Below are 124,834 nucleotides of genomic sequence, written 5' to 3'. Positions count from 1 at the left end.
TAGAGCAGGGTTCACCAACTGGCGGCCCGTGGGCCGAATTTGGCCCCTCAAGTTTTCTGAGCAAAAAATAAATACAAATATATATATATATTTCTCAATGCTGGACATAATAGACTGTAAAAACACCAGGAAATAAGCTCCAAGTGATTTTAATTTAAGAAATCTGTTCCCAAGTATTCCCATGCATAATAGAGGTCAATTTGCAGTCTCACCTTCCGGCCCCCAGACCATCCGCTCAAAGAAAAATCGTCCCGCGGCTGAATCTTGTTAATGATCGGTGTTATAGAGGGTGGCAGAGCAAGCTCCAAACAGGAAGCTGAGAAGCACACGGTATGATCAGTCACATAGCTATTTATTTTATGTTAAGGTTATAAAACTTTCATAATGCATTGTGCCAAATTGTGGAGTAAATGTGCATACTATGTACTGGTGCATCAAAACAAGTTGCCAATATTATGTTTGAACTTTGTAATTTAGTCATTTTTGTTGTTGTCCCACTTTACCAGCCCTAGCTAGCTAAAGTAGGACAGCATGTAGAAGCTAAAGTGGGACAGTCTAGGCTTTTCCAATGGAGGAAAGAGATCCAGTTTACATTAGGGACCCCCTGTACTTAGATTAGGCAGGGCTCTCGTTCTTGTAGTACTATATCATGTAAAAAAAAGTGTAGTACTGTTATTAGTGAAAGAAATACAGAAATATTTACACAAGTCAAAAAGAAAACAAAGATGATGTACTTTCCAGAAGAGAGAGAGAGGTGTGTGTGTGTTAGTAGTGAAATTTAGAGAATTCCGAAATTTTGTGAATGGCAGAGCTCCTCTGTTCAGTGTCTGTGTTATTTTTCCCATCTTAATCTTTTCTTCTTATTGGCCAGTCTGAGATGTGGCTTTTTCTTTGCAACTATGCCTTGAACGCTAGCATCCTGGAGTCGCCTTCTTCAATGTTGACATTAAGACAGATGTTTGCGGGTAAGATTTAATGAAGCTGCTAGTTGAGGACTTGTGAGGCGTCTGTTTCTCAAATTAGACACACTAATGTACTTGTCCTCTTGCTCAGTTGTGCACCGGGGCCTCCCGCTCCTCTTTCTATTCTGGTTAGAGCCAGTTTGCGCTGTTCTGTGAAGAGATTAGTACACAGCATTCTACGAGTTCTTCAGTTTCTTGGCAATTTCTCGCATAGAATATCCATCATTTCTCAGAACAAGAATAGACTAATAAGTTTCTGAACAAAGGTCTTTGTTTCTGGCCATTTTGAGCCTGTAATCGAACCCACAAATGCTGATGCTCCAGATACTCAACTAGCCTAAAGGATGCCAGTTTTATTGCTTCTTTAATCAGAACAACAGTTTTCACCTGTGCTAACATAATTGCAAGGGTTTTCTAATAATCAATTAACCTTTTAAAATTATAAACTTGGATTAGCTAACACAACGTGCCATTGGAACACAGGAGTGATCGTTGCTGATAATAGGCCTCTGTACGCCGATGTAGATATTCCATAAAAAATCAGCCTTTTCAGCTACAATAGTCATTTACAACATTAACAATGTCTACACTGTATTTCTGATCAATTTGATGTTATTTTAATGAACAAAAAATGTGTTTTTCTTTAAAAAACAAGGACATTTCTAAGTGACCCCAAACTTTTTAATGGTACTGTATATTGGCCTATATATTTTCTATAACACTAATTTATTTATGATATTTATGCCATTTGAAGTTGCATTGAACTAAAAAATAAATGTATTGTTAATTAAATGATATACAGTGCATTCAGAAAGTATTCAGACCACTTGGCCTTTTCCACATTTTGATACGTTACAGCCTTATTCTGAAATGGATTTAATAAAACATTTTCCTCATCAATCTACACACAATACCCCATAATGACAAAACAAAAAACAAGTTTTTATTACAAATAAAAACAGAAATACCTTATTTACATAAGTATTCAGACCCTTTGCTATGAGACTTGAAATTGAGCTCAGGTGCATCCCGTTTCCATTGATCATCCTTGAGATGTTCCTACAACTTGACTGGAGTCCACCTGTAGTAAATTCAATTGATTGGACATGATTTGGAAAGGCACACACATGTCTATCTAAGGTCCCACAGTTGACAGTGCATGTCAGCGCAAAAACCAAGCCATGAGGTCGAAGGAAGCTCCGAGACAGGATTGTGTCAGGGCACAGATCTGGGGAAGGGCACCAAAACATTTCTGCAGTATTGAAGGTCGCCAAGAACACAGTGGCCTCCATCATTCTTAAATGGAAGAAGTTTGGAACCATCAAGACTCTTCCTAGAGCTGGCCACCCGGCCAAACTGAGCAATCGAGGGAAAAGGGCCCCGGTCAGGGAGGTGACCAAGAACCCAATGGTCACTCTAGCAAAACTAGTTCTAGAACTAGAGTTTCTCTAGGAGATGGGAGAACCTTCCTGAAAGACAAACATCTCAGCAGCACTCCACCAATCACGGCTTTATGGTAGTGTGGCCAGACGGAAGCCACTCCTCAGTAAAAGGCACATCACAACCCTTTGTAGTTTGTCACCTAAAGGACTCTCAGACCATGATAAACAAGATTCTCTGGTCCGATGAAACCAATATTGAACTCTTTGGCCTGAATGCCAAGCGTCACGTATGGAGGAAACCTAGCACCATCCCTATTGTGAAGCATGGTGGTGGAAGCATCATGCTGTGGGGAGGTTTTTTAGCGGCTAGTCAGGATCGAGGGAAAGATGAACTGAGCAAAGTACAGAGAGATGAAAACCTGCTCCAGAGCGCTCAGGACCTCAGACTGGTGCGAAGGTTCACCTTCCAACAGGATAATGACCCTAAGCACACAGCCAAGACAATGCAGGAGTGGCTTTGGGACAAGTCTCTGAATGTCCTTGTGGGGCCCTGCCAGAGCCCGAATAAGGCTGTTAAGTAACAAAATGTGGAAAAAGTTAAGAGGTCTGAATACTTTCCGAATGCACTGTACAAGCAAGAAAATGTTCATCCTCCAGATGAGTATGAGGGGGGAGTTGAAGTACAAATCTTTCAAGCTTGTTTGACTGGTCTGTAGCTCGTTCTTTAGATGTTTGAGGCTGTTGGTGAACCATGATGTGCAGGCATAATCAACGTGACACTAGAGTAGCACACTTGCCAGAGTCTTTAGGGTGTCTATAGCTCAGTTTTCATCCAATTGGTGACAGATTTTCATGTGAATATGATCAAATCTATATAAAAACAATTTGCACATTTCAGAGTTTCCTTTCGGAAAATGTGGTGCCACACAACGTGACCATGAAGATTTTAATTTACCAGACATTTGAGAAATGTATGTCTTTAAGATCAATAAAGGAAGGATATTGGCCAAATGAGACACATTTACTTGTCCTTAAAGACTGCCTATAACAAATTACAAAAACATTATTCCTTGGGTTTAAATGTGTAGCATATGCAAAACCTTTTAGCCATTTTTGTATACAGTTTTTAGACAACTTTTCTTAAACAATAATTGTCCACCTCAATATCTGAGCACTAAATGCATCAGGGCATTGCATGCATAGGCCTATAGGCTTAGGTGTCCACAGTATGATAACATTTTTAGAAATGGATATAGCCTATATAAACAAAGACAAGCTTAGGCCTATCCCCAGAGAGATAGACACTTTTGAATGAAACATTCAAATCACAGGGCTTTTGCACCATTATTCAAATGACATTTTCACTGCAGCACTTGCTTGAAAACAACAATAAATGATTCATTGCATTGTGATGTTGTAGACTAGTCTAGGTAGGATAATGTTATTGTTCCTAAACTAGATCAATAGGGGAGCTTTTTGAGCTGTGCTTCATGTCTTCACTGTTCTTTCATGTGCAATGATGAACGTGGCATCTCCATTGCCTATCAGCTATTCCTATTTGTTCTTGTCGATTCATACTGAAAATTGATGCAGCTTTGAATGATTTTATGTGTGGTATGATTGCTAGTTAGCCTATTGCAAATATGGACAAAAGATCCACCTAGCACTATTGTCAATATGAATGGTGGATAAAAGGCAAGATGGACTGGTAGATTATACCGACCTGTGGTATAGTAAAGCAATAAGGCCCGAGGGGGTGTGGTACAGTATATGGCCAATATACCACGGCTAAGGTCTGTTCTTAGGCACAACAAAACACTGATTGCCTGGATACAGCCCTTAGCTGTTGTCACACCCTGACCATAGTTTGCTTTGTATGTTTGTATGTTTTGGTTGGTCAGGGTGTGATCTGAGTGGGCATTCTATGTTGGATGTTTTGTTGGTCTATTTCTATGTCTGGCCTGATATGGTTCTCAATCAGAGGCAGGTGTTAGTCATTGTCTCTGATTGGGAACCATATTTAGGTAGCCTGGGTTGCACTGTGTGTTTGTGGGTGATTGTTCCTGTATCTGTGTTTTGCACCAGATAGGGCTGTTTTTGGTTTTCCACGGTTATTGTTTTTGTAATGTTCGTGTTTATCTTTTATTATTAAACATGAATCAAAGAAACCACGCTGCATTTTGGTCCGCTTCTCCTTCACCTAAAGAAAACCGTTACAGCTGTGATATATTTGCAATATACCACAAACCCCAGAGGTGCCTTATTGCTATTATAAACTGGTTACCAACATAATTAGAGCAGAATAAATAAATGTTTTGTCATACCCGTGGTATACGGTCTCATATACCACACCTTTCAGCCATTCAGCATTCAGGGATCGAACCACCCAGTTTATAATAAATGTTAGCAAATGGATAAGCATAGTGCATAAGAGAAGTACCAAAACACCTTGATATAGGGGAGGCGCATGTGAGCAGATGAGGAAAATTGGCTAGGATGGAAGAAATTACATAGTAATACATGCAACTAGCAGATGTAAACCAGGGGGAAAATGCACTGCCCTCCCCTGTGCCCAACAAAAAAACACACAACCCTCCCCTATATTGGACCACCCCTCCCCCCTATAAATTGCAATCTGTCCCTAACTTCCTGCATTTCAAAACATTTTGCCACGGGGCAGAGAGAAAAATGTGCAGTTTTATAATGCTATTCTACACATTTTGTCACAAGGCTGTGAGCTATTCTACACATTTGGCCATGGGACAGAGAGAGAAATGTGCAGTTTTATAGCACATTTTCTGCTATTCTACACATTTGGCCATGGGACAGAGAGAAAATTGTGCAGTTTTATAGCACATTTTCTGCTATTCTACACATTTTGCCATGAGGCTGAGAGAAAATTGTGCATACCATGAGAGCCTAGGGCACTTGCCCTGTCCATTTGTAATCCTGCCCTGATCATTCCACTGATAATAGGCATTGGCCTACATACTATGTGGCTTTCTTGCTCTCTGCTGGTTGATATTGAAATGACAGTACCTGGGTGGACCTGTTACATAATATATTGTAAGAAATGTATGTTGTTGTTTTGTATCGTTTTGTATCGTGGTAGAATTTGTCCACACTGTATCCGATTGTATCCAATCAAATAAATGGTATGGTCTGGCATTTTCTGACCAGACACGATTCTATTGCTTTGCCAAACTGTTGATCGACCTGTTCCGGTTCAAAAAGGGTACTTGGTAATGTTGTTGATCCTGAACATAACACCTTTCAGTAGTTAGAGGAAACGTTGGAATATGCAAGCTCAAAATGGGTGGGGGGGGGGGGGGGGGGGGGGGGGGGGGTGGTTATGAAGAATTGTCAACAGGAATAGGACGACGTTCGCACTCGAAGACAGTTTAATTATAGATAATTTCTCAGCAAAATGTTTTTGTATTTGTTTAAAATGTGTTAAACGTGTATAAAATAATGATCTTGAGTGTTAGGCCATTGTATCCAACATTGAATTTTGCATCTTGCAGGACATATAAATAATTCAAGATGATCGGTAATGCGCCTTGAATACTGTATGATTGCACTACGCCATTAGCCCAGATCATACAGTCTGTGCCATTCGCGCTCTCTCGCTCTGATTTCCACTACTGTAATGAAGCAGCATCCTTAGTACGTGCACAACCACACTCGCCTCATGGCAACACTGTACACAAGCGAGCAGAGTTCAACCACTTTCAGTAGTACGGGTAGAGCGCTTTTTCTCAAAACGGGTTAAATGCACGCCCCTTGATTCCGACGACCAATGTTGCATTACAGTTTGCCCGATTTAGACGGGGAGAATCTTGTCGTAACCGCCTTTCTGATTAATATTGCCGATGGAAGGAAATTGATGACGCGAAAATGGTTTATTCCTAATAAAGCCTGAGACGTGCAGAAACGAACGCGCCGCACCCCAACCATAACTCAAGGAAATCCACTAAACCCATTGGTGGTGTTAAGTACACCAATTGGACGCTGTAATTCGATGGTTGTGTTTATTGGGCGGGCTTGTACAGTAGGAATAGTGTCCACAGGCTTTACAAGACGCCAATATCTGTATGCTTTGCATATGCAGGTCAGGTTGCAGAGATGCATTGGAATGGGTAGTTTTGGGGTAGCGCAAGTGAACTGAACTGAACTTCTGGGTTAGTGTGGCCTAAACTGCTATTCTTTAAATGCACCTAACTTTAATGAAATATTTGACATATTTTTTGAGAAAACAGTTGTATGAACGTGTGGCACTCTTCAGAGCTATTGGGAGTTATTTTCTCTTACACATTACCTATTCAAAAGGAAAATGTGGGAGATTGGTGAGTAGACTTCTGTATCTTTATCTTGTGAAATGTTGTAATAATTTCCTGAGAATATTTTCCAAATGTTTTTGAAGTAGCTCGATGCAACGTTGAATTTGATGATGTGTTAGGCCTATGTTGTAGAATTACTTCCCTTGTTGTTGATCATTGTAATTTGACTGATATGATAAATGAGAACCATGCTAAATATTTTACAACCGAAATGTATCGAAAATTTAGATGAATATGTCAAGGAGGAGCCTGCCAAACCAACTGAGATTGCACATAGTTTCGAATCCAAAAGTTATTTTCAGTATTTGGATGCACACTATTTACGCAACTTGCGCTGTAAAACAATTCCTATAGCCACGATTAATTGTATCCTATATTTGCATGCCATGTTGATATCAAATAAGATGATGATGATTATTATTGTTGTTATGCTATTATTGTGTTGTTACTGTATAATACATACCATATTTTTTCCCCCTCAGTTATCATTTGGTAGGATTTATTTTATGAATCTGAAATCAGGTTAGCCACTGACTAACGTACATTGCGCCTATCCCAATACCACTGTGCGTGTGACAGCGGCTAACCTGATTTTGGGGAGACTTCTCTACTGCCGCCGCGGGAAAGGCCCTGTCCAGACACACTTTACAAATGCAACATCTCGTGCTATTTGACACCTGTTATGTGGGAATAATTATTTGCTTCAGCATTACTGCCCTCCCCGTGGCCTTTCTGAGTACTACTGTATGTAGTACACTATCTCCAGGCTATACAGTCAGAGGCCTTTACATTAGACCTACTTTGGAGCTGCCGTCCTATAGACCTGGCATGCCATCTACTGGGACTCTAGGCTGCTGGTGGTGAGTGTTTCTCTGGCATTTCCTTAGTTTACTTCTGTGTGTATTTCGTTAATTAGCACAAATATAGTCCATAACTTGTATCAATGTATATATACTCTGTTCCAAACCAATGACAATGTGACTTGACAATGTTACCCTAAGAAAAAAGTAAACTTTCTATTGAAATCATGTGGCATCAAGTATATTTATTTCCATTGTGTGGTTTCAGTGTTTAGTTTATTGCCTCATGGATTACTCTGAGTGACACCCAGTAGATAGATAAGTAAGTGGTGTATCTAACTGAACGTGCAGATACTTACGGCACCATCCTATGAACAGGCAGGCAGGCAGGGAGACAGGGCTATATCCATAGCATTCAGGCTCCGGCCATAAACAGCCTCTGGCCCCCCTCCTTTTAGACCCAGGCACATGTGTTCTGTACATCTGAAATTATTGGGTAGGTGTAAGCATATGGCAAAGTGGAGCTACCAGCATATTGCTTATCCAATTATTCCTGATCTACACAAATGGTTAGGGGCTAGGGTTGTTTTTGGACAGGGGTCCCTCACTTTTTAGTGATAAGAACAGGGTGCTATTCAATGCCATGACTTCCACCCACGTCCTGCGTAGATACATATGATATACATATTGTTCTGTCTGGTTAGGGTCAGTTTCCATATCCAAAAGGCAAAAGTTTGCCTTACCTCTTGCTGAACCAGTCTCAACAGATTCAGTGAGAGAGGATCCATGTTGAGTGGTATAGTATCTGCGAGCAAACATAATGCCCTCATCAGGTAGACACCCTGCAAACCCATCATAATCTGTTAATGTTCTCCTGTTTGTGAGATAGCTGTCCTTAAGGTTAGCTTTTGAGTGGGTGAGATTGTGTGTGTGCGTGAAAGAGAGGTAGTGCCTGTGTGACTGTTCTGTATGTGAGTGGCTACAGGCCACAAATGGGACATTTCAAAAGATTAGATCACTAACTGGATGTGATTGAACTGCTCCTGAACTAGAAGGCCTTCCAGTGTGATAATCCCTGATAGGAAATGGACGTTTCCATGAGACTGATGACACGACATCTGCATTTAGTATTCCACTTCTGCTGCATGCTCATATCAGTGTGACCCTGCAACAGCTCAGTGTGTGTGAGAGAGAGCTTCCCATGTCATACCAGGTCAGAGAACTGTCCCCCCCTCTCTGCTTTCTTTCCCTCACTTCTCTCTCCCCTCCCTCTCTCTGTCTCCCGGTCTCTCCAGACTATGGGAACTGCAGGGATTCTGGGGCTTATCTATCTCCAGCCAAGCCAGACGTGTCCTGATCTTGTCACCATAATCCAATTCCACATAATTCATCTTAATATCAGAACTGTCTAGTCTTTTCAAGTAGCTCTGACAAACATATGTACCTCAGCTACTCCCTCAACCCATAGAGGTGAGAGTTAAAACAGGAATGTAGAGAAATGCAGACTTAGGCAAAGTCATTAGACAACTATTGAAGGGTGGAAAAAGTTGATAAATATAGAGGTGCAGATACAGTATGTAAAGGGAAGAGGAATCTCTTTATGTTGCAGCAAGGACAAATATTTACAGGGCTGTGGAGCAGCTAAGCAGAGTTTGTTTCAGCATTGTGGTGGTTCATGGGACTCACTCCGTCAGACAGCCATCATGTTTATTCTCACAGATATACACTACACAGAGAGAGGGAGAAGGGTGGGACTGGGTCATATGACGTGGGTTCAGAGAGGAGGACTGTGTAACGTGAATAGAGTCCAGAGTCGGGGTCAGCTCGCTGTTTATGATATCACTTACTGTAGTAGTGATATCACTAACAAGCTTCATTACAGAAAGGCATACTGAATAGACATTTGACTTTTCATCACTATCTACTTAGCTAAATACACTATCAGGGCGGTCGGTAGCCTAACGGTTAAGAGTGTTGGGCCAGTACCCGAAAGGTCGCTGGTTTGAATCTCCAAGCCGACTAGGTGAAAAATCTGTGGATGTGTCCTTGAGCAAGGCACATAACCATAGTTGCTCCTGTTAAGTCGCTCTGGATAAGAGTGTCTGCTAATTGAATTTAAAAAAGGATTGTACGGTCCTAGTCCTGCACTCTGTCATGTTTGCATTTTATTTTCCATGTTCAAATACCACGGCAAGTCACTGTGGTTTGAGGTAAGAGCAGGGGCCTGGACTAGAGTATGGGAAGTGTTGAGTATATGGCATGAAGAAGCACTTGAGTAGAGAATTAGTGTGCATTAAATGTGCATGTTCAGCTATCGTGTGAGTGGACACGTCAGCATAGCATAGTAGACTTCATAGCAGCTGGTGCTAGGTCACATGTACTGTATGTGTTCCCTACCTCTCTCCCCACCAAGGGAGACATTTTGGTAACAGATTGTATGAGCAACATTATGTGTATAATGTATTGAATGTGCTTTCTGTCACTCACAGTGTATTGGAAGTGTTGCCATAACCATTAAAAACAGCTCTATATAGCAGCCGTTATAAAATGTATGAATATCTATCATAAATGTGAAATTCATTAAACTAGCAATGGTCATCGAAATTGTTAAAAGGTTTTAAAAACAATTCTAATAAATGCAAGTTAGACAATGGATGAAGATACTCCAACCTTTTGGAATTTTTATAATTTATCAGATATTGAGTGATTTATAGCACATAACATTTTCCTACTGTATTGATTGTATGTTTGTTTATTCCACTCTGTGTTGTTGTATGTGTCGAACTGCTTTGCTTTATCTTGGCCAGGTCGCAGTTGCAAATGAGAACTTGTTCTCAACTAGCCTACCTGGTTAAATAAAGGTGTTCTCAACTAGCCTACCTGGTTAAATAAAGGTGTTCTCAACTAGCCTACCTGGTTAAATAAAGGTGTTCTCAACTAGCCTACCTGGTTAAATAAAGGTGTTCTCAACTAGCCTACCTGGTTAAATAAAGGTGTTCTCAACTAGCCTACCTGGTTAAATAAAGGTGTTCTCAACTAGCCTACCTGGTTAAATAAAGGTGAAATAAAAAAATAAAAAAAACTGGCACGGACAAATAATGAATGGAGTTCTTGGATTTTGGTGGGAATACAGGTATTCAATTCAATGCCATATATCAATTTTTTATGTACTCATCTACACCCAATGGCCAGTTTATTAGGTACACCCATCTATACTGAACAAAAATATAAATGAAACCATTTCTAATATTTTACTGAGTTACAGTTCATGAGGAAATCAGTCAATTGAAATAAATAAATTAGGTGCTAATCCATGGATTTCATATGATTGGGAAAACAGATATATATCTGCTGGTCACTGACACCTTAAAAAAGAATTGGCCACACAATGGATCTCAGGATTTCGTCAAGGTATTTCTGTTCATTCAAATTGCCATCGATAAAATGCAATTGTGTTTGTTGTCCGTATCATATGCCTACCCATACCATAACCCCACCACCACGGGGCACTCTGTTCACAGCATTGACATCAGCAAACAACTCGCCCACATGACGCCATACACGTGGTCTGCAGTTGTGAGGCTGGTTGGAAGTACTGTCAAATTCTCTAAAACCACGTTTCAGGCGGCTTATGGTAGAGAAATGAACATTAAATCCTCTGCCAATTGCACGCTCCCTCAAAACTTGAGACATCTGTGGCATTATTTTGTGTGACAAAACTGCACATTTTAAAGTGGCTTATTATTGTCCCCAGGACAAGGGGCACATATGTAATGATCATGCTGTTTAATCAGCTTCTTGATATGCCACACCTGTCAGGTGGATGGATTATCTTGGAAATGGAGAAATGCTCACTAACAGGGATATAAACAAATTTGTGCAAAAAAATAGAGAGAAATGCATTTATATTTTTGTTCAGTGTAGTACTGGGTCGGACCCCCCTTTTCCTCCAAAACAGCCCAAATAATTTTTGGACTTCTATAAGGTGTCGGAAACTTTCCACAGGGATGTTGGTCTATGCTGACACGATGGCATCACACAGTTGCTGCAGATCGGACAGCGGTACATTCATGCTGAGAACAGCCTATTTCATCTCAGCCCAAAGATGCTCTATTCAGTTGAGGTCTGCAGGCCACTCAAGTAAACTGAACTCACTGTCATGTTCCAGGCAATGTTTTTCCGCTCCTCAATTGTCCAGTGTTGGTGATTGGATTGATGAGTTGTGCAGTTCAAGATGCCGTTCTGCACACCACTTTTGTACAGCGCTGTTATTTGTCAGTTTGTGACCCACCTGTTAGCTTGCACGATTCTTGCCCTTCTCCTTCGACCTCTCATCAACAAGCTGTTTTTGTTGTCCACAGGGCTGCTGTAGACTAGATGTTTTTTTGTTTGTCGCACCATTCTCGGTTAACCCTAGATACTGTGGGGTGTGAAAAGCCCAGGAGGCCGGCCATTTCTGAGATACCAGACCTGTCACGCCTGGCAACGGCTATCATTCCAAGCTCAAAGTCGCTTAGGTAACTCATTTCGCCCATTCTAACGTTCAATCGAACAGTAACTGAATTCCTCAATGACTGTCTGCCTGCCAAGTGACTTACTGCCTGTAGGAGCAATCCATATTCGGGAACGGGGTGGTGTACATAATAAACTGGCTGGCGAGTTTATACATTTTCATATTGCATCAGCTATTTGTTTTTATTTTGTGTTAAAATATGCCTAATTGGCATAAATACACGTTGTATTTGCATATACGAATATTAACATAACAGGGTGGAACAGGGCTGCAACCACCAAACACCTGCTCCATCTATCCTACCAGCACTCACCTGCTCCATCTAACCTACCAGCACTCACCTGCTCCGTCTAACCTACCAGCACTCACCTGCTCCGTCTAACCTACCAGCACTCACCTGCTCCATCTAACCTACCAACACTCACCTGCTCCATCTAACCTACCAGCACTCACCTGCTCCATCTAACCTACCAGCACTCACCTGCTCCATCTAACCTACCAGCACTCACCTGCTCCATCTAACCTACCAACACTCACCTGCTCCATCTAACCTACCAACACTCACCTGCTCCATCTAACCTACCAACACTCACCTGCTCCGTCTAACCTACCAACACTCACCTGCTCCGTCTAACCTACCAGAACTCACCTGCTCCGTCTAACCTACCAACACTCACCTGCTCCATCTAACCTACCAACACTCACCTGCTCCATCCAACCTACCAACACTCACCTGCTCCATCTAACCTACCAGCACTCACCTGCTCCGTCTAACCTACCAGTACTCACCTGCTCCGTCTAACCTACCAGCACTCACCTGCTCCGTCTAACCTACCAGCACTCACCTGCTCCGTCTAACCTACCAACACTCACCTGCTCCATCTAACCTACCAACACTCACCTGCTCCATCTAAACTACCAACACTCACCTGCTCCGTCTAACCTACCAGCACTCACCTGCTCCATCTAACCTACCAACACTCACCTGCTCCATCTAACCTACCAACACTCACCTGCTCCATCTAACCTACCAGCACTCACCTGCTCCATCTAACCTACCAACACTCACCTGCTCCATCTAACCTACCAGCACTCACCTGCTCCATCTATCCTACCAGCACTCACCTGCTCCGTCTAACCTACCAGCACTCACCTGCTCCATCTAACCTACCAACACTCACCTGCTCCATCTAACCTACCAACACTCACCTGCGCTGTCTAACCTACCAGCACTCACCTGCTCAGTCTAACCTACCAGCACTCACCTGCACCATCTAACCTACCAACACTCACCTGCGCTGTCTAAACTTCCTCATTAATTACTGTTGTTGTCATGTTCTCTTTTTTTATTCAACAAGTGTGTCTGTTAGAGACAATTTCGACATATTTGTATACAGAACATACAGAGCTCCATGTACGTGTGTAAATATATTAAATATGAATGTATATGATGAAATATTAGGTATTAACCTTTATGATTTATATATTTACCTGATTGAGATTTATTCCTTTGTTATTAGCGAAATGTTGTTTGTCTCCCCCTCTTGTCCACTCATTGTACTGTGGTAAATGTGTTAGTGATAAAATAAAGGCAGGAAGTTGGGACTTTGGTGGGGAGTGTCCTAGCTAGACGCGGGAGCAGTATAGTCGTTTGGCCATACATGCATATGCATGCATACAAACAGGCCATATTATTTATTTTTTCATGTCAAGTAATCTAGACTTTAAATTGATAGGATAATCATTTTTTGATGTTAGATTTAAGAAGAATAAACCTTTTTGTTGCACCATAACCCTGGACCTCATTGAATGTTTTTGCTGTTTGGGAACTTCGAATGTGGACTGACTGTATGCTTCCGAAACAACCCCACTTCAGGCCAGGGCAGTGTCTATGTTCAATTGGTAAGGAAGCCACTAGTGTCAATAGCAGGATACCCTCGGATTAAAAATCAACATGCTTGGTTCTAGATTGCATATCTAAACATACAGTACTTTACATTGTTTGCGAGATCAAACATAATGTCACTATAATCCGAGTATTCATTTTCGGAAGTTGTTTTCATTTTTTTCATATTTTTTGTGGAATTAAAAACCCATCAAAATACATTTTCCTTCCTTCTCTTTCTTGTGATGTAAGTGTCGAGAGGGTTCATTAAATCCCCAACGAAGCATTAGAGTTCTTATAGATTCAACGGAAATACAATATATTCCATTGAGCCCATTTCAGCCATTAATGTGTTTGACAGGTCATTACAAACATTTCCGCGCTTGTAACGTTACCGGGGGAAAACGAGAGGCACAAGCAAAAGTATGAAAGAGCCGCAGGAGTCAAATGAAAGTAATCAATCCAGCGAGAATTAAGTGACAAGTAGATTTTGCACCCCTCAATCACAGGAAATCGATGGCTGAAAGAGATCCTCAAGTGGGCGGGGCATGCGCGTTCTACATCATTAAACAGTGCCTCATAGAAAGGGTGACTGGAGTTTTGAGTCAGCGTTATGCACTGGCATGTGAAATATTCAGAGTTGGACATTCCCAACAGTGGCCCATCCTTGCCATATCTTATTGCATCACTTAACCAGGCCTGTAGATGCAGGTATATATTATGCAACGATGATGTGGTCTTGGGGAGGATTTAACGGTTTCATTCAATCAAAACAACAGGAAGTTTATCTAACACACAGTGCACAATATTTTATTATATTTAAATACACAAACAAAGTAATAATTCTCCAGGTAAAGGTTTTCCTAAATCATTTTACATTTCATACATAGGTACTTTGCAGTGTACAGTAGTAAAATGCTATAAATATATTTATGTGCTAGTATATACACAGTATGTATATAGTATATGTGGTAATCTGGATGATAATAATAATAACAGACAGTAGGTATAAAGACAGACAGGGGTTAAATAGAATATGTGTTGGTGACATTAAGTAAACAGTGAACAACTCCTTGGCCCTGCCGTTCCTTGTTTTATCTCCATGACGACTCTCTGGATGTCACGACTGCAAGACACACAAAAATAAGTTGGGATGATGTCTCCTTTCATTTGGTTTCGAAAACACTTTTCTTGAAAACAATTTTCTTGTTAAGGTGGAGGGAGAGCTTGGTAGATAGAGATTGTAAATCATTCCCTGGGAGTGGGCAGAAGTTAGCCCTAACCACTGATTCAGGGTCAGTTCTTATTTAACCACCTAATGGATTGGATTAGGGGCATCTGATCAAGGATCTGTGGTGAGGCAACTTCTACCTCAAGGATGCTACCTCTATTTCCCCACTAAAGCCAGAGAAACCACCAAAATACCCCAGCAACCAGGAGGGAGCACACACACACACACACACACTAGGCCATGGCCATGTTTCAATACTTCTGAAATGCATTGTTCCATTCTCTGTCCTTAGAAGAAATTACTAATATGAAATATCAGAACTAATGTGAAGGATGCATGTTTTAAGTATTCAAACAGGGCCCATGACCTCACACAGAAGAGAGAAGGGACTGTGCAATACATCTTACAGCACTAAGGTCAGGCTCTCTCTTTCTCTTTGGAAGTCAAAGGTCACCAACATACAAGGCAATATGGAAGTAATCCCCCAAACAGAGACAGAAGGCTCTCTGGTACAACCAAACACAATTGTATTTTACACTACAGTCAGAATGGTCAGTCATTGAGCCACATTTATCACTTGTAAGCAGCACAAATTTGAATTTTTTCCAATAAAACATCTGCATTTAAATGAGGCCCACTCTTTTATAAGGAAATAGAGTGGTTACAGTGTAATAGTGTGTTTCTGTTGTGTGTGGAGAACAGGCCTGTTGTTCTGCGGGTGGACAGACACCCTGCGTCACTGGACTGACTGGGGGGGAGAGAGGGGATGGGGAACATACGGGGGGGGGGGGGGGGGGGGGGGATCAGAAATAACTCACAGCTGCACCACCCGCCTGAGTGTTACAGTCCAGCTGGAATAGAGGGAGCAGTAGGAGGCAGAGCTACTGTTAGTCCACAACACAGAGGAACAGAGAGAGAGACTGACAGAAAGAGAAAGAGTGGGGTCGAGAGAGAGAATCAGAAAGTAAGGGGAGCGGGTGGAAAGAAACAGAGAGAGAAGAGAGAGGGGAGATGTGCATAGGAGAGTTGAAAAGAGTTGAAAATAGAGTTGAAAATAATGATTGTAGATGGACCAATACAACAGATAACCAGAATGACCAGATAACCAAATAGCATTAGAGGCGTAAGGGGCAGTCAGAGGACAGCAAAAGGTTAAGGGAAACCTGGGGGTGGCTGGGAGGGGGATCAATGCTTGGACCTCCACCCTTAGTACCAGAACAGAGGAGTGTGGTCGCCAGGCATGGCCCAAAAAGTCAAGCTAAGGCATGGGAAGGCCGGAGTGGGACAGGGCGGGGTAGCGGCAGATAGTGTCACACATACACACCCTCTGGGTGGAGGCTGGACACCAGCGGGTTCTGCAGGTTGCGGGGGTGTCCTAGGAACTGCTTGGCTGTGGGCCGGGGTGGCGACTCTGAGGGGAGCAGGCCCAGGCCTGGTGGAGAGAGACAGAGGTTAAGGAGGAGCAATCTTCTGTGCGAGATTGCGAGAGAGAGAGAGAGTGTGTGTCTGTACCTCCGTTTCTGTATCTTTCCTGTAGCATATGAGCCAGTTCTAGCTGGTCCAGCTGGTCGCTGAGGTCTGTGCGTGAATGTGTGTGTGTCGGCAGGACTCCCGCCTGCTGGATGAACTGCTGCAAGTTACACTGCCTCAACTCCTTGTTCAGCTCCTCCAACTCCTCCTGCTTCTCCTGGGGAGGAACACAGAGAGGGAGGGGGGGGGACAGTCACACCCAATCCCAGATAGACTCCTAGCCCCTACACCGACGCCGTTGATGATTCTATAGGCATAGGTGTTGGATAGGTCTAAAGTTAGGTTTGGGATTCAATTAACAGATCTCTTCTCATTCTCTTAGTTTATCTCATTCTATTAATATTATACACCATTAGATATGTGTTTGACACTGAAATGTACATCGGACAGGTTCAATAATATTTGGATTTAGATGCATATAATTAAAGAAATGGTGAGATGTTTCTATTGCATGAATCACCTCCTTTGTTTTCTAGGACTACCTCCCAAATATGCAAGCTGGAATATAAAACAACCACAGATATACAGCCAACTGGAAGACATGAAATGTAATTTGCAAGGTTACTTAGGTTTTATAATCCTTAGAACAAACACAGACTGGCTGATGTTGGGCTTTCAAAGGCTGTAATTCATATTCCCACCACAAGAGTACAGCAACATCCACAGCATACATCTCAGAGGTCAGACGCTCATCATCATTAATGAACAGCCAGCCAGCCACCTGCTGTATACATCTAGAAAGCCACTGCTAGCTGCAAAAGTCTAACAATCCTGACCATACAATTCATAAGCTTGTAACGATCAGTAAAGTATGTTTTGACTATAGACACCCATCAGTTTGAATTTCTGACTTAGAATATGTGGACAACTACAAATACCTAGGTGTCTGGTTAGACTGTAAACTCTCCATCCAGACTCGCATTAAACATCTCCAATCCAAAATTAAATCTAGAATCAGCTTCCTATTTCGCAACAAAGCCTCCTTCACTCATGCTGCCAAACATACCCTTGTAAAACTGACTATCCTCGACTTTGGCGATGTCATTTACAAAATACCCTCAACACTCTACTCAGCAAATTGGATGCAGTCCATCACAGTGCCATCCGTTTTGTCACCAAAGCCACATATACTACTCACCACTGCAACCTGTATGCTCTCGTTGGCTGGCCCTCGCTTCGTATTCGTCGCCAAACCCACTGGCTCCAGGTCATCTATAAGTCTTTGCTAGGTAAAGCCCCTGCCTTATCTCAGCTCACTGGTCACCATAGCAGCACCCACCTGTAGCACGTGCTCCAGCAGGTATATTTCACTGGTCACCCCCAAAGCCAATTCCTCCTTTGACCTCCTTTCCTTCCAGTTCTCTGCTGGCAATGACTGGAGCGAACTGCAAAAATCACTGAAGCTGGAGGCCGATATCTCCCTCACTAACTTCAAGCACCAGCTGTCAGAGCAGCTCACAGATCACTGCACATAGCCCATCTGTAAACAGCCCATCCAACTACCTCATCCCCATGCTGTTACAGTGGTGCAAAAAAGTATTTAGTCAGCCACCAATTGTGCAAGTTCTCCCACTTAAAAAGATGCGAGAGGCCTGTAATTTCCATCATAGGTACACTTCAACTATGACAGAGAAAATGAGAAAATAAAATCCAGAAAATCACATTGTAGGATTTTTAATGAATTTATTTGCAAATTATAGTGGAAAATAAGTATTTGGTCACCTACAAACAAGCTAGATTTCTGGCTCTCACAGACCTGTAACTTCTTCTTTAAGAGGCTCCTCTGTCCTCCACGTGTTACCTGTATTAATGGCACCTGTTTGAACTTGTTATCAGTATAAAAGACACCTGTACACAACCTCAAACAGTCACACTCCAAACTCCACTATGGCCAAGACCAAAGAGCTGTCAAAGGACACCAGAAACAAAATTGTAGACCTGCACCAGGCCAGGCTGGGAAGACTGAATCTGCAATAGGTAAGCAGCTTGGTTTGAAGAAATCAACTGTGGGAGCAATTATTAGGAAATGGAAGACATACAAGACCACTGATAATCTCCCTCGATCTGGGGCTCCACGCAAGATCTCACCCCGTGGGGTCAAAATGATCACAAGAACGGTGAGCAAAAATCCCAGAACCACACGGGGGGGACCTAGTGAATGACCTGCAGAGAGCTGGGACCAAAGTAACAAAGCCTACCATCAGTAACACACTACGCCGCCAGGGACTCACATCCTGCAGTGCCAGACGTGTCCCCCTGCTTAAGCCAGTACATGTCCAGAACCGTCTGAAGTTTGCTAGAGAGCATTTGGATGATCCAGAAGAAGATTGGGAGAATGTCATATGGTCTGATGAAACCAAAATATAACTTTTTGGTAAAAACTCAACTCGTCGTGTTTGGAGGACAAAGAATGCTGAGTTGCATCCAAAGAACACCATACCTACTGTGAAGCATGGGGGTGGAAACATCATGCTTTGGGGCTGTTTTTCTGCAAAGGGACCAGGACGACTGATCCATGTAAAGGAAAGAATGAATGAGGCCATGTATCGTGAGATTTTGAGTGCCTTTCCATCAGCAAGGGCATTGAAGATGAAACGTGGCTGGGTCTTTCAGCATGACACACCGCCCGGGCAACGAAGGAGTGGCTTCGTAAGAAGCATTTCAAGGTCCTGGAGTGGCCTAGCCAGTCTCCAGATCTCAACTCCATAGAAAGTCTTTGGAGGGAGTTGAAAGTCCGTGTTGCCCAGCAACAGCCCCAAAACATCACTGCTTTAGAGGAGATCTGCATGGAGGAATGGGCCAAAATACCAGCAACAGTGTATGAAAACCTTGTGAAGACTTACAGAAAACGTTTGACCTCTGTCATTGCCAACAAAGGGTATATAACAAAGTATTGAGATAAACTTTTGTTATTGACCAAATACTTATTTTCCACCATATTTTGCAAATAAATTCATTAAAAATCCTACAATGTGATTTTCTGGATTTTTTTTCTCATTCTGTCTGTCATAGTTGAAGTGTACCTATGATGAAAATTACACGCCTCTCTCATCTTTTTAAGTGGGAGAACTTGCACAATTGGTGGCTGACTAAATACTTTTTTGCCCCACTGTATTTATTTTGCTCCTTTGCACCCCAGTATCTCTACTTGCACAATCATCTTCTGCACATCTATCACTCCAGTGTTTAATTGCTATAGTGTAATTATTTTGCCACGATGGCCTATTTATTGCCTTACCTCCCTTATCTTACGTCATTTGCACACACTGTATATAGACTTGTTCTATTGTATTATTGACTGTATGTTTGTTTATTACATGTGTAACTCTGTTGTTGTTTGTGTTGCACTGCTTTGCTTTATCTTGGCCAGGTCGCAGTTCTAAATGAGAACTTGTTCTCAACTAGCCTGCCTGGTTAAATAAAGGTGAAATAAAATTGAACTAAGTGGAAGAGAAGACGACACTGGTCTTTCCAACGTCAACCTTTCCTCCATCAATTAAACATTGACACACAAAAGCAAACTAATCAATTAACCCAATCGACTTTCCACTTGTGCCTAGTCAACAATGTCAGAACAGTCGAGAGAGAGAGACAGACAAAGAGGGGGGGGGGGGTCCTCTGGAAGCAACGTCAGCACACGAACTGATTGTCAGAAGCTTCATGAAATGAGTTTCCATGGCCGAGCAGCCGCACACATGCCTAAGATCACTATGCACAATGTCAAGCTGGAGTGGTGTAAAGCTCACCACCATTGGGCCCTGCATAAGTGTAAACTTGTTCTCTAGAATGAGAAATCCCGCTTCACCATCTGTCAGTTTGACGGACAAATCTGGGTTTGGTGGGTGCCAGGAGAAAGCTACTTGCCTGAATACATAGTGCCAACTGTAAAGTTAGGTGGAGGAGGAATAATGGTCTGGGGCTGTATTCCAGTGAAGGGAAATCTCAACGCTACAGCACACAAATGACATTCTAGAGACGATTCTGTGCTTCCAACTTTGTGGCAACCGTTTCAGGAAGGCCCTTTCCTGTTTCATCATGACAATGCTCCCGTGCACAAAGCGAGGTCCATACAAAAATGGTTTGAGATCGATGCGGAAGAACTTGACTAGCCTGCACAGAGATCTGACCTCAATCCCATCAAACACAATGGGGATGAATCAGAATGCCAACTGCGAGCCAGGCCTAACCGCCCAACATCAGAGCGCAACCTCACTAATGCCCTTTTGACTGAATGGAAGCATGTCCCAGTAGCAATGTTCCAACATCTAGTGGAAAGCCTTCCAAGAAGAGTGGAGGCTGTTATAGCAGCAAAGGGTGGACCAACTCTATATTAATGCCCATGATTTTGGCAAGAGATGTTTGACGAGCAGGTGTCCACATACAGGACCATACAGTACATGACCAGAAGTACCAGAGATGAACCAGCAACAGTCCTGATATAGTCCTGTACCAGAGGTGGACCAGCAAGCTATGCTGAGAGATTAGTTCTTTTTGAGGTCGGTTTGGTTTCTGTTCAATAATCTTTTAAGACATTAAATGCACTGTGGGTTGAATGCTGCTACACAGAACAAAACAAGTCCCATGATGGTAGTGACTGCCCATGACTTCTTATCACTTATCAACCATCATTTATTCATATATATTTAAAATATTTCAGTTGCTGTGTATATTTCACAGTTTATTACCACAATTTCTGCTCTAAACTATGTAGAATATTGGCCTGTTGGAAACTATAACTCCCTACTACATCGCACAGTTCAGGCTGATATGATTTATCTCTAGAGAAATTGTGCACTACCTCACAGAAAGAAAAAAAAACTAAATGGATTTCAAATAACATGATCAAAGGTCAATCAATTAGTAAAACAAATAAAGAATAACTGAAATGTAGGTTTATCGCTTTTTAAATGTAGGTTTAGCACTGCCAGCAAGCTATGGTTCTAAACCAGAGGAGGACCAGCAAGCTATGGTCCTGAACCAGATGAGGACTAGCAAGCTATGGTCCTGTACCAGAGGAGGACTAGCAAGCTATGGTCCTGTACCAGAGGAGGACCAGCAAGCTATGGTCCTGTACCAGAGGAGGACCAGCAAGCTATGGTCCTGTACCAGGCAGTAAGCTATAGTTCTTCCTCCTTGAAGGAACATTTATATATTTATTACATTTTTATTTAACCTTTATTTAACTAGGCTAGTGAGTTAAAACCTCTTGGGGCTAGGGGGCAGAATTTTCACTTTTGGATAAATAGCATGCCCAATTTCAATTTCCTGCTACTCATGGCAAGAATATAAGATATGCATATTATTCATAGATTAGGATAGAAAACACTCTGAAGTTTCTAAAACTGTTTGAATCATGTCTGTGAGTATAACAGAACTTATGTAGCAGGCAAAACCCCAAGGACTAACTGTTCAGAATGTTTGTTTTTTGCCTCTCTCTGTTCCCTGACATGTTATTGCCAAGGGATATTTCTTAGGAACCTGTTTTCAGTTCCTACCGCTTCCACTGGATGTCACCAGTCTTTGGAATTTGGTTGAGGTTATTCCTTTGTGCAATGAAGAAGTAGGCCAACTAGGAACTGGGTACACTTTTGTGAGTTGCGCAAGACGTGAAAAGTGGCGCTGGTTTGTTTTCATTCCTGTATTGAACACAGATTGCCCAGTCTACAATTTGATTGATTATTAACATTTTAAAATACCTAAAGTTGTATTATAAAAGTAGTTTGAAAAATTTTGGCAAAGTTTATAGGCAACTTTTGAAATATTTTGTAGTGACGTTGCGTTATTTGTAAGCAGTTTTTTTCTGGATCAAAAGCGCTTTATAAATGGACATTTTGGATATATATGGACGGAATTAATCGAACAAAAAGGACCAATTGTGATGTTTATGGGACATATTGGAGTGCCAACAAAAGAAGCTCGTCAAAGGTAATGCGTGTTTTATATTTTATTTCAGCGTTTTTTGTAGCGCCTGCAGGGTTGAAATATGCTAAACCCTTTGTTTACTGCTGGTGCAGATGGTGCAGGCTATCAGATAATAGCTTCTTATGCTTTCGCCGAAAAGCATTTAAAAAATCTGACATGTTGGCTGGATTCACAACGAGTGTATCTTTAATTGAGTATCTTACACGTGTGATTTAATGAAAGTTTGAATTTTGTAGTATTTTATTTGAATCTGGCACTCTGCATTTTCCCTGGCAATTGGCCAGTTGAGACATTTGCGTCCCGCCTATCCGTATTAAGAACAAATTATTTTTTACAATGATGGCCTACGAAAAGGCCTCCTGCGGAGACGGGGGCTGGGATTAAAATATATATATATATATATATAAAATATATATATATGACAAAACACACATCACGACAAGAGAGACACCACCACATAAAGAAAGACAATAAGATAGCATGGCAGCAACATGTGACAACAAAGCATGGTAGCAACACAACACGGCAGAAACCCAACATGGTAGCAGCACAAAACATGGTACAAACATTATTGGGCACAGACAACAGCACATAATGCAAGGTGGAGACAACAACACATCACGTGAAGCAGCCACAACTCATCACGTGAAGCAGCCAAAACTCAAGTGTCCATGAGTGAGTCTTTGAATGGAGATGGAGATAAAACTGTCCAGTTTGAGTGTTTGCAGCTCGTTCCAGTCGCTAGCTGCAGCGAACTGAAAAGAGGAGTGACTCAGGGATGTGTGCGCTTTGGGGACATTTAACATTCTCCGTGTTGGAGAATGGAGTGGATGGATAGGGCTGCCGTGCTTCAAGCTCTTAGAAAACTTTGCAGTATTTTTTTTATTTTTTTATGTGTTAGGAGATAGTGGTTGTACCCCCTGTGACTATTAACGTCTTGCTTCCGGACAAGCTAAACACCTTCTTCGCCTGCTTTGAGCATAACACAGTGCTACAGACTCCGTCCACTACCAAGGACTGTGGGTTCTCCTTCTCCGTGGCCAACGTGAGTAAGACATTTAAGCATGTTAACCCTCGCAAGGCTGCCGGCCCAGACGGCATCCCTAGCCGCGTCCCCAGAGAATGCGCAGACCAGCTGGCTGGAGTGTTTACAGACATATTCAATCTCTCCCTAACATGCTTCAAGATGTCCACCATTGTTCCTGTACCCAAGATAGCAAAGGTAACTGAACTAAATGACTATCACCCCGCAGCACTCACTTCTGTCATCATGAAGTGCTTTGGGAGACTTGTCAAGAATCATATAACCTCTACCTTACCTGACACCCTGCCCCAATAGATCCACAGACATTGCAATCGCCATTGCACTGTACACTGCCCTATCCCATCTGGACAAGAGGAATACCTATGTAAGAATGCTGTTCATTGACTATAGCTCAGCATTCAACACCATAGTATCCTCCAAGCTCATCATTAAGCTCGAGGCCCTGGGTCTGAACCCCGCCCTGTGCAACTGGCTCCTGGAATTCCTGACGGGCTGCCCCCAGGTGGTGAAGATAGGAAACAACACCTCTACTTCACTGATCCTCAACACTGGGGCCCCACAAGGATGCATGCTCAGCCCACTCCTGTACTCCCTGTTCACCCATGAGTGTGTAGCCACGAATGCAACCAACTCAATCATCAAGTTTGCCTGATTAACAACAACGACGAGTAAGCCTACAGGGAGAAGGTGAGGGCCCTGGGGGTGTGGTGCCAGGAAAGTAACCGGTCACCCAACGTCAACAAAACAAAAGGAGCCGATCGTAGACTTCAGGAAACAGCAGAGGGAGCACCCCCCCCTATCCACATCGACGGAAAAGCATTGGAGAAGGTGGAAAGCTTTAAGTTCCTCTGCGTACACATCACTGACAAACTGAAATGGTACACCCACACACAGTGTGGTGAAGAAGGCGCAACAGCGCCTCTTCAACCTCAGGAGGCTGAAGAAATTTGGTTTGGCACCTAAAGCCCTCACAAACTTTTATAGATGCACAATTGAGATCATCCTGTCAGGCTGTATCACCGCGTGGTACAACTGCACCGCCCGCAACCGCAGGGCTCTCCAGAGGGTGGTGCGGTCTGCCCAACGCATCACCTGGGGAAAACTACCTGCCCTCCAGGACACCTACAGCACCCAATGTCACAGGAAGGTAAAAAATATCTTCAACAACAACAACAACCACCCAAGCCACTGCCTGTTCACCCCGCTATCATCCAGAAGGCGAGGTCAGTACAGGTGCAAAGCGGAGACTGAAAAACAGCTTCTATCTCAAGGCCATCAGACTGTTAAATAGCCATCACTAGCACATTAGAGGCTGCTGCCCTATATACATAGACTTGAAATCACTGGCCACTTGAAATAATGGAACACTAGTCACTTTAATAATGTTTACATATTTTGCATTACTCATCTCATATTTATATACTGTATTCTATCCTATTCTACTGTATTTTAGTCTATGACGCTCTGACATTGCTCATCCAATATTTATATATTCTTAATTCCATTCCTCTACTTTAGATTGTGTGTATTGTTAGATATTACTTGTTAGATATTACTGCACTTTTGGAGACAGAAACACAAGCATTTTGCTAAACCTGCAAAAACATCAGCTAAACACGTACATGAAAAATAACATTTGATTTTGACAGAATGTGACTGGCAGAATGGGTGTTGTATGTGGAGGATGAGGGCTGCAGTAGGTATCTCAGATAGGGGGGAGCGAGGCCTAACAGGGTTTAATAAATAAGGTCAACTTGTGACTGATGAAATAAGGGTCAGTCATGACTATATAGACCACAGACTTAATCACAAAGTCCCACTCCTACTCAGCTGACAAACTGATACCAAATGAGATTTTCATGGTCTTATAATCCGTTTTCATAGCATGCCAATAGCACAGTCATTACTTATGGATCACAATGAGATGGGTTGCAATGGTCTAAGAGTGCCAATGGCCCCGTCTTAATGTGGGATGTAGCAAATGCACTCAACCCATATGAAATACATTAGAATATCATTAGCTACATACAACAACATCATCACTGTCTCCAACTAGCAGCAAACACTGACAGACCTGTTTGTGGCAAAGTCAAGCCAAGAAAATGCACTTGTGCAATGGATTAATGACCTTTATTCAGTTTATTATTTATTTTTCTCCATTTCAGATACAAGAATATAAGGAAGTACAAGTACTGTCAATGTGATACAAATGAGAGTACAGATATGGGGGAGTGTATCTAATCAGTCCAGATGAGTACTAAGCTGTCACAGCCATTCATACCAGTCAAGCCAGTTCAGCCAGACACCCCAAAGGGGTCCCATTACAATTCATAGCAAACATTCATACATTTAGGTACACGTTTGATTTAAGTACAAAACATTGTGTAAATGGTAATCATTTTTCTCCCCAATAAATATAGGTTTTCCCATCACCATTGGAGACCGAGACCATATTTATTTGTTTGTTGAGTGTCCTTGCACTAATGAATGTATGTGTGTGCGTTTGCTGCAGTGTGCTGACAAGAGGGGGTGAGAGATGGTAGCTACACCAGTGGTTCGCAAAATGTTTTGCTAAAGTGTTTCAAATGTTCCTATGATAACACGATTTGCCTTGATCAAGGATCCTTGGCTCACTTGGTTTCCCAGGTCTCAATCAGTTTGTCCCACAGCACTGACCCATCATTTGGGAACCACTGAACTACAACCTTCTCGTGGATACTGAATAGGAGTGTGGGTGAAGGAGACTGCGAGCTAAACCCCTCTCTCCAGGGCCCTACCCTCTCTCCTTACCTGCAGCAGTGACTCAGCCTTCCCCAGAGCCCTGTCCGTCTCCGATAACTCCCCCTCCAGCTCCTCGCTGTGCCTCCCCTGGCTCTGTAGCTCCGCCCTCATCGCCCCTAGCGACTCCTCACCCCCCGCCTGATTGGCCCTCCCAGCATGGGCACCACCCCCAAGGTTCTCCCGTTTGATGGCCTGCTCCAGCTGGGCGGAGCGAGATGAGAAGTCGTGGAGTCGCCGGCCGCAGTCGTCCATCTTGGCATGGAGCTCCCCCAGCCTCCTCCTCATCCCCCTCTCCCTTTCCACCTCTGCCTGCAGCTCTTCCTCCCAGAATGTCTCGTGGGCCAGCTCGGCCTGGTTCCTCCTGGCTGCCTGCTCCAGAGCCTCCATCTCCTCCTGGAGGCGAGCCTCTGGGACAGGGGAAGGAGAGGAGGCCGGGGAGGCCCTGTTCCTGGACCGAGAGTCTCTCTCCATGGCCTCCAGCTGGGCCTCAAAGGCCCTCAGCTTCTCCTGCTGCTGAAGAATCTGCCGGAAAACCTCCTCTTTGGACGGGCCCACGAGAGGAGAGGGAGAGTGGGGGGAAGGAGAGGAGGAGGTAGCATGGTGGGGAGGAATGGGGCTGGGTGAGGACCTCTCTTTGGGGGAGTCGCAGGCAGACTTCCTAATGAGCTGCTTGGCTTTGGTTCTGGGGGAGGTGGAGGGCCCCAGGTTAAATGTGAGGGACTTCTTGGGCTGGGTGCTTTTGAGGGGCTCTGGTTCGGGGTGTTTGGGCATGGAAAGAGGGGCGACCCGGTCCTGGGTGGAGCCAGAGCCAGACCCTGGTCCATCGCTGCTGCTGGGGCCGGTGCGGCGCAGGAAGAACTGGACGTCGTTGCCGTGCTGGCCCAACTTGGCCAGGGACTCCAGGGGCCTTTCGTTGGCTAACAGCTGCCTCTCTGAATCTCTCAGTCTCTGGATCAGCACGTAGCGACCCGTCTGACCTGTGGCAGGAAGAGAGAGTCAGAAAACAGAAACAACATAAAATTAGCACAAATCATTAACAGCTCGTTGCACTCTCTCTGGCAATGGGCATATGGCTAATGTCTATACAAGACTCTAAACTCTAGTTCTTCAGTCCTTAACTCAACTCTCTCTTCTCTCAGCAATGACAAATATAAGTCTTATACAATGTATAAACATGTTCAAACAAACTGAAATGAGGACAAGCTCTCCCTAATGACCTGGCAGTGGGGTTTAGTTTTTGGCACTGCAGTATGTGGCTTCAATACAGCCGGAGGGTGTGGTGACAGAAGCTTGCTCCATACCAAGTCGACCCCTAGCACCATTCCCCCTTAGCACTTTATTGAGGTCAGAAAGGAAGGATAGGTGGAAGAAATAAATAACACAGTGGTCCCACCTTACCCTATCAGTGGGAATTTCACCATATTGCTTATGCCCATCCTATTATTTTAAATCTAAAGTGCCTATGGTGTAGTAGGGGCTAGTCAGGGTTGGTTTGAAAAGAGCCGTAGGGTGACTGAGAAAGGAAGAGTGACTGAGATACTGACCAATGGCCTGAGCCAGTGCGATGACCACATCCTGGCAGGAAGTCTCCTCTGATAGGCCACAGACCACACGCACCACACCGTCCACCCACACCTTCAGTTCCATCTGAGACGCGATGCTAAGAAATGCAATGAGGAATTCAGTTCAGATCCGCTTGGCTTGGTTCGGCTCAGTTCAGCACTGCAGGGTACTACTGACTCCTCTCTGCAGGGTACTACTGACTCCTCTCTGCAGGGAAGAGAAACATGGATAATAAAACATTTAAAACTCAAAACCAACCAATTAGTCACAGTACAGAAATTCATGTTACACAGAACTTGTCAAACGTCCAATGTTCTCTAGCCAAAGGGGGTGAAAAAAGTAATCCCTCGAAACTAGCAGAATAATATTGTTGCTCAGTTTAACACACCCGACCCGCAGCTGTGTCACACACAAATGGCCCTTTTCTCTCTCTACCCTCTGTTGAGTATTGAAGCTATGGGTTTATACATCTCTCCTACAGAGCCTTATTGACGTCAGGCCCTGCGTATGTGTGACTGAGGTTTAGATTTTCATTACACTGCCCCTGGGGAGCTGAGCGGAGCCGAGCGTTGCATTCATGAAGTTTCCTGTTGGTTAGTTGGAGCTCTGGTGGCACCTCACGGATCGGAGAGCATCAACTCAGATCTGTAACCCAATTAAATGCTCCGCTGCCCTCCTTCAAAGACATTATGACAGCTTAGTGCTGAGAAGAGCACAAGCAGAATGCACCATAGCCACTCGGTGTGTAGGTGAGTGTGTGTGTGTGTGATCTACTTAGATGCTTCCCACCAGTAGCTGACCTGGCAGACCTGGAACTTCAGAGACTGTCACTGGGAAGAGCAGCAGGTATCCTAACACAGGAGGAGATTTAGGCCTAAGTGGATTTCACAATGAGGAACAGGAACAGCACTAACCACTCCCCTGCTGTGTGCCGTTTTATGACTTTACTTCATCTGTATTCCACAAATAACAAGGCAATAACACACACTGCCTGACTCAAAGTCTATAGCCTTGGGTGGTAAAGTACACACACAGCCCTACAACTTTTATTAACGATAGTAGTAGTAGTAGTAGTAGTAGTAGTAGTAGTAGGCTATACAGTTTCTCATTTGGCATATGTAAGGCCATACACACTGATCTGGCAGTGTGACTCTTACATAAGTTATGTCAACATGAGTAATAGGTCAAATGACCCACTTGCTCTGTAACTGGCCCACAGCACAGCTAGTGTTCGAGCTCAAACCCCTAGCCTAGCTCCTCCTCTCTCTGAGGTGTTTTTACTAAAATCCTCCATTATCTCCTCCTCAATGACTGTTGGCTGTGGTTGTCTATAGGGGAGCTGCCCAGCAGGAATGCAGGACTTCATCTGATGATCACAAGAATTCCATATTTCTTAAAAAAACCGTTATTATAACGGTTTATATACCGTCGCTAGCTCCCCTACCTGCGACCCAGCTACCTCCAACATTACTCATGTGTTATAAACAGGCCAAACGCTGGGCAAGCTGGGAAGCAACAGAGCTTATCACAACACCACATACAGAGAAGGAGTCACAGCTAGGGCTGTTACGGTGAGCGTATTACCGCCACACCGGCAGTCAAATGCCAAGTGACCGTTTAGTCACTGTAATTAGGCTTCTCCAAACTCTGATGCTGCTGGTGGTCACTAATAGCCTACCAAACTTACTAACTGCCTGGTACTCAACATGAGCTCACGTTGCACAACATATCTATAGGCCATGCAAATACGTGATAAAACAGAGTGATGGCCTCTATTAAAAAGAAGAGGATCCCATCAGCTTTCTATAGGCTAGGCCTACTATATTTATTCACTTTTGATAATGGTGTTTTCCCGCTAATGGAACATTCCTGCATATAGCCTACTGCCGTGTGCGCATTGCTGCGCTTATAATGTGAATAAATAGCCTAATAGTTTATAAACATTTTAAGCTAAACGTTCTGATCTGTTGCATCCCACAACTCCCAGACTATGTTTAGAATATTTATTTCTCGCACAGAATAGGTCAACTTTTGTACTATGGGGGATAGTTGATTGGGTGAACAACGGTGGGTGGACCGGCCGCCATCTTTGTGATAGTAATTAGAAGCTAACATTTTAATTGAAATGTCTGTGGTGTACCAGCTAAATTGCAGTGGTCTGAAGGGATAGGTCCATTCTATGAATTCTATTTATGATTGAAATGACACCCACCCTGTATTCAAGAGCATGTTGTGTCTCTACCGATGGCGAGCACAACACAAAAACCTCAGATGATGTAAGGTAGGTCTAAGCTACAACATATGTGAATTTAAAAAATCCAAAACCATACATTTACATTTAGATAATTGACATTAAATAGTTCAAAAATGTCATCGTTTTTATAAAAAACTTTTTTTTAAAGAAATTAAAATAATTTGACAACCCTATTGTACGCTTTAAAATGATATCAAACTCAACCGTTTATATTTTCCAGTGACGAAGACATGGGTGTCTTATTGTATGGTGAGGTATGTAAAATGGGTACATTTTGAACACCTTTATCTCCTGAATGTTTTGGCATTCAGGTAACAAAAAGTCCCTATCTGACCACCTCTTCCATGGTCAAACGTATATGAAAAGTTTTGTTTAAATTAAAAGCGAAGATGTCAAAAAGTGATTGGATTCAAATGGCTTTACCCAATTATGACTCATAATAATGACTCACATATATCTCACAACGGCTGAAGATATAACATGTTTCTAAAACACCACGCGGAGAGAGCGGTCGCTAAGTGCATTGTTGGAGCATGTGTCAATACTGATATTATCAACATAAAGGGAGCGCCTGCTCTTGGATCAGCATTCAAATCTTTACTTAACATTATTTCACAATACTGATGACGGAGGAGCTCCTAGAGAGATATTACCACCTACAGCTGCAAATATTGAGGCAGCTTATTCTAATGCTTACCCTCCCAATAACAATTCACTAAATCACCGATTTGGCACATCATTGAGCACGTTAGGTTACACATCATGAGACAAATGACAGTACATGTAGCAAAACAGAACTCAATTGATTTAACATGAAATGTATTTCACTATGATTGAAATGGGCCTATAACCTACTATTTATAATTTAATGCAGTCATCTCTGTTTTTATTTAAACCATCTTTTTATACGTTGATTGTTTATAACAATTGCAAAGACATGGGCAACTTTATATTTGTACTCAACTTTGTTCTGAAGTTATTGGTGGTCACAGAGAGACGGATAAACCATGTGATTCTATGCTTAGCAGAGATCTGTGTATAAAGTCATGCGGGAGAGCAAAAAAAGCATCTAACTACGCACTTAGCTGCTCTACAAGTGGTCTGAGGCAGACGTTAGATTACAAGCGTTCTCAAGTGCAAGGTTAATAATGATGATTTTGGGAAACCGCTCATAGATTTCATTATGCTCCTACGAACATTCTAACGATGAAATTAGCCTTAAGATGCTTTTTCAAACTCTCCTTTGTCTGTGAGAGGACTAAGACTATGACACATATACAGTAACCCAGTAAGTGTAACATGGTATCCAACACCATCTCCCCCTGTCAGAGCCAGGCTCTGTGCCCTTTGAGATACACTGCTCATCACACTCAGGTAGGAAACCGTAACAAATACAGCATCTGAATTCTCCAAAATGGCTTCATTTCCGCACCACTGGCAATGATCCTGCAGAACTGGACGATAGATGAAAGCAAGTGTAAAAGTATATATAGGTCTCCAAAGATTAAATTGATCTAATGTTTTCAGATGGTTGTAAAATAAGGTGATGAGATGAGGTAAGGACAGAGGTATCTGTGCCCTGATCCCTATCCAACATCTCTATCTTATCTAGCATGACAAGCTTTCCTACAGCACCTCACCTGGCCAGGTCTTATTGGCCAAACGAGCCCTGGTGTGTTGGGGGGTTGTGTGTGACAGGTTCTCACACTATCTATGACGCCATGTGACAGCTTAGGAGTTGTGTGTTCCATGAAGATATGTAATTTTCCCACAAAAACATACCTCTTAGTCAGTGAAATGTGATCAACCACATCAACAAGAAACAAACCAGCCACACAGTCTCATGTTACTTACTGCCTGGCCATTGTCACTGTCAGTCTGTCTCAGGAACAACAGCGGTATGTATATATGGCAGATATCCAGTGGTGTAAAGTACTTACATACACATCAATTAAAGTACTGCTTCAGTAGTTTTTTGGGGGGCATCTGTACTTTACTATTTATATTTTTGACAACTTTTACTTCACTACATTCCTAAAGAAAATAACATGCTTTTTACTCAATACCTTTTCCCTGACAACAAAAGTACTCGTTACATTTGGAATGCTTAGCAGGACAGGAAAATGGTCCAATTCACAAACATCCCTGGTCACCCTTATTGCCTCCGATCTGGCAGACTCACTAAACGCAAATACTTCATTTCTAAATTCTAACTGAGTGTTGGTGTGTGGCCCTGGCTTTCTGTAAATTAAAACAATAAAAAAATGGTGTCATTTGGTTCTTAATATAAGGAAGTAAAAATGATTTGTACTATTCCTTTTTTGATACTTAAGTATATTTTAGCAATTACATTTACTTTTGATACTTAAGTATATCACAAAAGTGAATACACCCCTCACATTTTTGTAAATATTTGAGTATATCTTTTCATGTGACAACACTGAAGAAATGACACTTTGCTACAATGTAAAGTAGTGAGTGTACAGCTTGTATAACAGTGTAAATTTGCTGTCCCCTCAAAATAACTCAACACACAGCCATTAATGTCTAAACCACTGGCAACAAAAGTGAGTACACCCCTAAGTGAAAATGTCCAAATTGGGCCCAAAGTGTCAATATTCTGTGTGGCCAGCATCATTTTCCAGCACTGCCTTAACCCTCTTGGGCATGGAGTTCACCAGAGCTTCACAGGTTGCCAATGGAGTCCTCTTCCACTCCTCCATGACATCACGGAGCTAGTGGATGTTAGAGACCTTGCACTCTTCCACCTTCCGTTTGAGGATGCCCAACAGATGCTCAATAGGATTTAGGTCTGGAGACATGCTTGGCCAGTCCATCACCTTTACCCTCTGCTTCTTTAGCAAGGCAGTGGTCATCTTGGAGGTGTGTTTGAGGTCGTTATCATGTTGGAATACTGCCCTGCGGCCCAGTCTCTGAAGGGAGGGGATCATGCTCTGCTTCAGTATGTCACAGTACATGTTGGCATTCATGGTTCCCTCAATGAACTGTAGCTCCCCAGTGCCGGCAGCATTCATACAGCCCCAGACCATGACACTCCCACCACCATGCTTGACTGTAGGCAAGACACTTGTCTTTGTACTCCTCACCTGGTTGCCGCCACACACGCTTGACACCATCTGAACCAAATAAGTTTATCTTGGTCTCATCAGATCACAGGACATGGTTCCAGTAATCCATGTCCTTAGTCTGCTTGTCTTCAGCAAACTGTTTGCGGGTTTTCTTGTGCATCATCTTTAGAAGAGGCTTCCTTCTGGGACGACAGCCATGCAGACCAATATGATGCAGTGTACGGCGTATGGTCTGAGCACTGACAGGCTGACCCCCCACCCCTTCAACCTCTGCAGCAATGATGGCAGCACTCATACGTCTATTTCACAAAGACAACCTCTGGATATGACACTGAGCACGTGCACTGAACTTCTTTGGTCGACCATGGCGAGGCCTGTTCTGAGTGGAACCTGTCCAGTTAAACCGCTGTACGTTCTTGGCCACCGTGCTGCAGCTCAGTTTCAGGGTCTTGGCAATCTTCTTATAGCCTATGCCATCTTTATGTAGAGCAACAATTCTTTTTTTCAGATCCTCAGAGAGTTCTTTGCCATGAGGTGCCATGTTGAACTTCCAGTGACCAGTCAGTATGATGGAGTGTGAGAGCGATGATACCAAATTTAACACACCTGCTCCCCATTCACACCTGAGACCTTGCACCACTAACGAGTCACATGACACCGGGGAGGAAAAATGGCTAATTGGGCCCAATTTGGACATTTTCACTTAGGGGTGTGCTCACTTTTGTTGCCAGCGGTTTAGACATTAATGGCTGTGTGTTGAGTTATTTTGAGGGGACAGCAAATCTACACTGTTATATAAGCTGTACACTCACTACTTTACATTGTAGCAAAGTGTAATTTCTTCAGTGTTGTCAAATGAAAAGATATACTCAAATATTTACAAAAATGTGAGGGGTGAACTCACTTTTGTGATATACTGTATTTAAAACCAAATACTTTTACTCAAGTAGTATTTTACTGGGTGACTCCCCTTTAATAGAAAATTACTCAAGTAAAAGTATCTTTACTTTTACTCAAGTATGATGTTTGGGTACTTTTTACACCACTGCAGATATCTATGGTATCTTCTAGAATGTAGTGAAAACCATGGCAACTACGCCTAGGCCCTACATATATTTTAAGCCCCCAACAACAGCATGAAATAGCATACATATTTAATGGTGCACTTCTATTCTGGGATATGTCCAATGAGAATCCAGCTGACAGTTTCTCCAACCCCAAATGTCTTGAGGTCAACTTCACCACATCCTTACAGTGGAGTCTCCAGGCCTGACTGACATGCATATCTGTGGTTGTGTGCAGGGTGTTTGAGTGTGTGGAGGATCCACACAGACCGCTCACATGCATTCAGAAACACACCCACCCACCACTACCCGGGCAACCAGAAGTTTTCAAAAACACAAATATCCACCCAGGCCCTCCACACCCAAAAGTCTCGGAGTAGAGACAAAAAGCATCCGCCCCGACCCCATCCCCTCACCCGCTGCTCTGGTCATTATCTTCCAGTTCAGCCCAGATCCACCCAGCGAGACAGAACAGTGAACAGACATGTGCCCTTCCATTCTCTTCTCTTTTTATCATCACCCACCCAGCCACTCTCTCTCTGATCAATGAGAGGCCAAGAGAACCCTCCAGCATGGCTGCCTGCTGCACACACTCATCATTATACCAATGAAAGAGACACACACTGACAGACAGCATTTGGGTCTAGTCTGGTGTTCTGAAGCCTAAGACGGACTAGTCACAGCTAGTCCTTAAGAATGAATAGGGTGAATAAGAGAGAGTTCCCGCCCTGATAACCTCTTACCGTGACAACCATCAGCACACATTCCTGTGGCTTTACGCACACTCCGTAGATCACCCTAAACACACGAAACATACCAGTCACTCACACACAGATTGACACAAGCACTGGTCCATGCTAACCAACTCCAAGTTTCACCTTACAGTAGAGGTGATGGTCATTCATTGGTGGCCTGCGTCTAGTTGAATCTCAGCTGAGCTACTAGGGTCAGCTCTCAAGGGGACAGGAACACATCTCTACAGAGCAGAACATGTTCAACTAGACTAGGTACAGGTTTTTCTCAAGTGATCAGCATCAACGCCCACACAGACACAGTGGGTAGCATCTCTCTGTCTGTGTGTGTGTGTGTGTAAGTGTGCTTGTGTCTGTATGAGCTACAGTGTCAGCCTGTGTATAGCACAGGGCCAAAACAAGCAGAGCATGACTATGTCTCCATATGTACTCCACAGCTGTTCATAGAGGAGAACGCACGCACGCACACACCACACGCACACACTAAAACCTTTCCATCCAAACCTACACAAAGGAGGAATTGATTGATTACTGTTAGTCACCTGGAGTAACGCTATTGGGAAATGGATCAGAGGATAAAGGTGAGGAGTAAACATTCCACAAGTGTTTAAGTTATGAGTCCGCTTCAACACCTTCCCCTTAAACAGTGAAGAACAAGGAGTGGGACAGATGCGTGCGTATGCATGTGTCTCTACACTGACTGCACTGCAGCCTAATTCAAATATATACCTGCCCACAACTATTACTGTACAATCAGAGTGAGTGAGAGAGAGAACCCCTTGTCAGAGCTTCATTGTACAACCATGGACAAGAGGAGAACAATGAGAAGAACAAAGGAGAGTATGTAGTACACACACACACACACCCTCAGAAAATGACACTGTAGAGCACATTTTAATGTTTGTGCTTTTCTTTTAACCAACTTCTGTCTTCTAATCATGTGTGGTTCTAATAACCAATTTCTTTGTTAATGCAAGTGGCTGACTGTACAAATCCTCACTATCAGTAGCTGCAATTTGGCAGTACGCCCAGACCGTGTTTTGAGAACAAACAAAAGATATCTCAGTTTCAAGGTCTCAGCTTAGAGAGAAGAAGCCTTGTGGGGTATTGGTCTGTCACATGTCATGAACCAGTATTGGTTGGTCACATAAATGAAACAAACTGGTAATGATTAATTCACTGTGCTAAATCATGCAAATATAATTTGTCTGTGTAAAGTTGTATATAAGACAACTGCTGGGTCTGCCCAGAGAGAGCTCCTGATTGACATGTGTACTATGGTGCATTGAGTTGGTTGGAACCTCTCCAGCACGCGGACAAATAAACAATGATTCATTTAAGATCGACTTCGAGTGTCTCTGTGTAAGAATTTCCAAGACAACACACAGTTTTAAACACACTCATTCTTTTCACACACACACACACAAACTCTCTCCCTCTACTGTTCCCTCTCTCTTATCATCATTCAAAGGAAAACACACACTGTCCTTGATACACAAAAGTAAACAGCTCCCTGAAGTAAACAGTGTGATAATGAGTTTCTTTGTGGCTGTTTGGGTAGTGGGCAATGCCCTAGTGATGTGCTCGACTCTGCCTGCTGTGTCACTCTACCCCTGGGCAGAGACTGTAACAGGCTGGCACCAACCACCCTGGTCCCATCTGCACAGTGGAGGCGGTCCCACTAGTAATGTAGAGCACTGTCTGTCACAGCGGGCCCCCAAATATTTATGTTGTCCTCTCGCTTGCTTTGTTTGTTAGGCTTGACACTCATTACTGGCTTTGTTGGTTCTGTCTTGTCTGGCTGTCTATCTGTTTTATGACCATTCTGCTCCACGTGGGACAGCAATAACACTGTAATAAAACTGTTGATTAAACGTTATTTTGTCCTCTTTTTACATCCCTCATTCCCTCCATTCTTCCTCTGTCCCTCACAGCTCCAAGTGAGGCTGATAAGAGCTCTGGCACGGATATAAGCTGAGAGCAGCCAGTTAGGTCACATCATCATCACCCAGCAGGGTTTTGACAATCTAACTGCCCCACCTGATGTCTCCACTACAGAACATGTACAAAAGAAAAGATGACATACACACAACCAGGTGCTGCAGGTTAAAGAATAGGCTCCTTCTGTACAAGAGTCAGGAAACATTAAGACATGTTTTAATACACCACATGGGAGCATACTGTAGATGTCAGTGTGCAGTCTTCTTGTACTAGATGTCAGTGTGTAGTCCTCTTGTACTAGATCTCAGTGTGCAGTCTTCTTGTACTAGATCTCAGTGTGTGGCATACTGACACTCTGAACACAGACACAGAACTGCATCTAGCAGTAAGCTATATCTAATCACAAGTGTTCACATGCAGAAATGATTAGCTGTAGTTTTGTCCACCAACTGAGCTGCAGTTACTGACTGGCTGACTGACTGCAGTAGAGAACAGGGAGTGGTCACAGGCCCTGGAAGAAATAAGATCTCTGATCTTCTGAAGCCTCCACATGCAGCCCTATAAAAGACTGATTCCTGGAGAACTTTTCAAATAGAACCACACCTAAGACTGGAGCAGATTACTGTTGCCTTTACAGTCTGTGACAAGGAAGTAAAGAGGTTTGAACAACAACAAAACCTCAATGGAAGGTTTATTTGACGCTCTTAGCAAAACAGAACGTTCCCTGTGTGTGGAGGTAGAGGCACGTTTGTTTTCTCCTGTTTCAGAGTCGATGTGGCTATGTGTGTGTGTTCTCTCACACAGAGAAGGGGGCCAGGCTGCTGCATCCTCTCTAGACACACAGCTTGCTAATTAGATTGAGCGGTTGCCTGTTCTCGCAGCGAATGAAGCGCAGAAACAAATCATGAATAATGCATTTCACAGCACATTCAATTTGGCAAATATTTCTCTGAACAAATCCCAAACACGTGACCGGCCGGCAGCGCCTCTCTGAAAACATCCCCTCTGTCTGTCAGTGGTAGCTCTATTCAGATGCTAATGACAGCAGGAGGCATCAGGCACTACCATAGAACACATCACTCCTCCAGACATCAGTATCAACCCATTATACTGATTGGATTACTGGTTTGTGGGTTAATTTGCCGCAAGAATTACAACATATTTTATATTGTCCTCAAAGCACCTCAACAGTGTTTAGTGGTCTGTTAATAGTGCAGGCACAGTTGTGCAACATCTCACTCAGTTTAAAAGATGCAGAGTAACCACCCAGTTGGATTACATATAAACCTACTGTAGCAACAACACATAGGTTTTACAAAGTCATTGATTATTAACCAGGTAAAAAATATGACAAGGCTCACGGACCAGCAGGCAGACAGGCAGCTTCATTCACCTCACAGCACCTCAATGCAGTGTCAGTCCTGTAGCCAAGCAGCACAGTGTTAGAAACAGTCTGGGTGAAAACTCAAGTCATTAACTAGCTACTCTTCTCCACCCACGTGTAACGCCAAGCATGGCAATACTGACCAAGGAGTTGACTTCTCATCAGCAGCAGTCAGAGTCAGTCAGTGGGACGGTGACTTGATGACAGGGTCGTACTCTAAACCATAGCAGAGAAAACATACATCTGGACAAAACAGTTGATATAGTCAGGTCCAATCAGTGGTTAAATCCTGCTAAGAGAAGAATATAAGGTTACTACTCACACTAATGACCCCTACCTCATCAACTCCCTGGCATGACTAGATTCACTGCCTTGGCTGCTTTAACTAGCCTAGCTCAACCGTTTACCCATCTACAGTACCAGTCAAACACTTGGACACCTACTCATTCAAGTTTTTTATTTTTTTTTACTATTTTCTACATTGCATAATAATAGTGAAGACATCAAAACTATGAAATAACATATATGGAATCATGTAGTAACACAAAAAGTGTTAGACAAAATCTAAATATAATTTATATTTAAAGATTCTTCAAAGTAGCCACCCTTTCCCTTGATGACAGCTTTGCACACTCTTGGCATTCTCTCAACCAGGTTCATGAGGTAGTCACCTGGAATGCATTTCAATTAACAGGTGTGCATTGTTAAAAGTGAATTTGTGGAACTTCTTTCCTTCTTAATGCTTTTGAGCCAATCAGTTGTGTTGTGACAAGACAGGGGTGGTATACAGAAGATAGCCCTATTTGGTAAAAGACCAAGTCCATATTATGGCAAGAACAGCTCCATAATGTGTTATTTCATAGTTTTGATGTCTTCACTATTATTCTACAATGCAGAAAATAGTAAGAATAACTGACTATACTCTCTGTTCACTAGATTAGTGTTCCCAGTGCTCTGATTAATTTAGCTTCTGTTTACTTGGTAGGGCGGTAAAAGTCTATTTTAGGTGGGTGTTTGACACGCACGCGTCAGCAAAAATTAAAGTTTGGAGAGTGCTGAACGATGTAGCAGGCACAGCTTTAGGACTAAAGACAACAATAAAGGCTTACTCATAGGTCTAGTTCCTAAGCCCTACCTCAGACACTACCACAACTGCTTCAACTGGATAAACACTTTATTTACTCATGTAAACTATACTGCTGCCAACGTTTTTGGGGACAATAGAAGGTTACTCATTGTGGCTCAGCCCTATACAGCCTTTTTAATAAGAGAAATACATGACTGGCCTGGCTGCCTGAAGGTGATGAGGTTTTAGAACAGAGAAGAGAAGAGGACTTAGCCTTGTCATCATTACTCAGCACCTTGAGAGATGGAGAGGAGTGACTGGTGTGACTACTGAGCTCTACAGAGAACAGGAGGCTGTATTGCTAATCGGTTAAGAGCGTTGGGCCAGTAACCGAAAGGTCACTGGTTCAAATCCTAGAGTTGTCAAATTGGAAAATATCTGCCATTCTGCCCTTAAGGCAGGTAACTGGCTCCAATGATGTGGACTTCAATCCATGCAGCACTTCTCTGATTCAGAGGGGTTGTGTTAAATGCCTAAGATACTTTTCGGTTCAAGGCATTCAGTTGTGCAACTGACTAGATATTCCTTTTCCCTAGGCTAAAGACACAGACTGCTGATGGGCACCTCTATGTGTAATTATACACTCTCTACCTGACTCAGCACTACTGCAGGCCTGGCAGAGTCGAGATCACGCACACAGAGTGCACACAAATGCAGAACGCACACACAATTAGGGGTGTACCGAATAAACATAAACACACTAGGCCTATAGGTTATGCCTACGCTGCGTTGTATGCCTTTTGAGTGAATCGGAGCAGAAAAATTACATTTCAGGCTATTCCGTTAAAACAACTAGAGCCTATGCACACGTTGTAATTAAATTTCGAATCTTAATTGGCGCATTTCAAACTGTCCTTTTGCGAGGCGCAGCTGGGCACTAGTTTTGTACAATGGCAAGTGATGGTCAATAAAACAGGAGAATTCTCCATCGCCGTTTAATTCTCCAGTTGGGGAAAATGTTGGAAAAAAGTAGATTACAACGGTGATGGAAACAGAGTTAACAGTACTATGTAGTCACTGCTAAACGAGAATAGTCTATGCAGCTGCCAACACCTCAAACATGTTGACACAACCCAGTATTCCTACCACTGGATAAAAACAATACAAACGTGGTCTCCCCTCTACATACAAGCAGCCTTTCGCTGCCGAATCTGACCGGGCCCAAAAAATTACAAGAGCGATAGGTATGTTTATAGCCGCGGATATGCACCGATTATTGGTGGTTGAGACTCAGCACCTCATGAAAGTGCTCGCGCCAGGTTACGAACGTCGCACTCTCGCACCCATTTCAGCAAACAGGTAGTACCCACTCTATACTAGCAAGCTAAATCTGAAGATGTCAATGAATTGGCCAATGCACCATGTGTTGCGTTGACTACAGATGGATGGACCTCCAGGGCTACAGACAGCTACGTAATGACAGCCCGTCACATTACCCCAGAGTGGGAGACGAAAAGTACCCTGCTACAGACACGCCCTCTTTGAGTAGTCACAAAAGTGCGCATATTTTTCTCTTTGTAAGAAAACATTATAGCAAAGGCTTATACAATGTCTGAGCTATGTTTACATATTGATTTCACTGTGTGTTTTCATTTGAGAAAATACAAAGTGATATTCCTGATAGTATTCCTGATTGGGCTCTCCTCAGGCATTATGACTCATGATCATATATCGAATCAGGGATACAAACACTTTGTATTATCTTAAATAAAATAAATAATACATGTTTCCCGCTGTGCCGAAACCGAACCGTGACCCCAAGGAGCCGTGGGTTTGAGGTTTGGGTCATTGAGTATGTTTACATGCACAGTAATAATTTGATGTTCGGCGCGAGTGAAGTGAGTTTGAAACAACTGAATGTATGCGTCTTAGTAGTTTACATCCCAACTTTATAAACTCAGAAAAAAATAAACGTCTTCTCACTGTCAACTGCCTTCATTTTCAGCAAACTTAACATGTGTAAATATCTGTATTAACATAACAAGATTCAACATCTGAGACATAAACTGAACAAGTTCCACAGGCATGTGACTAACAGAACTTGAATAATGTGTCCCTGAATAAAGGGGGGTTCAAAATCAAAAGTAACAGTCAGTATCTGGTGTTGCCACCAGCTGCAGGGAGTACGGTAGTGCATCTCCTCCTCATGGAACACAGGATTTGCCAGTTCTTGCTGTGAGATGTTACCCCACTCTTCCACCAAGGCACCTGCAAGTTCCCAGACATTTCTGGGGGGGAATGGCCCGAGCCTTCACCCTCCGATTCAACAGGTCCCAGACATGCTCAGGAAGTGTACCACGAGGGAGGAGGATGTCTTCCCTGTAATGCAGAGCGTTGAGATTGCCTGTAATGACAACAAGCTCAGTCCGATGACGCTGTGACACACCGCCCCAGACCATGACGGACCATCCACCTCCAAATCGATCCCGCTCCAGAGTACAGGTCTCGGTGTAACGCTCATTCCTTCAACGATAAATGCGAATCCGACCATCACCCCTGGTGAGACAAAACCACGACTCGTCAGTGAAGAGCAGTTTTTGCCAGTCCTGTCTGGTCCAGCAACGGTGGGTTTGTGCCCATAGCTGACGTTGTTGCCGGTGATGTCTGGTGAGGACCTGCCTTACAACAGGCCTACAAGCCCTCAGTCCAGCCTTTATCAGCCTATTTCGAACAGTCTGAGCACTGACGGAGGAATTGTGCATTCCTGGTGTAACTCAGGCAGTTGTTGTTGCCATCGTGTACCTGCCCCGCTGGTGTGATGTTCGGATGTACCGATCCTGTGCAGGTGTTGTTACACGTGGTTTGCCACTGCGAGGACGATCATCTGTGAAGTTATTTGAATTTTTTACGAATTATCTTTGAAAGACAGGGTCCTGAAAAAGAAAAGTTTAAAAAAAAAATGTATGTCCTAACTCCGAAACAAATAGGCTTCCAAATAATATGTTTGCTGTGGTAGAATGATTTAAACAGTATTATTAGGGAAATTGTTCTTCTTTCAAAGCTTGTAATTTTTTTTTTTTTGAAAAAAATCAAACAATTATATTAGTCGGACTATAATCACATTATTGTGTGCATGTAAACGTACTCATTGACTTAATTAAAGAACAGAGAGTGCAATTACAAGACTGACTAAGTTGGTACCCATAAATTGCACTGAGGACAGTTATATTCGTAGGCCCTGTTCTAGTCTGTGTGTGCGCATGTCGGCCTCCAGTAGCACTGGGCTGGTCTCAATAATCATAAGGCTCTTTCCATGTCTGCTAATGTAAAGGACGTCCCGCTGCTTGCTTAGGGAGCTTCCTCCTGATTCGGCTCACACCGAGGCTCGAACCCAAGACCTCTGCCTCACAAAACACACGTGACCACCTTCCTGAAGCTTCTTACCAGTCAAAAAGCTACAGTAGGGCCACTTCAGGCTGCTTTTTTGTTTTCCTTTTGGGTATTTAATGTTCCAGCAGTATGCTCCAAAATGTTCCAAATGAGACCCATTCCAAGTGTTATATGTTAAACCCCAAATACAACGTTGAGAGTTGTCTATAGCCAATGTTGTTGTGGTAAACAAATAGCTGGGTAAACTGATCACCTGTGAATAAGGTGAATAAGATAAGGCTCGCTGTCGTGCAAAAACAAATAGTGGTTAAACTGCATTGAGTTGCATTTACTACACCAATGTCTATAGCCTAAAACCAAACAACAGTGGGAGTCTTTAGGATCCAGTCCAGACTAGTGTAGGTGTGCATACTTTAACAAGGCTGGGACAGACCGTCAAAATATATGACTCCAAATGCAAAACAAGGACTTGCGGGCTGGATGAATGTTTTAACAGATGAGATCTGTGCTGCATTCCACCCAGTTAGGCTACCTCCCAAGTCTCTCAACTTAGCTGGGGCCAGGCAATGGATAGTTAACAACAACAATCTCAGTCCCTTCAACACTGGTTTCAATTAAACTGAACTCATCTAGTTCCATTCCTTCACCCTAACACTAGGGAAATATTTGTTAGAACTTGGGGCCATGCATAGGATACTGTGTCAACCAACAGCCAATGCTATCCCATTACACTATAACGTCTTAGTTTCCTACAGCTCCATTTCTTCTCCTTCTACTATATTTATTCTCCTGAACACTAGTGAAACATTTGTCAATCTAATACACAGCTTAGGTAATAAACAGGTGTTGTAGATTAACATGTGGCTCCCTGATTAAGGTCAGAGGTATGCTAACCTCCAATCACACACCTAATATTGACCTAGGGAGAGAGTGACTATCCCTGGGAGAGTGGGATAAGGGCAGAAGTGTGAGAGAGAGTGTGTGTGTTCATCTGAGATCTGTACTTTAAACAGGACAGTGGGCATTCATACACCCTGAGGAATGTTTGTTGTGAAAGCATTCAGTGAGATGACTGAAAGACAGAGGTAAAGTTGAGGGGGAGTAAGGTGTGGGGTTAGGTGCAGAAGGTGTATGGTGTGAGGGGAGCAGAGTAAGTGGATATTTATAGCCCTAGAAACCTCCCTTTCGCCCCACTTACCATAAACACACACACACACACACACACACACAGGGGTCCATAGTTGACACTAGCCAGTCTGTTGAGATTGATTTCTCCTAGGGAAGATATCTCAACCCCCTGGAACTACGGTGCCACTCTAGCAGGTGGGGGATGGGCAGTTCTGTGAGCAAGTGACATGGGGAGCAGGGAGGGAGAGATAAGAGACAGCAACCAACCAAGCCAATTCTTGCTATAGTAGGCTAATCGCTGCCATAGCTAGTTTATTTATCATCAAATATGATTATGTAGTACCTGTCTTGCCCTGCATCAAACCGGGACCAGAAGCTAGTCAACTTCTTAGGGCTAGGCCCCTTTTTTCTCAATTTCCACCTGAATGACGTGCCCAAAGTAAACTGCCTGTTACTCAAGCCCTGAAGCCAGGATATGCATATAATTGGTACCATTGGAAAGAAAACACTTAAGTTTGTAGAAGTGTTAAAATAATGGAGGAGAATATAACACAATAGATATGGTAGGAGAAAATCCAAAGAAAAACCAACCAGAATTAAATTTTTTGAGAGACCATGCTCTTCCAATGGCAAGTATAAGGGCATACTCAATTCTAGCTCCCAGGATGCAATTCCTATGGCTTCAACTGGGTGTCAGCAGTCTATGTTCAAGGTTTCAGGCTTGTGACTTCCAAAATAAGTGAAGTGAATATACATTCAAAGTAAGTGAATATTTGTGTATTTGTGTATTTCTGAAATCTGTGCCGGTGGAAAAATATTTAGATGTGGGGCGCCATCCTCAAACAATCGCATGGCATGTTTTCACTGTAATAGCTACTGTAAATGGGAAAGTGCAGTTAGATTAACAATAAGTTTAGCTTTCAACCGATATAAGACACTTGTATGTACCTAAATGTTTAATATCCATAATTGTTATGATTATTTATTTGAATTGCGCGCCCTCCAGTTTTATCAGAAGTTGTCCCGCTAGTGGGACGCCGATCCCTGAGAGGATTTATTAAACTAACTAACTAGGCTGACTAACTGGGTTAAATGAGGCTTCAGTGCATGCGCCTTCTCATCCTACAGTTACAAATAACAACAACTCCATTCAGAACATTAAGTAGCAGCCTACCTGTTGGCTAATTCTGGTTAAAATGGTTAATTCCGTCATTTTAATTCCATTAGAAATCTCCTAACTTTTGCCACACTTGGAGCGAGGCTCTATGACTGTACCATATTGCCGCTTTGATGATTTAGGATTGGCCAACATCAACGCTCCACTCTCGTGAAAAGCAAGAGCAGCTGCATAAATTATAAGATTTCTCTCTCGCTCTCTACTGCAGCAGTCTCATTCGGAAATGCAAGGGTCCTTCCGGACAAGTCAGTTAAAATTACACATACCCGAGACATTATTTTGGGAATTCTGGTACAGGTGGATCCGTGAAGACCTCTAGTGGCTGGTATCCATTCAGGATGTTCTTTACCACACACACAGCTCAGACACATTTCAATATTTCAAAGAGAAACTCTCCTAACAGTGTGTTTATGGTGGTACAACCAGTCAACAGTCCACAGAGCAGCATGGAGATTCTACTGAGCAAGTCAAGAGAACATATGTCAGTGGGAAAAGGCCAATGTAAAACAAGCGCCCTAACTAAACAAAGGGATGAGTCAAGACAATGAGAACAGGGCCTTATCCATTAATCTCCATGACAGGGAGATCTTTGTCATCACATTGTGGTGAGCATAGGGGTTTACATACAGCTCTAAGAACCAAATAGAACACTGTTCAAAGTGACAACAAGTATTCTTCACCCATGAAAGATCCTGAGCTGTGAAAGTGAAGCACCAGAGTGTGCTGAGACTGTGTTGAAAGTACACAGTCCCTAACCTGAGTAATGCCAACCAGTCTGACTATGTCTGTGTGTATCAGTGGACAGAGGCTGCCCTGGAGGTTACCATGTACTACTATAGGATGAGAAAATGTCCCTAGGTGCTGATTTTTCAGTCCGTTTTGACCTAGGATCCCTCCTAATGGTCAATCTTGAGAGGGCTGAAGAAGTTAGATTTGAGCTTTTCGCTTCTATTACCTGTTCTTGGAGGCAACTTTGACGTACTTCTATGATGTTCACAGGTAATAGATCTCAGTTTAAGGCAACGTCTTCCAACTCTGATTGGAGGCAAGTCGCTGTCAAGAACACCTGCCTCTACTCCCTTAGTCATAGATTTAGAAACCTTCACAGCTTGCCTTCTGCTTGGTGCCAAAAGCCCCTCTCTCAGGCCCCTGTGTGTGTGTGTGTGTATGTACGTGTGTGTATTCAGGCCCTCCCCTGGCAGAGAGACCAGCCTTATTTACAGTTTTGTAAGATGCTGAGAGTCAACATGGCTCCTCAAACACAACACCCCATTGCCATGTCTACGTATGGCATCACACGACTCTTCCAGGGGATTGTGGGATATTTGTATTGCCACGGTCACAAGACAGGCTGCGTCAAGATAAATCTCATTACACGCACCACACACACACACATTGCCCCTCGTCTCCACGTCCACAGGTGTCCGGAGGCTTGGCAACTCTAACAGGTCAGGATCATATAGATCAACCTAGAAGTCTGAGGCCAAGCAGGTTTGACAGAACACACACACACACACACACACACACACACACGTCAGGATGAAAGAGTGAAGCTGACAGTACAGTGGAAAGCACAAATCACTGTCAGCCAGGTAGACTTCGTTGTCAGTAACAACAAATCCTGAGGTGTGTGGGTTATCAGGATGTCTGACAGTGAGGGAGTTTGAAAACCTCTAGATCAGAGGTCAGACCAGAGGGCCCAGAAGGTTATCTTTCACTGCCGGACTAAATGACCACAGCCAAACTGCCAGGGACTTTCCATTAGAACTTCTCTCTAACTGGTTGACCGAAGGCAAACATGCAGCAATTGGTATCAAACATTTTCCTCCAGAAACAAACAGACCGGAAGCTATTGGTTCCTGCCACCCAGTTAGGGCCTGGGTGAACATATGTGAGAGAGAGTGTGAGTGAGTGAGTGAGTGAGTGAGTGAGTGAGTGAGATTTGAATAATGAAATATACAGGTGTCCGAGTGTGTCTGTCTGTGAGAGAGAGGTAGAAGAGTGCAAGTGAGGAGAGCAGCACTGGATCAATCTTTAAATCACACAGTGCACTCTCCTTCCTGATGGACAGACAAACAGTGTGTGATCTATCACATTACACACACATTCACTCTATCAAACACACCTAGACAAGAAACAAGTAATACTTTCCCTCATGAAAACATTCACATACTGTTGCTTTGAGACCACCTGCAGTAGGTAACCAATGACAGGCAGAGCCACTTCACAGCATGAGGACAGTCACTTTACACACCCACATCATCAGTTAGAATGAACTAACTGTGCTCAGCAAGACTACATTACATGAATTTACAGCTGGACACACACACTTCATAACATAGGAGGAGAAAAGGGGCCAAGCTTTTCCAGGTGTAGTGAAGCAGTTAAAAGGCCATTAAATATAAGATCGCAGTGAACACAACCATCCCTCAGAGTACGCTCCACCCAGCCCAATGTAATGGGAAATTAACCATACTGTATGTTTAATCCACTGTGTGTGTGTGTGTGTGTGCACACACAAATAACAGTAAATTCTTGCATTCTATCCATGTTGGTTTTGGCAGGCTACCTGAGACATGAAACCTATAGGATACTGGCTGTTCCCAATTTATTAATACACAGTTTGTCTAAATGGTTAATGGAAACACTTCTACCACTTCATTTAGACACCATGGGTTCTTTTTGGGGGTCTGACATCATTACATCCAGCTGGAAACGCACCGCCATCTATTTTCATTTAGACACCATGGGTTCTTTTTGGGGGTCTGACATCATTACATCCAGCTGGAAACGCACCACCGTCTATTTTCATTTAGACACCATGGGTTCTTTTTGGGGGTCTGACATCATTACATCCAGCTGGAAACGCACCGCCATCTATTTTAATTTGTCACAAACGTTCTCTAAATGTCAAAAACAAAAAAAATCTACTGACTGAGGAGACAGTTGGTTGAAAATGTGCTCGAGTTTAAATACATTTACTTCCCTCCCTCCGAAACCATCTCACACACTAACATGTACACACACGACACATGAAGTATGGCTATTTACTCTGAGTAAGCCAGACAATAAAATCTCTGGCTCCCTATGGCTGAACAACAACTACAGACTCTAAAAACACACACACACAGGTTAGGATAATAAGTTATTATTTCAGAATGTGTAGCACGCTAACAGTTAAATAAGCTTTGTATAGGCAGTGAGTGAACTCTGCGCGTGCCCTCCATAAAGTAAAAAGAGCTGGGTGACGTGCAGGCTGTGGAAGAGATACCCATAGCCTTATCATGCCTTGTCACGCATACATTCATGCAGAAACACACACAGGTCAGGCAGACAGTTTCCCCCTAACAGGTTTGAGTTGTGCCACAGAGGGGGCCTAGCAGCAACAGATACATTTAAAGACATAGTAGCCTGGTCAGGGACATTGAACACACACACTCATATAAAGTCCCTCACACAAACCCACACTCACTCAGAGAAAAACACACACACACACTTTTTTCCCAGAACAACATATGCCACACTCACCAGGTGTGGAAATGTCTTCTTTAACAGCTCTCTCTCTCTCGGGTAGATTCCACTCGCTCCTCCGGGCTCTGGAGAGAGGGATCAGGAAGCGTAGTCCCAGCGCAAGAGGGAGTGAGTGTGTAAAGTCCAGCGGGGGTCCGAGTCAGACAAGGTGGCTGGGGATTAAACAGATCGTTCTGTTGCTACTCATCTGTTTCTCTCATTCTTCCTTTCTCTCTTTTTTCTACCGCTGTTTCTCTCCGTCACTCGTTCAATGGCTGCTTCAGGAAGATCTGAGTGACTGCTGAACTCTCCCTCTCTCTACCCCTCCCTCTCCACCCTTCCCTTTCTGACATACAGAAACACACCCTCCCAGTCGCTCTCCTTTCACCCCGCCCTGACACACGCTGCTGACAGGGCATCCCCCTCCCCCTCTCCAGGTACAGGGAGTAGAAGAGTATTCTCTCCCCCGCTCTCCACCTACCTCATTCATTCTCAGTAACACATTTGCTGGAATCAACAATCTCTATCCACACCAGCTACAGAGAAACACCAGAGGCTGGTGGGAGGAGCTATAGGAGGACAGGCTCATTGTAATGGCTGGAATTAATGGAAAGGAGTCAAACACGTTATTTCCATATGTTTGGTACCATTGATTTCATTTCAGCTATTACAATGTGCCCTTCCTCATACCAGCCTCCTCTGACACACACAATGGTTAAATCAGCAATCTTGTCACTGCAGGGAAATAGGACAGACACAGAACACACACTGATCACATTCGTGCACATTGACTAATGCACACTCAGCCCCAAATTCAAACTTTGCCATTTCTGTTCCTGGAATAAGCACAGAATCTCACACACACACACACACACACACGAGAGCCTAGCATTACCAATGGTTGTGTGTGGGAGCCCCACAGCAGGAGCTGAGGCCTGTTTTCCATCAACACCTCTCTCTCTTCATCCCTTTTTCACTCTCTCTCTCCTTCCATCTCTCTTACACTCCCATACTACATGATTCCCTCTGCCTCTCCAACCCAAAACCCCAGGGCTGGTCACTGATACTCAGGAGGATCCCAATAGAGCAGGCCCTCTCTTGGATAGCCTAGTCTGTTTCACAAAGAAACAGGGAAACCCTTCAAAACAAGCAGATGTGCGTGTGTGTGGTTCCTGCTAAGCAACTAAGGTTGGATTTGGAGCCGTGCCAGGCCAAATAGATGTTGTGTTGGTATTGTCACGGCAGGACATCCTATGGCCTTTAGGGTGAACACACTAAAAATCAACACACAACCTGAGCATTAGTCTAATTTACCAAGACTGAACTGACATGATTCATAACAGTCTAACTAAACACATTCACAAACACAGACTCATTGAGACTAAAATGTTAAATAATGGGACTATTTTGTCTTGCAATAACCCATATATGTCCCCCAACCTTAATGAAACCATATAAACCAGGCTAGGCCTAGCTTTTTACTGCAGCCTGAACTATGGAACCCATCAGAGAGTTTGCTCACATCTGACACTTCTGTCCAATGACACAAGCTTTTGACACATTTAAGAGGTCAGATCCACAACAGATCCAGTAATACTCTCTCTCTCACACACACACACACACACACACACACACACACACACTTCTGACTGGAACTACAGTGAAGGGAGAGAACCCTGGAGGTTCGGTTGCTAGTGGCCTGGGTGAGAAAAGCAGAAGGTGCCAGAGGGAAGTAAAGTTTTAAAAGGGCAATATCGAGAAGTCTGTCTTTTTCCCTACGATTAGGAACTACTTAGCTGGTAAATCCCAAAAGTCAAACCGAGCCAATGAGATCTGAGGGCAGGGTGAGTTAGATGTGATGTAAGGATTAATCTCAAGGCTTTGAGATTTCACGGTCCCCTTCCAGGCATTCCTGAGGGTGCCTCCCTCCTGAACCAGAATATGGGTTTACAGGAGACATATGGCAATTCTCCTTCAAGCCCAGAAAGCAGCCATTCAACTTGCCTTTCACCAGCTTTTCAAGCTTAATGTCAAAATACGTTCTGTACTTACCAAAGAAAACAGTTTCACTGAGCAACTATCATTACTGTCGTTACGGTCATTGCGTACTTCCAAAAAAATTACCAATAAATAAAAAGTTACATGCAACCAAAAATGTTTATTGTCTGGAAAGAATCAGGTTTTTTTTAACCAAATGCGCATGCACCAAATCAACCTCTTCTGCACCTCCAATGAAATTGGAATTACTGCCAAGCACAGGTTGGCTGGAAAGGTAATTGATTTTACTACCTACAATAGTGTATAAACGTCATATCAATCTGTTGTTTCACAAATGCTACACAGAATGCAATAATATTTCATGTAAGTAGATTAAGTAGACAATATAGGGTATAATTTTACAGTGATTGTATATTTCTAGATAGACACAAATAAATAAAGCCTATTTCAAATCCATGACTAATATTGCAGGAGCAAAAGAGGTGGATTTGACACACTTGGTCAAAAACAATACTTAGATTCTTTCCAGACAGGGATTTTTTTCAGTGGCATGTAACTTTTTATTTTGACCTTTTTTGGAAGTACGTATCAGCCATGATGTCAGTAATGACAATAGTTGCTCAACAAAAACATTATTTGATAAGTATCAAATGTGTTTTGGCATTATTAATCTTGAAAAGCTGGTCAATGGCAAGTTGAATGGCTGCTTTCTGGGATTAAAGGAGAATCGCCATATTCACTGTCTCCTGTAAACCCTGATTCTGGTTCACCTCCCTCCATCACCACCCCCCCCCAAACCTTACTTTTCTATAACACATTCAACCCCCCCCCCCCCCCCCCCCCAGTTTGCATCGAGCAAAAAGAAAGAAAGCAAAGAAAGAACAGATGAGGTCTAAAAAGCGTCATCATCTTAGCAGTCAAATCCAATACAGCCCCGTTTCCTCCCGCTAAATGTTCAGTCCCAGGACACTAAAGACTGAGAGCATTCCCAAACCCACAACCCAGATCCCCCTTTCACTTGGCCTCAATCAGAGCCCATAATAACTTAATACCTTTACTAAGGACACACAGAAATCTGTCCAGAGAGCAATAAGCCAACAGTAGATCAGGGCAGAAAAGGCAGGAAGATGTCAGTATCTGAGGTAGGAGGAAGATAAATAGACCTCTCTTTCCTGCCACTTCTTCAATAGGTCCTGTGGAGGGAGGTGGGCTCAGGGGGACTCATGCAGCTGATAGGTTCTGTCTTGTTGGCTGTTCTGCATCATGCTTGAATAGCATTAAGTCTAAGGCTCAACCGTCTCCCCTCCCCTCTTCAGAGATGAGACCTCCCTCTCTTGTTCTACTGTTTCCCAGAAAACCTCCTTCAACAGGTGGGGAAAGGACAGACGGACGGACGGAGTCCCTTCTTCGTTTCAAAGGATTTCTCCTATTGGATCCTGTATAACACAACGCTGCATTTTGCCTTCTGTATGCTTTAACCTCTGTCTGTCTGTCGGACGGCCTTCTGTATCCTTTAACCTCTGTCCATCAGACAGAGACAGAGACAGAGAGAGAGAGAGACAGAGAGAGAGACAGTTAAAACATACAGAAGGCAAAATACAGCGTTGTGTTCAACAGGATCCAATAGGAGAAAACCCTTTGAAATGAAGAAGGGACTACAGTCCAATAAGTTTCTAAACATTTTGCATCATTGCTTGTCTAATTGAATATGTCCCAGCCTGCACTGCTCTCATGTTTGCAACAACACACTGAGTTCTGAACTTTTGTTGGCATAGGCTGTGGTCAGGGTAAGCCAGACCAAGGCAGTAGTAATACTTTGTTTGTTCCTAGCAGAGCTAAGTATAACATAGCCATGTCATTATGGTCAGTGTCGAACTATTGCTCCTGCATTGTAGCTCTGCTCTGTGTATCATGAAGATAGAGAAAGTCTAGATGGCTTAGGTCATTGTATGGTTTACTCTTAAATATAGCACACCCTGCAGAAGTTAGAAACAAAGCCTTTGTTTTCTGCCATGATACTTGTCACAGTCAAGGAATAATATAGGTCTATCTTTATGATCTCATTTGGAAATCATCATAATCTCACCTCATTTAATCTGTACTACTACAACAGTCTTGTCTGTGCATGAAAACAGTTCATACCAGTTCAACAATACGAAAGAGAGAAGCAAACGTGATAGCCTAGATCTCTTCCTCTGCTGTCATCTAGTCTAGACCAGTGTCAACCCAAAGCCAGTGATGGGCTCCCTCTCCCTCAGTCATGCATGGAGCCCCTCAGTGTGGAACACAAAAGCCAGTCAGGGTTTAAGTCAACAGTATGCTCACATCAGACACTGACCCCAAGCCCCAATCCTCAGATCCTCTCCATTCTGGGAGTTCTGGTGGTGGGAGTGTGTGGGATACCGCCTCGCCACACACTGGTCTCACACTTGTGAACAAACACACCGCCAGGCCAGACTAGAGAGACAAACAGAGAGAGAGACAGACAGAGAGAGAGAGAGACAAGCAAGTAATGGAGAGAGAAATTCACAATGGATATAAAACAGAGACAGAGGGGGGGAGAGAGAGAGAGAGAGAGAGAGAGAGAGAGAGAGAGAGAGAGAGAGAGAGAGAGAGAGAAAGCTAGAGCGAGCTAGAGCGAGGAGCTAGAGAGAGAGAGCTAGAGAGAGAGAGCTAGAGAGAGAGAGGAAAATCGAGCTAGAGAGAGAGGAGCTAGAGTGAGCTAGAGCTTGAGAGAGAGGAGCTAGAGAGAGAGGAGCTAGAGCTTGAGAGAGAGGAGCTAGAGCGAGCTAGAGCGAGTGGAGCTAGAGAGAACTAAAGAGAGGAGCTAGAGCTAGAAAGAGCGAGGAGCTAGAGAGAGCTAGAGAGAGAGAGAGGAGCTAGTGCTAGAGAGAGAGGAGCTAGAGTGAGGAGCTAAAGCGAGGAGCTAAAGCTAGAGAGAGGAGCTAGAACCAGAGAGAGAGAGGAGCTGGAGCGAGCGACAGCTAGAGAGAGAGGAGCTAGAGCGGAGCTAGAGAGGGAGAGGAGCTAGAGCGAGAGGAGCTAGAGCGGAGCTAGAGAGAGAGAAGAGCTAGAGCGGAGCTAGAGAGAGAGAGCGAGAGAGAGAGAGAGAGAGGAGCTAGAGCGGAGCTAGAGAGAGAGAGAGGAGCTAGAGCGGAGCTAGAGAGAGAGAGAGAGAGAGAGAGAGAGGAGCTAGAGCAGAGCTAGAGAGAGAGAGGAGCTAGAGCAGAGCTAGAGAGAGAGGGAGAGAGGAGCTAGAGCGGAGCGAGCGAGAGAGGGAGAGAGGAGCTAGAGAGAGAGAGAGAGAGAGAGAGAGAGAGGAGCTAGAGCGGAGCTAGAGCGAGAGAGGAGCTAGAGCGGAGCTAGAGCGAGAGAGGAGCTAGAGCGGAGCTAGAGAGAGAGAGGAGCTAGAGCGGAGCTAGAGAGAGAGAGGAGCTAGAGAGAGAGAGAGAGAGGAGGTAGAGAGGAGCTAGAGAAAGAGGAGCTAGAGAGAGAGAGAGGAGGTAGAGAGAGGAGGGAGCTAGAGCGAGTGGAGCTAGAGAGAACTAGAGAGAGGAGCTAGAGCGGAGCTAAAGAGAGAGAGGAGCTGGAGCGGAGCTAGAGAGAGAGGAGGTAGAGAGAAAGGATGGATCTAGAGAGAGGAGGGAGCTAGAGCGAGTGGAGCTAGAGAGAACTAGAGAGAGGAGCTAGAGCGGCGCTAGAGAGAGAGAGGAGCTGGAGCGGAGCTAGAGAGAGGGGAGGTAGAGAGAAGCTAGAGAGAGAGGAGCTAGAGCGGAGCTAGAGAGAGAGGAGGTAGAGAGAGAGAGGAGCTGGAGCGAGCGACAGCTAGAGAGAGAGAAGCTAGAGAGAGAGGAGCTAGAGCGGAGCTAGAGAGAGGAGCTAGAGAGAGCTTGAGAGGAGCTAGAGCTAGAGAGAGCTAGAATGACAAACAGAGAGTACGAAACAATCAAAGAAACAAAGAAGAAGAGAGAGACAGAAAGGTAAAGAGAGACTGTAGGAGGGAGAGAGGGTGGGGTTGTTGATGATGATAAAGCGCAGGAAGTGCCAGTTAGGGAGAATGGAACAGTCAGGTGATTAGAGGTCAGGGGTCTGGGGTAAACAAGGGACAGAGTGTGAGGCGCCCTAATGTAGGCACTGACGCCCTGTCTCTGTCTGGTTCTCCCTTTACCAGTCTCTCTGGGGCGGCAGGGTAGCCTAGTGGTTAGAGCATTGGACTAGTAACCAGAAGGTTGCAAGTTCAAATCCCTGAGCTGACAAGGTACAAATCTGTTGTTCTGCCCGTGAACAGGTAGTTAACCACTGTTCCTAGGCGGTCATTGAAAATAAGAATTTGTTCTTTAACTGACTTGCCTAGGTAAATAAAGGTAAAATAAAAATACCTCTCTGTCTCTTTTCATTTTCTCCTCTGTCTGATGTCTGGGGAAAGGGCTATAAAAACACCTGTTAGAACAATAAGTCCCAATGGCTTTCACTCCACTTCTCTTCTCTTTCCCTTCCGTGGATCAAAGGATTCATCTTGCTGTGTGTGCAGTGGGGTGGCTGGGTGAGTCAGTGTACCTTCCCCTTTCCCTCCCCTGCACACATCAGCCTGCCTGGGGAACATGACACTACTCCTCTCACATAATGGACTTGCATTGTTCTAGTACACATCTCTTTTACAGATATCATCCTCACAATATATGTCTCATAATCTAGAGTGCTAGTGTAAAAGGTTTCATCAAAACCTGGCATAGAGAGTATCTAGTAGCCTGGAGGATTTCCAGGAACCCTGGTTGAATATAACCTAGGACAAGACATCTGAAAGTATAATCACTGTCTAGTGGTAGTGGAGCTTGAGTGTGCTCTACTGGACATGTGTGTGTGTGAATAAATTACTGTGCGCGCTTGTGTGTGTGTGTGTGTGTGTGAGTGAGTGTCTGATTACTAATTAATAGAAGGGTCATAGGGTCCTCTGTCTCTCCCCCACAGCAGCCCACACATGCCCAGCCTGCTTTGCATAACACCACCAGTAGGAATGTGAGGATTGTTGGGTCAGCAAGCGGTGACATCATACATAGCAGCATGCAGCTACAATGCAGCCCCAGTCCCTGTTTCCTCTTGATTACATCAGCCAAGTATTAATGTCTACAGATAAAGCCATGACACACTCCACCACAGCTTCCTGTGAGCACACACACACTTTTTGGGAGATTCATACAAACACACTTCAAACCCTGAGTAGATATAAAATGACTCACTGAGTCCAGCCAGTCTGCCTCATGTATATTAGCCTTCCCATACATCCTTTTCTCACACGACAGGCAAGTAATACAAGCTCTCTTCTCAGCAACCCAGTTCTGAGTATGAGAGATAACCTCTCACACACGACAGGTGTCTCCTAACTGTGTGTGTGTGTGTGTGTGTGTAACAGGAGATCCTCCGGCCATCAGACAGACAAGACAAGAGTGCACCTGTGGGAGTGGCCGAGAGCTCTGCTTCTGGCATTGCCACGGTTACCAAACACAGGGCATGCCACGTGGTTGGTGGAACCGGAGCAGGGCAGTCAAAAGAGGACAACACTTGAAGACGGATGCCATGCCAGAATGTGACAAAGTAATTCATAGACACAGCCCAAAGAGTGTGTCAGTGTTGGGACAAAGCCAGAAAAACAGAGCTCACAGCTGTGGAGTCTGAAGATATTATGGTCCTTTTCTACTACACGACCCAATGGTGTTTAACAAAGGACACACATCTTGAGGCCAGACGCAACTGTCATGCCAACAGTTTCAATACAAATTCTTTCCATACTTTTACTGAAATTAAGACTACTGTAAGTTCCATGTTTAAGGCTAATGCAGCTTTACACTAAAATGACTGTTGATCTCATTTCCCATGGAAGGCTCTCCGCCACCAATCTAGACAGAAAAGCAATCCTACGCTCATCTTAATTCATCGTCAGCAGTGTACAACAATATCAACAAAAGATCTCGGACTCATAAAATATGTTCTGCCAGGAGCGTTGAAGAATTGACCCTCAGCTGATATGAAGACAAATGTGTGCCAGTTCAGTGTTAGACCTGCATTCACCTGTAGTGAACGACACAGAAGCGAACAGAAAGAACATTAAATTGTCAAATGAATCCGGATTTCATCATTTGTTTTTTGTTAGAATCTGCCTTAGAAATTAGAACGACATAAGCAACTATTACTATTTACTTAAATTCAAACCCTCTGAAAACAACAGTTTGACAAAGACAGCCAACAGAAAAAGACACAAAGCAAACTTCCAAAAAAGGGAACAAAAGCCCCAAAACTACTCGCCTTCTTAGTAGAATCCAACCATCTGTCTGGGTCTCTGTGGTGCTGTGAAAGAAGAGCAAGATGAAGAGAGAGAGAAACAGCCCAGTCACTGTGAAAGAAGAGCAAGATGAAGAGAGAAACAGCCCAGTCACTGTGAAAGAAGAGCAAGATGAAGAGAGAAACAGCCCAGTCACTGTGAAAGAAGAGCAAGATGGAGAGAGAAACAGCCCAGTCACTGTGAAAGAAGAGCAAGATGGAGAGAGAAACAGCCCAGTCACTGTGAAAGAAGAGCAAGATGGAGAGAGAAACAGCCCAGTCACTGTGAAAGAAGAGCAAGATGAAGAGAGAAACAGCCCAGTCACTGTGAAAGAAGAGCAAGATGAAGAGAGAAACAGCCCAGTCACTGTGAAAGAAGAGCAAGATGAAGAGAGAAACAGCCCAGTCACTGTGAAAGAAGAGCAAGATGAAGAGAGAAACAGCCCAGTCACTGTGAAAGAAGAGCAAGATGAAGAGAGAAACAGCCCAGTCACTGTGAAAGAAGAGCAAGATGAAGAGAGAAACAGCCCAGTCACTGTGAAAGAAGAGCAAGATGAAGAGAGAAACAGCCCAGTCACTGTGAAAGAAGAGCAAGATGAAGAGAGAAACAGCCCAGTCACTGTGAAAGAAGAGCAAGATGAAGAGAGAAACAGCCCAGTCACTGTGAAAGAAGAGCAAGATGAAGAGAGAAAACAGCCCAGTCACTGTGAAAGAAGAGCAAGATGAAGAGAGAAACAGCCCAGTCACTGTGAAAGAAGAGCAAGATGAAGAGAGAAACAGCCCAGTCACTGTGAAAGAAGAGCAAGATGAAGAGAGAAACAGCCCAGTCACTGTGAAAGAAGAGCAAGATGGAGAGAGAAACAGCCCAGTCACTGTGAAAGAAGAGCAAGATGGAGAGAAACAGCCCAGTCACTGTGAAAGAAGAGCAAGATGGAGAGAAACAGCCCAGTCACTGTGAAAGAAGAGCAAGATGAAGAGAGAAACAGCCCAGTCACTGTGAAAGAAGAGCAAGATGAAGAGAGAAACAGCCCAGTCACTGTGAAAGAAGAGCAAGATGAAGAGAGAAACAGCCCAGTCACTGTGAAAGAAGAGCAAGATGAAGAGAGAAACAGCCCAGTCACTGTGAAAGAAGAGCAAGATGAAGAGAGAAACAGCCCAGTCACTGTGAAAGAAGAGCAAGATGAAGAGAGAGAGAAACAGCCCAGTCACTGTGAAAGAAGAGCAAGATGAAGAGAGAGAGAAACAGCCCAGTCACTGTGAAGAAGCAAGATGAAGAGAGAGAAACAGCCCAGTCACTGTGAAAGAAGAGCAAGATGAAGAGAGAGAGAAACAGCCCAGTCACTGTGAAAGAAGAGCAAGATGAAGAGAGAGAGAAACAGCCCAGTCACTGTGAAAGAAGAGCAAGATGAAGAGAGAGAGAAACAGCCCAGTCACTGTGAAAGAAGAGCAAGATGAAGAGAGAGAAACAGCCCAGTCACTGTGAAAGAAGAGCAAGATGAAGAGAGAGAGAAACAGCCCAGTCACTGTGAAAGAAGAGCAAGATGAAGAGAGAGAGAGAGAACAGCCCAGTCACTGTGAAAGAAGAGCAAGATGAAGAGAGAGAGAGAGAAACAGCCCAGTCACTGTGAAAGAAGAGCAAGATGAAGAGAGAGAGAGAGAAACAGCCCAGTCACTGTGAAAGAAGAGCAAGATGAAGAGAGAGAGAGAGAAACAGCCCAGTCACTGTGAAAGAAGAGCAAGATGGAGAGAGAGAGAAACAGCCCAGTCACTGTGAAAGAAGAGCAAGATGAAGAGAGAGAGAGAGAGAGAAACAGCCCAGTCACTGTGAAAGAAGAGCAAGATGAAGAGAGAGAGAGAGAGAGAAACAGCCCAGTCACTGTGAAAGAAGAGCAAGATGAAGAGAGAGAGAGAGAGAGAGAGAGAGAGAGAGAGAGAACAGCCCAGTCACTGTGAAAGAAGAGCAAGATGAAGAGAGAGAGAGAGAGAGAAACAGCCCAGTCACTGTGAAAGAAGAGCAAGATGAAGAGAGAGAGAGAGAGAAACAGCCCAGTCACTGTGAAAGAAGAGCAAGATGAAGAGAGAGAGAGAGAGAGAGAGAAACAGCCCAGTCACTGTGAAAGAAGAGCAAGATGAAGAGAGAGAGAGAGAGAAACAGCCCAGTCACTGTGAAAGAAGAGCAAGATGAAGAGAGAGAGAGAGAGAGAAACAGCCCAGTCACTGTGAAAGAAGAGCAAGATGAAGAGAGAGAGAGAGAGAAACAGCCCAGTCACTGTGAAAGAAGAGCAAGATGAAGAGAGAGAGAGAAACAGCCCAGTCACTGTGAAAGAAGAGCAAGATGAAGAGAGAGAGAAACAGCCCAGTCACTGTGAAAGAAGAGCAAGATGAAGAGAGAGAAACAGCCCAGTCACTGTGAAAGAAGAGCAAGATGGAGAGAGAGAGAAACAGCCCAGTCACTTTGAAAGAAGAGCAAGATGGAGAGAGAGAGAAACAGCCCAGTCACTTTGAAAGAAGAGCAAGATGGAGAGAGAGAGAGAAACAGCCCAGACACTGTGAAGAAGAGCAAGATGAAGAGAGAGAGAGAAACAGCCCAGACACTGTGAAAGAAGAGCAAGATGAAGAGAGAGAAACAGCCCAGACACTGTGAAAGAAGAGCAAGATGAAGATGGAGAGAAACAGCCCAGTCACTGTGAAAGAAGAGCAAGATGAAGAGAGAAACAGCCCAGTCACTGTGAAAGCATACGTGCTACACTGCTACCTGATCCAGTAGAGTGAATGACAGCCCCACACACTCAACGCGATGGAGGGGTGGAGTGGGGAAGGAGAGAAAAGTGAAATGGTGCTGCCATTCTCTGTCGCCCTGGAGACCAATGCTCTTTCAAAGAAATCGACCAATGACAAACACCGGCGATTGTGTCGAGACAAAAAAGTCACGACTGCCATTCCCTCAGCAGAAAAAACACAGAGCGAGAGAGGGAGGGAGAAACAAAAAGAGAAAATGAGGGAAGAATTAAAAAGGGAAAGACAGAAGAGACAGAATGACCAACAACAACAAAAAACTGAAAGAGTGAAACAGAGAGAAAGAAGGGGGATGAAATGGAAGCCAGTGAGTGACAAAAGGGGCCAGGCAGTGAAGAGGCCACCAGACCAGTCTGTCCTTTCTCCATTGTCCTCCTCATCTCTGCTCGGGGGGGGGGGGGGGGGGGGGGGGGGGGGGGGGGGGGATATCTGACCCTGTATCAGTGGTTAAGAATAAGAGTCTCATATCCTCCCTGTATTTTCCACGGCTGAGAGGATCAATGCTCTCTCTACACCACTGTGTGAGCAGGATGATAAGTACTACAACTTCAGTTGGTCCCATGTTCTGAAACAGCTGAACATCCCATTATATCTGTTGTTGACACGTCACCATTCTGGTGCTGTCGACTGGTCTGCTGATGATAACACTGTCACCGGTGGCTGGTGTACCATGTCATTTGATCAAAATTAGCACTTCAGACGGCAATGTGACTGACTTACGAAAAGTGCTGTGCACAGAATGAGATCATCCACACTTTAGAGGACACCGCAAAAAGTTAAACAGAGTAGCCCTGATTTCCAAAAGCTAATGTGCAGGGCCTAGGGAGAGTGAAATGGATGGACTGAACAGAGAAGATTTCAAATATATGGCACTCACACATCCAGTCACCTTTTCAGCAACACTTGAGCACAATCAGTTTCACAACACAGCCTCAGCTTACTAAATGACCCCCCTTCAGTGGTAAATGCTCTATTTATCCCGAGCCAAAGCATTTACCATGTGAAAATGGCCCTATTTCCCTGCTGTGACAGTCGCTATGACAGGATTGCTGATTAACCACCAATATAGTGTGTGTGTGTACACATCAGACATAACAGAAAGGTTTAAACAGCTAGGATTGATTTATTTGAAGTGGGTAATGGGGAGTTCTGACAGGAATTAACTGCTCTGTAATAGCCCTGTATTGGCTGCTGCATGAGGGTTTTAGTAATAGCTGTTCCATGGATCTCATCTAGCATGGATATTTAGGCTACACAGATACAGCAGCAGGCATAGATAAAGCACCTAGTCTATTTCAAAATTAGATGTATACCCAAAATGAACCATCAATGAGCTATTGCATTGTAGCCTAATAGCACTGTAACAAAATAAAATTGTATTTGTCACATGCTTTGTAAACAACAGCTGTAGACTAACAGTGAAATGCTTACTTGTGGGCCCTTCACAACAATGCAGAGAGAAAAATGTAAAAAGAACAGAAAATTAATAACGAGGAATAAATCCACAATGAGTAATCATAACTTGGCTACATACACAGGGTACCAGTACCGAGTCGATGTGCAGGGATACGAGATAATTGAGGTAGATATATATACAGTTGAAGTCAGAAGTTTACATACACATTAGCCACCTTATCCTGCACATGAGCTTTTTCACAATTCCTGACATTTAATCAGAGTAAAAATGCCCCGTCTTAGGTCAGTTAGGATCACCACTTTATTTTAAGAATGTGAAATGTCAGAATAATAGTAGAGAGAATGATTTATTTCAGCTTGTGGACAGAACTGAAAAAGTGTGTACAAGCAAGGAGGCCTACAAACCTGACTCAGTTACACCAGCTCTGTCAGGAGGAATGGGCCAAAATTCACCCAACTGATTGTGGGAAGCTTGTGGAAGGCTACCCAAAATATTTGACCCAAGTTAAACAATTTAAAGGTAATGGTACCAAATACTAATAGAGTGTATGTAAACTTCTGACCCACTGGGAATGTGATACAGTGAATTATAAGTTAAATAATCTGTAAACAATTGTTGGAAAAATGAATTGTGTCATGCACAAAGTGGATGTCCTAACCGACTTGCCAAAACGATAGTTTGTTAACTAGAAATGTGTGGAGTGGTTGAAAAACTAGTTTTAATGATTCCAACCTAAGTGGATGTAAACTTCCGACTTCAACTGTAATGTTATTTTGATAAGTTAATTCATACCATTTAATCCTTCCATCTGAGGACAAAAAAACAAAATACAATACTTTCATTCATGCAAAAACGTTGGTTACTAGGCCTAACAAAAATGGTTGCTATGCAGGCTGGCTAAGTCTTCTCACTGAGCCAACTAAAGCTACAAACTCTACAGCTGGAAGGGCAGCAAACACTACATTTTCCTCTGTTTTCATAGCTTTTCTACTGACATTTAATTGCATATATTCATGATAATAATATTGTTGCATGATTTCTGGATCAGAAAAGTTTGTCTTGTTCATTCACAGCATTCTCTGTGGGGCGAGATCAAATTGTAAAGGTAAATAGCCTAATAGCTATGGATCTGACATGCTATTTTAATGAGCCTAATGTGGCCTAACAAAAGTAGCCTTATAACATCCTAGTATGACATCAGCCATTTCAAAATCATAGATCATTGTAATCAGAGACGGAACAATGAGGCATTGTGTGTGAGCAATGAGCAGTACGTTCTGTAAATATTGTGTTCCAGTAAAGCACAGTGACTGACTGACAGTAGAGAACCTGGAGCTGACAGGAGGAACCAGAAGGTGGTTTGGCTGTGTTTTTAATCGGCCTTTCAATCAGTGGATAACATGCGAATCACAGCTCTGATAAGGTTGTGGTAGGAATACAGGCAGGTCCAAGTACACCAACACTTCACATTGTTATGACTGGGACAGAGGAAGAGAGTGAATTGAGATGCACCCAGTGAGTAGCATAGTTGTGGCAAAGAGAACAGGAAGTCCTTCTTTGGATATTTCCCCTACTGGGTGACTGGTCAACAATGACATCATGAAGTTGGAGAGTGTACTGATGTGGGAGTACGCAGTGTGGGTTCATGCCCATGAGGGGAATGCACTCTGTCTACCCCAGCTAACATTGTTTAAGGATGAGAGAGAGAGAGTGTGTGTGTGTGTGTGTGTGGGTATTAAGTGCTTTCTCCAGTTGGTACACAATCTTTTTTGTTTTCCCATGGAGAAGCAGCTGTACAGATGATTAAGTATTGGGGGATTCAGGAAGGAAGAGGGGAGGACGAGGAAGAGGGCAAGGAGGAGGCAGACACAATTTTGTTTCACTACTACAATATTACAATAACCAATAGACACTTAGGGAGGGAATTCATTTATATCATGGGAAAATACAGGTTTAGGCCAAACAAAAGTACAGCTCCCAAAGAAACAGAAGATACAAACATGGCTCAATTCGCACAGCAATATTCTTGATTACAGAAGTCAACTGTTACATACACTCCTTATGTAAGGGAGTTGGGGAGGAGCAGAATGGCAGAGAGCACAACAGAGGGGATCCTAATGCCTTTAGTGATGCTGGAGGCATCATACTGCACACAAATCAAACAATGCTGCCAAAGCATTCCAGCATAGTACACACTACTGCCTGCCCTCAAAATACTAGAAACTGCATGTCTTGAGTGATCACATTTCATGTTATAATAAAAGGTAGCTTAAGCAAACACAACAAATACAAACAGAGCAGATTACTACATTTTCTATTACAACATAGGCTTTTTGCTTGCAAGCCTACAACACAAACAGAGAGTCAACTAAATGAAGCTAATGCTGAAATATTTAAATGGTAGTATTCCACAGCCAGCTATTGAAGTTGGCTTTTATACTGGATGTAACTTGTCCTAGGCTACATTCTTCTCTATTAGACACTCAACAATAATGACTGCTGTTTTCACACAGAAGACCAGTACAACAACTGGCACTCTCATTGCTATGGCAAATTATTTCTTTCATGGGCAAAATCAGAAACACCATGCACTATTAAATAGTTCTTAGACTAACTTTAGCTGTCTTTACCTCTCTAACAAGCACTTAGGCCTAACGGATGTCACACTAAATCATAATTTCAATGTAAAAAAATATATATATTAAAAAAAAAATCAAAGGTAACATTCTTTACAATTTACAGATGGGTTGGTTCACAGACTGATATACATAAATCACCTGAACTTTGAACCTTGTTAGAGCTAGTACAACTTGGAAATCAGTGATGGAATGCATCCCATTCAATACGCAAATATCAAACTGATATTTACATACTCATGCAAATATGTTAATGTAGATTAAAATAGCTTGCAAGTGCCTCTTGATTTCCATAGCCTACTCGAAGCGCCATAATGTATCACAAACACACACACACACACACCGAGGGAGAAATAAGTTGGCTAGCATGGCTAACTTAACATTAGCTGATTAACGCGAATGTTTTTGTGAAGGTGTTTTACCAATGTTGTATCTTACCGGTTTATAGCAATTCGGTGTAAAACGACAGAGGTCCTCGTCTCTTATTTCAGGTGTATTCTACTCCGGTTGTTTTGCCATAGAGCGCATGGTGCAGTTGAATCTACTCTCCACTGTCCCTGTCAGCGACTCTCTACAAATATATTCTGCACATGCATCAGTCCTGCTCACGCCACTGTAAACAACAGTCTGATTGACATCTTAAAGAGGCAGTATCCAATGATTTGGCGGACATGTAAGAAAAACGTTTTTTTTCCCTGATTTTGATGATCTCATAACGTTTGAGCTATTTATCGTACCTGTCTCATGCCTTTAACATTATCCGAGTCCTATCAACATGTTCAGCCCTTCTCCCGGGTCATGAGTGTGAGAAGGGGTCCAGCTTTTGTCAAATCAACGTCAGATTTGAATTTTCGCAGCAGGTTAGGATAATTTATGCAGCAGGTTAGAATAATTAAAGTAGCAGGTTAGGATAATTATTTTAAGGTTAGGGAAAAGGTTAGCTTACATAACATTTTTTGGACGTTAATTTAGTTAATTTTACAAAAGCTGGATCCCTTCTAGCCATGACTCCTCTACCGCCAGTTAGTGTAGCCGCACACACTTACAGAGGTTGAGCTATTTGGTGATAGCAAGACAGTTCGATGTAGGTTACTTTAAGTTCTTTCACAGTGACAAACTGAAAGTTGTACAATGCTTCAGTGAGTTGTCTGTGATGTCAAATTGTTGCAAGTTGTAATACACTTTGTGTAATCCAATGGTATCTGGCATCTATGGCCAAATACATTGCAAAGAGTAAACCCTAGCTAGCATCTCTTTTAACATCACTACTCTAGCACTAAGCTAAGCTACACGTACATGCATTGACTTGTTGGCTATTTCCTTGAACATTATCTTGATCATTATCTTTTTAATGCTTCGAAAAACATGCACTTAAATTGTTACAGCAAAGATTTGTGCAGCTGCCCACCTGAGATAGGCCTGGCTACATGAGGGCCAGGGATGGTGCCACAGAGAGAATGGAATTCAAAACACCTTGCTAGCTTGTATGTAAGCCAGCCATATATATATATATTTCCCTATTTCATACTTTGGCATAGGGGTGATGACTAGGCCTATAATAGATTTACCTATTTTGTGCACCTACAAAGATTATATCTCAAATCAAATGTTATTTGTCATATGTGGCGAATACAACAGGTGTAGTAGACCTTACCTTGAAATGCTTACTTACAAGCCCTTAACAAACAATGCAGTTTTAAGAAAATAGAGTTAAGTAAATATTTACTAAATAAACTAAAGTAAAAAAATACATGTTAAAAAAAAGTTACACAATAAAATAACAATAATGTTACAGCGGTACCGGCACCGAGTCAATGTGCGGGGGTAAAGGTTAGTCGAGGTAAATTGTTACATGTAGGTAGGGGTAAAGTGACTGCATCTGACAAATGTAATCATGAGTCCAGAGTGCTTTCCAAATAAATGTCTCCGGGTGAACAAAATCTAGTTCCGAGTTCAAAATGTAATGTTGGAGGCCTTATTTTTCACTTTCAAACCTGTCTGTGCACCTAAACTGATTGGTACATGTATGATGTACAGTAAAAGATCCCAACAGCTCCTATTAATGTTATATGATTCACGCTTCTCTTGAATTTAATGGAATGGAATGTCCCTGTGGGCAGGATTGTGTTCCATACTGTACATGTCTGAACTCATAGGCGTATCCAACACAGGGACCCAGTTGAGCTTTATTTTTCCTAGAATGGAAAACTAACAAGCCTCCACCTAAAGTAACAGAACAAAGCAGGCAGCTTCCTCTAATAATTATGTCTTAATTGCACACACTTGGCAAAGGTTCTGGTATGTCAGTGAGTGCATATCTGCTATACAGTCCTGTGTTGCTCAGTTGGTAGAGCATGGCGCTTGCAACGCCAGGGTTGTGGGTTCAATTCCTGTGGGGGACCAGTACAAGGGGGAAAAAGTATGAAAATGTATGCACTCTACTGTAAGTTGCTCTGGATATAAGTGTCTGCTAAAATGTCAATATAATTAGGCTACTCATTTCTTGTTTGGCATCAGGCGCAGGATGCAAGTTTGTGCATGTTTGTAACTTAGGCTATGCTGTTACATACACTACTGTTCAAAATTTTGGGGTCACTTAGAAATGTCCATGTTTTTTAAAGAAAAGCACATTTTTTTTGTCCATTAAAATAACATCAAATTGATCTGAAATACAGTGTAGACATTGTTAATGTTGTAAATGACTATTGTAGATGGAAATGGCAGATTTTTTATGGAATAACTACATAGGCGTACAGAGGCCCATTTATCAGCAACCATCACTCCAATGTCAGGTTGTGTTAGCTTATCCAAGTTTATCATTTTAAAAGGCTAATTGATCATTACAAAACCCTTTTGCAATTATGTTAGCACAGCTGAAAACTGTTGCTCTGATAAAAGAAGTAATACAATTAGCCTTCTTTAGATTAGTTGAGTATCTGGAGCATCAGTATTTGTGGGTTCGATTACAGGCTCAAAATGGCCAGAAACAAATAACTTTCTTCTGAAACTCATCAGTCTATTCTTGTTCTGAGAAATGAAGGTTATTCCATGCGAGAATTTGACATGAAACTGAAGATCTCGTACTACGCACTGTACTATACCCTCAACAGAACAGCATAAACTGGCTACCCCTGGCTATCTGAAAATGAAAACAAATAAAACAAATTGTGCCATTTGGTTTGCTTAATATAAGGAATTTGAAATGACTCATACTTTTACATTTGATTGTAAAGTATATTTTAGCAATTACATTTACTTTTCACACATTTCTATGCTTGGGCTGCCACTATAAGCATGTTATTATCAGAGTAAAAAGGTTCATGTTTGCATGCTACAGGCCCACTGAAGCTAGGAATAGTGTGTCCCAATCTCTGAGATATAAGGCGGTATACTTCTGGGAAAGAATCTGAATATTTGAATGCTGTGATAAACTTTTAAACACTTAGACAACTTGTTTGTGCTTTAGATGTCTGATAAATGGAGGACATTATAATTAGTACTGTTTACTTTTTAATTTGACGTGAGCCTAAACACCCTTCCTCCGCCCTCTAAAGAATATCAATGTTCTGTTGAAAGTCATCTCTTGGGAATCAAGACGCAGATTTTGGGAGGAGTTGTGTAGTGGTATAATTAGCTATTTAATTTGATAGAGTTAAAGCATCCTCCTTCCACCTGCTGCCATACCAGCTGTGTCAATTGTCTAGCAACAAGGTTGTAATGGTAGCATTCCATTCACAGTAACCCAGGGGCAGGAGGGTCAAACTAATGTACCCACACCCTGACTTAAAGTCTGTTACCAGGCCCTTTACTACATTCTCTGTCATCTGTATGTAGTGGTCAGCTCATTGCATAGCAGCCTTGTGTAGTGATGCAGGGCTGTTTTATGGTAATGACCGTTGACATCAGAGTGCAGTGATGGTGGGAGAATAAAAAGTATAAAACCTGCAGGCCATATATACAGTGAAACTAGTTTCCCTGGTTGGTTTAAGACTAATGACTGGTGAGCAGGGACAAGCTCTCTACAACACAGATTCCAGTCAGTCACCACCAGCTGGAAGTGTTTCTCTCTCCACAGTCAAATTACACACCTGAGGCTACTACCTGGACCCAGGAGCTGCCCCTCCAGCTGTCTGCAGCATTGATCTCCCTTCCTCTCTCACACACCCTACAAGGCATCCCCTCTCAATCCACTCTCTCTCATCACTAGCAGGCAGTGTGGATGATTGCCATTTGGCCAAGAATGTTAACCTCGAGAGAATTAAATTATCTGGTTAAATGAGATGAGCAGTAAGTAGGCAGTGAAGTTGATGAGGCTCAACAGGAAGCCAGTTATACAGACCGTGTCAGATACAGCTGGTCAATGCACAGGTGCATGATGGAAATGGATGCTCAGATAGGATGGCAGCAAAATGTATCAGATAAATCAGGCAAGTCAAACAAACAGCTTCTTTGTGTTATGTAAGTGTAACAGTTTCGCTTCAGTCCCTCTCATCGCCCATACCTGGGCTAAAACCAGGGACCCTATGCACACATCAACAACAGTCACCCTTGAAGCATCGTTACCTATCGCTCCACAAAAGCCGCAGCCCTTGCAGAGCAAGGGAAACAACTACTTCAAGGTCTGGCGTAGCATACTGTATATATCTCATTGCCTGCATCCGTAATCGGTCTGGAGTCAAACGACCACCCCTCATCACTGTCAAACGCTCCCTAAAACACTTCAGCGAGCATGCCTTTCTAATCAACCTGGCCCGGGTATCCTGTAAGGATATTGACCTCATTCCGTCAGTAGAGGATGCCTGGTTGTTCTTTAAAAGTGTATTCCTCATCATCTTAAATAAGCATGCCCCATTCTATTTTTTTTTAACCAGGAACAGATATAGCCCTTGGTTCACTCCAGACCTGACTGCCCTTGACCAGCACAAAAACATCCTGTGGCCTACTGCACTAGCATCATATAGCCCCCGTGATATGCAACTTTTCAGGAAAGTTAGGAACCAATATACACAGGCAGTTAGGAAAGCTAAGGCTAGCTTTTTCAAACAGAAATTTGCATCCTGTAACACAAACTCCAAAAAGTTGTGGGACACTGTAAAGACCATGGAGAATAGGAGCACCTCCTTCCAGCACTGAAGCTAGGAAACACTGTCACCACCGATAAATCCACGATAACTGAGAATTGCAATAAGCATTTTTCTACGGCTGGCCATACTTTCCACCTGGCTACCCCTACCACGGTCAACTGCCCTGGACACGCCCAAGCCTCCGCAATTTCTCCTTCACCCAAATCCAGATAGCCGATGTTCTGAAAGAGCTGCAAAATCTGGACCCCTACAAATCAGCCGGGCTAGACAAACTGGACCCTCTCTTTCTAAAATTATCTGCCGAAATTGTTGCTACCCCTATTACTAGCCTGTTCAACCTCTCTTTCGTATCTTCTGAGATCCCCAAAGATTGGAAAGCTGCCGTGGTCATCCCTCTCTTCAAAGGGGGAGACACTCTAGACCCAAACTGCTACAGACCTATATCTATCCTACCCTGCCTTTCTAAGGTCTTCCAAAGCCAAGTTAACAAACAGATCACCGACCATTTCTAATCTCACCGTACCTTCACTATGCAATCTGGTTTCCGAGCTGGTCATGGGTGCACCTCAGCCACGGTCAAGGTCCTAAACGATATCATAACTAGAGGTCAACTGAATAAGATTTTTCAACGCCGACACCGATTACTGGAGGACCAAAAAAAAGCTGATACCGATTAATCAACCGATTTTTATATATTCGTTATAATGACAATGACAACCTACCGATCCTCGACGATGTCATTTACAAAATACCCTCAACACTCTACTCAACAAATTGGATGCAGTCTATCACAGTGCCATCTGTTTTGTCACCAAACCCTCATATACTACCCACCACTGCGACCTGTACGCTCTCATTGGCTGGCCCTCACTTCATACTCGTCGCCAAACCCACTGGCTCCAGGTCATCTACAAGTCTTTGCTAGGTAAAGCCCCGCCTTATCTCAGTTCACTGGTCACCATAGCAGCACCTACCCACAGCACGCACTCCAGCAGGTTTATTTCACTGGTCATCCCCAAAGCCAATTCCTCCTTTGGCCACCTTTCCTCACAGTTCTCTGCTGCCAATGACTGTAACAAACTGCAAAAATCACTGAAGCTGGAGACTCATATCTCCCTCACTAACTTTAAACACCAGCATTCAGAGCAGCTGTACATAGATCATTGCACCTGTACATAGCCCATCTGTAAAGAGCCCATCCAACTACCTCATCCCCATACTGTATTTATTTATTTGTTTTGCTCCTTTGCTCCCCAGTATCTCTACTTGCACATTCATCTTCTGCACATCTATCACCCCAGTGTTTAATTGCTATATCGTAATTAACTTGCCACTATGGCCTATTTGCCTTACCTCCCTTATCCTACCTCATTTGCACACTTTTTTTCTACTGTATTATTGACTGTTTGTTTGTTTATTCCATGTGTAATTCTGTGTTGTTGTATGTGTCGAACAGCTTCGCAGGTCTCAGAGCGAGTGACGTCACCGATTTGAAATGCTATTAGCGTGCAGTGTTGCCAACTTAGCGACTCAGTCGTTATATTTAGCGAGTATTCAGACCTCTAGCAACTAATTTTCAAAAAAGCAACTAGCGACAAATCTTACCGACTTTATTGGAGACTCTGACATGAAAGCACGTATTGTTCTTACTCTTCTCAACGAGCAGCGGATGCTGCCGTGGGCCCCACCCCGTCCCAAAGCACGCACAGGAGATGTTCACCCCTCCGTGTTCAGACTGCAAATGAATCGCACATGCGGTAAACTGCCGCTGGGTGATCCCATCCTGGCTTACAATAAAAAAAAACTATTAACCTGAATTAGGGCCAGACTAGTTACCATAATTTTCGGACATTGCCATTGACAGTTTCTTCTATTGTCTCTTTTTGGTCCATTTAGATTGTATAAAAATAAAAATTGTAAAAAATTGTAAAAAAAAATGTAAACATCAAAATGTTAAAATGTTCATGTTTTACTGTGACTTGTTGTAGGCCCCATAAGGTTAAAAACCAAATTAAGAAAAATAACCTAAAAAAAAATATATATATATATATATATATATTCCAACCCTCCTCCTTTATCCGGGCTTGGGACTGGCAAAAGTGACCCAAAAGAGACACTCTGGCGGAGTTACTTCGTTTAAAAAAAAAATATATATATATATATATATATATATTTTTTTTTTTTAAATAACCTAAAAAAGAGACACTCTGGCGGAGTTACTTCGTTTAAAAAAAAATATTCAAAAAAATATAATAGTCTCTTTTGGGTCACTTTTGCCAGTCCCAAGCCCGGATAAAGGAGGAGGGGTGGAATTGTGACATAAAAATTAAAAAAAGAATCCACAAGTTCATTTGTAGTTCTAAACATATTTAGGGTGTTTTTTACTCACTTTTTTGTCTCTCCCACAACGTTATTCCTCTCTCCAACAACATCCATCACAATTACATGCACATGGCCGATTATGCAAATTAGGTTATGACGTCATTTAGCGACTTCTATCGATTTTTAGGACAGCCAATAGCTACTTTCCTTACTGAGGACTTGGCAACACTGTAATAGCACGCACCCTGCTACCTAGCTAGCCATTTCACACCGGTTACATAAGGACAGTCTCGTGGTTAAAACAGACACACCTTCGTACAGTTTGTTCTGTATTTTTGCGTGTCCATGAATCCCACACAAGTCTTCCATGGTAGTGTGTAATCAAACAGTACTCTGTGGTCGCGATGGCAATCTGTTTTGTTGTTCTATGGCTCCCTCATTTCTGTCCTTTTGCCAGAGACAGCAGTGAGGCAGAACTGACAGACATGCAGAGTGGAATCAGGCCCTCTGTTTGCTTGTGTTTGTGTGTGTGTCTCCAGGAACAGGATTTGGCCTTCTCAAATATGTCAGCTTGGTTAAAATTGTTCACCTGTTCATAGCAGTAACTTACACGAGGACACCTATGTCCAGAACTCTGCTCGGTACCAATTATTTATAATTTGAAAAAAATATTGATAATATATATAATTTGTACACAAGAAAATCAATTATGGATCAACTTCTAAATATTGCTTCCAGCATTGATCAAAGATCAGAAAGCTATTATTCTTGATCTGACCGAGTTCTATTCACACCTGCCTCTCTGCGAACGAGTGGAATCATGAACAGTGGTTTGTTTGTCTGCGTCCCCTAGATTTTCCTCACAGATTTGCCTTTTTAGCAGCACATTCATCACTCTCTCAAACAGCTAACTCCTCCACCTCGCAACACAAGCCGAGAGACGTGACATTGTAAAACCGTCCCGCAACTCCTGCATGTCTGCTGACATCCCCATAGCCGCGGGAAGTAGTTTGGGAGTGCCGCGAGAGAAGAAAAAAACCTCCCTGAAGACGTCTATATTGGTCCACTAATACAGGACTAGTAAAGGCCCAGTGCACTACTTTTGGTATTTTTTTTAAACTAAATGTATTTGAGTGTTTACCAGCACTTGTAACTTGAGTCTGATAATTATCTATACAAAACATTTAATCAGATAATATTTGTGGAATATAAAAATACTTACTTGATTTGTTTTCCAGTTTCTTGAAATACTTTGCAAATACAACTTATTTCTATGTAAAAACTGAAATGGTCTACTCATTCCTTTTCAGTAGATGCTCTTATCCAGAGCAATGTACAGTAGTGAGTGCATACATTTTCATACTGGTCCCCCATGGGAATTGAACCCACAAACCTAGCATTGTAAGCACCATGCTCTACCAACTGAGCCACATCATCACAAATCATACAACCCTAAATGACCAACCTATTTACATTAAGGATTGTCAATTAATACTGCACAAAACATGGTGGTGTTCCATGTTTTTTTATCAATAAAAATATTTAATTTGATGTGGAAGTTTTGCATCTTTGCCTATACCTTTGCACCTTTTGATGTAAATGTTTGAGGACAAGGTTTTGTTCTTTCTGGATTCCATTAGAATGACAATCACAGAGAAAGGGACAGGGACAGGGCAACAACTCATACAATTCTAACTATTGAATCCTGCAAGATACTGTTCTTAACTATACAACAAAAAATAATTTTGCCTGCTCTACAGAGGTATATATCAGTTAAAAAATATATATATAATAAATGTATTCTGATTTTTCAGGGGTGCTGGCTATGGACATCCCCCAAACAAACTGACTCTGGGAGAATGAGTGCACAACTGCAAACAAGTCGATTATAAATATGTCAGTCAGTCAGGGGGATGGCCTCTGGCAGAGACTTCTATTGGCAGTAATGTTGAAGGGCTCTGGTTAGTATCACTTAGCTTGCTAGAAGGATGAAGTAAGAGGCTAACGTTAAACGAAGCCTAACTCAGCAGGAGAAAACATTACACTAAGTTCTCATAATAACTTTGCTTTACAGAGAGTAGGCTACTACTGAGACAGACAGTGAGTGATATGGCACTCAGTGGTGAGGCGGAGGCAGGCTGCAATGCATGCAGGAGGAACTAGAGGAGACAGAGACAGAGAGGAAGCAGAGAGAGGGTCAGAGAGGTTAGTGTAGTGGTTCCCAAACTTAGGGTTGGGGTCCCCTGAGAAAATCTACTAATCTTATCTCCACATGCAAAACCTGGACCTGTACAAATCAGCTGGGCTAGACAATCTGGACAATCTGGATGTGTAACTCTGTGTTGTTGTATGTGTCGAACTGCTTTGCTTTATCTTGGCCAGGTCTCAGTTGTAAATGAGAACTTGTTCTCAACTAGCCTACCTGGTTAAATAAAGGTGAAAAAAATTAATAATGAACATGGCATATCTTCTCTATAGGCCTACATTAAAATGCAATCAATATAGTTCTAAAAATGTAATACATTTTAGTTTCGATGCTGATTCTACATGTCAGTGTGAATCATTTATCATGTTTCCCCCCTTTTCAGAGGTATAACATTACAATTGTATAGCTAATAGGCTATGTGTTTGTAGATCGACTGAGGTGAATAAGCCTACAGCAGCCAAGGTGATAATGTCTGGGCCCATTTTTTCTTGTTTTTGCTGTTCTCCAAATACCATTTTAAAGTTTTTAAAAATTGTATAGAAATGCAGTAAATGAGCTTCAACTTTAAAAAAAATAATCCTCCTCCATCCCCTTCCAGGCCTCATTAAAACTCAAACCCTGGTTATGGCCCTGCACCTGTTGTCCACAATGGATGCCACGTGAGGAGGAGGCTGTCACACACAGCTTCTCCAGTCAAAACAAACAGTACTCGTATTACTATCTACCCGTAGGAACTGATTTAGGGTCAGTTTTCCCCTCTCTGGTCCTGATCTTTCCACTGTAAGCTTCACAATAGCAGTTTTCCCAAATATTTGGAAAAAACTCCAGTAGTGTTAAGTATTGACCTAAAGCACTCAGACACAGTTATATTTACACACACTATTTAATTTAGTGATGTCTTAATTGCTTTTGCTGTTAAACTCTCTCTTTGATCCGGCCCAAAGCAGAGAGTAGAATGTGGGTCTTGAGTAGTTTTAGGGAGGCAGTCTTGACAACACAGTAGGGGCAGTAGTGAGTTATATGGCGCCCCCAAGTGGCATAATATTGCCACACCACCACAAAGTTGGGGAAAGTGAAGTGAAAGATGATACATTTCTTCCATTGCAGAATAATCCTTGATTGGACTCTACACGCTTTCTTTATATCTTAACAAACCTGGATAGATTCAAACTCTAGAGATGTGATTTAACAACTAAGACATTTGATCTTACTAAGCTAGTCAAGATCAAATTGTTCCATTAAAGGAAAGATTTGTTGATCAAACTATGTTTTTATTTAAGGTGTGGATAAGGTAGTACTTGAGTGAATAAAAACAGTACAAAATGTAATTCAAACTGAAAAACACAGATATGAGACATGAATGAGACATGTGAAACACACTTAAGTCCCACAAAAATTCAGCATTGTGAAAAGCATACTAATTCAATTTAAAGGCCATTCCAATAAATATATCTTCGACCAAACTATAAACCTTTTCAAATAGAGCTGTTGTCCTTAGTAAAGCCAATGTGAGCTCAGTATCAGAGTCATTGTCAGTACTGTACTGTGCTGAGCTGAGAGAGCAGAGGGATGCAGGTGAGTCTCTAACTGTCCATCAGAGGAAGTCAGAACACTGAGATAGCAAGTTCACACTTGGATTCCACAGCTTTTATGTTCCTTTCTCCAGGTGACAGTTGGATGTAATCCAGCCCCCAGGGTCCTCTTTCCTAAACATAACATAGAGGGAGACTTGTCACTGCACTCACTAAGGAAGTCTTCACATTACAAGTTGGCTCAGCTCAGAAGAGCGGGGACCTGGAGGACAATCTCCATCTCTGCCTCAGCTCCTGTTTTCAGTGTTCCCCTCTCAGGAAACAATCCCAGACAGTATGTGGCTTAGTCTAAGTGAGAGTTCCCCCTGCTGGGCTGGAGTGTGAGACGCTGTGGGGTTTTCTGCAGAGCTGCCTTGGCCGCGTGAGGACGCATAATGGCCGGCCTCCCTGGTGGTCTGCACAAGACAATTGGGTGAAGCCCGTTGACAGACTGCACATAAGCTCCACCTGTTGGTGACCTGAGCCCTCTGACCAGTGGGCTGGAGGCTGGCCTGTGGGGCATGTGGTAAGTAGTCTTAGGCAGCAGAGGGACTTTGGGCCTCACAGCCTCCTGGAGCCCCTGGTTCTCCAAGATGCGGACTCCTGTGACCGTCTCTGAGTCTGTATGGTCTTCAGCAGGCCTTACAACAGCCCCAGCCACCCCACCACTGAGCCTCAGTCTGTGTGCTCGCAGCACTGACAGCCTCCGGCTACCAGGGGCTGATGTGGCACTTTGAGGGGGAGAGGGCGACAGAGTGCAGTCAGGGGACAGTGAGAGTCGGACCACTTCAGGGGATTTGGCTTCTCTCGGAAACACATCTATAAATTAAACATAGTTTATTAGAGAACATTTCGTGTTGTGGTAGTGTGATCTCAAGTTATTCTGTGTTCAAATCCCTGGATTTATATTTAGGTTTCTTGATTTTATATTTCATATACTGAGTAGGTTTGGCATGTTTGATAGCCTTCTTAACCAGAGATGAGAGAGACTCGCCTGGAGAGGGGGACTGGGAAGACGAGTCTGTCGAGTCAGTGTTTAACCAGTGACTCAAACCAACGCTCTCTTTTTTTCCCTCCTCTTCTTCCTCCTTGCCACTGAAAATGCTGAGACTTTCATCATCCTCCTCTTCATCACCATTGAGGATGGTCAGTATCTGAGGCCCATCCCTCTCCATGGCTATTAGACGTCTGGAACACAAAGCAATAGAAAACAGTGAAAAGTTGGTTCAGTAATCTCTCACACAGACAGTGAGAGAGTAAGTGAGTGAGTGAGTAGGTGGTCAGTACTTGTTATGCTGTTCCCTCCAGGCCCTGAGCTCAGAGAACACATCACTGCCCTGGCATCCTTCTTGCTCCTCAAGGTCATAGGTGTGCTCCGGAACATGGAGGGGCGGGGTGCTAGGAGTGGACACAGGGGAGGGGGCTGCATTCTGCATAAGGAGGAAGTAAGGGAATTTGATTAAGCTGGACCGGGCGCCTAGGTAGGCGGACTTTGCACCGGTTGAAAAGTGATTGCATTCATTTTTGAACCAGGCTGCCTTCCGGGCATGAGCCAGGTGCCCCGTTATGGCCGGCGGCGAAGTCGGCTCAAAATCAAATTGACGTAGTTTAAGCACGTGGAGTAATCAGTAGCATTCTGTGTTTTCACATGTAAAACTTATTACTTTTCATGAAAATGTATTATCTGCATTCCCAATGAAAACGAGTTAAATTCTAACAGATATTTTATGCTGTACGTTTCTGGGCTAAACATGGTTGAATTAACGTTGTTTCCACATCATTTAACCAAAAAATACAATGTGTTGACGTTGAATCAATATGGAAAACTGATTGGATTTGCAAAAAGTCATCAACGTAAGGGAATTTAGTATTTTTTTCAGAGAACTTTTAACCTAAATCCAATGACAGTGAATTATTTAGTTGATTTTACCTTGAATTCATGTTAGTTGACAACTCAACCAAATGTAAATCAAAACTAGATGTTGAACAGTGGGATGCTACCTTGTTGACCAACGACAGAGATAACTGTTCGATTTCCGCAGGGCGCACCCCCCTCACCGGCTTCGCCCGATCACGTGACGGGCCATAGCCCGGGTCAACCCTGGCTAGTTTAATAAAATCCCCTCAGTAAGAGAGAAAGATGGATGAGGTTCGCAATAGAAGAGGGATAGCGAGACTGAGGGAGCCAGAGACTAATAGAGGGATGAAGAGATAGAAAAAGAATACAGAGGGAGACAAAATAAAGAGAAGATCTGAAAGAGAAATTAGGGATAAAGATTAAAGAGAGAATGACAGCTCAAGAGAGAGAAGAGTGTGACAGCAGTTTGAGAGTGAGTGACGGATGACAGGTCTATAGAGATGACAAAGTGACAGATCGCCTGGCATTGGCAGTACTCCACTGGGGCAACAGCTGCATCCCTCTACCACCCTCCCCTCCGCTCTCTGATAATTATCTCCTTCTGTTCATCCTGACATCACATTAGAGAGACAGGGGGAGATGTCACGTCACCCAGTCATAAAGGCCTGTCACAAAGAGGGGTAACCGCAGGTAGTCTAGCGGTTAAAGACAGCGTGTTCGAAACCTGCCATTCTACCCTTGATCAAGTGTGAGAGAAAAAGTACATATTTACCTGATTTATTTGATATTAATGGTTAACAATTAATATTGAACTAATAGTAAGACATTTCTGTCCTGTTAATGCTGTGTTTTTATGGTCTCCACTCTAGTTCTCTGCAGCTAATCTGGGCGTATGGTCACCAGAGATGGCTTGAGCTGACAAACGAGTTAAAGACTGCATTACGTAGACAAGAATGTGTTTTACTAGAGATAGCTTGGGAGTAGAACAATCCCTCACCGGGTGGGTGACACACCAACCATGACTAAGCATTCTTAGTGTCAGCCTATATAAAGTCAACTATATAAAGAACTCTGCATTTGTGTAAGGGTTAGGTTACTCGGTCCAACACTCAAGGGTTTTGGGTCAACCAGCCTCATTATTGCAATCATTAATCGATATTGAAAAAATATAATTGTTTGAAGAAATGACAAGGTCTCTCTCACTTGATTAGAATATTCCATGACACAAGGTAGTTGACCCCAACAACAACTGCTCCTCGAATGACGCGGGTGTCGATTAAGGCAGTCCCCGCACCTCTCTTGATTCAGAGGGGTTGGGTTAAATGCGGAAAACAAATTTTGGTTGAATGCATTCTGTTGTGCAACAGACTACATATCCCCTTTCCCCTATACATAACTACTCCCCTTCACTCTGGGCCACTTTCCCCTGAAGCTGGAAGACTGTGTCAAATCTCTGCTGTGGTCAATGTGCCAGAGAGGACTCAAGTTTGTCAAATAAGGATTGAGATGCTGCAGTTAATTCGTTTCATGCTAATGATGGGTCAACAAACCCTCATCTTCTGTCGCCTGGCTCTGAGGGCCTGGACAGGGCTCCCACAGAACAAGACCTTCCCTGCACCTGGAGAGAAACAAAACCATTTCATTACAATGGAGGATAGCCAATCAGAGATGGGATTGTCACAATATAGGAATTTAGAAAAATAGGCATAGTATGCCTGAATTCTGGGGTTGGAAAATCAAAGATCTCTGATTTAAAAATACATAATGAATCTTCAGACACTGTTACAAGATGTCCTCATGGTGGCACTGTTGCATAATTATACAGGTGAACGGTACTTTTTCAAAAAGAAGTAAAAAATAAATCAGATACGGCTAATTAACACAAAAAGGATACAAAACAATAAGCCTGATTCATTATATGGACCTATTCAGGGACATAAACTGAAGCTTTATATGTGGAGATGGTAGGCCTTTCAGTGCCAAGGACACCAATAAAGTGTCTCACCATGCGTCAGAACGCTAGCGTCTGGGTCCACAGAGACTGGATCTGCATCAGCAGAACCAGATCTGGACCCTGGAGGGGAGAGGGCTCTGTACCCAGCCGCTGATAAGGGTCGCGACCCAGAGAGGGGTCTGGAGCCGGCTGCTGAGAGGGGCCTGGCAGTGACTGGTCGGCTGGAGGGACGGGAACTGTAGAGGCTGCTAGCTAGGTGCTGGCCAGAGCTGGGTCTGGAGTAGACACACACACTGGCTGCTCTCTTCTCTATGGCCAGACAGGGAAGAGGGAAAATATTGCATATCAAAACACAGAGTAGAAGAACTGGCCTGGTGGATATACTGTTCAGATACAGTATTCAGATACAGTGCATTTGGAAAGTATTCAGACCCCTTGACTTTTTCCACATTTTGTTATGTTACAGCCTTATTCTAAAATTGATTTAATAATGTTTTCCCCCTCATCAATCTACACACAATACATACCAAAAGCAAAAGCGTTTTTTATTATAAATGTTTGCAAACAAATGTATTAAAAAAAATAAAAAACAGAAATATCACATTTACAGAAGTATTCAGACCATTTAATCAGGACTTTGTTGATGCACCTTTGGCAGTGATTACAGCCTTGAGTCTTCTTGGGTATGACGCGACAAGCTTGGCACACCTGTATTTGGGGAGTTTCTCTCATTCTTCTCTGCACATCCTCTCAAGCTCTGTCAGGTTGGATGGGGAGCGTCGCTGCACAGCTATTTTCAGGTCTCTCCAGAGATGTTCGATCGGGTTCAAGTCCGGGCTCTGGCTGGGCCACTCAAGGACATTCAAAGACCTGTCCCGAAGCCACTCCTGCGTTGTCTTGGCTGTGTGTTTAGGGTCATTGTCCTGTTGGAAGGTGGAACTTCGCCCCAGTCTGAGGTCCATTCTGTACTTTGCCCCGTTCATCTTTCCTTTGATCCTGACTAGTCCCTAACGCTGAAAAACATCCCCACAGATTGATGCTGCCACCACCATGCTTCGCCGTAGGGATGGTGCAAGGTTTCCTCCAGACGTGGTCATTTCAGGCTAAACAGGTCATTCAACAGAGAACCTTGTTTCTCATGGTCTGAGAGTGTTTAGGTGCCTTTCAGCAAACTGCAAGCAGGTTGTCATGCGCCTTTTACTGAGGAGTGGCTTCCCTCTGGCCACTCTACCATAAAGCCTGATTGGTGGAGTGCTGCAGAGATGGTTGTCCTTCTGCAAGGTTCTCCCATCTCCACAGAGGAACTCTGGAGCTCTGTCAGAGTGACCATTGGGTTCTTGGTCACCTCCCTGACCAAGGCTCTTCTCCCCCAATTGCTCAGTTGGCCGGGCGGCCAGCTCTAAGAAGAGTCTTGGTGGTTCCAAACTTCTTCCATTTAAGAATGATGGAGGCGACTGTGTTCTTGGGGACGTTCCATGCTGCAGACATTTTTTGGTACCCTTCCCCAGATCAGTTTTTTATTTTTCAATACATTTGCAAACATTTCTAAAAACCTGTGTTCGCTTTTTCATTATGGGTTATTCTATGTAGATTGATGAGGGAAAAATATAATTTACTCTATTTTAGAATAAGGCTGTAACGTAACAAAATGTGGAAAAAGTCCAGGGGTCTGAATACTGAATACAAATGCACTGTACACACACAGACAGATATACACACAAGCAGATGCAAGCACATAGATCCATACACACACACACGGGCACACACACACACAGATGCACAGACGCGCACACACACACACCCTCAGCTGTCTCTGTAGAGCTGCAGTCTTTAAAAGACTCTCTGAGCAGGGCCCAGTCTTCCCCCATGGAGCTGCTACAGCGAGACCCCGCCTCCTCCCTGGCATGCATGTCGTCTAGGTAACGCAGCTGTGGGACCAGCTCCCTCACTGATGACCGGTAGCAGTACCCCTCCTCCTCCTCCTGGGAAAAGGAGAAGACAGCATACACAAAATAAAGGGGGGGGGGGGGGGGGGGGGGTTGGTTGTATCTGGAAGAGAGCCCAGCCCACACCTCATTCAACAAATCATGTTTCATATGAGCAGATGAGAAGTTGAATTAGGCTAAGTTTGATAAAACAGGGCCCACCTCTGGACGACTGTGATAAAGAATGATAGGTGATACAGTAATAGGACTGCATAAAAGGGTTCAAGGTTGTACCTTTAGTTGTGATTTGAATGGTTGATAAAGGCCAAGGTAAGACCAACCTTTCAAAGTTAGCCTTTCAATGCCAAATACACAACACTTAACACCAGTATACCATAACATAACACAGCATAACATAACATAGAGCTTTAAGGCACAATGAATGTGTTACTTCTGTTCAAAGGAGGAGACAAAGAACATGGTTCTGAGTGGGCCGATAACAGAGTACTAATAAAGGCAATAATCTGCACTTTGTACTGTGCTTTGATCATTTATAAGCACTGAGAGACAGCTCAGAGAAGAAAGGGGAGAGAGAGAGACTATTCTGCTGCTGCTGAGAGATCAAACCCACAGAGAGAGGGAGTGAGATGGGGGAAGAGGGTTTTAGAGAAGGGGGGAGAGAGAGAGAGAAACCCAAGGACCCCACTCTCAGTGCTTGGACCAGGTCTAATGCATATTCAGATCAGTCTTCCCTCCCTCACTGCCCCAGTTTCCTAAGTCCTGCTGCTGACTGGGTAGGTGAAAATAAACACATTCACTCTGTCCCAAAAACCCTACAAAGCACTCACAGCCTCACAGGCCAAGCTCCTGGGCTCTCCTAAAAACCCACAATTGGTAAACAAGATAATATGTGGCACAGGAACTAGACTAAAACATGGAATGATATGGGCAGGAAGCATCGTTCAGTCATACCACTTCATCGTGTCATTGTGCGATAGTAAAATCTTAATAAACCACTTTAATATGGGCTCAATCCCATCACTCAAAACATATGTGCTAAAACCTTACTACAGTATATTCTCCATCCTGCCCAGTTGAGCAAGGTTTATACTAACCATCACCACAGCTGGTACCATCCCTACTTACACAAGCAAAACAAAGTTAAGCCTAAATGAAATACAGTGTAGGATAAGAAACCCCAGGTGCATAGGCTCCCTAGGCCTGGACTTTGTCAAATGAGAGCAGCCTGTTTTGGTGTTTGTTTTGCTTTGAACACCACTTCCCTGTTCCCTGCTCTCCAGTCCCACTCCATTCTGTCTGATGCAGACAGACAGACAGACAGGGACAGACACACCGGTAGGTTTGTCAAACATTTGATAGTACTTAGCACCTCTGAACAGAGTGTCGGCAAACTCTTTTGTTTACACACAGCAAAGACCTTGAAAGTTGTCAGCCACCCAGCCTTGTTAAAATACTACAAACCAGAAGGTGGCAGTAGCGTTGTTTGGCAATGCATATCTGTGCATGGTCTAGATTCCAAGCTTTCTACACTATTGTTTCTATTTTGTAGAAAGCCCTTGATGATACTAGTCAGATGGCCACAGCTAGTTAATTACCTAGCAAGAAGACAAGGGAACCATTTCATTCGTAATCCCATACTGCCAGTGCCAGCCCATAGCCAAAATGTTTAGCTAGCTAGCTAAGGTTAGAATATTAGCTAGCGAGCAAAACAGAGCTAGCTAGCTAAGGACACTGCACTAACTCAGCAGCTAACACAGGAAACTATCTAACCCGTTGTGATTTAATTATTATGTCAACACTAGCTATAGTGGTTAGCTAGCTTGGCAGAAGTATTTTGTGTTGTGTGCATTGCGTCTGTGCACTTACAGTGAGTGCATTCGGAAAGTATTCAGAGCCCTTTCCTTTTTCCACATTTTGTTACGTTACAGCCTTATTCTAAAATGGATAAAATAAAATACCTTTCCCTCATCAATCTAAATTGAGCTCGAGCACTCGAAATTGAGCTCAGGTGCATCCTGTTTCCATTGATCATCTTTGAGATGTTTCTACAACTTGATTCGAGTCCACCTGTGGTACATGTTATTGATTGGACATGATTTGGAAAGGCACACACCTGTCTATATAAGGTCCCACAGTTGACAGTGCATGTCAGCGCAAAAACAAAGCCAAGATGTCGAAGGAATTGTCCGTAGAGCTCCGAGACAGGACTGTGTTGAGGCACAGATCTGGGGAAGGGTGCTAAAACATTTCTGCAGCGTTGAAGGTCCCCAAGAACACAGTGGCTTCCATCATTCTTAAATGGAAGAAGTTTAGAACCATCAAGACTCTTTCTAGAGCTGGCCGCCTGGCCAACTGAGCAATTGGGGGAGGAGGGCCTTGGTCAGGGAGGTAACCAAGAACACGATGGTCACTCTGACAGAGCTTCAGAGTTCCTCTGTGGAGATGGGAGAACCGTCTCTGCAGCACTCCACCTATTAAGCCTTTATGGTAGAGTGGCCAGACGGAAGCCACTCCTCAGTAAAAGGCATATGACAGCCCGCTTGGAGTTTGCCAAAAGGCATCTAAAAGATTCTCAGACCACGAGAAAAAGATTCTCTGTTCTGATAAAACCAAGATTGAACTCTTTGGCCTGAATGCCAAGCATCACGTCTGGAGGAAACCTGGCACCATCCCTACGGTGAAGCATGGCGGTGGCAGCATCATGCTGTGGGGATGTTTTTCAGTGGCATCGACTAGGAGACTAGTCAGGATCAAGGGAAAGATGAATGGAGCAAAGTACAGAGAGATCCTTGATGAAAACCTGCTCCAGAGCACAAAGGACCTCAGACGGGGGCGAAGGTTCACCTTCCAACAGGACAACAACCCTAAGCACACAGCCAAGACAACGCAGGAGTGGCTTCAGGACAAGTCTTTGAATGTTCTTGAGTGGCCCAGCCAGAGCCCGGACTTGAACCCGATCGAACATCTCTGGAGAGACCTGAAAATAGCTGTGCAGCGACGCTCCCCATTCAACCTGGCCGAGCTTGAGAGGATCTACAGAGAAGAATGGGAGAAACTCCCAAATACAGGTGTGCCAAGCTTGTAGCGTCATACCCAAGAAGACTCAAGGCTGTAATCGCTGAGCTACCCCTCAGTCCTGAGCTACCTCAGTCCGGAGCTGCCCCTCAGTCCAGTGGGGTCCGTTGTTAGGTTTCCTAGGTCAAGGTTAGCGGCGAGGGTCGCCACTCAACGGACGCTAAGGAGCTGAGCTGTCAGCCTATATGGAGCAGCCAGAGCCGCCAGTCAGCATGGAGCAGCCAGATCCATCAGTCTGCCAGGATCCGCCAGTCAGCCAGACTCTTCCAGATCCGCCAGTCAACCAGACTCTTCCAGATCTGCCAGTCAGCCAGACTCTTCCAGATCTGCCAGTCAGCCAGACTCTTCCAGATCCGCCAGTCAGCCAGACTCTTCCAGATCCGTCAGTCAGCCAGACTCTTCCAGATCTGCCAGTCAACCAGACTCTTCCAGATCCGCCAGACTCTTCCAGATCCGCCAGTCAGCCAGACTCTTCCAGATCCGCCAGTCAACCAGACTCTTCCAGCGCCGCCAGTCTGCCCAGCGCCGCCAGTCTGCCCAGTGCCGCCAGTCTGCCCAGTGCCGCCAGTCTGCCCAGCGCCGCTAGTCTGCCCAGCGCCGCCAGTGCCGCCAGTCTGCCCAGCGCCGCCAGTGCCGTCAGTCTGCCCAGCGCCGCCAGTGCCGTCAGTCTGCCCAGCGCCGCCAGTGCCGTCAGTCTGCCCAGCGCCGCCAGTGCCGCCAGTCTGCCCAGCGCCGCCAGTGCCGCCAGTCTGTCCAGCGCCGCAAGTGCCGCCAGTCTGCCAGGATCGGTTAGATCCGCCAGTCAGCCAGGATCCGCCAGTCTGCCAGGATCCACCAGTCTGCCAGGATCCGCCAGTCAGCCAGAATCTGCCAGAACTGCCAGTCTGCCGGGATCCGCCAGTCTGCCAGGATTCGCCATTCAGCCAGGATCTGCCAGTCAGCCAGGATCTGCCGGAACCACCAGCCAGCCAGGATCTGCTAGATCCATCAACCTGCCTGAGCTTCCTCTCACTCCTGAGCTTCCTCTCACTCCTGAGCTTCCTCTCACTCCTGAGCTACCCCTCAGTCCCGAGCTACCCCTCAGTCCCGAGCTACCCCTCAGTCCTGAGCTACCTCAGTCCGGAGCTGCCCCTCAGTCCAGTGGGGTCCGTTGTTAGGTTTCCTAGGCCAAGGTTAGCGGCGAGGGTCGCCACTCAACGGACGCTAAGGAGGTGGACTAAGACAATTATGGAGTGGGGTCCACGTCCAGCGCCAGAGCCGCCACCGCGGACAGATGCCCACCCAGACCCTCCCCTATAGGTTTAGGTTGTGCGTTCGGAGTCCGCACCTTGGGGGGGGGGGGGGGGGGTATTGTCACGGTCTGACCATCGTTCGTATGTGTTTTCCTTGTTTTAGTGTTGGTCAGGACGTGAGCTGGGTGGGCATTCTATGTTGTGTGTCTGGTTTGTCTATTTCTATGTTTGGCCTGATATGGTTCTCAATCAGAGGCAGGTGTTAGTCATTGTCTCTGATTGGGAACAATATTTAGGTAGCCTGTTTTGTGTTGGGTTTTGTGGGTGATTGTCCTTAGTGTCCTTGTTCCTGTCTCTGTGTTAGTTTACACAAGTATAGGCTGTTTCGGTTTTCGTTACGTTCATTACGGTCTTTGTTTTGTAGTGTTTATAATTGATTGGTGTTTTACGTTTGTTTATTAAAACATGGATCGAAATCTACACGCTGCATTTTGGTCCGACTCTCCTTCACCACAAGAGAACCGTTACAGGTATTGTGTGTAGATTGATGAGGGGGAAAAAACGATTTAATACATTTTAGAATAAGGCTGTAATGTAACATAATGTGAAAAAGGTAAAGGGGTATGAATACTTCCGAATGCACTGTATCTAGCTACCATTCCATAGCCTGCATTGCATATGAAGTGTGACTAAACTAATCCGTGGACATACAGAGAAAATTACCATTTGTGCTCGCTGATTGGCTAAAAGTCAAGTTGTTGGCCACTGACGAGCATTGGTATATTCATTGCTACCGGGTTGCATGCAGGTACCACTTTTGTTCTAGCAAGAGAAGGAATGGCTTCCCACTGTGATAAGTAGCTATCGGCAGTGAGATTCTTGGTGTATTTCATGGTTTAAAGCAGCCTGGGATCACAGCCAGACTCACGGCATTTTGGCCAATATCATCTGGGCCCATCGGAGAGAGCATGGCTCACAGCCAGAGCCCGGCATGGCTCACAGCCCCCCATACACACACATACACAACTTGAGTATCTATGAGGATTCAGTAATGAATTCAATAATATACACGATTGTGGAATTGTGGTGAGGGTTAAGGTATGAAGATACAGTAGGAGTGTGTATAGGTACCTGTGTGGCGTTGGGGTGGGGGCACATACAGACGGGGTTTCCCTCCAGGGTAAGTGTGCGGAGCTGGGAGCAGAGACCCAGGTACTGCACCTGCACCAGGTCATTCACATCATTCCCTTCCAGGTCCAACAGCTGTAGATTCTCCAGCATGCTCACCTGACTCAGGTCCGACACACTGTTGTAGGCCACATACAGCTCCTAGCGTAGGGAGAGAACATACCAACACAGGTTCAGATTTAGTGTCGCTCAACTGTTATTTGCACATAGTCAAATGCATAAAACTTCAACTTTTGTTGAATTGTGAGATTTTCACAGGTGAGCAAGGTGGGTAGAAGCCAGGTGGATTGGGCAGGTGGAACAAGTCTATCCTCTAGTTCATGATGGTCCACTGCAAAAGTTTTCCAGTAGCAACTCTACCTTGAGAGAGGAGAAGGAGGGAATCCCATCCAGGTCGGCCAGGTTGCAGCGAGACATCCACAGCACCTGCAGATGGGACAGCGTGGTTCCCAGGTCCCTGGGAGACATAGACAGCCATGATCCCGAGGCAAGGGTGGAATTGTACCAACAGAACATCAGGTGCCGCGACATATGGTTTATGAACTTATCAAATGTGAAATGCAAATCCAGGATGGAAAGAAAATAAATTGCCCTGTAACATGAGTCCTAACTTTTGAACGGTTTAGGCTAGAGACGAGCAGTTTTCTGCAATGTAAAAGGTACAACGTGGCGTATTTTTTATGGTACACTACATGGCCGAAAGTATTTGGACACCTGCTCGTCGAAGAATCTCATTCCACAATCATGGGAATTAATATGGAGTTGGTCTTGTTGGAAAGGTGGCACGTTAAAAGCCACTGAGCTCTTCAGTACAGGCCATTCTACTGCCAATGTTTGTCTATGGAGATTGCATGGCTGTGTGCTCGATTTTATACACCTGTCAGCAACGGGTGTGGCTGAAATAGCCGAATCCACATACTATTGGCCATGTAGTGTATCAAGAGGCAGTGGTACAGCGAATCCTAATCAGACTTGCCCGAGCTCAGGGCTGGGTAGGTTACTTTCAAAATTGTAATCAGTAACGTAACTTTTGGATTACCCAAACTCAGTAATATAATCTGATTATATTCAATTACTTTTAGATTACTTTCCCCTTAAGAGGCATTAGAAGAAGACAAAAATGTATGTTACCAATTGAACAACATCTATTGCAGGATAAATCAATGTTAAAGTTTTCATAGCTGGCCATATGTGGATGTTAAATTTTACTTTATGGGTTGGTTATATGTAGGCTTCTTCTTAGTCATCGCTTTGTACCACATATAATAATATTATTAAATTATATATATATTAATGTAAAGATAAGTCACAAAATGGATGTAGCAACTACAGATTACCACTTTAAGTCTATCAAAAGTTTACGAGTTTAAGCATGTGTCCATTAGTCCTATGGAAAAATTATATTGGCATGAATTAGATTGAGCAATAAAAGCCTTACTTTTATTCCATAGTCTGGGATCTGCACTATGCAGCTTTTGCATTTTTCACTGGCTGTCCACTGGTTTCAAAAACAATGATTGATTGGCAGCTTAAACTTCTTGAATTCAACCATTATTGGGTTCAAATACACATTTAGATTTGTGAACAGCCATCCACAACAACCACAATCTGTAAGGCGCAAATAGCTAAATGAGAGAGCAGCAGTGTGATTCACATCAATGCGCTATGTAGATATCAATAATAATATACCTCCAAGCGTTTATTCAAATTGGATAATCTTTGGATGCCGACAGCAGTCGCACCATTGGAAGACATACAAAACGCATATTCTTGCTCTTTTCCCGCGATCCATCAAACACATTTGGTGTGTCATCATAGTGGTCTCTGACTTGTGGTCAGACTAGCTAAGGTAGAACAAACTTAAACATGCGCCTTTTTACAATGCTGATTTTAATGTCATTGGGAAAACAAAGATTTTTTTTCCGCAAACATTCTTTCAGAATTTAAAAGTAATCCTCAAAGTAGTCATCTAGGTTTTCAAAAGTATCTGTAATCTGAGTACAATATTTTAGCTGGTAATGTAATGGGTTACAGTTACCGTTTTTTGTAATCCTTTACTGTACATGTAACAGATTACATGTCATCCTACTGCCCTTTTTCCCAATGCATTTCCCAATGCATGTCCACACACACTGTATTTATTATGGATCCCCATTAGCTGCTGCCAAAGCAGCAGCTACTCTTCCTGGGATCCAACAAAATTAAGGCAGTTTATTCAATTTTAAAACCTTACAATACATTCACAGATTTCACAACACACTGTGTGCCCTCAGGCCCCTAGTCCACCACTACCACATATCTACATACTAAATCCATGTGTATGTATAGTGAGTATGTTATCGTGTGTGTGTGTGTATGCATGTGTCTGTGCCAATGTTTGTGTTGCTTCACAGTCCCCGCTGTTCCATAAGGTGTTTTTTAATCTGTTTTTTAAATCAAATTTTACTGCTTGTGTCAGTTACATGATGTGGAATAGAGTTCCATGAATTCATGGCTCTATGGAGCACTGTGTGCCTCCCATAGTCTGTTCTGGACTTGGGGACTATTAAGAGACCTCTTGTGGCATGTCTTGTGGGATATGCATGGGTGTCCAAGCTGTGTGCCAGTAGTTTAGACAGACAGCTCGGATCATTCAACACCTCTCATAAATAGAAGTAGTGATGAAGTCAATCTCTCCTCCACTTTCAGCCAGGACAGACTGACATGCATATTATTAATACTAGCTCTCTGTGTATATCCATGGGCCAGCCGTGCAGCCCTGTTCTGAGCCAATTGCAATTTTCCTAAGTCCTTTTTTGTGGCACCTGACCACACAACTGAACAGTAGTCAAGGTGTGACAAAACTAGGGCCTGTAGGACCTGCCTTGTTGATAGTGTTGTTAGGAAGGTAGAGCATCGCTTTATTATAGACAGACTTCTCCCCATCTTAGCTACTACTGCATCAATATGTTTTGACCATGACAGTTTACAATCTAGTGTTACTCCAAGCAGTTTAGTCATCTCAACTTACTCAATTTCTACATTATTTATCACAAGATTTAGTTGAGGTTTAGGGTTTAGTGAGTGTTTTGTTCCAAATATAATGCTTTTAGTTTTATAAATATTTAGGGCTAACTTATTCCTTGCCACCCACTCGGAAACTAACTGCAGCTCTTTGTTAATCGTTGCAGTCATTTCAGTTGCTGTAGTAGCTGACATGTATAGTGTTGAGTCATCCACATAAATAGATACTCTGGCTTTACTCAAAATCAGTGGCATGTCGCTGGTAAAGATTGAAAAAAGCAAGGGGCCTAAACAGCTACCCTGTAGGATTCCTGACTCTAACTGGATTATATTTGATAGGCTTCCATTAAAGAACACCCTCTTGTGTTCTGTTAGACAGGTAACTCTTTATCCAAATTATAGCAGGGGGTGTAAAGCCATAACACATACGTTTTTCCAGCAGCAGACTATGATCGATAATGTCAAAAGCTGCACTGAAGTCTAACAAGACAGCCCCCACAATAATTTTATCATCCATTCCTCTCAGCCAATCATCAGTCATTTGTGTAAGTGCTGTGCTTGTTGAGTGTCCCTCCCTATAAACATGCTGAAATTCTGTTGTCAATTTGTTTACTGTAAAATAGCATTGTATCTGGTCAAACACAATTTTTCACAGAAGGTTACTAAGGGTTGGTAACAGGCTGATTGGTCGGCTAATTGAGCCAGTAAAAGGGGCTTTACTATTCTTGGGTAGCGGAATGACTTTAGCTTCCCTCCAGGCCTGAGGGCACATGCTCTCTAGTAGGCTTAAATTGAAGATGTGGCAAATAGGAGTGGCAATACGTCTACTATTATCCTCAGTAATTTTCCATCCAAGTTGTCAGACCCTGGTGGCTTGTCGTTGTTGATAAACAACAATAATCTTTTCACCTCTTCCACACTGACTTTACGGAATTCAAAAGTATAATTCTTGTCTTTCATAATTTGGTCCGATATACTCGGATGTGTAGTGTCAGCGTTTGTTGCTGGCATGTCATCCCTAAATTTGCTTATCTTGCTAATGTAGAAGTCATTAAAGTAGTTTGCAATATCAGTGGGCTTTGTGATGAATGAGCCATCTGATTCAATAAATGAAGGAGCCAAGTTGGCTATTTTCCCCAAAATGTCATTTAAGGCCCCAAAGCTTTTTACTATCATTCTTTATATAATTTATCTTTGTTTCATAGAGTAGTTTATATTCATTTTTATTTAGTTTAGTCACATGATTTCTTAATTTGCAGTACATTTGCCAATCAGTTGGGCTGCCAGACTTAATTGCCATACCTTTTGCCTCATCCCACTCAACCATACAATTTTGTAAATTCCTCATCAATCCAAGGGGATTTAACAGTTTTTACATTTTATTAATGGGTGCATGCTAATTAGTAACAGGAATAAGTCGTTTCATAAATGTGTCAAGTGCAGCGTCTGGTTGCTCCTCATTGCACACTATAGACCAGCAAATATTCTTTACATCATCAACATATGAATCACTACGACACTTCTTGTATGACCTCTTAAACAGTATATTAGGCTCAGCCTTTGGAAGTTTGGTTTTCCTAGATAGGGCTATTATATTGTGATCACTACATCCTATGGATTTGGACACTGCTTTAAAGCAAATATCTGCAGCGTTAGTAAAAATGTGATGAATCAATGTTGATGATTTAATTCATGTGCTGTTGACCCCTCCATCTGCCACTATCCCATCTCTCTCCCCTGCACTCTCTTCCCGCTCTACCCAGCCTCTGTTATCAGTCCCCCTGGACCTCCACTCAGCACACTCCTCACAGTCCCCCCCCAACTGGCCTCCAGAACCCAGCCAGCACACGGCACTCTCAATAACCCCTCCAGCATTCCAATCCCAACTCTTCCCAGCCATCGCATTCACTCCCAGGGCCATAGATTACATTTCAATTGATCTATGACTTCTGGTCAGCACCAAATTTCAGCATACTCTCAAAAGTGCCTCCCCCAACCTTAGCCTCAGGAAGCACACTCTCCACTTTCCCACCTGACTTCTCACAACACCAGCAGCCCCAGTATCCAGTTGTCCCTGACCACCATCCTCCCTCCCCAACACTCTCTCCTCCTCAGCCCCCGCAGCTCAGAGCAGGATATGCAGGAAATGCTATCAGGGGCTGTTCACCGGCCCTGAGCTACTCATCACAGGGTGGGTCACACAGTTCTCTATCTCCACTCTGCTCCTCTCCTCTCTTATACTTCACTCCCTCTACAGGACTCCCAGGATGTGTTACACAGGTATATTTCTTCCCTCTGCTCCTGTCCTTTCCTCTTGCGTTCTCTGCTTCCTGTTCCCCAGATGCATCTGACTTCATCTTCATCCTACAACGACAGGCTTTGTCCAGTAGCACCTTGTCAGTGTTGCCTGGTTCCCCGATCTGTGTGCATTGTACCACTATACATACGAATGAAAAAGGTTCTGGCTAAAGCAAAAACTGTTCTGGCAACCAGACTACTGTCTGTCTGCTGTGCGATTTACAGGTGGGGTGCATCTGCTCCACAGACAGAGGACCTCGGTCAGATTTGCTGCTCCCCCTCGTCCTACTGTCACAACTCCCTACGTCCTGCCTAAGTGGAAATAAAGACTCTGCACCTGTACTGTGTGATGTTCCCATCCCATGCCCAACCAACAGGGTCTCAGTCTTCAAAGCACAGCGCTTAACCATATCCCTGTCCTCTAGAGCCTCCTACTCCAGGGTGTTTCCTGATGCAGACAACCAGACCAGGGTGAAGCGTGACAGGGATCCCCATGGGGCGACACTAGCTCTGGTTCCAATTACGGCTCTCTTTGTGGGAGCCTGGGATTGTACCATCTGAGCCACTGGCTTAATCCTACTCTTTAACTTTTATTGTTTGTGACGCCTGCTGCTACAGTCTAGTTCCACCCTCAACTTCTGGACTTGTCTCTGTACTACTGTGCTGTTTGTTGCTCTTTGGCTATCTGCCAAACTTTTAGTTTTTTTTATTTTAATACATTTTACCTATGTTTTTTCCTCACAAATTTTTTTATGAAACTTTTTCACCCCAGACACTTTATCTAGACATGGTTCTACAGGACCTCCACTAGGCGAAAAAGCTAAGTAGTAACATTAACACTATGCCATTAATTGCAGTCGCTGTACTCATAATATACACGAGAACTATTGCCTTATGGTGAGGATAGCCGTGTTGCAAGCACAGCTTCATATGCAATCGTTAGGCAAGGGTAATTTAAGTGTAGGAAAGGATGAAACAGCGTCTGTGCCACCAGTAAATTCAGATTGTAGTATAAATCCCCCACGCACAGTCCCCGCAGCCGGAACATATTCTCTAGGCTTCTAGAAAGAAATGCTGTCGGCATGCTCAACCAGTGTTGCTCAACCGGTGTTGCTCATTCAGCCGACAAACTTTCAACCGGTTCTCCCCATTAAGCAGCGAGTCGGAGTCGGAGGCCAAGCCTTCTCAGGTCTCTCCTCCACCTGTTACGGTGTCTGAGCCGTCGGAGCCTCCCACCAGTAGCTCTGACAAATTGAAAACCTTAGTCTTTGGCGACTCCATTACCCACAATATTAGAATTATCCAGCGATCATACACAGGGGACAGTACTACCAACAAAAAGACTAATCTGAAGATGGTGCTGGCTAAGGCTATTGTAGAGAGTATAGGGATATTGTTATCCACGTCGGCACCAACGGTGTTAGGATGAAACAGTCAGAGGTCACCAAGCGCAACATAGCTAGAAAGATGTGTCAGCATCGAGTAATTGTCTCTGGCCCCCTCCCAGTTAGGGGGAGTGATGAGCTCTACAGCAGAGTCTCACAACTCAATTGCTGGTTGAAAACTGTTTTCTGCCCCTCCCAAAAGATAGAATTTGTAGATAATTGTCCTTCGTTCTGGGACTCACCCACAAACAGGACCATGCCTCACCTGCTGAGGAGTGGTAGACTCCGTCCTAGCTGGAGGAGTGCTCTCATCTTATCTATCAACATAGACAGGTTCTCCACAATGAGATAGATTGCGGCCTGAACCCTGTTAGCCAGCCTGCCAGCTTAGTGGAGTCTGCCACTAGCACAGTCAGTGTAGTCAGCTCAGCGATCCCCATTGAGACCGTGTCTGTGCCTCAATTTAGGTTGAGCAAAACTAATCATGGCGGTGTTCGCCAAAGAAATCTCACTGGAATAAAGACCTCCTCCGTTACTGTCATTATTGAAAGAGATTGTGATATCTCACATCTAAAAATTGGGTTACTTACTTAGTGTTAGATCTCTCACATCCAAGGCAGTCATAGTCACTGATCATTATGGGGTGGCAGGGTAGCCTAGTGGTTAGAGCGTTGGACGAGTAACCTGAAGGTTGCAAGTTCAAACCCCCGAGCTGACAAGGTACAAATCTGTCGTTATGCCCCTGAACAGGCAGTTAACCATTGAAAATAAGAATTTGTTCTTAAATGACTTGCCTAGTAAAATAATAATAATAATAAAAAATAATAAAAAAATTATTGCTGTGATTGGCCTGACTGAAACATGGCTCATGAATTTACTGTGTTAAATGAGGCCTCTCCTCCTGGTTACACTAGTGACCATATCCCCCACGCATCCCACAAAGGCGGAGGTGTTGCTAACATTTACGACAACAAAATAAATGACTGTGTTTTTGTATTTTGAGCTTCTAGTCATGAAATCTATGTAGCCTACTCAATCACCCTGTTAACAGGCCTGCTGGGAAGTTAACAGGAGCCTGTTAACAGGCTCATCCTACAGCGTTCCTCTCTGGGTTCCCTGAATTCCTATCGGACCGTGTAGTCATGGAAGAAAATATTCAAATTTTGGTTGACTTTAATATTGACATGTAAAAGTTTTGTCCAACATGTCTCCGGACCTACTCATTGCCACAGTCATACCCTGGATCTAGTTTTGTCCCGTGGAATAAACATTGTGGATCTAAATGTTTTTCCTCATAATCCTGGACTATCAGACCACCATTTTATTAAGTTTGCAATCGCAACAAATAATCTGCTCAGACCCCGACCAAGGATCATCGAAAGCCGTGCTATAAATTCTCGGACAACCCAAAGATTCCGAGATGCCCTTCCAGACTCCCACCACCTATCCAAGGATATCGGAGTGCAAAAATCGGTTAACCACCTAACTGAGGATCTAAATGTAAAAACCAAAAACATTTGTCACAAGAAATTTGTTCCCTTGTATATAGAAAATACCCACGCCCTGACTAGCTTGGAAAGACAGTACCGTGCAATATTGAAGATGCCTCACCGCTGCTCGATAATCCTGTTTTCCCAGACTAATTGAGGAGAATAAGAAAAATCCTAAATTAATTTTTGATACTGTTGCAAAGCTAACTAAAAAACAGTATTCAACAAGAGAGGATGGCTTTCACTTCAGCAGTGATGAATTCATGAACTTCTTCAATGAAAAGATCATGATAGTTAGAAAGCAAATTACGGACTCCTCTTTGAACCTGCATATTTCTCCAAAGCTCAGTTGTCCTGAGTCTGCACAGAACTGCCAGGACCTAGGATCAACGGAGACACAAGTTTTTTAAATCCTGTATATCGACACATTCATGAAAATAGTCATGGCCTCTAACCCGTCAAGCTGCATACTGGACCCTATTCCAACTAAACTACTGAAAGAGCTACTTCCTGTGCTTTGCCCTCCTATGGTGAAGATAATAAATGGCTCCCTATCCACCGGATGTGTACCAAATTCACTAAAAGTGGCAGTAATAAAGCCTTTCTTGAAAAAGCCTAACTTTGACCCCTGAAATAAAAAAAAACTCAAATCGGCCTATATTGAATCTCCCATTCCTCTCACACATTTTAGAAAAAGCTGTTGCACAGCAACTCACTGCCTCCCTGAAGACAAATAATGTATATGAAATGCTTCAGTCTGGTTTTAGCACTGAGACTGCACCGAAGGTGGTAAATGACCTTGTAATGGCGTCAGACCAAGGCTCTGCATCTGTCCTCGTGCTCCTAGATCTTAGTGCTGCTTTTGACACCATCGATCACCACATTCTTTTGGAAAGATTAGAAACCCTAAATTGGTCTCCTTGGACAAGTTCTTGCCTGGTTTAGATCTTATCTGTCGGAAAGATATCAGTTTGTCTTTGTGGATGGTTTGTCCTCTGACAAATCAGTTGTAAGTTTTGGCGTTCCTCAAGGTTCCAGTTTAGGACCACTATTGTTTAAACTATATATTCTACCCCTTGGTGATGTCATTCGGAAACACAATGTCAACTTTCACCGCTATTTTTATTTTATTTTTTTATTTCACCTTTACTTAACCAGGTAGGTTGGTTGAGAAAAAGTTCTCATTTACAACTGCGACCTGGCCAAGATAAAGCATAGCAGTGTGAACAGACAACAACACAGAGTTTCACATGGAGTAAACAATAAACAAGTCAATAACACAGTAGAAAAAGAAAAAAAGAGTCTATAATATACATTGTGTGCAAAAGGCATGAGGAGGTAGGCGAATAATTAAAATTTAGCAGATTAACACTGGAGTGAAATGATCAAATGGTCATGTGCAGGTAGAGATACTGGTGTGCAAAAGAGCAGAAAAGTAAATAAATAAAAACAGTATGGGGATGAGGTAGGTAAATATAATACCTCTCTTGCCAATTTGGCCTGGACCCTTTGTCAACACGGAGCCCCTCCGATCCATCACGACTGGTCTGCTTATCTGCTAATGTAATTCAACTGATGTGCTCTCAACCGGCCTCTGCGTTGTGGATGTTGTGAAGATCCATCTGCTATCCCCGGCCCGCTAGCTTCCTGAACACTGTCTCCCTCTCGCCTAGCGTAGTAATTGACTACCGAATAGCTCCCTGTTTCATCTATTGCTGCTCATTGGACCCTAAGATCACTCGGCTACACAGCTGATGCCTGCTGGACTGTTTATTAACACGGTACTTAATTTTGTTTATATGTCGGCCCCAGCCTTGAACTCAGGCCCTGTGTGTAGCTAACAGACACTCTCTTTGCCTATTTATCGCCTTTTACCTGTTGTAGTTGTCTTAGCTGTTTACCCGTTGTTGTCTCACCCGTTGTTGTCTTAGCTCTCCCAATCAACACCTGTGATTGCTTTATGTCAATATGCCTTGTATACTGTTGTTTAGGGCAGCTCTCATTGTTTTATTTTACTGTGGAGCCCCTAGTCCTGCTCAACATGCCTCAGATAGCCCCCTTGTCCCACCCCCACACATACGGAGACCGCACCTAGCTTAACTAGCGCCTCCAGAGATGCAACTTCTCTCATCAATGCCTAGATTTACCCCCACTGTACTCGCACCCTACCATACCCTTGTCTAGACACTATGCCCTGAATCTATCCTACCACACCCAGAAATCTGCTCCTTTTATTCTGTTCCCAAAACACTATACGACCAGTCCTTACAGTCTTTAGCAGTACCCTCATCCTACTCCTCCTCTGTTCCTCTGGTGATGTAGAGGTTAACCCTCTGACCTCTGTAACCATAATAGCCTTGGTTTCATGCATGTTAACATCAGAAGCCTCCTCCCTAAGTTTGCTTTATTCACTGCTTTTAGCACACTCCACCAACCCTGATGTTCTAGCTGTGTCTGAATCCTGGTTTAGGAGGGCCACCAAAAATTCAGAAATGTCCATCCCCAATTACAACATTTTCCATCAAGACAGAACTGCTAAAGGGGGCGGAATTGCAATCTACTGTAGAGAGAGCCTAAAGAGTTCTGTCATACTATCCAGGTCTATGCCAAAACAGTTTGAGCTTCTACTTTTAAAGATCCATCTCTCCAGAAATAAATCCCTCACTGTTGCTGCTCAGACCCCAGCTGTGCCCTGGACACCATATGTGAATTGATTGCCCCACATCTATCGTCAGAGATCGTAATGCTAGGTGACCTAATTGGGATATGCTTAACACCACAGACGTCCTACAATCTAAGATCGATGCCCTCAATCTCACACAAATTATCAAAGAAATTACCAGGTACAATCCCAAATCCATAAACATGGGCAACCTCATAGATATCATCCTGACCAACATGCCCTCTAAATATACCTCTGCTGTTTTCAACAAGGATCTCAGCGATCACCGCCTCGTTGCGTGCATCCGTATTGGGTCCACGGTCAAACGCGACCACCACTCATCACTGTCAAACGCTCCCTAAAACACTTCTGCGAGCAGGCCTTTCTAATCGACCTGGTTGTTCTTTAAAAGTGCTTTCCTCACCATCTTAAATAAGCATGCCCCTTTCAAATAATTTAGAACTAAGAACAGATATAGCACTCGTTTCACTCCAGACTTGACTGCCCTTGACCAGCACAAAAACACCCTGTGGTGTACTGCACTAGCATCGAATAGTCCCCGCGACATGTAACTTTTCAGGGAAGTCAGAAACCAATACACACAGCCAGTTAGCAAAGCAAAGGCTAGTTTTATCAAACAGAAATTTGCATCCTGCAGCACTAATTCCAAAAAGTTTTGGGACACTGTAAAGTCCATGGAGAATAAGACGACCTCCTCCCAGCTGCCCACTGCACTGAGACTTGGAAACATTGTCACCACTGATAAATCCATGATAATCGAGAATTTCAATAAGCAATTCTCTAAGACTGGCCATGCTTTCCACCTGGCTAACCCAACACTGGTCAACAGCTCTGCACCCCCTGCAGAAACTAGCCCAAGCCTCCCCCTGCTTCTCCTTCACGGAAATACAGATAGCTGATGTTTTGAAAGAGCTGCAAAACCTGGACCTGTACAAATCAGCTGGGCTAGACCATCTGGACCCTCTCTTCCTAAAATTATCCGCCGCCATTGTTGCAACCCGTATTACTAGTCTGTTCAACCTCTCTTTCGTATCATCTGAGATTCCGAAAGACTGGAATGCTGCTGCGGTCAACCCCTCTTCAAAGGGGGAGACACTCTAGACCCAAGCTGTTATAGACCTATATCCATCCTGCCCTGCCTTTCTAAAATCTTCGAAAGCCAAGTGAACAAACAGATCACCAACCGTATCTTCTCCACTATGCAATCTGGTTTCTGAGCTGGTCACGGGTGCACATCAGCCACGCTCAAAGTCCTAAACGATATCATAACTGCCGTCGATAAAAGACAGTACTGTGCAGCCGTCTTCATCGACCTGGCCAAGGCTTTCGACTCTGTCAATCACCATATTCTTATCGGCAGACTCAGCAGTCTTGGTTTCTCTAATGACTGCCTCGCCTGGTTCACTAACTACTTCTCAGAGTTCAGTGTGTCAAATTGGAGGGCCTGTTGTCCGGACCTCTGGCAGTCTCTATGGAGTGCCACAAGGTTCAATTCTCTGGCCGACTCTTTTCTCTGTATATATCAATGATGTCGCTCTTGCTGCAGGTGATTCTTTGATCCACCTCTACGCAGATGACACCATTCTGTATACATCTGGCCCTTCTTTGGACACTGTGTTAACAAACCTCCAAACGAGCTTAAATGCCATACAACACTAATTCTGTGGCCTCCAACTGCTCTTAAATGCTAATAAAATTAAATGCATGCTCTTCAACCGATCGCTGCCCACACCCACCTACCCAACTAGCATCACTACTCTGGACAGTTCTGACTTAGAATATGTGGACAACTACAAATACCTAGGTATCTGGCTAGAATGTAAACTCTCCTTACAGACTCACATTAAACATCTCCAATCCAAAATTTAATCTAGAATCGGCTTCCTATTTCGCAACAAAGCCTCCGTCACACATGCTGCCAAACTTACCCTCGTAATACTGACTATCCTACCGATCCTTGACTTCGGCAATGTAATTTACAAATTAGCCTCCAACACTCTACTCAGCAAATTGCATGCAGTCTTTCACAGTGCTATCTGTTTTGTCACCAAAGCCCCATATACGATCCACCATTGTGACCTATATGCTCTTGTTGGCTGGTCCTCGCTACATATTCATCACCAATCTCACTGGCTCCAGGTCATCTATAAGTCTTTGCTAGGTATAGCTCGGCCTTATCTCAGCTCACTGGTCACCATAGCAATACCCACCTGTAGCACACGGTCCAGCAGGTATATTTCACTGGTCATCCCCAAAGTCAACACCCGCTTTGGCCGCCTTTCCTTCCAGTTCTCTACTGCCAATGACTGGAACGAATTGCCAAGATCACTGAAGTCAGAGACATACATCTCCCTCACTAACTTTAAGTGTCAGCTGTCAGAGCAACTTACCGATCGCTACAGCTGTACAAAGCCCCTGTAAATAGCCCATTCAACCAACTACCTACCTCATCCCCATATTTGCTCTTTTGCACACCAGTATTTCTACTTGCACATCCTCATCGGCACATATATCACTCCAGTGTAAATTGCTAAATTGTAATTACTTTGCCACGATTGGCCTATTTATTGCCTTACCTCCTTACTTCATTTGCACACACTGTGTACAGATTTTTCTATTGTGTTTTTGACTGTACGTTTGTTTATCACATGTGTAACTCGTTGTTTTTGTCACACTGCTTTGCTTTATCTTGGCCAGGTCACAGATGTAAATGAGAACTTGTTCACAACTAGCCCACCTGGGTTAAATAAAGTTAACTAAAAAATAAATAAATAACATTAAAATAATTATCTCTCTCCCTCCCCTCCCGGAGGACCTGAGCCCTAGGATCATGCCTCAGGACTACCTGGCCTGATGACTTTTAGCTGTCCCCAGTCCACTTGGGCGTGCTGCTGCTCCAGTTTCAACTGTTCTGCCTGCGGCTATAGAACACTGACCTGTTCACCAGACGCGCTACTGAGTCCCGGAAGTGCTGTTTTCGACTTTCTCTCTCTACTGCACCTGCTGTCTCGATCTCTTGAATGCTCGGATATGAAAAGCCAACTGACACTTACTCCTAAGGTACTGACCGGTTGCAGCCTCTACAACCACTGATTATTATTTGACCCTGCTGGTCATCTATGAACATTTGAACATCTTGAAGAACAATCTGGCCTTAATGGCCATGTACTCCTATAATTTCCACCTGGCACAGCCAGAAGAGGACTGGCCACCCCTCAGAGCCTGGTTCCTCTCTAGGTTTCTTCCTAGGTTCCTGCCTTCCTAGGGAGTGTTCCCTAGCCACCATGCTTCTACATATGCATTGCTTGCTGTTTGGGGTTTTAGGCTGGGTTTCTGTATAGCACTTTGTGGCATCTGCTGATGTAAAACAAGGCTTTATAAATACATTTGATTGATTGATAGGAAACCCATACACAGTGGGTCTGCTGCTTTGTCCCCTATCATAGAGACTGAGCATATACAATTGAAGTCGGAAGTTTACATACACTTAGGTTGGAGATGTTAAAACTTGTTTTTCAACCACTCCATACATTTCTTGCTAACAAACTATAGTTCTGGCAAGTCGGCTAGGACATCTTTGTGCATGACACAAGTAATTTTTCCAACAATTGTTTACAGAAGGATTATTTCACTGTATCACAATTCCAGTGGGTCAGAAGTTTACATACACTAAGTTGACTGTGCCTTTAAACAGCTTGGAAATGCCCAGAAAATTGTGTCATGGCTTTAGAAGCTTCTGTAAGGCTAATTGACATCATTTGAGTCAATTGGAGGTGTACTTGTGGATGTATTTCAAGGCCTACCTTCAAACTCAGTGCCTCTTTGCTTGACATCATGGGAAAATCAAAAGAAATCAGCCAAGACCTCAGAAAAAAATTGTGGATCTCCACAAGTCTGGTTCATCCTTGGGAGCAATTTTCAAACGCCTGACGGTACCACATTAATCTGTACAAACAATAGTATGCAACTATAAACACCATTGGACCACACAGCCGTTATACCACTCAGGAGACACTTTCTGTCTCCTAGAGATGAACGTACTTTGGTGCGAAAAGTGCAAATCAATCACAAAACAACAGCAAAGGACCTTGTGAAGATGCTGGAGGAAACAGGTACAAAAGTATCTATATCCACAGTAAAACAAGTCCTATATCGACATAACCTGAAAGGACGCTCAGCAAGGAAGAAGCCACTGCTCCAAAACCGCCATAAAAAAGCCAGACTACGGTTTGCAACTGCACAGGGGGACAAAGATCGTACTTTTTGGAGAAATGTCCTCTGATCTGATGAAACAAAAATAGAACTGTTAGGCCATAATGACCATCGTTATGTTTGGAGGGAAAAGGAGGATGCTTGCAAGCCAAAGAACACCATCCCAACCGAGAAGCACGGGGGTGGCAGCATCATGTTGTGAGGGTGCTTTGCTGCAGGAGGAACTGGTGCACTTCACAAAATAGATGGCATCATGAGCAAAGAAAATTATGTGGATATATTGAAGCAACATCTCAAGACATCAGTCTGGAAGTTAAAGCTTGGTCGCAAATGGGTCTTCCAAATGGACTATGACCCCAAGCATACTTCCAAAGTTGTGGCAAAATGGTTTAAGGACAACAAAGTCAATGTATTGGAGTAGCCATCACAAAGCACTGACTTCAATCCTATAGAAAGTTGTGGGCAGAACTGAAAAAGCGTGTGCGAGGAAGGAGGCCTACAAACCTGACTCAGTTACACCAGCTCTGTCAGGAGAAATGGGCCAAAATTCACCCAGCTTATTGTGGGAAGCTTGTGGAAGGCTACCTGAAACGTTTGACCCAAGTTAAACAATTTAAAGGCAATGCTACCAAATACTAATTGAGTGTAGGTAAACTTATGAACCATGAAAGAAATAAAAGCTGAAATAAATAATTCTCTCTACTATTATTCTGATTTTTAAAATAAAGTGGTGATCCTAACTGACGTAAGACAGGGCATTTTTACTCGGATTAAATGTCAGCAATTGTGAAAAACTGAGTTTAAATATATTTGGCTAAGGTGCATGTAAACTTCCGACTTCAACTGTACAGGGCTACCTGCCTTTTTACTGTGAAGTACTGCTAGCAGTAGTATTTGTAGTACTTGGAATGCAGAAAGTGCTTTGTTTTACCTAGTCAAAGAGAAGTACAAAACTACAACACATAACTATAATAGACATACAGAGACAGAGCACTATAGTGGAACTTTCCACTTACCTCACTGACATTATCATACTGTTGTTCATTTTCAGCTGCACCAGCTTGGGCAAGTAGGCACCTGCAAGATGATAAGATAGAGAGACGTTCCTCACACGTCACAGAGGGCCGATGACTTGATTTGATTGGGTCTTAAAACAGATGGCTGGCTCCCTCCCAGCCATGCCTCAACAGGCCTATAAACTCCATTCATTAGCAGAGAGATTGAGAGTGAGATGGACTCTGCTGCTAGTGCACAAGCCAGACGCACGTGATTCACCCCTGTGCAGACAAACTTCAGTCATGCCTGCACACGTTGTGCAACTGAGGTTTTCCTAAGGACATAGGTGAGCATGATGGTGCGGTTCTTTCTGGCCTTATCTTTTAAACCAGTGAGAAGAGAGGGGGAGGGAGTTGTGCCCAGTGAGAGAGCTTTGGTACAGTACAAACCTGAGGGTGAATTTGGCATGTTCTGTTTTGTGTGTCACACAGCTACAGTGTTTTTTGTCTGGTCTTTATCTGTGTCTGACAAGAAACCATGTCTGTATAGATTGTGACGGTCTTCATGTATCTATGCTATAAGTCATTACATGAACTCATCAAGTGTGAGTCGATCAACCCTGTACATTTCCACCTCTGCAGTAGGTATGGCATAACGCCCACTTCGTGTTTGATTAAAAACGAGGATTCACATACAGTACTATTGATATACACTTCATATACAGTACATAGTCCCCTATAAATTCAAATACTGCATGCAAAAATATGTATATATCTATGTGTAATATAATACAAATACAGTATGGGCCTACACATGTAGTGGACTGAAAGGGTAGTGTATGCTGCTTGACCAGTGATTGTCTCTCACCAAAGTTGCCCAGAGTGCTCTCCTGAGTGTCCACACACATGACCAGGGAAGTGACCTGAACTAGGTCTTCTGTTCCCGACAGGGCTTTCTGTGGGGTCAGAGAGAAATATGTCATGGTCTTTATCAAATTGATTCTCTTAGCCGACATTATGTAACAGCACACTGGTTGAATTAATGTTGTTTCAACGTAATTTGTCATCCTATTGTGATGTGGAATCTACGTGGAAAGCATTTGGATTTGTAAAAAATTTCAAGCAGTGTTGCAAACATTGAAATTAGTGTAAAACGTAGGTAAAGTCATTGTATTTAAGTTGACTAACAGGTTGTTACATCAATCTAATTTCAACATAGTCACCAGAACTATGTATACATTAAAAGTGCATAGAAAATTCCATGTAGAAAAGTAAACAATATTTTTTATCCTATATACAATATACTTTATATTGGGTGGTTTAATTTATGTAGAATTTCATATGATTATTTTTATGTTTACCTTGTTTAAATGTTGATAGTAAAATGATATGTTTGAATCAACATTTAAATAAAACTTCAATAAAAGAGGTGTATTGAAACAGAATTTGAAACCACAGTCAAACGATTCCTGACTGAACAGTGACTTGTGCTGGTTTATGAGGGATAATGAACTTCATTGAGAACTAGTCTTCCATCCAGATGCCTACCTCTAAGTATAACCTGGTCTCAGTGCCTTTTTGTATTATTCTGTACGTAAATCTGAGACACTCGTTTTAGCATGATATGCTACTTTTCGTATGGTATGTATTAAAATTGTGGATGTCCATTATGCATTTGCATGATACAGTATTATACGAATTCTAGCTAGCTGGCTAACGTTAGCTACGCTAGGGATTAGGTTAGGGTTACGTTTAGGAGTTACAGTGCATTCGGAAAGTATTTAGACCCCTTGACTTTTTGCACATTTTGTTACGTTGCAGACCTTATTCTAAAATTGATTAAATAGTTTTTTTCCCTCATCGGTCTACACACAATACCCCACAATGACAAAGCAAAAACAGAATTTTTGGTAAATGTATATAAACAAAACTGAAATATTAAATTTACATAAGTATTCAGACACTTTACAAATGCTTACTTACAAGCCCTTAACCAACAATGAAGTAAAGAAAAACATACTTAAAATAACAAATAATTAAAGAGAAGCAGGTAAATAACAATAGCGAGGCTATATACAGGGGTACAGTCATACAGTCATTGTGCAGGGGCACCGGTTAGTCGAGGTAATTGAGGTAATATGTACACGTAGGTAGAGTTATTAAAATGACTATGCAAGAAAAAGTATGGCAAGAAAAAGTGTGTGAACCCTTTGGAAATACCTGGATTTCTGCATAAATTGGTCATAAAATTTTTGCTGATCTTCATCTAGGTCACATCAACAGACAAGCAGTCTGCTTATACTAATAACACACAAACAATATGTTTCATTGTCTTTCTTGAACACACTGTGTAAACATTCAGAGTGCAGGGTAGAAAAAAATATGTGAACCCTTGGATTTAATAACTGGTTGACCCTCCTTTGGCAGCAATAATCTCAACCAAACGTTTTCTGTAGCTGTGGATCAGACCTGCACAGCGGCCAGGAGGAATTTTGGACTATTCCTCTTCAAAAAACTGTTTCAGATCAGCAATATATCAGCAATATTCTTGGGATGTCTGTTGTGAACTGCTCTCTTGAGGTCATGCCATAGCATCTCAATCGGGTTGAGGTCAGGACTCAGACTCCAGAAGGCGTATTTTCTTCTGTTGAATCCATTCTCTTGTTGATTTACTTATGTGTTTTGGGTCATTGTCCTGTTGCATCACCCAACTTCTGTTGAGCTTCAATTGGCGGACAGAGAGCCTAACATTCTGCAAAATGTCTTGATAAACTTGGGAATTCATTTTTCCGTCAATGAGAGCAAGCTGTCCAGGCCCTGAGGCAGCAAAGCAGCCCCAAACCATGATGCTCCCTCCACCATACTTTACAGTTGGGATGAGGTTTTGATGTTGGTGTGCTGTGCCTTTTTTTCCCTACACATAGTGTTGTGTGTTCCTTCCAAACAACTCAACTGTAGTTTCATCTGTCCACAGAATATATTTTGCCAGTAGCGCTGTTGAACATCCAGGTGCACTTTTTCAAACTTCAGACGTGCAGCAATGTGTATTTTGGACAGCAGTGGCTTCTTCTGTGGTGTCCTCCCATGAACACCATTCTTGTTTAAGGTTTTACGTATCGTAGACTCATCAACAGAGATGCTAGCATGTTCCAGATATTTCTGTAAGTCTTTAGCTGACACTCTAGGATTTTTCTTCACCTCATTGAGCATTCTGCGCTGTGCTCTAGCAGTCATCTTTGCAGGACGGCCACTCCTGGGGAGAGTAGCAACAGTACTGTACTTTCTCTATTTATAGACAATTTGTCCTACCGTAGACGATGAACATAAAGGCTTTAAGAAATACTTTTGTAACCATTTCCAGCTTTATGCAAGTCAACAATTCTTAGTCTTAGGTCTTCTAAGATCTCTTTTGTTTGAGGCATGGTTCACACCAGGCAATGCTTCTTGTGAATAGTACTCACAATTTAGTGAGTGTTTTTTATAGGGCAAGGCAGCCCTAACCAACATCTCCAATCTCATCTCATTGATTGGACTCCATGTTGACTCCTGACTCCAATGAGCTTTTGGACAAGTCATTAGCATAGAGGTTCACATACTTTCTTCAACCAACACTGTGAATGGTTAAATAATGATGTATTCAATATAGACAAGAAAAATACCATTTGTGTGTAATTAGTTTAAGCACACTATGTGTGTCTGTTGTTGTGACTTTGTTGAAGATCAGATGAAATTTGACAACCAATTTATGCAGTAATCCAGGTAATTCTAAAGGGTTCACACACTTTTTCTTGCCACTATAGATAATAAACAGAGAGTAGCAGCAGTGTAAAAGAGGGGGGGTGGCAATGCAGACTATGTAGTTCATAGTCTGGGTAGCCATTTGACTAGATGTCTTATGGCTTGGGGGTAGAAGCTGTTTAGAAGCCTCTTGGACCTAGACTTGGCGCACCGATACCGCTTACCCTGCGGCAGCAGAGAGAACAGTCTATGACCATAGTGCCTTGAGTCTTCGACAATTTTTAGCACCTTCCTCGGACATCCCCTGGTATAGAGGCCCTGGATGGCAGGAAGCTTGGCCCCAGTGATGTACTGGGCCGTACGCACTACCCTCTGTAGCGCCTTGTGGTCGGAGACCGAGCAGTTGCCATACCAGGCAGTGATACAACCCGTCAGATTGCTCTCGATGGTGCAGCTGTCAAACCTTTTGAGGATCTGAGGACCCATGCCAAATCTTTTCAGTCTCCTGAGGGAGAATAGGTTTTGTCTTGCCTTCTTCACAACTGTCTTGGTGTGCTTGGATCATGTTAGTTTGTTAGTGATGTGGACACCAAGGAACTTGAAGCTCTCAACCTGCTCCACTACAGCCCCGTCGATGAGAATGGGGGCGTGCTCAGTCCTCCTTTTCCTGTAGTCCACAATCATCTCCTTTGTCTTGATTACGTTGAGGGAGAGGTTGTTGTCCTGGAACCACATGGCCAGGTCTCTGACCTCCTCCCAATAGGCTGTCTCGTCATTGTCAGTGATCAGGCATACCACTGTTGTGTCATCAGCAAACTTAATGATGGTGTTGGTGTCGTGCCTGGCCATGTGTGAGTTAACAGGGAGTACAGGAGGGGACTAAGCACGCACCTGAGGAGCCCCTGTGTTGAAGATCAGCGTGGTGGATGTGTTGTTACCAACCCTTACTACCTGGGGCATGCCCGTCAGGAAGTCCAGGATCCAGTTGCAGAGGGAGGTGTTTAGTCACAGGGTCCTTAGCTTAGCGATGAGCTTTGAGGGCACTCTGGTGTTGAACGCTGCACTGTAGTCAATGAATAACGTTTTCACATAGGTGTTCTTTTTGTCCAGGTGTGAAAGGGCAGTGTGGAGTGCAAGAGATTGCATCATCTGTGGATCTGTTTGGGTGGTATGCTAATTGGAGTGGGTCTAGGGTTTCTGGGATAATGGTGTGGATGTGAGCCATGACCAGCGTTTCAAAGCACTTCATGGCTACAGACGTGAGTGCTACAGGTCGGTAGTCATTAAGGCAGGTTACCTTAGTGTTCTTGAGCACAGGGACTATGGTGGTCTGCTTGAAACATGTTTGTAATCCGACTCAGACAGAGAGAGGTTGAAAATGTCAGTGAAGACACTTGCTAGTTGGTCAGCTCATGCTCGGAGTACACGTCCTAGTAATCCTTCTGGCCCTGCGGACTTGTGAATATTCAGGCTCCCGAGTGGCACAGCGGTCTAAGGCACTGCATCTCAGTGTTTGAGGCGTCACTACAGACACACTGGTTCGAATCAAGGCTGTATCACAGCCGGCCGTGATTGGGAGTCCCATAGGGCGGTGCACAATTGGCCCAGCGTCGTCTGGGTTTGCCAGTGTAGGCTGTCATTGTAATTAAGTATTTGTTCTTAACTGATTTGCCTAGATAAATAAAGGTTTTTTAAAAAGTGTACTTGTTTTACAGGTCTTATTCACATCGGCGACAGAGAGCGTGATCACACAGTTGTCCAGATCAGCTGATGCTCTCATGCATGCTTCATTGTTACTTACCTTGAAGCGAGCATAGAAGTAATTTAGCTGAATTGAAGCTTGGCCTGTTTGATGGTTTTCTGGAGGGCATAGCGGGATTTCTTAGAAGCTTCCGGGTTGGAGTCCCGCTCCTTGAAAGCGGCAGCTCTAGCCTTTAGCGCAGTGCGGATGTTGCCTGTAATCCATGGATTCTGGTTGGGGTATGTACGTACTGTCACTGTGGGGACGACGTCATTGATGCACTTATTGATGAAGTCAGTGACTGATGTGGTGTACTCAATGCCATCGGAGGAATCCCGAAACATATTCCAGTCTGTGCTAGCAAAACAGTCCTGTAGCTTAGCATCTGCTTCATCTGACCACATTCTTATTGACTGAGTCACTGGTGCTTCTTGCTTTAGTTTTTGTTGTTTGTAAGCAGGAATCAGGAGGATAGAAATATAGTCAGATTTTCCAACTGGGGGGCGAAGGAGAGCTTTGTACACGTCTCTGTGTGTGGAGTAAAGGTGGTCTAGTGTTTTTTCACCTCTGGTTACACATGCTGGTAGAAATGAGGTAAAACAGACTTAAGTTTTCCTGCATTAAAGTCCCCGGCCACCTCTGGTTGAGCGTTTCCCTGTTTACTTATGGCCGTATACAGCTCATTGAGTGCGGTCTTAGTGCCAGCATCGGTTTGTGGTGGTATGTAGACAGCTATGAAAAATACAGATAAATTATCTTGGTAGATAGAGTATCTCATGATAAGCTGTAGAACACACAATCTCAAGTGAGCAAAACCTTGAGACTTCCTTAGATTTCGTGCACCAGCTGTTTTTACAAATATACATAGACCGCCACCCCTTGTCTTACCAGAGGCCGCTGTTCTATCCTACCGAAAAAGATTCAAACCCACCAGCTATATATTATTCATGTCGTTGTTCAGCCACAACTTGGTGAAACACAAGATATCACAGTTTTTATGTCCCTTTGGTAGGATATACGTGCTCGTATTTAGTCTATTTATTATCAATGATTGTACGTTGGAAAATAGGACCGATGGTAAAGGTAGATTACCTTCTCTGCGACGGATCCTATCAAGGCACCCTGATCTTTGTTCACGATACCTCCGTCTCTTTCTTCTGCAAATTACGGGGATGAGGACCTTGTCGGGCGTCTGAAGTAAATCCTTCCCGTCCGACTCGTTGAAGAAAAAGTATTCCTCCAGTATGGGGTGAGTAATCGCTGTCCTGATATCTAGAAGCTCTTTTCTGTCATAAGACACGGTGGCAGAAACATTATGTACAAAATAATGTGAAAAAACATACACAATAGCACAATTGGTTACGGGATCGTAAAACGGCAGCAATCTCCTTCGGCGCCATTGCTTGATCTGGGGGCTTCTTGGGTTTGACGCTACAAATTTAACACACCTGTATTTGGGGAGTTTCTCCCATTCTTCTCTGCACATCCTGTCCAGCTCTGTCAGGTTGGATGGGGAGTGTCGCTGCACAGCTATTTTCAGGTCTCTCCAGAGATGTTCAAGTCCGGACTCATTCAGAGACTTGTCCGGAAGCAACTCCTGCATTGTCTTGGCTGTGTGCTTAGGGTCATTGTCTTGTTGGAAGGTGAACCTTTGCCCCAGTCTGAGGTCCTGAGTGCTCTGGGGCAGATTTTCATCAAAGATCATTCTGTACTTTGCTCTGTTCATCTTTCCCTCAAAACTGACTAGTCGCCCAGTCCCTGCCGCTGAAAAACATCCACCACCATGCTTCACCGCAGGAATGGTGCCAGGTTTCCTCCAGACGTGACGCTTGGCATTTAGGCCAGAGTTAGTTCTTGGTTTCATCAGACCAGAGAATCTTGTTTCTCATGGTCTGAGAATCCTTGAGGTGCTTTTTGGTAAACTCCAAGCAGGCTGTCATGTGGCTTTTACTGAGGAGTGGTTTCTGTCTCGCCACTGATTGGTGGAGTGCTGAAGAGACGGTTTTCATTCTGGAAGTTTCTCCCATCTCCACAGAGGAACTCTGGAGCTCTGTCAGAGTGACCATCAGGTCCTTGGTCACCTCCCTGACCAAGGCCCTTCTCCTCTTGTTCAGTTTGGCCGGGCAGCCAGCTCTAGAAACAGTCTTGGTGGGGGAAGGATTTAGCTAAAAGGGTTAGGGGAAGTGTTAGCTAACATGGTCAGTAGTTGCAAAATAGCTTTAAAAAAGTAGCAAGTAGTTGGAAAGTTGATAATTAGCTAAAGTTGATGAGATTCGAACTCACAACCTTTGGAAACAAGCTGGGCTATCATGTCAACACATTTAGACATTGATCAGCTTTCATACTCATTTTTGTAGACCAGCTAAATAACATTAAATATTTGAAAGTAACTAACTTTCCTTAACAAGCTGTCTGTGAATGTAAATTCAGAGTGAAGTTGGGTTTATGTAGGCAACATTGACATCCGTTTCGCCCAAATGACACCATTTCAAAGAGTAGCTAGGTATACTATCATTCATTCATGGTTGATTGTATCTTTAGAAGTAATTATCATTAGACATATAAATATGATGCCAAATTAACGATATTAATAATAAACTTTCACCTTTGGATATTGTCTTTTATTTGAAGGATGGTTAGTTGACTTCAAATGTAATCTACAAGTTAATAATTAAGAATAGGACTAAATCAAACTTATTTCAAGCGCATTATTATTGCTATTCTTTAACTTCGATTTTTGGTTGAGAAGGAGACATGAATCCATCTTATCAATCAACTGGATATTGAATTGTGAACGCAACAAAATATCAACGTTTCATGCTTGGATAATATATTTATATATACACTACCGTTCAAAAGTTTGGGGTCACTTAGAAATGTCCTCGTTTTTTAAAGAAAAACACTTTCTGTCCATTAAAATAACATAAAATTGATTAGAAATACAGTGTAGACATTGTTAATGTTGTAAATGACTATTGAATCTGGAAGCGGCTGATTTTGAATTGAATATCTACATTGGCGTACAGAGTTCCATTATCAGCAACCATCACTCCTGTGTTCCAATGGTGGTTGTGATGGTTGTGTTAGCTAGTTTATCATTTTAAAAGGATAATTGATCATTAGAAAACACTTGTGCAATTATGTTAGCACAGCTTTAAACTGTTGTTGTGATTAAAGAAGCAATAAAATTGGCCTTCTTTAGACTAGTTGAGTATCTGGAGCATCAGTATTTGTGGGTTTGATTACAGGAAACAAAGAACTTTCTTCTGAAACTCGTCAGTCTATTCTTGTTCTGAGAAATGAAGGCTTTTCCATGCGAGAAATTGCCAAGTAACTAAAGATCTCGTACCACGTTGTGTACTACTCCCTTCACAGAACAGCGCAAACTGGCCCTGACCAGAATAGAAAGAGTGGGAGGCCCCGGTGCACAACTGAGCAAGAGGAGAAGTAAATTAGAGTATCTAGTTTGAGAAACAGACGCCTCACAAGTCCTCAACTGGCAGCTTCATTAAATAGTACCCACAAAACACCAGTCTCAACGCCAACAGTGAAGAGGCGACTCCGGGATGCTGGCCTTCTTGGCCGAGTTGCAAAGAAAAAGCTCAGACTCAGACTGTCAATAAAAATAATAGATTAAAATGGGCAAAAGAACACAGACACTGGACAGAGGAACTCTGCCTAGAAGGCCAGTATCCCGGAGTCACCTCTTCACTGTTGGCATTGAGACTGCGAGTAATATTTAATGGAGTTGCTTTTCTTTCAAAAACAAGGACATTTCTAAGTGACCCCAAACTTTTGAACGGTAGTGTACATATTTCTGATAATTATGCTGAAATTATGTTAATGTAACAAATCTGTAAGTCAGTTTAAGTCATTGTATATAAGTTGAAGTTTTACCCTAATTTAAATGTTTATAACGCTGGTTGAAATGAGATGTAAACAGTACTTGCTGACTTTTTGCAAATCCAAATGTGTATTCCACATAGATTCCACGTCACAATAGGTTGACATACGAGGTTGAAACAACATTGATTCGACTAGAGTGTGCCCAGTGGGAGTGTTGTGCAGTAACTACTCTTGCTTTTGGAGAAAAAGAAACCAGTGAAAGCTTAACTTCCACAGGCGTCGACAACATTCTAAATTCTACTCATGACTGTGTCTATTGTCTGTCTGTCGCTGGAGGAGGTAGCCAGGTTCTAGGTTAACACCACAGATGATTATGGATGGGAGTGTTTGCACACCATGCCTTTTGGCTCAGCGTAATCAGAACGGTGCAGACACCAGAGATAAATCAAAACCTCCCCAATAGCTTTAATGGCCACATCTCAGTAGGCACACCTATGTCTCCTCCCTCCCAGAGACCAATCTCACTGACAAGGCTAACAGCATTCCCACCAGGCAACAGCACCACAGCTTAATTTATAGTATAAACTAGCCCATCAAATAATTTCAAAAGTGACGCTGAAAGAGAGGGAGAAGAGTGTTCGTTTGCGCAGTGTTGGTTTTGATAAAATGCTAACCAACAAACTCCGTTTAAAAGTAACACTGCAAGGAAAGATTCTCCAGTGTGCCATTCATCAACCTCTGATGCAAGTGAGACTTTTATGAATGTCCCCCCATATGTCCACTCAGCAATCAAGATAATGGAGCATGTTAATAGCTGTCAGAACAGTGTCACGTCGGAGTCATAGCTCATTCGCTTAGTCACGTGTCTGTTCATTCAAGCATCTTTTAAATGCATAGGAATATAGGAATGTACAGGCGTGGACAAAAGTTTTGAGAATGACACAAATATTAATATTCAAAGTCTGCTGCCTCAGTTTGTATGATGGCAATTTGCATATACTCCAGAATGTTATGAAGAGTGATCAGATGAAATGCAATCAATTGCATAGTCCCTCTTAGCCATGTAAATGAACTGAATCCCCAAAAAACATTTCCACTGCATTTCAGCCCTGCCACAAAAGGACCAGCTGACATCATGTCAGTGATTCTCTCTTTAACACAGGTGTGATTGTTGACGAGGACAAGGCTCGAGATCACTCTGTCATGCTGATTGAGTTCGAATAACAGACTGGAAGCGTCAAAAGGAGGGTGGTGCTTGGAATCATTGTTCTTCCTCTGTCAACCATGGTTACCTACAAGGAAACACATGCTGTCATCATTGCTTTGCACAAAAAGGGCTTCACAGGCAAGGATATTGATGTCAGTAAGATTGCACCTAAATCAACCATTTATCAGATCATCAAGAACTTCACAGAAAGCGGTTCAATTGTTGTGAAGAAGGTTTCAGGGTGCCCAAGAAAGTCCAGCAAGCGCCAGGACCGTCTCCTAAAGTTGATTCAGCTGCGGGTTCGGGGCACCACCAGCACAGAGCTTGCTCGGGAATGGCAGCAGGCAGGTGTGAGTGCATCTGCACGCACAGTGAGGCGAAGACTTTTGGAGGATGGCCTGGTGTCAAGAAGGGCAGCAAAGAAGCCACTTCTCTCCAGGAAATACATCAGGGACGGACGGATATTCTGCAAAAGGTACAGGGATTGGACTGCTGAGGACTGGGGTAAAGTCATTTTCTCTGATGAATCCCCTTTCCAATGGTTTGGGGCATCTGGAAAAAAGCTTGTCCGGAGAAGACAAGGTGAGCGCTACCATCAGTCCTGTGTCATGCCAACAGTAAAGCATCCTGAGACCATTCATGTGTGGGGTTGCTTCTCAGCCAAGGGAGTGGGCTCACTCACAATTTTGCCTAAGAACACAGCCATGAATAAAGAATGGTACCAACACATCCTCCGAGAGCAACTTCTCCCAACCTTCCAGGAACAGTTTGGTGACGAACAATGCATTTTCCAGCATGATGGAGCACCTTGCCATAAGGAAAAAGGGATAATTAAGTGGCTTGGGGAACAAAACATCAATATTTTGGGTCCATGGCCAGGAAACTCCCCAGACCTTAATCCCATTGAAAACTTGAGGTCAATCCTCAAGAGGCGGGTGGACAAACAAAAACCCACAAATTCTGACAAACTCCAAGCATTGATTATGCAAGAATGGGCTGCCATCAGTCAGGATGTGGCCCAGAAGTTAATTGACCGCATGTCAGGGTGGATTGCAGAGGTCTTGAAAAAAAAGGGTGAACACTGCAAATATTGACTCTTTGCATCAACTTCATGTAATTGTCAATAAAAGCCTTTGACACGTATGAATTTCTTGTAATTATACTTCTGTATTCCATAGTAACATCTGACAAAAGATATCTAAAGACACTGAGGCAGCAGACTTTGTGAAAATTTAGATTTGTGTCATTCTCAAAACTTTTGGCCACGACTGTATATAGCTTTCTGTCTTCATACGGGTAAGGAACCCAAAAATATGACTCAGCAATGTCGGCAATGCAGCCCATTTCGCAACCAATAGGTTTTCTGCCGAATACAAATGAGCGATTCCATGCCAGCGTAGGCTAAAAATATATTTTTGGTATCTCAGATTGTTCTGGTAGGATGTTTGACATGCTTTTCACATTTGTATCAAACGTTTTTTAATCATTTATTTTTTATGATAGTGGAAATTTTAGACCTACAGCGCCTTCAGAAAGTATTCACACTAAAGGTCGACCGATTAATCGGAATGGCCGATTAATTAGGGCCAATTTCAAGTTTTCATAACAATCGGTAGTCTGCATTTTTGGACACCAATTATGGCCGATTACATTGCACTCCACGAGGATATTGGGTGGCAGGCTGATGACCTGTTATGCGAGTGCAGCAAGGAGCTAGCTAGCATTAAACTTATCTTATAAAAACAATCTTAACATAATCACTAGTTAACTACACATGGTTGATGATATTACTAGTTTATCTAGATTGTCCTGCGTTGCATATAATCATTGCGGTGCCTGTTAATTTATCATCAAATCACAGCCTACTTCGCCAAATGGGTGATGATTTAACAAGCGCATTCGCAAAAAAAGCACTTTTGTTGCACCAATGTGTACCTAACCATAAACATCAATGCCTTTCTTAAAATCAATACACAAGTATATATTTTTAAACCTGCATATTAGTTAATATTGCCTGCTAACATTAATTTCTTTTAACTAGGGAAATTGTGTCACTTCTCTTGTGTTCTGTGCAAGAGGAGTCAGGGTATATGCAGCAGTTTGGGCTGCCTGGCTCGTTACGAACTGTGTGAAGACCATTTCTTCCTAACAAGGACCGTAATTAATTTGCCAGAATTGTACATGATTATAATTATAACATTGAGGGTTGTGCAATGTAACAGCAAAATTTAGACTTAGGGATGCCACCCGTTAGATAAAATACGGAACGGTTCCGTATTTCACTGAAAGAATAAACGTTCTGTTTGTTGTTCGAAATAATAGTTTCCGAATTTGACCGTATTAATGACCTAAGGCTCGTATTTCTGTGTGTTATTATATTAAAATGAAGTCTATGATTTGATATTTTATAGAGCAGTCTGACTGAGCGATGGTAGGCAGCAGGCTCGTAAGCATTAATTCAAACAGCACTTTCCTGCATTTGCCAGCAGCTCTTCAAGCATTGCGCTGTTTATGACTTCAAGCCTATAAACTCCCGAGATTAGGCTGGCAATACTATAGTGCCTATAAGAATATCCAATAGTCAAAGGTATATGAAATACAAATGGTATAGAGAGAAATAGTCCTATAATTCATATAATAACTACAACCTAAAACTTCTTACCTGGGAATATTTTAGACTCATGTTAAAAGGAACCACCAGCTTTCATATGTTCTCATGTTCTGAGCAAGGAACTTAAACGTTAGATTTTTAACATGGCAAATATTGCACTTTTACACTTTGTTTTTGCATTATTTAAACCAAATTGAACATGTTTCATTATTTATTTGAGACCAAATAGATTTTATTGATGTATTATATTTAGTTAAAATAAAGTGTTCATTCAGTATTGTTGTTACTAAAAATATATATATATATATTAAAAATTAAAAATAAATCGGTATCGGCTTTTTTTGGTCCTCCAATAATCGGTATCGGCGTTGGAAAATCATATTCGGTCGACCTCTAATTCACACCCTTTAACTTTTTCCACATTTTGTTGTGTTACAGACTGAATTTAAAATAGATTACATTTAGATCTATTTGTCACTGGCCTACACACACACACAATACCCCATAATATAAAAGTGTAATTATGATTTTTGAAATGTTTACAAATTAAAAGCTGAAATGTGTTGAGTCAATAAGTATTCAACCCCTTTGTTATGGAAAGCCTAAATAAGTTGAGTAAACATTTACTAAACAAGTCACATAAGTTGCATGGACTCTGTGTACAATAATAGTATTTAACCTGATTTTTTAATTACTACCTCGTCTATGTACCCACACAATTATCTGTAAGGTCCCACAGTCGAGCAGTGAATTTCAAACAGATTCAACCACAAAGACCAGGGAGGTTTTGTAATGCCTCGCGAAGGGCACCTATTGGTAGATGGGTAAAAAAAATATTTAAAAAAAACATTGAATATCCATTTGAACAAGGTGAAGTTATTAATACACTTTGGATGGTGTATCAATACACCCAGTCACTACAAAGATACAGGCGTCCTTCCTAACTCAGTTGCCAGAAAGGAAGGAAACCACTCAGAGATTTCACCATGAGGCCAATGATGACTTTAAAACAGTTACAGAGTTTAATGGCTGTGATAGGAGAACACTGAGGATGGATCAACAACATTGTATTTACTCCACAACACTAACCTAATTGACAGAGTGAAAAGAAGGAAGCCTATAAAAAAAATATTCCAAAACATGCATACTGTTTGCAACAAGGCACTAAAGTAATTCTGCAAAAAATGTGTCAGATTGTTAACTCTTTGTCCTGAATACAAAGTGTTATGTTTGGGGCAAATCCAATACAACACAGTTCGAAGTACCACTCTCCACATTTTCAAGCACAGTGGTGGCTGCATCATGTTATGGGTATGCTTGTAATCGTTAATCACTGGGTAGTTTTTCAGGATAAAATGGAATGGCAAAATCCTAGAGAAAAACCTGGTTCAGTCTGCTTTCCGCTAGACACTGAAATTAATTTACTTTTCAGCAGGACAATAACCTAATACACAAGGCCAAATCTACACTGGAGTTGCTTACCAAGAAGACAGTGAATGGCCGAGTTACAGTTTTAAAAACGTATGGCAAGATCTGAAAATGGCTGTCTATTAATAATCAACAACCAATTTGACAGAGCTTGAAAGATTCTGAAAAGTATAATGAGCAAATGTTGCACAATCCAGGTGTGGAAAGGTCTTAGAGAATGAAAAATGTATGCACTCATTACTGTAAGTTTCTCTGGATAAGAGTGTCTGCTAAATGACTAAAATGTTACCCAGAAAGACTCACAGCTGTAATCGTCGCCAAAGGTGCTTCTACAAAGTATTGACTCAGGGGTGTGAATACTTCTGTAAATCAGTATTTCTGTATTTAATTTGTTAATAAATTTGCTATAATTTCAAAAAAAAAGGTGTTCACTTTGTCATTATGGGGTATTACAGTATGTGTATATGGGTGTGGGGGGAAAAACGATTTAATCCATTTTGAATTTAGGCTGTAATACAACAAAATGTGGAATAAGTCAAGATGTATGAATACTTTCTATAGGTACTGTACTTTATACATGACTCCTATAAGACCTTATGGTCCATGAACTGTACATGATACAGACAACATATTGGTGTCATTATACTCCTTATAGTGTGCTCTAGCATATGGAGTATGTATAGATTCTGAAATCGAAATATTCACATTAATTTATTCAACTTTAAAAATCAAAATACCCTTTTTGATTTGGTTCATTTTAAAACATATTGTTTGGAATAATAGGCCTATACACTACGATAACATAAAATGTCCAGAGTGGGCTCTCTGCTAATTCTGAAGTTATGATAAATGTTATGAGCACCACCAACACAGTGAATGGGAAAATTGATTCAAAGGGAACTACCTCTGCTGGTGATTTGCTGCAAATGCAAACCTAAAGGAAGTCTGTGATTGGGTTAATGATCTATAGTGTCAATTTCTATGTATAAAATTGGTAATTTCATTAAAAGTACCAGAGAGCTCACTCTGGAAATTGTACGTGTTTGAAAAGTATATTGTTCAAAACAATCCGTCAAAAAAATTGCCAATTCAAAAAGGGTACTTTTGAGATATTCATATTCATATTATAATTTTGTATATGGAATAAATTAATGTGAAAAATGTATTTCAGAATCTAGACATACTAGATACTTGAGTGCACACTAATAGGAGTAAAATGACACCAAGATGTTGTCTGTATCATGTAGGGGTCACAGATCATAGGTTCTTACAGGAAGCATGTATAGGTCTTAAAAGGGCCTAAAATGGCCACTTTCATCATGATTGTCTCATAAATGGTTTGTGATACAAATGTAAAAAGCATGTCAAACATATTCTTCCTCCCAATGAAGTTTATGTTAGAATCAGATATAGCAAAAATATTTTAGGGCTACGCTGGCATGGAATTGCCCAATTATAGAATTGTGTTGATGCACTAAATTCAGTCAAGCATGCTTCCACATCTATAATTAGCCTATAAAAAGGGCCACACCCCTCCCTTTACCAATAGGAGCCCCACCAGCTTTTCTGGAGAGAGGTAGAGCTCCACCTGCATGTCAGAGTCCTCATAAGCAGCAGGAGTTGGGTTCATCTGACCAGACTCACTCAGCTCTGTCACCAGTACCCTCACTGAGTCCTGGGAACAAATCATCACTCACAGACACCTGGAAGTGGTCAAATAATAATAGGTTAGTGAAAAAAGTAACATTCTGTGCAGGGGCAGACTGGCCCATCTGGCATTTACATGAAATGCCAGATGGGCCAGTCCAGTTTTGGCCCAGTGAGTCTGTCTAACCTGGGTTTTTTTGCACAAAGGGATCGCTAATAATAGGGGCCTGGAGGAAAAAAATTTATACAAAAAAATAGGCCAGTGTGGGGGGCCTCAAGGGGAAAAAATAGAAATGCCAGGGCCGATTTCTGGTCCCAGTCTGCCCCTGATTCTCTGTGTCAGAAGGTTGGTAGCCTACGTGGAAATTCAGGGTGATGATGTAGCTCCTGTTTTTGCAATGGAAACCATGGAAGAATATAGCTAGCTTTATAAACTCAAAGCATAGAATATTTGGCTTATGGCTAGCTAGCTGTCATTATCAACTTCTGATTAACATACTGTATCTAACATACGTTGTATCAATTCCTAAAGAAGACATTCTGAGGCACTGTCAGAAGAAGTAACTAATCTGGTTATCTGGATATTTGGTTAGTTAGCCTAGCTATCTAGTTAGCTAGCTGACATCCCACACTTAAAGCTAGGATATGAAAACAAGCGGTCTAACATCTCAATTGCATACAAGTTTGTTGACGTTTTGAATGGCTGCAGATAACAAATGACTGTAAAAGGCTAAATGTAATCACAAATAACTCTTCATTATGATGATCAAATATCCAATGTCGTATTTTTTCTTACCTTATGAAGTGAACATTCTTCAGAGCATTTACAAAGACACGCACAAGTTTGCTTGACAACGCACCCAACTTCCTGGATACGATGATAAAGTTGGCTTTGCCCCTTGGGATATGTAGTCAATATGTTATCGTATTGATCGATTACAACACAACGATGATACATGACCATACATGTTCGTTTCAAAGTTTATTGGTCGCAGTTTAGCATATGTTATAGTTGGTGCAGCTAAATGCTTATGTTAGTATCTCCATTAAACTGTCAAAAAAGAAGGCCTACACACATATTCCAAATTAAATGTGTATGTCATCTATGTATATATACACAGGATGAATTTACACAACATATAGGCCTATTAAGAATTATATGTAGGCTACAGCAGTAGGTATAGACGATTACAGTGAGCAATGTCAAGAGTCCAGTATATAAATAAATATGTGGTGTGTATAAACAGTGCAATGTACATTAGTACAAATATTAGAATGAGATGTGTCGAGAATAAAGTAGGCCTATATTAACACACAGTACAAAACCCCACGGCAAATGGATAGAATTGCAAGAATTAGCTTCCGAACCAGAGTCTGGAATATAAAATGTACTGTATGTATATGAATGGTGTGTATAGACAGTATGGACAGTAGGCCTATGTGAAATAGGTGAGCAGTAGTTATGTAGGATGAGCCATGACTAGAATACAGTATATACAGTGCCTTCTGAAAGTATTCATACTTCCACATTTTGTTGTTCCAGTCTGAATTTAAAATGGATTAAAGATACAAATTCACACAATACACCATAATCATGATAACAACACCCAACAGTAGCACACGTTCCAGCAGGTATATCTCACTGATCATCCCCAAAGTCAACACCTCGTTTGGCCGCCTTTCCTTCCAGTTCTCTGCTGCCAGTGACTGGAACGAATTGCAAAAAAAAAATTGCTGAAGTTGGAGACTTATTTCCCTCACCAATTTTAAACTTCAACTATTTTCTACTGTGTCATTAACTTGTTTGTGTTATTGGCTTGTTTATTGTTTACTCCATGTGTAACTCTGTGTTGTTGTCTGTGTCACCCTGCTTTGCTTTATCTTGGCCAGGTCACAGTTGCAAATGAGAACTTGTTCTCAACTAGCCTACCTCGTAAAATAAAGGTGAAATAAAAAAATGAAATGACAAAGTGAAAACAAGTTTAGATATGTTTATGCAAATGTATTAAAAATAAAATAAGTATCTCATTTACATTAGTATTCACACCCCTGAGTTATAATCAACTTTGGCAGCGATTACAGCTGTAATTCTTTCTGGGTAAATCTCTAAGAGCTTTGCACACCTGGATTGTACAATATTTGCACATCATTCTTTTTAAAATTCTTCAATCTCTGTCATGTTGGTTGTTGATCATTGCTAGACAGCCTGTGCTGCCATCCTGTTAGAAGGTAACAGATTATTTTATTACAATGGTTAAATTGGATTTTCATTGTGTTCAATGGTGTTATTTGCCCCCTAGTGGCGCTTTCTGGTACTTAGAAAGACGACGCAAACAGGAAGTACAGAATAGTGAAAAAACAAATATTTCCAAGGCTGAAGCGTGACAAGAAATAACCGAAAGACCTGCACCGTAGCGTTGTTTGTAGCTGCTTCTTTGCGTGCAAAACTAATTCTGTACTTCCTGTTTGCGTCGTCTTTCTAAGTACCAGAAAGCGCCACTAGGGGGCAAATAACACCATTGAACACAATGAAAATCCAATTTAACCATTGTAATAAAATAATCTGTTACCTTCTAACAGGATGGCAGCACACATCCATTTTCAAGTTTTTGCAATAGATGTTCAAGCCGATTTAAGTCAAAACTGTAACTAGGCCACTCAAATCAAATTGTATTTGTCACATGTGCCGAATACAACCGTGAAATGCTTACTTACGAGCCCTTAAACCAACAATGCAGAGTTTTTTAAAAGTAAGAAAGAAAAATATGCTAAATAAACTAAAGGAAAAATAGTATACAATAAAAAATAACAAGGCTATATACACAAGGGATACTGGTACCAAGTCAATGTACAGGGTAGTTGAGGTAATATGTACCTCAATTGTAGGTAGGGGTAAAGTACTATGCATAGATAATAAACAGAGGGTAGCAGCAGCGTATGTGAAGATTGTGAAGGAATGTTAATGTGTGTGTGTGTGTGTGTTGGAGTATCAGTGTAATATGTGTGAGTGTGTGGTTAGAGTCCAATGAGTGTACATCAAGTCTGTGCAAGATAATCAGTGTAAACAAATAAGAAAAAATACAAATAAAAAGGGGTAATTGCAATTTGTCCAGGTAGACATTTGATGAACTGCTCAGCAGTCTTGGGGTAGCCCTGGTATATGGCCCTGGTATAGACATTCCTGATGGCAGAGAGCTCAGCCACAGTGATGTAAAGGGTCGTACGCACTATCCTCTGTAGCGCCTTGCGGTCGAATGCCGAGCGGTTGCCATACCAAGTGTTGATGCAACCCGTCAGGATGCTCGCAATGGTGTTAACCACTCGGCTATGGGGAGCGTGATCGCACAGTCGCCGGGAACATCTGGAGCTCTCATGCATGGTTCAGTGTTGCCTGCCTCGAAGCAAACATAGAAGGCACTTAGCTCAGGAACATTCAATATCGTCTTGGTAAGCAACTCGTGTATATTTGGACTTGTTTGTATTTATTTTTTGCTGAAAAGTGAACTTGTCTCCCAGTGTCCGTTGGAAATCAGAATTAACCAAGATTTTCCTCTTGGATTTTGCTTATGCTTAGCTCTATTCTCGTAAAAAAAAAATTGGGTGTACATTTTTGTTGTAATTTTTACCCCCTTTTCTCCCCAATTACTATCTTGTCTCATCGCTGCAACTCAACAACGGGCTTGGGAACGGCGAGTCATGCATCCTCCGAAACATGACACGCCAAGCTGTGCTTCTTAACACCCGCTCGCTTAACCCAGAAGCAGAGGAAACACCATTCAACTGACGACCGGAGTCAGCCTGCAGGCGACCTGCCCTACACAAGGAGTTGCTAGAGAGCGATGAGCCAAGTAAAGTCCCCCTGGCCAAACCCTCCCCTAACCCGGATGACGCTGGGCTAATTTTGCACTGCCCTATGGGACTTCCGTATTCTGCTTCCAGATGGTAGTGGGGTGAACATGCTGTGGCTTGGGTGGCTGAGGTCCTTGATGATCTACTTCTTGGCCTTCCTGTGACACCGGGTGCTGTAGATGTCCTGGAGGCCGGCTGCAACCATGTTTCAGATAATTTTGTATTGTTCTGTACATAAATCTGAGACACTCCATTTAATATGATATGTTACGATTCGTTGGTATGCATTAATTAGTGGATGTCCATCTTCCATTTCATTAGACATGTTAAGAATTCACAAAAATATGTTACGATTTGTGCAAAACGTATGATATGTTACAAATTCCAACTTTGGCTAGGTGGCTAATGCTAACGTTAGCTAGCTGGCTAATGTTAGCTAGGCTAGGAATTTGGGTTAGGAGTTACATTAAAGGGTTAGGGTTAGGAATAGCTAACATGCTAAGTAGTTGAAAAGTAAATAAAAAGTAGCAAGTAATTGCAAAGTTGCTAAAATGCAAAAGTTGTCCGTGATGAAATTCAAACACTCAACCTTCTCGTTACACACCCATCCTCCTTTTGTTTTTTTCTTCAGTAACCTTCTGTCTTATGTAACCGTACCAAACATAATATACACTACACGACCAAAAGTATTTGGAGACCTGCTAGTCAAACACCTCATTCCAAAATCATGGGTATTAATATGGTGTTGGTCCCCCCTTTGCTGCTATAATAGCCTCCACTTTTCTTGGAAGGCTTTCCACTAGATGTTGGAACATTGCGACAGGGATTTGCATCCATTCAGCCACAAGAGCATTAGTGAGGTCAGGCACTGATGTTGGGTGATTAAGCCTCGCTCGCAGTCAGCGTTCCAATTCATCTCAAAGGTGTTTGATGGGGTTGATGTCAGGGCTCTGTGCAGGACAGTCAAGTTCTTCCACACCGATCTCGACAAACCATTTCTGGATGGACCTTGCTTTGTCCTAAAACAGGAAAGGGTCTTCCTCTAACTGTTGCCACAAAGTTGGAAGCACAGAATTGTCTAGAATGTCATTGCATGCTGTAGCGTTAAGATTTCCCTTCACTGGAACTAAGGGGCCTAGCCCAAACCAGGAAAAACAGTTCCAGACCATTATTCCTCCTCCACCAAACTTAACAGTTGGACTATGCCTTTCGGGCAGGTAGTGTTCTCCTGGCATCTGCTAAACCCAGATTCATCCGTCGGGCTGAATGAAGCATGATAACACGTTTCCACTGCTCCAGAGTCCAATGGTGGCGAGATATAAAGCCCTTTTCACATAAGCTGTACAAAAACATTTTGGATGCACAAAGTGCTGTACAAAAACTCTGCCTAAAACCCCAAACAGCAAGCAATGCAGACGTAGAAGCACGGTGGCTAGCAAAAACTCCCTAGAAAGGACAGAACATAGGAACAAACCTAGAGAGGAACCAGGCTCTGAGGGGTGGCCAGTCCTCTTCTGGCAATAACAGAACATGGTCAAGATGTTCAAACGTTCATAGATGACCTGCTGGGTCAGATAATAATAATCAGTGGTTGTAGAGGGTGCAACAGGTCAGCACCTCAGGAGTAAATGTCAGTTGGTGTTTCATAGCCGATCATTCAGAGTCAGAGACAGCAGGTGCGGTAGAGAGAGGGTCCAAAACAGCAGGTCCGGGACAAGGTAGCACATCCAGTGAACAGGTCAGGGTTCCATAGCCTTAGGCAGAACAGTTGAAACTGGAGCAGCAGCATGACCAGGTGGACTTGGGACAGCAAGGAGTCATCAGGCCAGGTAGTCCCGAGGCATGGTCCAAGGGCTCTGGTCCTACGTGAGAAGAAAAATAGAGAGTATAATTAAAATTCACATTTTTGGACAGAAAGTTTCTGAGTTTTGCAATGTTACGAAGATGGAAAGAAGCTGTCCTTGAAATATTCTTGATATGTTCATCAAAAGAGAGATCAGGGTCCAGAGTAAAGCCGAGATCCTTCACAATTTTATTTGAGATGACTGTACAACCATCAAGATTAATTGTCAGATCCAACAGAAGATCTCATTGTTTCTTGGGACCTAGAACTAGCATCTCTGTTTTGTCCGAGTTTAAAAGTAAAACATTTGACGCTATCCACTTCTTTATGTCTGAAACACAGGCTTCCAGGGAGGGCAATTTTGAGGCTTCACCGTGTTTCATCGAATTGTACTGCTGTGTATCGTCCGCATAGCAGTGAAAGTTAACCTTATGTTTCCAAATGATATCACAAAGAGGTAGAATATACAGTGAAAACAATAGTGGTCCTAAACTGGGACCTTGAGGAACACCGAAATGTACAGTTGATTTGTCAGAAGACAAACCATCCAC

At 43.0% G+C, this 124,834-nt stretch overlaps 2 protein-coding genes across 5 annotated transcripts; both read right to left on the bottom strand.

The window, feature by feature from the left end:
- Positions 1–14,664: 14,664 nt before the first annotated feature.
- LOC109867643 (ras association domain-containing protein 8-like) lies at positions 14,665–64,652 on the bottom strand. Of its 3 annotated transcripts, XM_020456893.2 has the most exons (7): positions 64,310–64,652; positions 48,728–48,882; positions 27,936–28,161; positions 26,401–27,368; positions 16,626–16,800; positions 16,438–16,545; positions 14,665–15,008 (listed from the first exon to the last, which is right to left on the bottom strand). In XM_020456893.2, exons 3-7 carry the CDS (start codon positions 28,036–28,038, stop codon positions 14,977–14,979), a joined length of 1,386 nt encoding a protein of 461 aa, XP_020312482.1. In that variant the 5' UTR covers positions 28,039–28,161; positions 48,728–48,882; positions 64,310–64,652; the 3' UTR covers positions 14,665–14,976. The 3 variants fall into 3 exon arrangements, with proteins under 3 accessions (XP_020312482.1, XP_020312483.1, XP_031657848.1); XM_020456894.2 differs by lacking the exon at positions 48,728–48,882; XM_031801988.1 differs by lacking the exon at positions 64,310–64,652 and having other exon boundaries at positions 48,728–49,081.
- A 9,698-nt stretch (positions 64,653–74,350) lies between these two features.
- Positions 74,351–119,462, bottom strand: lrrc56 (leucine rich repeat containing 56). 2 transcript variants are annotated; one of them, XM_020456794.2, is made up of 12 exons: positions 119,388–119,462; positions 118,488–118,647; positions 103,242–103,329; positions 102,395–102,455; positions 86,668–86,764; positions 86,251–86,448; positions 80,668–80,848; positions 78,918–79,175; positions 78,463–78,530; positions 76,342–76,484; positions 76,049–76,242; positions 74,351–75,873 (listed from the first exon to the last, which is right to left on the bottom strand). In XM_020456794.2, exons 2-12 carry the CDS (start codon positions 118,632–118,634, stop codon positions 75,359–75,361), a joined length of 1,950 nt encoding a protein of 649 aa, XP_020312383.1. In that variant the 5' UTR covers positions 118,635–118,647; positions 119,388–119,462; the 3' UTR covers positions 74,351–75,358. The 2 variants fall into 2 exon arrangements, with proteins under 2 accessions (XP_020312383.1, XP_020312384.1); XM_020456795.2 differs by having other exon boundaries at positions 118,503–118,647.
- Between the last annotated feature and the right edge of the window lie 5,372 nt (positions 119,463–124,834).

Source organism: Oncorhynchus kisutch, linkage group LG22 (assembly GCF_002021735.2).
Source record: "Oncorhynchus kisutch isolate 150728-3 linkage group LG22, Okis_V2, whole genome shotgun sequence".
In the NCBI taxonomy this organism is placed as follows: domain Eukaryota; kingdom Metazoa; phylum Chordata; class Actinopteri; order Salmoniformes; family Salmonidae; genus Oncorhynchus; species Oncorhynchus kisutch.
Note: the sequence above shows the minus strand (reverse complement) of the source record. Positions and strands in the feature narration are given on the sequence as shown.

Bases quoted from the DNA above. Each gene is read 5' to 3' on its own strand.
- LOC109867643 (XM_020456893.2), bottom strand. From the start codon at position 28,038: ATGGAACTGAAGGTGTGGGTGGACGGTGTGGTGCGTGTGGTCTGTGGC. The intron at 16,801-26,400 runs GTAAGGAGAGAG...GTTCCTCCCCAG, and splicing joins AGGCTGAGTCACTGCTGCAG to GAGAAGCAGGAGGAGTTGGA. The intron at 16,546-16,625 runs GTACAGACACAC...TCTCTCCACCAG, and splicing joins GGAAAGATACAGAAACGGAG to GCCTGGGCCTGCTCCCCTCA.
- lrrc56 (XM_020456794.2), bottom strand. From the start codon at position 118,634: ATGATTTGTTCCCAGGACTCAGTGAGGGTACTGGTGACAGAGCTGAGT. The intron at 86,449-86,667 runs GTAGAGTTGCTA...TCCCTACGCTAG, and splicing joins CCTCCTTCTCCTCTCTCAAG to GAGCTGTATGTGGCCTACAA. The intron at 75,874-76,048 runs GCGAGTCTCTCT...TTTAATTTATAG, and splicing joins TTCCCAGTCCCCCTCTCCAG to ATGTGTTTCCGAGAGAAGCC.